Genomic DNA, 144,179 nt, shown 5'->3' with positions numbered 1-144,179 from the left:
GGTGTATGCTGTGTGCACTCTGTTGCTGTGTTTTGACTGCTATTTCCCTCGGGTCAGTGCTCTGCAGAGTTTCCCCTTGCCCGGAGTGGGGAGTGTTTGGACCTTGGCCATAGTGTGGTCAGTTTTAACAAGATATGCTTTGGCTTCCTGATTAAAAGAGATTTGATGCTATTTCCAGATGAGCTGAAGATTTGCAGAACTCTGTGTTTAGTAGACGTGGTGTGCACAGGGGTTTGTGATGGTCTTCTGAGGGAGAAACCCACTGTGCTGGTTCTCAGGTACACTTGCCGGAGAAAAGCATCACCCGCAGAGCACAAGATGGCAGGGCTTGGCGTAAGTGTTTTAGTTCGCCACTGTTGGCACTCTGCTGCTTCCTGAAGTTAGTTTATGCTGAGGAGTGGGTGAGGAAAATGGCACCAGGCAGCTCCCTAGTCCCCAGAGAGGGGAGTTTGTGTTCACCACTGTCCAGGAAGTCCTCCCAAAGAGGGAACATTCTTTACCAAGTGACCCAGGTGTCCCTCAGATCCCTGCTTCCACTCTTTCTGTGTCTGACTGCCTGCCTACCTGGCAGTGCAATGTACCTGTGTTTTATCCCAGACAGGTTACCTGAATTTACAAGTTCAGACTTTAGGGATCTTGCATGGCAGGACTGGTGCTGGTCCTCTAGGGGACGGCCTTGCCATGCTGGAACTGTGTCCAGTTTAGCTGCCCTCAGCAGATGTCTCTGCACCTACACTGAGGGGCAGGGGAGGGAAATGGCACCTGCTGGCTCTTTTGTCCCCAGAGATGCAATGCCACCTCTGCCAGATGCCCTCCAATGAGGGGAACTGTTTCTCCCAATGTGTCCAAGGAGATCCTCAGATTGTACTGTCTGCTACTGGGGCTATCTGTCCTCCTTCTTTACAGGTGCACTGCTGGGTCTACCAAACTCCACACCAGCCATGGAGCGGACATCTGAAACTCCATCTTTTTTTTGACATTTTTTAAAGATGCTTTTTTCAGTTTATTTGTTTATTTTTGAGAGAAAGAGACAGAGAGAGAGGGAAGAGAGAGCAAGGGAGGGGAAGAGAGAGAGAGGGATACAAGAATCCCAAGTAGGCTCTGCACTGTTGGCACAAAGCTCAATGTGGGGCTTGAATTCACTGAACTGTGAGATCATGACCTGAGCTGAAAACAAGAGCCTGACACTTCACCAACTGAGCCACCCAGGTGCCCCTAAAACTCATCTTTGAGCCCCGCTCAAAGTTTTCACAACTCATGAAAATCAGCCCTTCTTGTTTTCCTGGTCATTGGCTTTAGGGAAGCGTTTTACTTGTGTGATCCCCTGTGTCCCCTCTCTCTCTCTCTCTCTCTCTCTCTCTCTCTCTCTCTCTCTCACTCCTGCTCTCTCTGTCCCGTCAACCAAGGTTCCTTTCCCTCCACCACACCAGCAATCCATTTTTCCGCCAAATCACATCTCCGCACCTCCTACCTTCCACACATGGCCTCTTCTCTCCCTCTAGTTGTGTAGTTTGTTGTCACTCTTTCGATCAATTTCTTGGGTATTCAAAATGATTTGATATTTATCTAGCAGTGTTTGAGGGGTGAGGCAATCCTAGGATTCTGCTACTCTTCCACAATCCCACAATGACATAAAGTAAATCATGTCATTTACTTTAATCTGCAGTGCATGCTTTTTGGGGGGATATAATTAGCCATCCTTTCAGAAAAGAAAACATTCACCTCTTTACTGTGGATGATTAATTCTAACTGATTTTACAGACTTAGAAAGAATAATATAGTTAATAATGCCAGAAGGAAATTTGTAGATGATTTGCTCCAACCTCCATATTTTACCCAGAAAATTTTAATAAGTTGTCCAAGACCACTAGCATAGCTGACTAATGTTCAACTGAGAAATAAAGCAATGAACTCTACATTCTTAGATTCCCAGGGTAGATGTCTTCCTGCTACTCAGTCTAATAGTCTTTAAATTTACACAGTTTAAAACATCTCTGGCTTCATCTATACCCAGAGTGATTACAATGTTTTACGTTTTTATTATTACTCTGGTTATCATAATTACTTCCTGTAGTGAAAAGACAAATTCAAATCAGCAAATTTTTACTTTCAACAGAGAAGTGAAAAGAGCTTTGCTGTCATATTTGGAATAATTTTACTTGCTTAGGAGTCATGCTTCTCTGTGCGAAGGCACTAAATTTATCCTGAAGTTATATCTTTTCTAATGAGCGAATGTATGCTAATTATCTGTGACATATAAATTAGTGATTAGTGATTATTAGCAATAACCCCGAAATATGTTATATATAGTGATGCTGTTGAAGTCATATTGATGACTGCTGGTAAAACAGAATTCATTTGTAACATTTAACTGACTATAAAGCACATACTATATATAAAGTACCTATTCACCTATTTTTTTTTTACATAGAGACAAAAGGGATTATATGATTCTTTAACTTTTTTGTATTTACTCTTGAGTTTTATATATATATATATATATATATATATATATATAGACAGATATCATATTCATGTCAAGGAAAAAGACATACCTGCTAATATGGAAATTGACATAGTTTTTTTTCTAATTTTTTTTGTTTCTCATCAATGTTGGTCTACACTTAAAACTACTTGAGCTCATAAATTCTTCTAAATATATGCTAAAGAAAAATGCTATGTTTTGTTCCTTAGGTAAAATATAATCTTTCCATATATCATATATTAAATACTTTTGCCTTGTTATTCAGTCCTATGTGAATTCTTAGCCTATTCTTGTAGCTAGTTATTTAATAATATTTATTAAACAAGCAAAAAGATAGGAGATACAGATACCTGTAGGAAACATGTCTCTAACTTAAGGAATCATGTCTCTAACTTAAGGAATTCTATCTGGAATCACTTTCCAGATAGAAGACAGACAAATAAACAGGTAATAGCAATGTGAATCTGATAATGTGAAAAAGTATGAGTAAACTACTATAGGCTTACAAAAGAGAGTAGTTATTTCTGCTCAAAGTAATGGAGTGAACTTTACCAAAAAAAATATTTGAACTTCATCTGAGTTGGTGAGGAAAATTTGTTGACGTTATACTGGAAAGGCACATGAGAGCCTGAAAATTAAAAAAAAAAAATACACAAAAAAAAAAAAAGAAGAAGAATAGAAGAGAAGAGAAAGGAAAAGAAAGAAAGGAAAAGAAAGAAAAGAAAAGAAAAGAAAAGAAAAGAAAAGAAAAGAAAAAAATAAAAGAAAGAAAAGAAAAGAAAAGAAAAAAAGGTGAGGAATGTAAAGACTGAAAGTATATGAGATGCCAATGTTTACAGATGAGTCTGGACAGGAAATTTTCACAAGATTTTGAAATAATACCTTGTTTGTAATGCTAATGAATATGAGCTTTTCATTTCGACCAGTACACCCAGAGATGGGATCAAAAATTTTAAAACATAGCATGATAATCTATTTGATTAGAGGAAAGTAGCTACTAACACAATGGAGGAAGGACTGACTTGAGAACAAGATGAAAGCAGACAAAAACAGAGAGTAGGCAGAATAGGCTGTCTTTATTTATTTATTTTTTCCTGAAACAATGCAAGAAAATGAGGATCTGTATCAGGAAACAGAATTGACCATGAAGAGGAAATAATATCTAAATTTTTAAAAATGTAGATACTTTGTTCAGAAACTTGTTTTTTATTGATGCCTTGTTGTCGTTCTATACAGTAACAGACTGAAATAAAACAGCCAGTTTTTTTTTAAGAAAAATGTGCTGAAATGGAGTTTGGGATTTAAAAAAATAAGATGAATATGAGGGGCACCTGGGAAGCTCAGTCGATTGAGCTGCTGACTTCGGCTCAGGTCATGGTCTCACAGTTTGTGAGTTCAAGCCCCATGTCGGGCTCTGCAGAGCGTGGAGACTGCCTTGGATTTTGTCTCCCTTTCTCTCTGATCCTCCCTGCTCTCGCTCTGTCTCTTTCTCAATCAAAAATAAATACACATTAAAAAAATTTAAAGTTAATACGATATGCAATCAAAACTCAACTAAGATTTCTAGTAGCCAAAAAACATACTTTAAAAATTAGTTACGGGTTTTTGTAGTACACAGAACAATGGCACCCGAAGATGTCCATGCCCTAACCACAGAACCGGTGAGTATGCAGATTGGATTAAAGGGACTGAATTTGAGATGTGAAGATTATCCTGGATTATCTGGATAGGTTAGTCTGCTCATATGAGTCTTTAAAAGTGAAGAATCTTCCCCAGTTGGGCAAAGGGTCACAGCCAAGCAATGTAGACTGCCGAAACTGTGAACCACAAGGGGAAAGATTCTCATCTAGAGTATTCAGATAGAAATAAGTCCCTGTCAACAACTTTATTTTAGCTCAGTAAGACCCAAGTTGGACTTCTAACTTATAAAACCATAAAATGATAAATTTGTATTGCTTTAAGTCTTTAAGTTTGTGGTAACTTACTATAGCGGTAGTAGGAAACTAATGTTATTATTTAAATACATTATTAATTATTATTGATTCTTTGGTTTATGTGACTTGAATTACAAGAACATCCTCTCTAAGTTTTGGATTAAAAACAGCCAGCAACAATGAATGGGATGTAAGAATAAAACATATAAATAAACCCAAAAAGAAAATGACATAACTTAGTAGTAGTAATGACAGCTATTATTTACTGAGCACTTACTATATTTCAGACAAGTTCCTGTTCACATTATATGTTATTGCTAAGCTACTGATTCCCATTTTAACAAATATAGCCCTGCGAGGGGTATACATATATGTGTGTGTGTATATATATATATATATATATACGTATATGTGTATATATATATATATATATACACATATACGTATATGTATATATATATATATACATATACATATATATATATATATATATATATATATATATATATATATATAGCCTGGTTTGAAAAATAATATCTTGACTAAGAATAACGTAAATTAGTATACTTCACATAATCTGTCATAAAGTTTATATAAATCAGGATTTGCATAGTATATCTGCTTTCTAGTTCAGTCTCATTCCAAACCTAGCCATGATCTTAATAAACATCTCTCTATAAAAATAGCAAAACCATCCGCAGAAATGAGAAAAAAATAAGACTAACAATGTGACCTTCTTTAATTTGGTCTTAGAAAGTTAATTTGTGTGTGTATGTGTGTGTGTGTGAAAGAGAGAGACATAGAGACAGAGACAGAGAGAAGGCAGCGTATATTGACTTGCACCACTTACTTATGAATCCTGCATGCTTTCTGGTAGATTTCTGATTCAACATTTTGGACATGTTTGATTTTTTTTTTATTAGGGTTAGCATTAGTGAGCAAGAGAAATATGAAAATTATATGAATCCTAAATAACAATTAGGGGAAAGATAAATGCAAAGATAAATGAGACTGCATCTCATCCCTTAGCATCCCATGTCACAGGCAATAAAACTGAGGGTTGCAAAAGTGGTTAAATCTGAAGAATAATCGTATTAGTCTGGTTCAAATCAAGTCACAGAACTTAAGTCATCAGTGACTTAAAAGGAAATGTTTTAATGTGAAGAATTACTAAGTTTTGATAGGAGGGTAATTAGAAATAAAGATAACTCTCTAAGAGAATTGCCCAGGGATGAGGGAGTGTACCCTAAAGGTACAACTTGGAAGGAAGGGGCCTTTCAAAAGACCAGTGTTCACACCTCATCAACTAGGGTGTTTTGTAGCCCACCAATGGTGAGGAACAAGAAATAATCCTTTGGAGTGCAGGTGAGCTCCTGCCATGGGTGGGGTATGAAGAGAGACTCTGTGTGTCTTTGCAGGTGATGGTTTGAAGTTTGCTGTGTCTACATTGGAAGGACTTTAGGAGACAGAATCCCAGGGACGTAGCCATGTAGAGAGTCAAGTGGACAGGAGATTCACTATGGAGAGGAGATCGAGAGAGCCATGTGTTCTTGTGGAGAGAACCATAGAAAGGTGGTGATCAGTGTGAGTCAGGTTGGTTCTTTTTGTTTGTTTGTTTTTGTTTTTTTTCTTTTTGTTTTTGTTTTTGAGACTGATGAGAGACCATGGCTGGAGCTGAGCACCACCATATGTCCTCAGATCCATGCTGCTGATTGATCGTGCAGCAGGTGGAACCTGCAGGAGAAGCCTACTTCTTTTTGTGTTGTTTTTCCAGTGCCTTCAACCATCAAAGTTTAACACTGTGCTCAGTTTCAAAGAGAAATTCTTAAAGAAATTCCAGTCTTTATTACAGAGCTGGTATTAAAGTGTGAAGTTGAAGCTGAGATACAATAACTTGATAATGGATAAAGAGAAGTGAAAAAATTAACCAAAGTATATCTGATACAAAGAATACTCTAAATGATAAATCAAGACTTTCAGCTCCAATTCCAAATGAAACACTCAGATGTTTTAAAATATATAACAAACCTGAATAATGAGAATTCATAGGCCTATTTTACTTTTGATAATAAAATGATACTCAGAGACATCAAAGGCTTTCATGTACCCATAGACATCAAGAGGATGAAAGAATTTGGACCCTTGTCTCCCTGGCTTTAAAAAACTTGGTCTTAAGCAAATGACACCATACCGCTTTAGGCCATCATATTCAGGATTTAGAATGCAATGGTGTCTTTAGATTGATGAATTGCCTTTCTTTGATTATAGAGGGGTTAAGAATCCTTTACTTTAAGATCTCAGGATCACTTTATTAAAAATAAGGAAGGGAGAAGTATATCATAAGCAACATTGTTGTCTCAATTATTCCTCTAAATTTGAACATGTAAGTATAGCAAACATATAATTATATATATGTAATAATTATATTATATTATTATATAATAATTATTATATATAATAATTATATTATATAATTATATAATATATAATATTATAAAATTATATATATACACATATATTATATGTTTGTACATATATGTTACATATGTGTTTTACATCTATATCTACATCTATACCTACATATATATTATATACATCTATAGAACACACACATACATATTAAGTTTTATTTACATAACTTTAATGCCCCTTATGCGATTGGAATATGTTAACTTCTAGGATTAGAAATAAAGAAACAAAACTTTGTTTTGAGGTGGCCTAAGAAATAAAAACCCACAGAGTTAGGAAATACTTCTTGACAAATACACACTGGTCAATGTTCAGTTTTTATGTATGATCAACAGGCTCTATATTTGAAGTTTTAGAGATTAATCAAGGTATTCAAGTTGCAAAAAAAAGAAATTAGCAGAACAGTCCAATGTATTTTATTTATTTATTTATTTATTTATTTATTTATTTATTTATTTTGAGAGAGAGAGTTCACAAGCAGGGGAGGGGCAGAGAGAGAGAGAGAGAGAAAGGGAGACTCCCAAGAAAGATTCTCACTGTCAGCATGCAGTCAGATGCGGGGCTCAAACTCACAAACTTCGAGATCATGACCTGAACTGAAATCAAGAGCCAGAAGCTCAACCAACTGAGCCACCCAGGCATCCTGATAGTCCAATATATTTTAGACAGAAGTGGAGATATTCCGTGTATATTTGAATAATACAATATTTAAACTTTTGAGTTTAAGAAAGATGCTAATAGTGACATTTTGACACACAAGACTATGTTGGGTGCAGTTGTGTTATGTGTAAGAGACATAGGAAATTCACTTTACTTTTCTGAAACTGAGGTTTTTCCCTTTAATGCTGATCTTGTATTTGCTCTCACATACTTAGTGAGGAATAAATGAGATTAAGTGTGTGACTATATCTCAAACTGTGGATATATGTAATATTTGTTATTTTAATTCTTAAACTTGGAGAAGTCAATGATTCAAAAACTTAAAATGATGTTTCCAAATGAGTCCTTCGAATTTAGGCCTTACTCATTCTTGAAAAAAAATGTATATCAAGTACCTAATATGCACTTAGTTTTATTTAATGGATATGAAAAACACAGGGAAAGCAAAACAAAACAAAAGTCCTTGCCTTCATGAAGTTCGTACCCTGGAAATTTTCAGTAAGCACAATGTATTTTTTTTTTTTTATTTATTATTTGAAGCACCAATTATCTGCCTAACACTTTGATCATTCCTGATGTACTTTATTTTTTTTTTATTTTTTAATGTTTATTTTTGAGAGAGAGAGAGAGAGACCAGAGTGTGGGGGGCGGGGGGAGGAATGACAGGGAGGGAGACAAAGAATGCGAAGCAAGCTCCAGGCTCTTTCAGCACAGAGCCTGATGTGGGACTTGAACCCAAGAACTGTGGATCATGACCTGAGCTTAAGTTGTCCACTTAATTGACTGAGCCATCCAGTCGCCCCCTTATGTACTTCAGAGGGGAAATTGCGTAAGATCACATGCTAAAAATTTTAGTCTATAATCTAATTGTGAGATAAAGTGTATATATCTTAGTTAATTACAAGTTAGATGATTTCTGAACATGGGTAAAACATTCTATCTTCACTAGTTTCTGAGTAACCCTGAAAATGGTGTTTAGCATTCCAGAAACTCAGTTTTTAAAGTGTAAATTGTCACTTAAGATGCTTGACTTATGGAATTTTTGTGGAGATAAAATAAGGTAATATATGCAATATTTAGAATACTGCCTCACAAATATTATATGCTAAATGCATATCATCTTTTTAAATGTTTTTCTACCTTTTCATAAAATGTCAGAGGTGAGATTTTTTTATATAAATAAATGTGTGATGATTCTTGAATCTTCAACTACAGATCTGACTCATTCACAAGATATTTTTTTAGTATTCAATGATTTTCATGATTTCTAATGGATAAAGATTGTTGCAAAGATTATTCTTCTTTCCAGAATTTATTTATTTCAATCATTTAAAAAAATCATAAATTTTCAAATGCCATGCAGAATAAATTATGTAGCTTTTCATTATCCATCTGATGACACTTAATCATCCTACAAGAATTCTAAAAATATATATTTGTACTTATTACTGTGCTCAAATACCTGAAAAAATGCAACATAAAAATATGTCTCAAATTTTTAAAATTTAGAAAATGAACTACAATATGAAGATTAAACTGAAAATACGTAGCTTTTTGATGTTTTTGTTGGGTTTGTACTCTCTGGTTTGCAATGGGAGAAGTTTTTTGGTCTTCCCAAAATAATATAATTGGTAAATTTGAGCCTTTAATATAATAGAAGATGATGTGTATCAAAACCAATGCATCCTTAACATGGGTAATACAGGGAAATCTATAATAAAACACAAGAGTATGGCAAAAAGATATTAGGCAAACCAAACATGAATTAAAATAATATTCTTTGGAAATTATGGTATGTAGATTGAAGGGAGTGCTATAAAAGCAACATTAGATCAGCTCGTTGCAGTCAGAATTTCCAAACTAATTGGGAAAATACAGTGGCTGTAGCTCCCTGTTTCCAGACATAATGTGCTCAGGTTAAGTGTGTAGAAATCAAATAACAGTCTTAGAGATTATTAAGAACAACTACTGAAAAAGAATGATTGAAACTTTAATTACATCTCACCTGTAGACAGTAGATGAATTTAGGTCCAGTTCTGGTCACAACACCTTTTTCATTGCCAACTGGGTAGAGCTGCCCATATCCTTAGGGCATGGTTTCAGTGCCAGTATTTTGGGGCTTTCTAACTTGCACATTCGTAACACTTAAAGCAAGATAGGGGTAGGTACCAGAGGCAGCAAAGGCACAATTCATATTAGTGATTAACCACATGCTCCATGACACTTGCTTCCGCTACAGGTGTGTGCTTTTCCCTTTCCTAAGGCTTCGTGGTTTGAGAAAACATCTATACCAAGCACGTGACCGAAGCACCCGATGAGAGACTAAGATACTGTGGTCGTGAAACCCTACCACAAAGAAGTGTGTGTGAATATGGCACAATTAAGAAGGGTTAGTCTCGATTATTGCACGGTTCATTACATGACTTCAACTTAGGAAGACTGAAAATAACTTTGAGATGTAATATTTAATATTATGTATCTGATCTTTTATATATGTTGTTTAATATGCTACATAATCTTTCCAATTAAAAATAAAAATCAGAAACTTTAGTAATTTCTATCTTTGTGTGGATTACTTGTAAGGTTTCAGAAAACTTTAATAGCTTCTGGGGAATACTTTAAAGATAACATGGACATTAATGTGTAATTGTATACAGTATATATATAAATAATATATATATATTGAAATATTTTAAAGTAGATGAGTATATAGCTACAAATGACTAATAAGAGTATATATATTTGAGTGTTTATAAATAATACTATTTAATAATACTATTTAATACTATATACTATTATATAATAGTATAATAGTATAATATTATATAATAATACTATTTAATAATACTTATACTAGAAAGCTTTAAAAGTTTACTTTATTTATATTACAGAATCATATATGACATCAACAATAGTTCAAATAGTAGTTGTTCATTTATTCTCTCTAGAAATATCTTTATAGAAACAAAATAATAGACAGGAAAACTCAGCAGAGCTTGAAAATCTCAAGTAGCAGTGATCATTGTGGGGAAATTAAACTATTGAAATCTCTCCTTGAGCGGTGTAAAATATGTATGAGGAGAGATTGGTATGCTTAGTTTAAAAAATTGAATTCATATCCATTTCTGATTGATGTATGATAATTCATAATAATTAATAATATAGTTAGACGTATTCCTCTTTAAAAATTTAGTTAAAATTTGAAAGTCTACAAATGCTACTGAGTGCATTAGCTTTTACTGCCAGACAATATATCATGAGAAAAAAATTCAACCGAATGACTTTTCAGTGCAGACAACAAAAAGCTTTTATAAACACATTAATGACGGAAATAGTATTTTTCACTCAGTATGTACTGAGGCATAATAAAGTTAGGTCTTCAGCCCAAAATATATTGTTCTTCAGGGAAAAACAATCATTTAAACAGCCATTGATTTGTTACCTAGTGCCTTGACACTTTATGATGAGCCCCTTCAAAGCATGCTGATCTTACTTATCTGATAATAAATAACGCATATAGAAAAAGAAAAACTATTGTCTCGCAGGAAAACATTTGCCTTATCAAGTGCTGAAGGTTTTTTGTGTGTTCAACATATGCTCACAGATCAAAACATCATTGCATTACAAATGTTAAAATATTCATAAATTTGTTTTAATCATGTTTACTTAGAAATAAGCAGTGTTCATGTACATTATTCCCCCTAGCTTCAAATTATAGCATTTGCTATTCTTTCAGCACACAATATTTTGAAAATTTCATAGCAATTTTGACACTTTAGAATAATTAACATCTCTATATTCAAGATAGCTATTGTAGTTTTTTTCTTAATCCTTGCAATAGAATAATAAAATATGAAATAACACACACAAAATTAAAACAAGGTTTTTATTTTATAGAAATAGAAACTAACTTTCACCTCACTTAATTAACAAAATATCTTTAATATTTATTCATAAACCCAGTGAGAACAAACATATAACATTTTTAAATAATATAATAACTTGTGAATATGAAATATAAGTGGTAAAAAAAATTTAAAAAATATGGGGTAAGTTAAATGCCTAAATAAGATAAGAAAAAAAAAACTCTAAAGTTGAAAATTTAATTCCTCAGAAATCATGAGATGTTGACATTATGTTTTTGGTTTTTTTTCTTAAAATGGGTAATAGTTTGCAAAAGAACAGTAAGAACTCTTAAAGGCTCAGGGGCTTGAGTGACTTAGTTCGTTGAGTGTCTGATTCTTGATTTGGCTCAAATCATAATCTCATGTTTCCTGAGATCGAGCCCTGTTTTGGGCTCTGTGCTTACAGTGTGGAGGCTGGTTGGGATTCTCCGTGTCCCTCTACCTCTGCCCCTCTAGGTACAAACAAGGTCTGAGAAACAGAATATTTAACTTATATATTGGAAAAATCCCTAGATTTTTGACTAAAACCAACTCAATCAATTAAAAATATAGGTAAAATGTTTTTCTAGATATACTCTGAATCTACGCCTTCATGACTGCTAGGATAATTTTATGGCATTTGGGTCATCTGTCAACTCTTTAACTTCCTTGGGCTTGTTATTTTTCCAGTGTCTGGGTATCTTTAAAATAATTCTGAATAAATTCATTGCATTCCACACACTACGGAAATCAGCATTTGAAGCATCCTATTCAGGATACAATCCAAGAATATTTATATAGTTCTTGATAAACCTAATCAGGTGTCTTAGTCCCGGATAGATAGGCAACATTTTAAATATCAGAATCTGTATTTGTATCTCAGGATTTGCTAAATGGCATAGGAGATGTTAAAGACTATTTTCCATGCATGAAACTGTATTTCTATAGGATTTATTAGAAAAATGATCCAGGTTCCAGTTTACAGACAGGATATAAGAATTTAGCAACAAAGTAGTAGTCTTCTGAATGGTGTTCTAAGTCCTGAGTTTCATTTGGCTTGGTGCCCCAGAACTGCACCCTTATGAAAATTGCTTGTCACAGTACTTATGAGCAGAGAGCAGGGACTTCCCTAAGCTTACATCAAAAAATGAAACAGTTGTTTTGTGCTTAGTTGCTCATTAATATTTGTCACTTTAATAGGGTTTAGTCAAGGTTTTATTTTCAATGCAGCATGTCAATTCCTAGTCAGGTAGGCAAAAGGAAAAATATAGCCTTTACCTAGTTCTTATTCTGGGGGCTCTTGACTTACTCAAAAGAGTCTGACAATTACAACCTTTTTTAAAGTAGTTTATTGTAGAGCCCAAAGTAGCACCAATAGAGGAATTTTGTCTACAATGAAAAAAAAAACAATGAAAAAATTATGTGTGCTAATAAGAATACCTTTGTTTCCATATTTGTTATACAGTATCAGATTATCGAATGGAGTGGCTGGGCTAGATAAGGGGGTATGAATTAATGCGCAATAGAAGTTCTGAATTCTTAGGAGGTAAGGTAAAACAGGAGAGTTTAGAGGTTGGAGCTATGAACCCACCACTCTTGATCAACAAAAGCAGCTTCTGATACAGTGTAGTCACATCAAAACAGGAGTTTAACTTATTAAAATTAAATTTTACATAAGTCAATGAACACATACTCAGAGGAGAATGGGAGATGCTGGTAGGTGTTTCTCTAAAATTTCTGCGTATTGTTTATTCGGTGGGTATCTTACAGCCTTGATGGTGATTCTAGGATTTGAAGAAATACATTTTTGATATGGCTTCTCTATTCAAACCAAGCACTAGTGCAAAACCCAAGACATGTCAACTACACAGCGATGTAGGAAAGTGAAAGTTTAAGAGGTCCATGAACTAAAAATCTTTCCGTTTTGCAGTGTGCTTGTTGAGTTGTTAGAGCCGAGGTTGCTCTTGGTGATGTTTTCCAGAGCCATAGTTAGCTCTCATGTAAGGGCGTGAATGACCTAAACATTTTGCCAGAGTTCCTCAGTGGCCCAGCAGCAGTTGTGGAGAAGTCCAGCCCAGGCATGACTGGCCTCAGTGATGAGTCCTCTGAGGTATATATCAAGTCGTTGAGCTTTATATCACAGAACGTCTTCAGATCTGGGAGAAGAGTCAACCCACAGGCAACCTGAAGTTCCCGTGAAGATTCAGGTAGTCAGATTTTAGTTCTCAGTGTCAGTAAGAAGAGAAGGAGAAAAGATACATATATATGTGTTCGAAGGATGATAGTCAGATACTGAACGAAACTGGAAGAATGGACTTTTGGTCAAAGATTGACACTGGCTGCAAGATCACAGATTTTGAGCCAATTTATGGATAGGTAACAAAATGGTTTTCATATCTAGCATTTCCTTGCACATGACAAAGAGGGGCAAAATAGCTCCAAGACAGTGAATAGGGCCATTCACTGTCTGGTAATCCACTAGAGTGTGCTATAGTTTTTCACTGAAACAAAATTTCTCCGTCTAGTCACCCCCTTTTAGATCAAAGATAATGCCAAAGAAAGGTTATTCTTGATAACAAAACAAGGCTGATCTCATTAGGATTCAACCTGATTATTTAGATAAGTACAGCAAGAATGGTAATTTAATACATAGGCCTCTATAAATTTGTTTTGCTAGATGTTTCAATAAGGATCTCAGATTCAAGTTTTAAAAGTCTCTTGAAGCTAGGAAGCCAAGCCAAAAACTCATCCTAAGATTTAAGCTGTGGTACCAATCAATCTGGGTAAATTACTTTCTTCACAATGACCTCAAAATATTTTAAGGTTCCTGAATTTGCTAAGAAGTTACTTTCCTTTTCATCTGTAAGCTTGTGAACACTACAAGCTAGGACTGAGCCAGTTTTCCCAAGAGGGCTTTATAAGCATTGGCTCCATGAAGGCAACCATAGTTTTTTAGAAGTGTCTAGTCATATCTGAGTCAACTATCCTTCTTAAGTATGACATTGAACTCAAAGCCTTGGTTATATAACCAATGTTTCCAATATGTTCTGTTAACCAGGAGGCCAGATTCTTCTTGAACCCATGTAGATAAGAATATAAGAGATTACAAATTCTGGAGGGGATCGAGCAGGGAGAAAAAACATAAATGTTTCATTTCCATTTACAAAAGCACAGTATATTAAATTGCTATGAGTTATAGGTAGCTTCAGAGAAAAGAGAAAGAGGTTCCTTATTTCAAAAAAATTGGCCATTAAAGTGTCAGCAGTATTCCAAATGAAACCCATTATCATCCTTCATCAGGTCTTTCAGTCCTGTGCAATTAATTCTTGTTTCAACCATCTTGGGTTAGCAGTCTAATGAATCCATCAGGTTCTCAATTAGAATTCTCGGAACCCTGACTTCATTCAGTGGTAGGGTCTTACAATTATTTAAGCAGTGACATCAGAAACTGTGCTCACAAATACCTGGCACAGTCTTTACCATGGATCTCTGACAAAGTCCTTTTTTACTGAATTCTGGATTGTGGCTGATTGTAACCACAATCTTGTACATATTAGAGTAAAACAAAATAAAACTATCTGTATATTACTAATGATTTAAAATGACTGATAAAAGTTCAGTACAAAAATAAGCCAATTGACAAGGAAATTTGTTTCTGTGGCATGGTACATTTTGAAAAATAAATGTACTTATGACTGATAATGCTATACTGTTATTTAATATTAGGCAAATCATCATTAGGACTCTGATAATTAAAAATATTATGGATAGCAAGGATTGTGTTAGAGCTCTAGGAACTTTATTCAATTTCTGAAATACTTATATTAATAATGTTTTACCTAAATCTATAGGTAAATATTTAACCAATGGAAGGTGAAGTATTTCTTCTGATATGGCAACACTTCCTATGCATCTCATGACATATCAAATAAAGTTATTTTAATACCTCTCTTTTTCACAAACTGAAAGAACAAACCTTTTGTGATTTTCCAAGGATCCTCTAGAAATCTCAAAGACACGAGTGTGTGAAAATCTCTTTTTTCTATTAGGTGCAGAATCTTTGCCTTCAAGGCAGATAACTAAAAATGTAAAGAAGTGTCTTTTACAAACTCTTCCTAAGTGGAGACCAGTAGTCAAAAACATTTTTGTCATTGTAATGAAGAGAAAACCAAACTCTACTTTTGTTATGAGTACAATATTTTATGCTAAGTCTCATTTAGAAATATTACAAGTAAACCCATCAAACCTTAGCCAATGCTGACCATGGCAAGTAAAATCCTCTTTCTGAAAAATTTCCACAAATTTCCATATCAATTTAAGTATTTTTCTAAAGTTTCTCTTTCTCATTCTGGAATAAAATAGGTATTTTACTTCATGAAAAATTACCCTTTTTTTCTTAACAAAAATATATTGCATACTGTGTATACTTAATTTAGCACAAGTCTCAGGTTTTAAATTACTAAAAAAAATTCTTGAAAACTTTATGCAAGCTAACATACTATAAAATGTACTTACTATTAAAATAAATTTTCTTGGGCATCTGGGTGGCTCAGTCAGTTAAGCCCCCAACTATGGATTTAAGCTCAGGTCATGATCTCACACTTTGTGGAATTGAGCCCCTCATTGGGCTCCACATTGACAACACAGAGCCTGCTTGGGATTTTCTCTCTCCCTCTCTCTCTCTCTGCCCCTCCCCTGCTCTCTCTCTCTCTCTCTCAGATAAATAAATAAATAAATAAATAAATAAATAAATAAATAAATAAATTCCTTTTTTTCCCCTGTCTTTAAAAAAAAACACAAACATTTATTTTTGAGAGACAGAGTGAGAGTGAGGGAAGGGCAGAGAGGGAGACACAGAATCTGAAGCAGGCATACATACACATACAGACAGACAAAAATAACAACTTATAGCTTCAACTCTAAAATTTTAACTATGTTTTAGGAATAAACACAAAAATAAAAAGTTTACCGGTTTATATAAAAGATCTGACCCCTATCTTTCCCCCACTTCCGCATTTTTATGAGGAATGTTTCTGGAAATGGGACACGTTGATTTTGCTCCCCACCAATAATTGTGGAGGAAACCTCTAAGAGTTAATTCATCATGATGTATAATCTTATGGAGAATGTAGACTAAATTTCAAGTCAAGGACTGAGGAGAAACTAGGGGGCCATCCTGGGGTCTCCAAAGTCCTTTTGAGTGGGTAAAACATTTAGCCTATTTGTTCTAACGGTTGCTGTTGGGATCCTTAAGCCTGTTGAGAGCCACTAATAGAGGAAGGGGAGTTAAACTGAAATGACTATAGGGAATTGAGGGGCTAGAGTGGGAAAAGAACCATCCAGCAAAGGTGGATAAAGGGATGGAGTAGGCAGAGGCATTGAAAAGGGTCAGATATTAAGATTCAAGGGAACTGCAGAAAAGATGGACAATAGTACCATTATCAGAGGTATTAGAATGAATTAGTGGTATAATAGCAAAGCACACAGTCACCAGGAGAAGAGGGAAAATGAGAGTGAGAGTTACCTATGGGATTAACAGCTAGTTAAACCAAAGAGAAAAAAAAAACAAACAAACAAACAAAAAAAAACTTTTGCTAGGAAATCTCTGGGGTCAAAGGAAAAGAGGGAATAACCTGTATGATCTCCAGATGTGGGGAACCTAGGATATACAGCAGCGTCCACAGAGAAGGAGCAAAAAAAGAATAGTCTCTTTGTCTGAAAAAAATAAAAGTAATTTCTTGCCATATTTCAAACAAAAAGATGTCTGGAAAACTGGTTTGAGAATTGAACTCACTGAAGGATCCTTGAATTGCCTAGGAGCAAGGGAGTTCAAAGGACCCACAAGGCACCATAACCTATGTAGGGATGGTGGGAATCCATAGGTGTGGTTCAATCTTGATCCAAGTCATAGCACCAGGAACTATTAAAAAAAACAAAAAACAAAAAACTCTGTATATAAAGAAAGACTTGGGGCGCCTGGGTGGCGCAGTCGGTTAAGCGTCCGACTTCAGCCAGGTCACGATCTCGCGGTCCGTGAGTTCGAGCCCCGCGTCGGGCTCTGGGCTGATGGCTCAGAGCCTGGAGCCTGTTTCCGATTCTGTGTCTCCCTCTTTCTCTGCCCCTCCCCCGTTCATGCTCTGTCTCTCTCTGTCCCAAAAATAAATAAACGTTGAAAAAAAATTAAAAAAAAAACAACAACAAAGACTTTATTGTATTCAAAAGGCCTATTGCAAAATAGGTGACAGGAACTTTTACACTATGGGAGAGAGTCTGTTGCAATAGGGAGAATATTCTGATGAAGAGATCTGCTGGCATTGCAAAGATTAGACAGAAAGATCTTCTGTTTTATAAAAAAGGTCACTGAAGATTATGAAACCAAATTTAGGGAAATGGTATGAGCAAGGATGGCATGATTGAATGGTAAGGTCATTGAAAGCTAATCTGGAAACCTGCCTGTTTTTGAGAGGGTCCATTATGGAAGGGTTGTTACAGTGGGTCAGGCAGAGGATGGGTCAAATTCAGGAGTAGGAGATGGTAGAGGATATTGACTAAAGTCAGGTGATAAGCATTTAGTTCTGATTAATTAGTGGGAGAAAAGCAGTTCAGCTATTCATTTACGAGATGATAGTTACGAATTTGTAGGTCTATGTCTGGTTTTGTCATAGATAAGCAAAGGGGACATTTGTGACTTTTAGCTGAGTCATATGGAAAAGAGTGTTTTTATTTGTTTGTTTTGTTTTGTTTTGTTTTGTTTTGTTTTAATAGCAAGCCATGTTCAAGAACAAAATGAGGGAGAGTTTCCTTGACTGGCAGGTTTTCCATGATTACAAATCTCAGTAAATTCAACATTACCACCTATAATCCTGTTGTCACAGATGCCATTGCTTCTGAATCATCTGCATTAGTTTTCTTCTCTCTGTCAAGATGAAAACCTTAAATGTCCATTGGAACAAGAAGGATAAATGGACACTAAGCTATTAAAGAATACCTTGCTTTTACTAAATGTCAGGCACATCTTAAGGAAATTCTCTGTCTCGAAATCTTACTGTCTCAAATCTGATTTGCCAAAATTAAATTCAAGCAAGATTATTTTCTCATTTCTATGCCCTGACATGTGCCATATGGATCGTGGATTTAAAGTCATACTGGGGAAGCTGAGGATTGGGAGTGTGTATTTTAAAGATGGAATTAATAGTGTGGACACAGAATAGCGAACATAAACAAGTGATTGGTACACTCAAATTTGCTTTTGAGGTACCACAAACCCTGAAGATGAAGTCAGATCACATTCCAGAATATCAGTTAAAAATCAAGAGAAAAAGTAAGATGAGATGGTAAGGACGAGCAAGGTCCAATTTTGTCACAGAGCATGGACAGAAATAAAGTGAATACAATTGAATACAGTAGGGCATCATTAAGTGCATAATTTCAAGAGAACTTATAAGCCCTGTAAGGCCAAGAATAAAGTCTAGATGTTTAAACTGGGGAATGAACGATATGCAAAAATAGGGTTTAAGGATATAGGCAACCAGGGGGATTGAATTTGGATACAAAGAAGTAGACGGGAATCAAGTAAGTGACATGAGGACTGTGGAGTTGAAGATTTGGAACTGATGGCACACTTACACAATGAAGTCAGAGCATGACCATAGCCAAGCCAATTTCTGGGTTTCTCTTTTGCTTTCAATAGTTATTATTCTGGGGGTCCCTGGGTGGTTCAGTTGGTTAAGTGCCTCGCTTTTGATCTTGGCTCAGGTCACGATCTCACAGTTTCGTGAGTTGGAGCCATGGAGCCTGCTTGGGATTCTCTCTCTCTAAAATAAATAAATAAATAAATACATACATACATACATACATACATAAAATAATAATATTATTCTTCTGTCAAGAAGGAACCATACTTTTTAGTTAACACTGATTATAGAGAAAGACAGCACAATGTAGGGGAACACTTACAGAGTTTTCAAACTTCTATTTTTGCATAGTATTTAAAGCTTTGACTTCTACTTTTTAGACAATTCTTTATATCCTCAAGTAATTGAAAGTTACATGATGATTTAACAAACAATATCAAGCAAGAGTTTTTCATTGTAGTATGTTAACCAAAAAGGTAATTATTTGATTTGATTCTTCTCTTTTTTTTTAAGTTTATTTATTTATTTTGAGAGCGAGAGAGAGAGACAAACAGAGAGAGAGAGAGCATGGGAGGGGGAGGGGCAGAGAGAGAAGGGGAGGGGCAGAGAGTGAGGGAGAGGAAGAATCTCATGCAGGCTCTGTGCTATCAGCACAGAACCCCATGCAGGGCTCAGTCTCATGGACTGTGAGATCATGACCTGAGCCAAGATCAAAAGTGAGGCACTTAGCCAACTGAACCACCCAGGCACCCCTGTTTGATTCTTCTTAATAGGAAAAATGTTACCATATTACATTCCCATGAGAAAAAGATCTGTCACCTGGACAATTTGGAAGTTCCATACTCCGTTGTAATACCCCAAAGTTTACACTTTAAGGACAGTCCATGATCACATTCCCAAATATGTCATGTCCTACCATTCTCCTTCTCTTTTCCTTCTCTTTTTTCTGTCCCCAGCCCTCCACCCTCACTCTCAAACCCTAGTGAGAAAATGTAGAAGATAAATTTAAAGTAAATTTAGTAATAATTTTCTGTCTGTCACGTGTTGTTAACTACACTGAATAAAGATACTATATGAAGAAGGACCTGGTCTGCAGTCTGGTATATAGCATCGTTTATCTTTTGCTTGACTTTCTCAAAATACCAAATTTTTCACAACCAAAAAGTCCACCTACAAGAAAACTATTTATATTGTCCTTTCATTATTTTTATTTTATTTAGTTTAGTTTAGAATAATACTACTGCACCAGCATTTGTAATGCTTTACAAGCATGTGACTTGATACATTTCTTTTTAAAGAGGATCTGATGACCAGAACAAGGAGGAAAGCAGCAAACAACCTAATGCATTCTGATCTATTCCTGGCCTGGGGAAAAATACCCTGGTTCCTATTCCCACATTTTCTGGCAGCTTAAATAAGTAGTCACAGTACTGCTTGTCTACCACCTACTGGAGAATAGGAGGAATCAAAGGAAGGGACTGGATAATATGATTCCAAATCACACCCAGGAGACTATGGAGCTGCTGTTCTCTTATACACAAAGCTGTGCTCTACTGGGGACATGGGGCCTTAAGAAGAAGGTTATTTAAGGCCCAAAGCATAAATGAAACTGTTGGAAATGGAAAAATCCAATAAGCCAAAAGGCTGAGTTAACCTGCCTGGTGGAGTGTGAAGTGTGGCTGCTCTTGGCAGAAGCAGTGAATTCTGGGCTTTCTGTCAGTATTATCAATTTGACTTCCCTTTGACTATCTCTATCAAAACCTTGCCCCAGATAAATTGTAAATCAATTGACCAAGGTAATTTACTTATCCTGAGTCGGATGTTTGTGTATGGTAATTTTGCCTCCAGAAAAGGAAGCAGCCTGCTTGTGGTTTGCTAACCATTTGGCAGCCGGGAGAAAACTATCAGGTCACCGGCCAATAATGCAGTCGCAACAGTAAATGTGGGGCGGCAATTAGAGAAAGCAGGAAAAAAGGATGAAGAGCATTACCCTCCCAGTGGGAAAGAAATGTGGCGGAATTGCCAGGACTTTCTCTGAGGATTAATAGAATTTGTTCTGATGACAAGTTGGTCACGATAATTATTCCCACCTCTTTGTAGCTTTTCAATTGCCATGACCCTCCTGTGGCAGCTTATGGAGAAAAGTTGGCATAAAAATTAAGGGTACTGATTATTATAACTAGATAAATATAGGGATAACAATTCTATTCAATTAAAGGCCTTGGCAAGGTGGCCTAAAATACATCACAAAGAGAATAAACGTTCAAAACCACCTTATACAAATATCTGAATTTGCATTCAGAAAAATGAAACATGATCATTATAGCCAAATCAGAACTCTCCAGAGGTGAAGTAAGAGCCAGTGTCCATGAAAGTAATTACAAGAAGTGATGACAATTCTAAATGGCAAGCAAAATGATTTGAAATTTTGTGTTCTAATATGCAGTTTCGTATTAAGTCTGATATCATTTTAGTTAGAAAAGGCAGTTTCATTAGAAGGCAAGAACTTGGACCATTCTTTTCACTGTCCCATCCCTAACATCTTACATTCTTCCTAGATTCAAAGAGGCTCATAAAACCTCTTTGAATAAATAGATGAATTATGTGATCGTCGAGTAAATGCATGGGTGGATGAATATAAGCAATAAATAATAGAGCTGTTAAAAATTCCCTTAAAAATCTTAGAACACGAAGAGGGATACCATGAAATTAACCCTTTAGAAATTACATTACTAGGTGTCATTTTCGTCATGGTTCAGTTTTAATTTTTGAAACAAAAAAACATTAAAACATAGGTACAGCCCAAAACATATGACTATATAGTTCTTTTATCTTAGTTGCAGAAAATACTACGTGAAAGTGATGAATGATGTTTTTCACATCTGTACATCTGGCAGTTCCCCTTCCCCCTTCCCTTTTCGTTCTCTTCATTTTGTTTTGCCACCTTCTAGTTTAGCATACTTACATGTCCTTTTTTTTTTCTTTCATTTCATCCTTTTTTGTTTTCTCTCCTCTTTCCCATTCATATTCCACCTCTCTCCATTTCGTTCTGAACTGCATCAAAAGATCTCCCTGGGCAAGAAGATATACCATTTTACTCACTCTTCCTCCAAATGACCATGACCTTTAAATATTCATCATGTTGCCTCCCTGGCCTGGCAACTCCTCCTGCCATTCTCCTTTTCTCTTCCTAGTCATTCCTACCCACACTAAAGGACACAGTAAAACTATTTTCTCTAAACAACACTGCCAGCCTCAAAAGAGCATTGCCTATTCCCTTCCTTTGAGGCTTTGCCATATAGTGAAAAGCCTGTATCCCAGCACCTACCATGTATCATTAATATTTATTCCTGTGTCTCCTTTCAGTTTGTGATTTCCTAAAAGTAAGGGTTATAACATGTTCATCTTCTATAATATGGTTAGTCTAGTTCCTGGCACATAGTAGGTGCTCAATAGTTGAAAAGATGCATGAAAACGTTAGAGTATTCAGAGGGTTGAGATTTGGTCGACATAGACACTTTATATTAACAGTGACTAACTCGAAATCTAAAAGTCACTCTGTTTTTAGAACATTAAACAAAATTAAAATTTGAATGGATTATTTAAGTGCTAAAGAAATACAAGGATAATTTGCTAAAATGCAAATGAGACAAATCCAAAGCTGACATCTCTTCATACATTTTTCTAACTTGTACAACTTATTCATGAATGTATATAATATATGTATATTTAACTAAAATCTGCACATGAAAGACTTTATAGAAACTGAAATAATGCTTTCACATTATTAACTGTGAATATTTGTGTGTAATGTGTCCGATTAACTCGAATCCTGACTAGAATTTATTTCACTACATAGCATTATCCTCTTCCTATTCATTTCAGCCTCTCTTGTATTTTCTGGACCCATTGCATTCAGTGCCAGTGCATCTGATTGGACTGTAAAACATGAAATGTGTAGCTTGAAAACACAGCTGGAGCCAATGCCACTCTTTAGCCAGCTGGCATGAGCCATTGCTGTAGAAAGCAGCTGACTTCTGTTTTGATAGAGTGAGCATTCCAACGTGTGCTGCTTGTAATTCACTCACCATCCAACAAACAAATTAGTCTAGAAAAGAAATATATCAACCACTGAGGGGAATGGGATTGATTGATAAATAGGCTATCACTCCCCTTTGCTCATGGTACATAGCGTATTTCTAATGCTTTTAGCAAAGAAGTTTACACTGCTTACAGTATTTTCATCCCTCAGGCAAGATATCAGTAGGAAAGAAAACACTTGAAATTTTTTAGGAGTCAAGGAAGAAGAGGGTTGAGAAAAACGTAGACAATATACTTCATGTATGCGTCATGAATCTATCTGTATCTAGTTAGCTAGCTAGCTATCTGTCCATCTATGTATCTATCATCTATGTATCTATCATCTCTAATTTCTGTCAATTTATAATTTCTAATTATAGCTATATCTGTTCATTTATCCACACCGCTCTCCTCCGTCTCTCCAAGTATCACTCTGTTTATATTATATCTCCATCTATCCAACTATCCGTCTCCCCATCCATTTATACACCCATCATCTATCTATCTATCTATCTCTCATCATTCAATCTTTGCGTAAATTTCTCCAGGAACAAAAAAACTCACCATTCTACCTCATAGCCTATTCTCTAATTGTCTACATTTATTTACGTTAGAAAGTTCATTGTATTTTTATGATCTCAATTCATTAGTCATGGCTTTGCTCTCCAGAGCAGTACAAAATGAATCCACTACCCTCTTCCATCTGAAAAAAAATCTCTAGATTTATGAAGAGAGCTAATATTTTTCTCCACCTGTTTTGTTCACTACCCTAAATAAATCTCCTCTTTTCACAGGATGCAGTTTTCCACTGTTGTACTATAATACTCCTTTGCTGAGCATGCTCAAAATTCATCACTGTCCCTTTTATTTAAATTCCTGTGCCAGATTTAGAAACAAAGAAATCTTAGAACTGTGGCTTATGTTGGATTCATTTCCTAAATATTGAGATTAATTTATGATTAATGGGGTATGAAAATGTCCCTTTTCATATTATATTATTTGTTTATTGCTGCTTAATACATCATTATAATCTTAGCAACTTAAAATAGCACACATTCATTATCTCATTTTTTCCGTGAGTTAGGAATCTCAGCTCAGCTTAGCAGGACCCTCTGCTCTAGATATCATAAGGCTGCAATGTGTGTCCTCATCAAACAGTGTTCTCATCTGGAGCCTCAACTGGAAAGAATCCATTTCCAAGCTTACTTGGGTTGTTGGCAGAATTCACTTCCACGTGTCTACAGAACTTCCTTGGCCTCTTGCTGGCTGATAGGTAGAGACCTCTCTCAGGGCCTGGAGGCTTCCATTAGCAACTTGCTGTGTGAGCTTCCTAAAATGGATGCATATGTCTTCAAAGCCAGCAAGGGAGAAATCTCTAGAGCAAGTCTACTGGCAAAATGAAATCTTCTAGATAACAGAGTCGTGGGAGTCCCATGACCTGTGCCATATTCTGTTGGTTAGAAACAAGTCACAGATCCCACCTACATTTGAAGAAAGAAGATTAAAATAAACATTTGATCACTAGGAGGCAGAGATCATAGGGGGCCCCTCTGAGTCTTATACTAGACGTGTAATGAATCGAAGTAGCATCAAGTGATATAGCATCTGAGTACATGGCAGTGATTTATTTTTAATGTCTCATAGAACTTAGAAAACAAAAGTGTCATAAAGCTTCTTCATTTTCCTGAGAGTAGAGTCTGAGTGCTGGCAGATGTGGTGCACTTACCTTTGTTCTTCAAACCTGTCTGTATTCAGCCCTTTTCCATTCAATGTTACAGGGCCTGTTCACTGTGAACAGTGCTTACTTTGCTAACTACTTGAATCTAAGTTCAACCGCGTTACCTGTTATGTAAATTTGATAGGGCTGTCAGAACGACTGCCACAAATTTGGTGGACTAACACAACAGACATTCATTCTGTCAAATTCTGGATGGCAGAAGTCCAAAATCAAGGTTGTCAGCAGGGTTACAACTGCTCCCAGAGCCTCTCGGAAGAACATTTCCTTGCCTCTTCCGGTTGGTAATGGCTTCAAGCATTCCAGTCTCTGCCTCTATCTTCACAGGGCTTACTCCTCTTCGTCTGTGTCTGTCCCTCTTCTCTCTGAGTACACTTGTCTCTAGATTTAGGGCCCACCAGCCACAACAAGCCAGAGTGATCTCATCTTGAGTTCTTTGAACAGTTACATCTGCAAAACCTTTTTACCAAATACCTTCACGCTCACCCGTTCTGAAATGTGGACATCTGTTTTTAGGGACCACTATTCAAAGTACCACATCTGCTTTGGCCAATGACAGGCTTAGCGGATGTGAGGCGACCTAGCGCTTGGGAAATAGGGCTTCCTCTCTTGCACATCACCGTGAAAAGTGTGTACTGCAGCTAGGTATCTGGCCATAGGAGCAGGCAACCATGTTGGTGTTCCAGATATGGTATCCCAGTCAAATCCAGACAATAACTGGACCGCAGCTTATTTGCAGGTACAAGATAGAGTCCAACTAACTAAGTAGAAAAACCCAAGAAGGCCCTATCAAGACCGTCTAAACTCCATAAATGTGCAAGAAATAAATACGTACGACTGCATGCCACTGAAGTTGTGTGGTTGCTTGTTGAGCAACGGCTGATTAACCATGTGTGGATGTATGCATGGAGGTAGGTATGCAGTTTCGAATCCCTTTTATTCTTCAGGACTCATTCTGTGCCGTACGTTCCTATCCTCTCTCCTTACTTCAGAAATAAAAGTTTCCACTTCTGACTCTTGTATTTTCTCTGAGCAAACCTTGCTCCCAGAAAAGTGTCTGCCACAATGAATCCATGCTACTATGAAAATTTAAGCCCTTTAAACTTGTCTCAGGGTCATTTAATTTGTCATCAATAAGATAAAAGCTATGAGACCGAAACCGTTACTATGCCTGTTTCAACCCACAAGGACACTGAGACACAGATGGTTGAAGTAAGTTGCCCAGTCACTCAGTTTGTAAGTGGCGCAGCTTTGTATAATCCAGACACCCCGAGTTCCAAAGTCTCTCTTCCAAACCTATGCGTTCTCGTACCCAGGATGATTGTGTAAGACGCTGCTCTTTTACTTGTGCCAAGCATTAGTGACAGGAGGCAGATGGAGAAAGGCTATTTTGGGAAGGGATTCCTGAAGTACAGAATTTAAAAGTAGTTTCATAAGACCTTTAGGAAAGCTGGGGGTCTACGTTTCTACTATGGTTCTTACCTCTATCCAGTCCAACCCTATTAACACTAATGCAAGAATGTGCCTTTTATTATTAGCCACGTGCCCCGTGATAGCCCACTGAATGTTCGTGGAAGTCAAAATCCTTTCTAAAAATCTATAATCTGTTTCATGTTCCCTTAGCGCTCAGTCATATATATTAGCTTAGATTTTCCCCTCACAGTGTGGTTGGCATGGTGTAAATATTGCCTGATCTAGCCTTATAGAGTGTGTATGTAGTTGTCACTAGCATTTATTGATTTTTCCATTCGCTTAGGTTCACAGTGCACGTTAACACAAATTTAACACTAATGCACCATCCACATTCTTTGCAATGCATGTAGAATAGAATTGAAATAAAGAGATTAAAATTTGAATGTTCAAATATACATTGTATATGCCAGGGGTGAACAAAGCAATTTTAATGTGTTAGGACAAAATTATTGTGTAATGTAAAGATAAAAGGAGAGACCTTGGACGTGGATCTAATTGTTTTTCACTCCTGGCTCCATTATTCACTTGGTGTTGGACCTTGAGCTTGCAACTTACTTCTTTTAACTACAATCTTCTCTTCTGTATAATATGTGTAATAACTCCTATTAATGGTGATGAATATAAATTATTTTCATCACCTGAAAAAAAGGTTTCTGTTATCACGAAATGTCCTTCGTATCTTTTACCTCTTTCTCCTCCTAAAACTCTGACATATTTACTGTTGACCTCTTGGTGGCTGTGACACAATGTTTTTTCTACTGCCATCCTTATTATAAAATGGAAATAAAGTTAATAGATACTAATATTAGTGGTATCCCCATGATCCCAACTTTGGAGAAAAAGGCACTATCATTCACTTTGCAAACTGACTCTAAACTCTTACTCTGAGGATTTTTTCTGAACGAAGTTAGTCTTTTAGTCTCACATCTATTGTAACACTGCTAAGATTACATTTTATTTTTGTGTATGTGTGATTACCCTATAAAATGTAAAGGATTTTTTAAAAATATATTTCAAAAATTCCAGGGGTAGGAAATACTTACATAATGAGGATTTTGTCAGGAAACAAAATTATATTCATTTTTTTTTTTATTTAGCAGTTCTCAAAGTGTTTTCCCTAAGGACCTCCTTCACATATTTTAAAAATAAATACTTCAAGCATTAAAAAAAAAAAACACAAAACAACAACAACAACAAAAACACCTACCCCACACACTTTACAAGGTTGAGGAATATGAGCAGTTTTTGCTTATGTGGATTAAATTTATCACTATTTATTGTATTAAAATTAAAATTGATTAATTCTTGGGGCGCCTGGGTGGCTCAGTTGGTTAGGTGTCCGACTTCGGCTCAGGTCATGATCTTGCGGTTTGTGAATTCGGGTCCTATGTCGGTCTCTGTGCTTACAGCTCGGAGCCTGCAGCCTGCTTCGGATTATGTGTCTTCCTCTCTCTCTGACCCTCCCCACTTGTGCTCCATCTCTCTGTCTCTCAAAAATAAATAAATGAAAAAAAATTAAAAAGATACATAAAATTGATTAATTCTTAAAATATCTATTGATTAATTTGAAATAAAAATAAGCTCATTTCATGTTACATATTTTGATTTAAAAAAAAACTTATTCTCAAAAATAAAAATCGAATTGAAAGGAATCCTGCCAGTTTACATTTGTGCAAATAGACTAATGTCTTACTTAACTGAAGACAACTAGATTCTCCTATATGTTTCTGCATTCGTTTCATTGCAGTATTTTGTTTTGGGTGACATACTTCTTTAAAAATCCAGACTTGTATGCCTTAAACTTATGAGTCAAAAAACCCAGACTTGCATAAAACAAGGCATTTCCATCATTTGATATTCACCTTATCGTCTGGCAGCATTTTGGCTTGACTGGTCCTTTACTTCAATGGGTAACAAATCTTTGTTTCCATACGATCCTCTTAATTGAGTCACTTTGCACCCCTTGTATAGCAGCAATCTAATTTTCTCTTGGTAACCAAGACTGTTGTGGACTGAATATTTGGAGCCCATGTACATGGATGAAGGAACTAGAGCTCTCTCTTAGCCATGTGAGCACACCACAAAAAGGGGGTTCTCTGTAAGCAAGGAAGACAACAATCCACAAAAGTTCAGTCTTACTGGAACTCTGAGCTCAGAATTCACAGCCTCCAGAACTGTGAGAAATAAATATTTGTTATTTAAGCCACTCCATCTCTGGTATTTTGTTATACAGCAGCCCAAGCTGACTAAGACAAAAATCAATCACTCTAGACAGAAAAGTAACTCCCATGTTTACATTTTTGATCCATGAGAAGCCCAGTGTATCCAGTGGAAAGTTTCAGCAATCAGTTTAATAAAATTAAAGATATGTTAGCTGGTGGAAGCTTTTCTCCTTTGGAAAGTGGAAGCTTCCAAACTCACTAAGTCATGGTTGAAGCAGCCAAAACAAACAAACAAACAAAAACAAAAACAAAAATATAAACATAAATAGGTAAGTATTTATAATTGGGGCCATTCCTACCTTCATTTCCTAATACCCATTGCCCTCAACTCTGACTATGGAACAAGTGTCATGTGTTGGCTGCTAGTTTAAGATAATACCATATTCTATTGGTTAACACTCCAACCTCTCAAAATGTCTCCCATCTGGTTTCATAACCGAACTTTCAAGAGGCCATTTCACTGTTCTATCAGGTTGGCTGCTACTGGGTATAGGGTACATAGTAAGACCAGTTGCCTGGGTATGGACCCATTTCCTAATAATATCATGGTGAAATGAGTTACCTTATCAGAGGCAGTGTTGTATAGGGTTAACGTGGTAATGAATGAAACAATTAATAAGTAAATAAATGATGACGCTAGCAGATTGTTTGAGTCTTGGAAAGAAAAAACATACTTAGATTAGTTATGCTCAAGAGGATAAACACCTGCCTCTTCAGTGAATAAAGGGTTATCTTGTAATCATTTCTTACCAAGCTGGTTAACAGTTCTATCTGGGAGTCGTGCAAAATCAAGAACTCAGTATCGTTTTCTGCTATTTACAAGTTTGGTACTCAGCAAGGGTGGCTAGTCAGGTCAATTTGAGTTAGGTTGAAACACATTGTGATGGGGGCGCCTGGGTGGCTCAGTCGGTTAAGCATCCAACTTCGGCTCAGGTCATGATCTCCCGGTCCGTGAGTTCGAGCCCCGCGTCTGGCCCTGTGCTGACAGCTCAGAGCCTGGAGCCTCTTTCAGATTCTGTGTCTCCTTCTCTCTGACTCTCCCCCATTCACGCTCTCTCTCTCTGTCTCAAAAATAAATAAACATTAAAAAAAATTAAAAAAAAAAAAGAAACACGTTGTGATGAAATCTTATTCTCTAACCCTATTGTTATGGCTTCTTTGTACGTGGGTTCACTGAGCAAACACCAGAGTAGACGAGTAAAAATGATTAGCGTACAGAGAATTGTTCCTCTTGTCTAACTGATTATTTAGATTGGAAGACCTCTTCTGTTGCCTATTCCAAGAAGTTCACCTACATACTTATTTTTCAGACCTCATTGTTGCCAATCTGTTAAGTTTATTCTATTTATTCTCCTTGTTCTAAATAAATCACTGAATGGCTACACAACTCTGTCAACCATTACCCAGGAGGTAGTACTAATCCATTCCTCAAGCATCTAACTTACAAAGTGAAAAACAAGATGTCCTGTGTTTACGTTTTATCTTCTGAGAAAATGTGCTTCACTACTGTCATTCAGTATACCATGTAGAAGCATCTGTAATGCCATGCTTTATCCTTTTTCTGTTTAAAGAAAGCTATTGGAATTCCTGGGTGGTTCGGTCAGTTGAGCGTCCAACTCTTGATTTCGATTCAGGTCATGATCCCAGGATTGTGGGATCATTCCCTATATCAGGCTCTTCACTGAGAGTAGAGACTGCTTAAGATTCTCCTACCCTACCCACTCCCCTACTCTCTCTCTCTCTCTCTCTCTCTCTCTCTCTTTCTCTCTAATTAGAAAGAAAGGAAGGAAGGAAGGAAGGAAGGAAGGAAGGAAGGAAGGAAGGAAGGAAGAGAAAGAAAACTGTTAAGAATTGATTTAAAAGGAGACCGCAAAATATCTATATTTCTATATCTATCTAAAATTACTATAGTAGTCTGAGGTGCCTACTTATGAATCTTCATCACGATTTTTTTAGCTGCTTGAGCCTGGTGTCAAATACCCTGTTTCATTTTACTAATAAAATCCTGTGGCATAAGCACAATTTAATGATTTGATGTATCATATACCACCTAGTGTGTGATGGGCAGTGCAAATATTAATGTACTTGGTGTCCTAGATTAAGCATTGAATTTCTACCACAGGAGTTATAGGTCCTGATATGCTTCTAGATAAAGATAGTTATTGGCAGAAAAGGACGTGGCTTTGCTCCAACAGTCTACAAGTAGGTACTGTGATTTTCCCAGTGGGGCTTCAGGGAACATCCTTATCTGCCATAGATTCTTCAAGTAGCATTCTGTCTGCTAGAAGTGCAAGGGCAAAACAGCTTGAATCATAGACTGGACCTGATGCAGAGCCTTTCCTTCCTCATCTTTATTCGAAACTAGCATCCTCATGGCTTACCTGATAAGTAGGTCAGAGAGTGAATCTAAACATGTTGTATGTTGCATAGAAAATCCAAAGATACCCATCAAGCCTCTTTATTTGTGATGCCTGGAGCAAAGGGGAACAATCTGTTTTCCTTTGGAAAGAACAACCTGTGAGACCACTGGGCTCCTAGAAAAGTTAATACTAACGCTTTCATCTAAAGTTGTATGGATTAATTTCCCATTCTTCAGAATTCGTGTGTGTCTCATTAAGATATCTAGGGTACTTGCTTTTCCTGTACAAGGTAACAAAGGTCCCTGCAGATTACATTATGACAAAGAGCAGATTTGACATAGCTTTGAATAAAGTATAAAACCATCCCTGCTTGCTGAAGAAGAACTGTTTTCAATGTTTCTTACAAAATGGACTGGAAAACAGAAGCAAACAAGCAAAGAACATTTCCCAGATAAGTTGCTTCATGTGAGGTATCAGGAAATGTGCTAATTTTTTCCATAAAGATATAACACCTTGACCTTCAGTGATGGGTAGTACTATCTTACCAAGTTTATGATAATACACAGTTACTTTCTAAGATCTATTGACCATTCCTCAGCCAAAAGGAAAAGATTACCAACCAACCCTGACCTTTCACATTTTTAAAATGTGAAATAGCAATACAACTGCATTTACCTATTAAGAGTGGTATTGATTTTATTTTCACTTACTGTTTTGTTGGTGATAGGGTATAAAGTGAAGTATTTTCTGCTGACTTCTATTTGGTCTTTTCCATGTTAACAAGGGTTATAGGGATCTTGCTAGTGATTCAGTGTGTGTCTTTTAACTACACACTCAGGAAGCCAGGCTTTAACCACAGGAGGGGCAACTGGACCATCTACCATATGACCTCTGTCAGTTCCACTCTAAATGATGGGTCACAGTCTCTATTCAAATCGAGTATTTAATAATCTTAGGGATCTTTGTATTTCCAGTTTTCCAGTAGCTAATCAGTTTATAAATGGCCCCAAATTCTTCTGGATAGAGTTTGGAGGAAATGTTAATGTATATATCTGTGGATATCTGTCCTAAAAGGGAATCCTCTCCCTTCCTCAATATTTATGTTCCATGTCTATGAACTGGTTTATATCTTAATATTGCATGAGAAGATTTGAATCCTTTCTATGAAGCCTGAAGTTGGGTTTCTGCCCGCCAGACATAGCTTCCTACTTGTAAATATAAAATAGCACATTAATAAGTTGTCCATTTCTTTCATTGCTAGGGATCTTATGATCAATTAGGTTCCATTGTGGAGCCTAGTTGGTTGAAATAATCTGATTAAAACTAGGTCAATGAGGCTTATTGGGTAATTACAACCACCTGATTTCTGTTCATGACGCCCTGCCAAATGACCTCTACCATTCAGAGATGCAATTATTACTATTTCAATCAGAGCAAGCCCATGATATCGTTGACCATTTTCATCTCATTCTTACAGAGAATATTCACAGATCTTTTCATGAATTCTGGCTTTCCAGACAAAAACAGATTTCTTAATTCGGGGGACACTCAGATTTGTTCCGATGTGCCCATCTCACTAAGCCTTCAGATTCTTTCCTGTATAGCATTCCAAGAAGTCTATAATCTTAGCTTTTTTTGGCTGAATGATATTGTTTACCCCAGACTTCAACATGCTAAGGAGTCAAACTCTTAAGTACACTCACAAGTGCTTCAGCCAAAATATTAAGAGTTAACACTGGATTAAAACCATTGTTTTGATAAATTGGTCCTGTTAGATTTAATACACTTAGAGGTGGTAAAATCTTGATGTTTTATTTGGTACATAGACTATCTCCTTATGTAGACACCGAATTTCTTAGTCCAGCGTTTTGGGTCCAGAGGCACCGATAGATATTGGGGGAGTATCTTTAAAACATGGGGCGCCTGGGTGGCGCAGTCGGTTAAGCGTCTGACTTCAGCCAGGTCACGATCTCGCGGTCCGGGAGTTCGAGCCCCGCGTCAGGCTCTGGGCTGATGGCTCAGAGCCTGGAGCCTGTTTCCAATTCTGTGTCTCCCTCTCTCTCTGCCCCTCCCCCGTTCATGCTCTGTCTCTCTCTGTCCCAAAAATAAATAAACGTTGAAAAAAAAAAATTTAAAACAATAAGCACCCCTTGCAAGCAACTGCCCCGGGTCAAATCATTAATAGATTTTATAATGGATTTTTATAAAAGGAAATGAATTTTTTATAAAAGAGAATGGAAGAAGAACTTTTTCTTTTAGAAACAGATTTCAAAAATATTTTGGGGAAAGATTCCCAATTTTATTTGTATCTACAAAAATGCCCCCAAATCAAGTCTTCAAATCCCATTATTCCCAACCAGCATTCTAGCCCAAGCCTAAGAGACTTGGATATCTCTTACTGGCCTTGAAACTCTTAACCTAACACAGTTCAATTTAGAGCCAAATCTTTGGCATGCTTTTCTTGCAGTTGTGACATATGAGATTGTTTTAAGACTATCACGGAAGCTTTCTGCTTTCCCACCTTTATCTGCAATTGAGAATTAAAGGTCCTTAAATTACTGGATTATTACTATTATTATTATTATTATGGTAATTTCTCCAGCACAGAGACAGACCTTCTACACTATAGTTTTGCAATCAGTAAAATTTTCATGTGATCATACTTGATTGAATCAGCATTTGATCACAAGAGTATTTGCTCTCCATTTGTATTCCACTCCAGTGTACCCACCTGGAGTCAGTTTCAAAGGCTTGCAGCCTGTGTAGTTCCATAGAGCTTTGTACTTACTAGGGCTCAACACCTGTTTTAATGCTCTGTTATTTTTTTTAAATTTTTAAACCTTTGTTATTGAGAGACAGAATGTGAACAGGGGAGGGGCAGAGAGAGAGAGGCAGACACAGAATCCGAAGTAGGCTCCAGGCTCTGAGCTGTCAGCACAGAGCCCGATGCGGGGCTTGAACCCACGAACCGTGAGATCATGACCTGAGCTGAAGTCGGATGCTTAACTGACTGAGCCACCCAGGCGCCCCAGTGCTCTGTTATTATTATCTTGAAATTGTTAATGAATTTTAAACAAGGGGGTTGGTATTTTCATTAAGGGCTGCAAATTATGTAGCCAGGTAGCCACAAACAATGGTAATTATTATCACTGTTTCACTTTCCCCAGCAAGGATATCATCCATGGGTTCAACTAATATATGATCAATCTGTATCCAGAATTCCATCTGCTCTTGTCCATTCACATGGTTCTATAGAAAGGATTTCAGTGAAGAGATCTTAAATGTGGGAGCAGACTTTAGGAAAGTGACAAGGGGGGCTGAGTTTTCTTAAAACTGGCGATAGTGGAAGGAATGTTCTGTCAATGAAGGATAATCATAGAAGCACACAGCCACTGTTAGAACCACATCTGAAACAAGCCTGGATTGGAGGAGGAAAAACCTGACCTCTCTCTCTCATTAATGAAACCCAACTAGAAGCCTGCCCTTAAAGGAATCCAGGTGATGCCATTAATAGTTGTCAAACAATCAAGGGCAGAGCTTTGAGAATGGATTGTGGGGGGGAAGGGCAACAGAAAAAACACACAAAAAACTTTAAATTAATCCTCTCTGAAATCCCTGTCTTCTCTAAATATTTGGAACCTTATAGCATAGAAGAGCTACTTAGCATGGAAGCACTATAAGTATAATGAAGAGAAATAAAACATGAGTAATTACTATTTTTTAACGTTTATTTATTATTGAGAGAGAGACACAGAGCGTGAACAGGGGAAGGGCTGAGAGATGGAGAGACACAGAATCCAAAGCAGGCTCCAGGCTCTGAGCTGTCAGCGCAGAGCCCGACGCGGGGCTCGAACTCAGGAACCGCGAGATCATGACCTGAGCAGAAGTCAGATGCTCAACTGACTGAGCCACCGAGGCACCCCAAATATGAGTAATTACCATTAAAATAGTAGTTCTAATCCAGGATTTGGTATTTAATATGTTGGTCCAAGCACTGGAGAGTTTATTTGAGGGTTTGATTCTTTAGCATATTGAAGCCTGGAATAAACATTAACCTACAATGAGTGACACTAAGATTCCGTTAGTAAAAGGAACACTATAAAATCTATGTATGACACAGTTTAATTTATTGGACGTCTATGTGTTTTTTTGGTGTGCATCAAAGGATCATTGGCTTATATATGTAATTTTACCTCATGTCAAAAATATGATTATCCTTTTGTTGCATTAGTGATTAAAGTATTTGCTTAATTCTTTGTGTGTGTGTGTGTGTGTGTGTGTGTGTGTGTGTATTTAATATTGTCAGGCTGGCTGACATACAGTGTATATAGTGTCTCTTGGTTTGGGGGGTAATTATAGTATCTCTAAGAGATTATCCAGGAGCATATCAGTAACTTAATTGGTGAACAAGTTTAGAATTTAGGTTCCCTGAAGACCTTCACTGTTAATTTTCTGCTAAAAGTTTTAGCATTAAAACAAAGTAGTATAACAAATTTGTTTGGTTTGTAATAAAAAGGAACTGCAACTGTCCATTCAAACTGTGACACAAATATTATAGGGACAAGTGATTGAGATATTCTTTCTGTCTTTGGGTTTCCAGAATTACTCTGCTGTTATTTCTGGGAAATGTGTTCATAAAAAGAAGTAAAAAGAAGGGTGACTAAGTTTTTGTTTATTTTTATTATTTTATTTTCCAATGTGGTTAGTACCATGAAAGGATTATATTCACAGAACTGACTTTTCAGTGGTGTAATCAAATGTAGACAATTTCAGTCTAAAAAAAAAAAAAAAAAAGAAAAGAAAAAAAGGAGGCTGTTCAAGTCTTAGGCAGAGAGAGAAGGGAGGGAAACAAAGTGTCCAGTTTTCTGAAGGGTCAAACATGTATCTAAAATCATAATACTGCTAAAATTTATACCTTAACAAAATAACCCAACCCCAAATGCAACCCCAACCCCAACCTCAAACACAGACTACAATTTTCTCCACTGTAAAGAGGCGCTTATTGTTAATAAATTGAGTGATAGAATTTATACTGGGAAATATTACAACGAAATATAGGCAGTTCCCTACTATTTAGATTCCTTAAAACTGGAAGCATATACAATGAAAAAAAAAACAGAATTGGAAATTAATTAGTGTGAAATAAAACCAACCTCATTTTGAAATCACTTTAAATTTTTTTTTCAACGTTTATTTATTTTTGGGACAGAGAGAGACAGAGCATGAACGGGGGAGGGGCAGAGAGAGAGGGAGACACAGAATCGGAAACAGGCTCCAGGCTCTGAGCCATCAGCCCAGAGCCCGACGCGGGGCTCGAACTCACGGACCACAAGATCGTGACCTGTCTGAAGTCGGACGCTTAACCGACTGCGCCACCGAGGCGCCCCTTGAAATCACTTTAAAAATGAATTCTATGAGAGGAATCCAGGCAACACGTGCCTTTATAGATCTTTATTATGGTCTGATTTAAAAAGACTCCCCTAGGATTTACTGAGTTCTTTTCTCCCTAGTGCTCAAGTAGGTAGCAAATAAGGAACTTATGAACGATCATTAAATCTGTCAGGCAATGAATGAGAGCATCGCACAGCCTAAGAAATACTTCCAGTAGAAGCATGGTACCTAATGCCGGCCTGTCTATTCCGTCCACTCACAGAAGAAATACGGCAGCAAGCATTGAAGACAAAAATAAAAAGTACCACCCTCAATTCTTTTGGGAATGAAAAGAAAGTTATAAATGAGTGACTATTGTAGAAACATGGAGGGCAGAAGTAAACAAGAACTGACACACCAGAAATAAAAGAGATCACGGTTCCAAGAATAAGATTTGCTGAGGCTTTTGGGTGGCTCAGTCGGTTAAGTGTTGAACTTTGGCTCAGGTCATGATCTCCTGGTTTGGTTAGTACCAGCCCTGGGGAGTTCCAGCCCTGAACGGGGCTCTGTGCTGACAGCTGGGAGCCTGGCACCTGCTTTAGATTCTATGTCTCCCTCTTTCTCACTGCCCCTCCCCACGCACCCCCCCCCCCCAAGAATTAAAAAACAAAACAAAACAGAGACTAAGTTTTGTCTTGTGCCATAGTGCTCTGTATTTGACATTGTTGGAACAGTAATAGCGGTCCTTGTTGTTGTAAGCTAGTCTGTCCGTTATTTCTTCAATAATTCATTTAATAACTAACAGCATAGGATCTGCTCTTTGCTAAGCATAATCATAGGTATAGGATAGAACAATGAAAAATTAATCAGGGTCTCTGCCAGCAGAGAACTTAGATTAGGTAAAAGGAAGGCTATAGTTTTATTTAGTATATATAATAAATTAAATGATATAATAAATGATTATAAATTATATTAGCTATAGTAAGGAAGAGTTTAAATTCAGTAATAACCTGGAGAAGATGATTTAGTATTTTTCCTGCCATAAAAATCAAGGCAGTGGCCCTGGTTTCTTTCTTTTTTAAAATTGATTCAGTCCCCTCTTGAGCTGATGTATACCACTTTGCTTTTATTGTTGATTTTGGCAGTTTGTTACTTATTTCAACTACTCTTTTTGTGTAGTGAAATTCTTTTGAATCCCGTATAGACGAGGCTTGTACTTAATTTCAATGCATAGACTGTGTTTTTAAATGAGTTTCTCCTTCAAGCAGCATATCTTTTTTCCTCTTCTTCAGATTTTTTGTATTTTTGCAAGATTTCACATATTGACCTCCTTTTTTTCTAAGACTTTGCAGCCTTTCAAAGAGTGAAGCTTAAGCACGCAATTAAGAGCAATGAAGCACAAAATTGCTCATGCAAGGAATATCATCATTTCCTTGTGCATTTGAAAATAAGAGATTTGTGCTGTCCAATCATGAGCTAACCAGTAAGGATGAGGGCACGTAATCAAGTGCAACCTATCATTACATTTTAACAAATTCAGCAGAGAGTTTGCTATTCTCAATTATAAACTAATAACAGCCACTCGCTGATATGCCTTTCTCCTTCCTATACATGCTTGTATTCGTCCTGTAGGAAGTTTTTGACTCTTTTCCCATCCGTATTCTTTGTGTCGCAAGACTTTTTCAAGGGAGATTAAGAACGTTAGAGAGCAGATTTTCAGTTTTTCCAAGATCCAGTTAAAGACCAAGGGCTATGGAAGAAAGAAGTAGGCAAGTAGCCAGAAAAGCCTTTTCAATTCCTAGTCTTCTGCAATCTGTTTAAGGTCTGCCAGATTCAATACTGAATTGGGAGTAGAGCCCAGTCTAGACTTTGGTCCACTAGACCACGATATTTTCCACATTAAATAGCAGCATTCTCAATTGTTCTTCATTTAAGTTGACAATTGAATATATTCTTACTCTCTATACCCAACACCTTTTGTGTATGCGTATGCATATATATATATATATATATATATATATATATATACACACACACACACGCATACACACACAAAAAGTGTTGCATATATATGTATATATATATTTGTTATTAGAAGCTTAATGTCACAATTATGGAACATTAGGGCCTACCTTTTGGCTCCTGTACTTTTAAAAGCTGCTCTCTGGCTCACACCCAGCTCTATTCCTGACTCCTCCATGGTTTCTTTCCATGTTTTTTACATTTTTCTTTTTCAGTCTTATAGCAACTGTGGAATTATTTCCACTTTTTTTTCCTCAGCCATGCAGAGATAATTATTGCACTATCTTCCGATTATTAGAGAAGAAATGCTTCAAAGTATCAGGAACACTAGATTTACCATCATAAAACATCTTTTTTTCTTTTTTGCCTACGTTACTAAATTTCTGTCACTTTAGATACATACTTTATCATCCTCCCCCATTTCTTTAAATATGATTATGAGAATGATTATAACTTCCCCATCTACCCAAAAGAATTGATAGAGTTAAATCCATTTGAATAAATATCAAATGGCAGACATATAAAGGCTTGTGTACATTGTAAATCACTAAATGGTTACCACTTTATGGAGGTGATGCATATTAATAGTCAGTTTGAATTGATTAGTATAATACTGATAATATTCCTTTTCCCTCCCTTCACATTGTTTCCACACCATCATTGATCCTTCTCCCACCCTTCCAGCCCAACGAATTCTACAAATATTATTTAAAATTCCATTTCTGCCACAAAGCTTTCCTAGGAACTCCAATCAACCTTGACCTTTTCAAATGCCAACTGCCAATAAAATTTATTACATATATATTAGTTCATTTTCTAAAACTATTTAGCATTTAAAATATATTTTGCTGAATACTTCAGAATACAGTTATGAAAATATATGCGTTTTTACTGAAAAAGAGTGACGTCAAAGGACAGCACTATCTAAGGCCTTGTGATAGATGCTTCTTTCCCAGATAGTAAAGAAGGACCTTGGAGAGTCCTAGGCAATGTCACTTATTCCAGTTAAATTACGAACAGTTTCTATGTCACTCATAGAAGGGTCCTGATTTGGATGGCAAAATATATGCTTATTTTATCAATGTATCAATTGTGCACACTGGTGACAATATCAATGGACAACATCCGCCATTAGTCACTTCAGGTTTGCTGGGAACTGGAGTTAGACCCCACAGGTATAATACAAAGACTAGTTGGTCAAGGAGTAACAACATCTGGGTTGGTAAAAGTAGCCCAATGCATATACTGTCAGGCTGTAAGAGCAGGTACAAGGAAGGACGAAGATGTATTATTTTTTCTGCCTTCAAATATTCTTACAAAAAGAAATATGAAATAGTCCCTTGCTAGGGTAAAAGAAAGGGTGGGTAAATCGTTGGAGTAATTTTCGCAAGTATACTTGGTACGACTATATCTAAATCTCTTTCATTGCACACAATCTTTTGGCATCTTCTAGTCTCACCTCATGGCTAGGAGAGTTTCAGGAAATAAAGTTATACAATCCATTGCAGGTGCATTTTAGGCAGTACCCAAAAGTTTAGTTATATCTATATCTAATCTATACCTATGTCTATGTCTATGTCTATGTCTATGTCTATGTCTATACCTATACCTATACCATCTATATCTATATCTATATCTATCGCCTACATCTAATCTATATCTATTAGTTATTTGTTATATCTATCTAATCTATGTTATTAGATGCTTCATGTCACAGTTATGGAATATTAGGGCTACTAATATTGCCACTTTGCAGTAGCTGTAAAGTCTCTTGTAATTATGTTTATGACCTTTGTGAGTTAGCAATTTTTATTGTCTATCTTGAGAAATTCAATATCTTTGGATGTTTACTCTTATTTTTTTTTTATTTTAATTTTTGTAAACGTTTATTTATTTGTGAGAGAGAGACAGACAGACAAACAGAGTGTGAGCAGGGGAGGGGCAGAGAGAGAGAGGGAGACACAGAATCCGAAGCAGGCTCCAGGCTCTGAGCTGTCAGCACAGAGCCCGATGCAGGGCTAGAACTCACGGACGATGAGATCATGACCTGACCCGAAGTCAGACGCTTAACCGACTGAGCCACCCAGATGCCCCTACTCTTATTATTATTATTTTAATAATGACTTTTAAGTGAGTGATTATACATATGGAGTGGTTATTTAGTATTTCTCTTGCTTCTTCTGGGTTCCAAAACTTCAATACTGTAGAGTCTCTGATTTTGAAAAAAGAATCCCTAGGTTATAACATTGCACTCTACCCCTAATATGCGTGCTTTATTCACGTCCGATTACTGAATCTCTGCCACAGATAGTGGTCAGGGAACAAGAAACTTAAACAGGATCTGCAAATGGTTTCATGGTGTAAGCAGATGGTATTTACTTTGAGAAGCCTTACTTGATCTCTGTGGGCTTTGCTTAGGTGTCTTTATCAGTTAAGATGTTTTCCTCAGTAAGAAAGAGAAAATACTGTTACAATTAGTTTGAAAAGAAAAGTTGATAAAAGAAATCCCGTGTAAGGCAGAGCCAGCTCATCGTGAGCCAGGATGTCTGTGGCTCACCTCCCTCTGCATTTTGACTTTCAAATTCAGGCTGATGCCCTAATGTTTGCAAATGCTGCTGTGGTTCCTTATCACACTCTAGCATAACCTGCTTGGCAGAAAGGAAAGAGACCTTCTCCCTTCCCCCCATATTTTTTTTAATCAGGAGAAAGTTTTATCCAGGTTCCCCAAAACAAATTTTATATTTATCTCAGTAGCCACAGTTATGTCACCTGGTTATACCTGAGCCAGTCACTTGCAAAAGGGTAAAGGGTGTTTATTATGGGCTTTGCTTCATCGACATTCCTTCCAGGAACTGGGGAGGGGACCACTTTCTCCCAGCACATGGTCCCTCAATTCCTGAACAGAAGCCAGACTCTAATAGCAAGGAATAAGGAGTCTGTGGCTACTGGGCAGGATATCTATAAAACCTTCCAAACCTTTCGGTGTCTTTCTGTTGCATTCACCATAGTGTATACTTATCGCCTGCTTACTTGTCTATTTCCCTTATGTGACTGCACTTTTCACAAAGTAGGGATATATCTGCTGAATTTCATACATAGTAAGTGATCTTGTTAAAAGCAAATTAATATTGGATGTTACCTCGTAGTATAAATGACCACTATGTCATTCAGATACATAAAGCTTGAACGTCTGCTGCTTTGTGGGCTGCAGGAAATCTGCAAGTTCTTTCATAAATAGGACTCATAAATCACAGAAGGATAAGGCAAAACCTAATCTTTCTCTCACTTTTGTTTTTCTTAACTTATTAAATTTCATCATAGCATTTCTGCATTGCATGTGTCACCGCCAGTAATATATGTAGAAAGCTTAAAAAAAAGGGAAATATATGCAGGTGTAGATAATGAGGAAGAGTGTTCTATTTTGTCATTCTATTGTTTCTAAACTGGGAATAGACTGTGTCTCATTTGTTTTACATGGTTAGTAGAAGAAATGGTATCTACTTAGAGCTTACAAAAGAAAGGCTGGTGTAGGAACAAAGTACTAATTAATTTTCATTCACGTGATGTTATAAAAAATCTCTGAAAGACACCTTAAGTATTTTTTTTTTCTGTTTTGAAACAAATGAAGTCATCTTGGATGCTAATTTCCAAATTAACTTTTAAAAATAAATTTTAGCCTTTATAAAAGGAATGCACTAAAATTAGGTGAAAATCAGTGGAATATATATAGGTCCACACACATCTAGAAAATTAAAGATGCAATATTCTAGAGAAAATTATGTTTTAGTGTCCTTTGAAAAAGAAAATGGAACTTTTATTTATACAACTATATAAAAATAGTATATAATGAAAAAAATAAAATGCATTTAATCATTCAAATAAATTGATTTAGATATTCTATTTAGACATATAGATATGGATACTGCCTTTAGGGAGGCATATCCTTCACTCTAGAAAAGGGTGTCTCAACAGTGGCACTACTGACTGACATTTTGGGCTCTATAATAATTTTTTGTAGAGAGTTCTCTTATCCACTATACAATGTTTCAAAAAAAATTAATGTTTATTTTATTTTTGACAGAGAGAGACAGAGCATGAGCAGGGGAGGGGCAGAGAGAGAGAGAGACCCAGAACCCGAAGCAGGCTCCTGGCTCTGAGCTGTCAGCACAGAGCCTGACGCGGGGCTCGAACTCACGGACCACGAGATCATGACCTGAGTGGAAATCGGAGGCTCAACCGACTGAGCCACCCAGGTGCCCCCATTATACAATGTTTAGCTACATCCCTGGCCTCTACTCATTAGATATTGGTGGTATCCTTCCAGTTGTGACAACCAAAAAGGTATTCAAACATTGCCAAATATCCAAAGAGGGAAAATTTACCCCCACTTGAGAAAAGCTACTTTAGAACAGCGCAATGATAAAACTTTACATATTAAAAATATAACAGAGTAAAAAGAAAGGTTTGATAAGGTTGGTGATTTTGAATTAGGTGGTTGGTACCATGTTCTATGGGAGTTGAAGAAAGAGTTGATTTGTTTTGAAAGATACCATCTTGGTCCCTGTTCTGTAAGATCATTCATCAGGTATTTTTTCCTCCCACTACAGAAGTGGGAAAATAAACAAACAACTGGAATATTATAATAGAAAAAGAATGCACCAAGCAGCTGAGGAACTCAGGTGAGAAGTTAAATAAATTTTCAGAAAAGTTTCAGGAAATTTTTTCCATAAAATACGATGTTTGAAATGGATTTCAAAAGAGAGAAAGATTCCAGAAGATGAGATAAACTTTAAAACATATGGTGCATACTTGTGAACTCCAAGTAAATCACAACACTAGAGCAAGGAAACATCAAGAAGGAGTTGTTACAGTGGAGGCCAGAGTGGAAAGCAGAGTTGAACTATGAGAGGTTCATGTACCAAAATAATTAGTTTGACATAGTTTCAGAGTGTCACAAAGCAATAGATATCTCACCCACCATTTCCTCTCCTCCTTTTTATCTACCTGAATTTATATATTACCGATAATGAACATTGTTCGCCTTACCCCAAACCCTGGAGAATGGTTGGAGTGCGGGAAGGTAGAATGTATACAAGGGTCACGTTGATTTTATTTCATTTCTTTGAGATTTATTAAGACATGCTTTATGTCGTAAGATAAGATCAACATGGGAGGTGTGATAAAATCTCTCTAGTAACAGATTTGTCAATTTCTTCTCTGTTTGTTTGTTTGTTTATTTATTTATTTATTTATTTTTACATATTTTGAAGCTACACTATTAGGTACATACATGTTTAAAATGGTAACTTCCTGGTAAATTGAACTTTTTAATCACTAGGTAGTGATATCATTAATTTCTGATAATGTTTTTTCTTTTTAATTATGATATCAGGGGTGCCTGGGTGGCTCAGTCGGTTAAGCGTCCAACTTCGGCTCAGGTCATGATCTTGCGGTCTGTGAGTTCGAGCCCCGCATCCGGCTCTGTGCTGACAGCCCAGAGACTGGAGCCTGTTTCAGATTCTGTGTCTCCCTCTCTCTCTGCCCCTCCCCCCCATTCATGCCCTGTCTCTTTCTCTGTCAAAAATAAGTAAACATAAAAAAAATTAATTGTGACATCAGATAATAATATGAACCATTATTATGTTTTAAGCAGTTCCTCCACAAATCTTATTTATTTATTTATTTATTTATTTATTTATTTATTTATTTTTAACATCTTTTGACTTTCCACTTCCTTTTTCAGATATATTTCATGGAACTAGGATGTCTTTAAACCGGAATTGTGAACATTTTCTTTTAACCAGAGCATTTACATTTACATCCATTTACATTTATTTCTACTACCTTATTACTTGCTTTCTATTTGTCCACTTTTAATTCCTTTCTTGGCATCTTTTAGGCTGAGCTGACACTTTAACATTCTGTTTTGTCATCTCATTCCCCCCGCCCCATACTTGTTTAGAAGTTATATATACAGTGGCTTGGGAGGCAAGTGGCAGTGGAATAGCTAAATGTAGCCTTTTTCAAAATTTTCCAGTACTTGCATTAGGCATGACCTGGTTAGCATAGGTCAGTTTGCTATGCAGAGCATTCCTCCTCTGCCAGGATTGGAAGTGTCCCTAAAATATTTCAGCCAGTCCACTGTTGCACTGTGGCAACCCACTTCGTTATTCAGCAAAGACTCTTGTGTTAACAGGAGCTCTTCTTGTACCTACCTCAGTAACAACGACTTTCTGATAAGAAGGATAACCCACCATATTTGTGTGAATTCCTGATGAATGCAAATGACTGTACCTAGAATTTATTTTAACGTTTATTATTTTTGGGACAGAGAGAGACAGAGCATGAATGGGGGTGGGGCAGAGAGAGAGGGAGACACAGAATCGGAAACAGGCTCCAGGCTCCGAGCCATCAGCCCAGAGCCCGACGCGGGGCTCGAACTCACGGAGCGCGAGATCGTGACCTGGTTGAAGTCGGACGCCTAACCGACCGCGCCACCCAGGCGCCCCTAGAATTTATTTTAAATGTAAATCATTAGTAAGTAGGTAATGTCATGCTGCCTATGCTGCAATATTTTAAATTGACTTACAGATATCTTAGTAATACTCTTTGCCATTTATTTATTTATTTATTTATTTATTTATTTATTTATTTAGAGAGGGAGAGGGAGAGAGACAGAGACAGAGACAGAGAAAGCATCCCAAGCAACTCCATACTGTCAGCTTGGAGTCCAATATGGTGTTTGATCACATGAACTCTGAGACCATGACCTGAGCAGAAATCAAGAGTCAGACACTTAACCACTTCATCAACTGAATCACCCAGGCACACCTACTCTTTGCCTTTTAACTAAAATGCCCATAAACAGTATAGTCTTACATGAATACATGAAAATGTAGCTAGACCTAAGTGAGTTCCTGGATCCTTTGCTTTCACAGACCTGCTACTAAAGGGTTTGATGACATCAGTAGACACTGTCTAGTAACAGTGTTCTCAAAGAGGGTGGTCCCACTCTCTCGGGAGGCATTTGGAAATACAGAATGGGACTTCTTCAGTTCAGATGAATGCCATAATGATCGAAAAAGTGCAGTTGCAGGGCTAAACTCCACAATGTCTAAGGAACAACGTCTAAAGAATTCAAAGAAGAATCATCCCACCCCAAACACCAGTTGCATTCCTCTTGGAGAAAACTGCCGGGCTAAGCAATATCAAATATCTTATACTTCTATTATATTAAGGGATTGAGTACATTGTAATTAGTGTTTCTGTCTCCATTCATCTGGATAATTCGAGGGCAGAATGTCATTCTAATTTTCATTTGTTGAGAATTCTTACAGTATTGGCAAACAGGGGGCTTTTATTTTATTTTATTTTTTTCAACGTTTTATTTATTTTTGGGACAGAGAGAGACAGAGCATGAACGGGGAAGGGGCAGAGAGAGAGGGAGACACAGAATCGGAAACAGGCTCCAGGCTCTGAGCCATCAGCCCAGAGCCCGACGCGGGGCTCGAACTCACGGACCGCGAGATTGTGACCTGGCTGAAGTCGGATGCTTAACCGACTGCTCCACCCAGGTGCCCCCATATTTCACCTTCATTTTAAAGGATAATTTTGCTTGGTGTAAAGTTAGTTTGCCAGAAATTACTTTTGACTCTTAAAGATTTTATTCCACTGTTTTCTGACTTCCATTGTTTATATAGAGAAGTTACTTTGAAATCTATTTGTGGTAGTTAATTTATATTTTGTTGGCTGAATTTCAAACCATCTTATATTCTTTTGAGTTCCTAAGTTTTACCATATGGAATATTATGTGAAAAAATATGTTTTTCCTTTTGTCTCACTTGGAATTTACTGGACCTGAGCATTGGTGCATTCAACAGCCTTGGAGAATTTTCAACCATTACCTCTTTTTTTTTCTTTTTTAGGGAGGGAGAGAAAGCACAAGTGCGGGAGAGGAGCAAAGGGAGAGAGAGAGAGAGACAGAGAGAGAATGAGAATCCTAAGCAGGGTCCATGGAGCCTAACGTGAGACTCAATTCCATGACCCTGGGATCATGACCTGAGCCAAAATCAAGAGTCAGATGCTCAAGTGACTGAGCCACCCAGGTGCCCCACAGCCATTACCTCTTAATAGAATGCCTTTTTATTTTCTCTTTCTGGAGCTCTGGTGCATGTTATAACTCTTCACTCTGACTTCCACATTCTGGGTAGGCCTGACCTAACTAGATGAACCCTCTTAAAAGCAGACCTCAAGTACTAGGATGGAGGAAATTAGAGGGAGTAGAAGCAGCAAAGATCTTTCCCTGTTGGCCTTGAAGGAGCAAACTGCCATGTTGTGGAGAGGGCCACATAACAGGGAGCAGCACGAGGTCTGTAGGAGCTGGGGGGTCTCAGTCCTATAATCACAAGAAACTGAGCTCTGCAAGTGACCCAGGGAACTTGCAACAAGACCCTGGGCCTTAGATAAGATCACAACCTGAGCCATATCGTGATTACCTGAGGACCCAGTTAAGCCATGCCCAGACTGCTGACGCGCAGAAACTGTGCAATAATTCATTCGTGTTTTTGTGCTATGTTTGTGGTAATGCTATGCAACAACAGAAGAGACATGAACATATTAATTTATGAAGAAACCAATAAGACACTACAACTGATTCAAAGGAGAATTCAAATCACACATGTGTTAGGCAATCAGGAATGGTAAAATGAATTTGCGAATTAGATGCAAAACTGGTCAACGTCCACAGGGCAAGGATCAACTACATTCACTGGATAAAACTCATTTGTGTGGCACCATTGACATTGCTGTCAGTTGTTTTTTTTGTTTGTTTGTTTTGTGTGTGTGTGTGTGTGTGTGTGTGTGTGTTTCCCTGAAAGCTTAGAGTTGTAGAATTCAAAGACAATAACAGAAACATAGAACCAGATAACCCAGAAGAATGCACTAGGCTGGATACTCAGTCTTTTTTATTTATTTAAGGTTTTTGTTCATTTGCTTTTTGTCCTAGTATTTCCAAACCAAGCAAAATGAGTATATGGTATTTAATCTACTTCAAATATTGTTAACAGCATACAGAAAGATCATGTATTTAGAAGCGTTATTACTCACATGGATCTTATTAAAAACATCCCAAACAAATGAGTAGTCGCTGCTTGAAGCTCTACTAGGAATACCTAAAAACAAAAACAAAAATGAACAAACAAAAAACAGTCTGAACAAACATTCATACAGAGGTACCAGCCATACCTCTGTCCAAGCAAGCCCTGTGTTTTGCTCAGCCGCAATGTTCTATCATACAGGAAAAGTATCCCCCAAAATATATTCAGTTGATTATCTGTTGCCAAGAACTTCTGTTTTAAAAGCTCGACAAATACCTTTCAGTGAAAAGGAAATAGAATAGTATGTTGTGCGTGGAAACAGAAATTCTGCATGTACAAATTCAGCATAGAGACTATTTGCCAATAAACGTCAAAAGCTAATAACTGACCCAGTAATTTGTGTAAAAATAGATGATCCTTTTCAGAAATTCCTCAGAATATCATTTAGAAGGCATGTCACAGTGTTTCAATTGAAAATAATTTTAAGTTTTCACAATTGGTTGCTTTCTCAAGAAATCTATTTGTTTTCTTGAGGATCCTTTGTTCAAAGAGTTGATTTCTCTGCTACAGCATAGCTGTTCAGTATTTTGTTTTGTTTTGTTCTTAACGATGAAATTCACTCATAAAAAGGTCCATTGCTTTCGGGAAGTGTGTGGGAAGATTTTTATTTTTGCATGCTCTGCAGCTGGCAAGAAATCACTGGAATGGGATATATTCCATCACATGCTTTCTCTTATGTTTTCCTTCAATTTGAGCCCAAAGGAAGTTTAGAACTAGCAGTAGGCTATTTTCTGTTTAGTTCAAGAATTACTCAGGGCTCTTTCCAGAATTTGGATGTAGGAAGTTTTTTTAAAGATATAGGTAAAATCTGTGCATCTAGACTTTGATAAATCCAGGAGGCTAATTGAGAGTTATTTGTATCCTATATCAGGAACAGAGGAAGAAACTTAATGTGAAACTCCTTACTCTTTGGCTCTGGTATTCCAGACTCAAATAATACTCACTTTAGAAGGTCGAGGATTCTCCTGGACTTCTGAAGATTTCTGAGGTTCAGTGATGGCGCTATATGGGATAAAGTGAGGGCCCTTGATGACATGTAGAATATGCCTCCTTTTTAATCTGAGAAATTCTATTTATAGAAGGTTTGTATACTGTCTTTCTACAAAGATTTCATTTGGAACGTAGGTTCTGCTCCAAAAATCTTGAAAATGATTGAATTAGACTGTATTCGTTTTGTATTGTTAGGCAACAGATTACCAGAAACTAGCAGCTTAAACCAACATGTCTGTTATCTCACAGTTATATAGGTCAAAAGCTTACATGGGCTCAACCAGGTTCTCTCCCTAAGGGCATCACAAGGTTGAGATCAAGGTTTCAATCAGGTTAGGTTCTTAACTAGATATACTGGAAGAATTTGTTTCCATGCTCATTTAGGCCACTGGTCAAATTCAGCAGCTTTGTCTTAAAAAAAGAACGGAGGCTTTGCTTGTTTGTTTGTTTGTTTGCTTGTTTATTGCTGCCTCTTAGCCTCTACTGACTGCTAACATTCCTTGTCGCATGGTGCCTTTCAAATCCCATGAGGAGCATTGGGCCCTGTGCTGACAGTGTGGAACCTGCTTGGGATTCTCTCTCTCTCTCTCTCTCTCTCTCTCTCTCTCTCTCTCTCCCCCTCAATAAATAAATAAATAAATAAATAAATAAATAAATAAATAAGAAAAGAAATAGTACTTACTATGATGAATAAAATCCAGTTGTTGTGAGAGTACATTAAAGGAGATGGGAAAGTAAAACATAGTAGGGTAAACAGTCCATGAGAGTTTGATGTATAAATTATCCACTTAAAAAAATCTAGCTGGCTAATTAAAATGGAACCAGAAAAAGGAGACTATATATGAAGTGGGAAAAAGTGCTTAGACTATCTTCCCAAATGAGTTTGAAAAATACCAGGAAGAAGGTCAAAGTATGCTACCAATTGGGAATTAATCCAATATGCTTATGTCTTATACCAACAAATCATACATCTCTGTCAATATCTATGTTTCCTAATTAGCTGTTTTGACACACAGAATTTTTAATGAAACTTAAGAAATATTAACTGATAATTCATCAGTGTAAATATTCTGAGTGCCTTAATGTTTATCTTCCGTAGTGGAGAAGCTAGTCTTGGCAAATAAGGGGGGGAAATGGAAAGGACTTATCTTGTTAAGTGTGAAGAAATCCAAAACTTAAAAATGAAAAAAATAATATTAGTGTGCGTCAATGTAGGTTCATCAATGGTAACATATGTACCACTCTGTGCATGTTAAAATAAAAATCTCTTTAATGAATTTTGAAGATGAATATTTTGAAAAGGCTTTATCTCTTATTTCCTGGTATTCCATAGTAGACTTTTGTTTGTATTGGTTCAAAAAAAATAATTGGTAGAATACAAAATCTGAACAGTACAAAAATGAATTATGATTAGAACAGTACAAAAATGGATATTGTTTGTATTGGTACAAACAATACAAATAAAGTAATACTGTAACCTTATATACATTCTCTCTTTTATATTACTCTTTACAAGAAGTGTACTTATTTAGATTTATTCAGCATCATTTACATGCCAAACACTGTGCCCTACTTTAAGCTAATGCATTTCATGCAATCCTTACATAATTTTATGTTATTGTCACACACTGGAGTCAGTAGGTATTAGTATAGTCATTGCACAAATGAAAAAAAAAATAGAAGTTCAGGGATATAATTTGTCCAAAGTCGTATATACAGTTAGCGGTAGTTCCAGTATTCACCACAGGCATGCATTTAGAAACCATCTAACAAAACTATTTTATGTGCGGTGTTAATTCACTGACATCTGGTAAATAGTTCACTCAAGGCTACTGAGAAATGGTAAAGCAACCATTAGAACACTAATCTGACAGACTCCAGAATTTTTTTTTCCACTAGTTATCTTAATACTTTTAAAAATAAATAAAATAAATTAAATTAAATTTTAAAATAAATAAAATTGAAAAATTTCCAGTAGCCAGATGTCTTAACTGAGCTAAATAGTTGCTTTAAGGGCAGATATAGAGGGTCTATAGGTACATCCACATATATGTTCCTCACATCAGTAGACTCATGCTACAAACTACACTATAGCCATATAATTTTGACGTGCTCATATAAGTTCATCTTCTGAACCTCTCCCAATCCCTTCACAAGCCCGTGCATATACAAGAAACAAGTTTATACTCAGTGTATACAAAGATACTTTTTTTTTTTAATTTTTTTTTCAACGTTTATTTATTTTTGGGACAGAGAGAGACAGAGCATGAACAGGGGAGGGGCAGAGAGAGAGGGAGACACAGAATTGGAAACAGGCTCCAGGCTCTGAACCATCAGCCCAGAGCCCGACGCGGGGCTCGAACTCCCGGACCGGGAGATCGTGACCTGGCTGAAGTCGGACGCTTAACCGACTGCGCCACCCAGGCGCCCCTATACAAAGATACTTTAATTCTATTATGCAGATGTATATACAGTCCTGTATGTCACCATAGAAATACCAAAATAATATAAGAATGCAGAAATAAAAAACAGAGAAATACAAATATGCCCACTTATAAAGATGCCTTTATACAGTAAAAGCATTGGTAGCAATAATAAATATAAATTGATGCACAAAACAAAGCCCATCAATGCTCTACAATAAAAATACCTATATAGAGTTGTTTTTAAGTTCATAATCTCTTTTTTATATTTTAAATAAACCTAAGTCTTTTGGACTCTACTGATTTCAAATATCAGAGGTGTAAAGATAAAAAGATTTACTGTTACTCGTATGTATTTGTTTACACTTTGTATAAAACCAAATGGCCAAAATGATCTGATAGATAACATCAAGATGATAGAAAACCTTTAGAAATCAGAAGTTGCAAGTTGGACCTTTGATATTTTCTGAATTGACCCAATTCTTTCCTCTTATGCCTATGAGTTTATGTATAATTTCTGAGTTATCAGGCAGTGACAGCCAAGGTTGAAAAATGACATGATACTCACTTATTAGAGATTCATTTGGATACTGTCATGTTGAACTTTTGCCTCTTTGTGAATCCATAAAACTCAACTTTAGATTAGTCTTGCAAAAAATAGCCTAGTTCAGATTATATAAAGAATACCTTCTTCCATCATCAGGCTATGAACTTTGTCATTCATTTATTCAATCATTTCTTCATTTGGAATTCAAAAAAATGTTTATAGAACATGCCCATATGAAAGTAATGATTAGGATCGTATATGCAGACATATGTGAAATACTGACCCTGGTCTTGCACTCATTCCAGAAGGAAAACTCAGATAACAAAAAATCGACCATGGACAATGAAAAATAAATATAAGCGCAGGATTATCAGGGATGAGAGAGATATTTAATATACTTAGATTGTGGGAAGTACATAGGTTTTCTTAGATGAAGAGCACTGCAACAGGACTTGAAATGTGTCATTTGATCCTAGACTCCAAGCCTGAATGGGAATTTTGAGTCTCGGGAGATAAAATAATTTGCACTTGGAAATAATGTGAATGGTTATTGCCAGAGGAAAGATAGGAGAGACTGAAAAATGATCACAATTTTTCTTTCGTTAAGAAATGCAGTCTCACAGGGGAGCCTGGGTGGCTCGGTCAGTTAAGCGTCCGACTTCGGCTCAGGTCATGATCTCACGGTCCATGGGTTCAAGCCCCACGTTGGGCTTTGTGCTGACAGCTCGGAGCCTGGAGCCTGTTTCAGATTCTGTGTCTCCCTCTCTCTGTGACCCTCCCCCGTTCACGCTCTCTCTCTGTCTCAAAAATAAATAAACGTTAAAAAAAATTAAAAAAAAATTTAAAAAAAAGAAATGGAGTCTCACAAATCATATGACTTCACTCATATGAAGACTTTAAGAGACAAAACAGATGAACATAAGGGAAGGGAAAAAATTATATAAAAACAGGGAGGGGGATGAAACAGAAGAGACTCATAAATATGGAGAACAAACTGAGGGTTACTCGAAGGATTGTGGGAGGGGGGGTGGGCTAAATGGGTGAGGGGCATTAAGGAATCTACTCCTGAAATCATTGTTTAACTATATGCTAACTAATTTGGATGTAAATTTAAAAAAAATAAAAAATTAAATTAAAAAAAAAAGAAAGAAAGGGAGTCTCCTCCACCCCATGAATCTGTACTGGTCATGTGACTGGCCTCAGCCATAAGGAAACTGGCAAGTAGGAGCCTGGGTCAACTTGGAAAGCATTTGTACCTGATGCTTTTGGAACATTTTGTCACGTAAATGAGACCATATTAGATTGTTGTATGAGAGAGGGCATGTGGCCCAGTGGCCCCTGTTACTCAGCCATCATTCAGTCAACCTCCGGAAACAGATCTATTTAGCTGACCAAAAGCTGACCACAGATGAATAAATGAGGCCAGCTTAGGCCAGGAGAGAATTAAGTAGCTGAAACCAATTCATTAATGTTTTTTACAGTTTATTTATTTATTTTGGGGTGGGGGGCAGAGAGAGAGGGACAGAGGTGGAGAGAGAGAGAATCTCAAGCAGGGTCCATACAATCAGTGCAGAGCCTGACGTGGTGCTTAATCACAGGAACTATGAAATCATGACCTGAGCTGATATCGAGTGAGACACTTAACCAGCTGTGCCACTCAGGCGCCACTAGCTGAAACCAATCCAAATTAACTCTCGGGATCAAGAGCGCAATACACGATTGTGAATTTCAAGGAACTAGACTTTTAGGTGGTTTGCATCAGCCTCTAACGGGCAATGATAAAGTACAGGATATTATAGCCAAGTTGCAGACTACATGTTTAACGACAATCTCTTATAGAGAGGAATCCTGAAAGGTTGGATTTTAAGTAAATCATTCTTCTTTGCAGAGTGAAGTAATGATCGTGTCTCAGTATATCCTTTCATTTGCAGTGCTCCATTGTATAATGAACTGGACTTTGTCTTCCTCTTATGTTGTGACTGGAAATTTGTTTTTAAATAGTACTCTGCTTGTTTTTACCTCTTTATAAGGGAAATTCATAGTGCTCCTAACTTTTGAGAGCATTCACCTTGCTGAGACTGAGAGTACATATCTTCACAACCAGTGAACAATGGACAATGTCTTTAGACCAAAATTTTATGTAGATACTTTAAATAGCAGAATTGTCTCATATATATATATATATATATATACACACACACACGTATATATATTATATATATACATATATATGTATATGTATATATATAAAAGAATATCTATATGTATATCATACACATCTATATCTATGTATTTTTGCCATCCTGGGTAGGGTCAGTCTGTTTATCAATAGCACAAGCCCCAGCATTAATCTGAGCTTTAAGCCTCAGCACACCATGGTAATTTCTACACGTCTTGATTACTGTATTTCACACTAACCGACGCTAGCCTATTCTGTGGAATGGCTTCTTTTTTATTTTTTTTTTCCTTCATTGTGCAATTCAAGGTGTTGACTTCGATCAACAAAATCAAATCTTTGTGTGGTTCTATGTCTCAGTTGCCTTGGAGATGGTCTCTTTGCATATGCTGTTAGACAATTAAGTGGGGTGGCTAGCATCTGCTACCAGTCCCCAGGTTTGATTCATCTTGATTTAATTTTAGTTTGGGGTTGATGTACTCACAGTAAGCACAGCTTAATAAATTTAATAAATGCTTTAAAGCACACAGTCAAAAAGTGATCAGATGGGCTATGTCAACTCTTTATAATACATAGGTAGTTTGCAGACAGTCAAAAGTGAAAGAACATGTCAAGAAAATATTTACTGGCAGGAAAGAGTGACTCAAAATCTCATTTAAAAATCTCACTTTTTATTTGACTAAGTTCTCTTTACAATGTAGGCATCTAGGCATGTATCTTTGCTATTCTAGGTAAAGGTGTGTGTGTATATATCTTCTACATGTATATATATATATACACATATATCTGGAATAAATTTCTAATTTCATGGAGTTTCTGGAGTACTAACTTAGTAAAGTAGTAAAGTTCTTAAGAAACTGTGTGACTTGATCATTCTCACTCTTTTCTAGACATTAGAATGCCCAGGATGCTTTTTGAAAGCCTGATCCTTGGACCACACCCTCGGAGATTCTACGGTCTAAGATGGGGACAGTTAGAGGCATTTTAAAAAGTCCTCATTTGATTCTAATATTCAGTCAGGCTGAAAACCACTAGGCTATAAAAATAAATGGCCTCTATTATCTCCTTTTGAACATAGTATAATAGAAACGGTCCTCTCTCTCTGTCAAGTGAGAGAAAAGGAGAATGGGAGTTGGGGAGAAAAGACTTTCATACCTCTCCTGATTATGAATAGTCCCCATTGAAGTTACAGACGCAATCCCTTGACAACTGCTGAAACTCCTAGAACTGGCAAAGTCAGCAAGAGGATATTCCATGAGATGATTTTTCTTTGCTATAGTAAAGAAGTTTAGTCTACATTAAATAAGTACTGCATACTTACTATGATTCGTGCTTTTTCCTTTATGTACATTATGTCTCTTGATCTTCAAAGCAATGTAAATGATATCATTGCTTTTATTGAGGTGAAAAGCAAGGCTAAAATAAGTTAGGTAATGAGTGATCTTTTTGTTTATAATTTATTGTATATGGATATATACATATAAGTGTGTGTGCTCACACATCCGCGTGTGCCTGCTAATTTTAATCTGTAAAGTAGGGCTGTTTAGTTTTTCTAAGAGAGAATACTTATCCAAGGGGTGGTCAGATATCAATTGAAAGCTTCTAATTTGAATACCATACTTTAGAGATGGCTCAAAAATTCTACAAATGCTTCAGCTCTCTTGACCTCAAGACAGCCCTAGAGCGTCCGTTAACTTACGTGAATGACATTGGACATACTTCACGTTTTTTTAAAAAAATTAGTAGTACAAGATTATTATCCAGGCCATATTAAAATTTTTCCACTTATCCTAAAAATGTTTTTTACAACATTTTTTTTCTCCCAATCCATGTTATACTTTGGGATCATGCACTACAATTTATTGTTATCTCTCTCTCTCTCTCTCTCTCTCTATATATATATATATATATATATGCGGGGTTTTTTTGAGTATAGATGCTACACAATGTCAAATTAGTTTCAGGTGTACAACATAATGATTCCACAAGTTTTACATTATGTTGTGCTCACCCCAAGTATACCTACCATCTGTCACTATACAATGACATTACAATGCCATTGGCTATATTCCTTATGCTGTGCCTTTTATTCCTATGACTTAATTATTCCATAACTGGAAACTATCATCTCTCACTCCCCGTCACTCATTTTGCCCATCTCCCCACTTCCCTTTCCTCTGGCAACTATCAGTTTGTTCACTGTATTCATTGGTCTGTGTCTGTTTTTTGTTTGATTATTCATTTGCTTGGATTCCACATATGAGTGAAATCGTATGGTATTTGTCTTTTTCAGTCTGACTTATTTCACTTAGCGTAATACCTTTTAGATCCATCCATGTTGTTGCAAATGACAGGAACTCATCCTTTTTATGGCGGTGTAATATTCCTGTCTGTGTGTGTGTGTGTGTATGTGTGTGTGTTCCACATCTTCCTTATCTGTTCTTCTACTGATGAGCACTTAGGTTACTTCACTATCTTGGCTATTGTAAATAATGCTGCAAGAATTATAAGGGTGCATATAATTTTTTCTTTTTTCAAATTTTTTAATGTTTATTTATTTTTGAGAGAGAGAGAGACAGAGACAGAGAGAGACAGCATGGTCGGGGCAGGGCAGAGAGAGTGAGGGAGACACAGAATCTGAAGCAGGCTTCAGACTCTGAGCTGTCAGCACAGACCCCGATGCAGGGCTCAAACTCACAAATCACGAGATCATGACCTGAGCCAAAGTCAGATGCTCAACCGACTGAGCCACCCAGGCACCCTAAGGGAGCGTATATATTTTCTAGTTAGGGTTTTGGTGGTTTTTTTTCTTGGGGGGGGGGGGTTATAAATACCCAGTAGTGGAATTATTGGATCAAATGATATTTCTAGTTTTTTAATGTTTATTTATTTATTTATGTATTTATTTATTTATTGAGAGAGCGCGCTAGAGAGGGAACACATGAGCATGAGAGGGGCAGAGAGGGAAACAGAATTCCAAGCAGTCTCCATGCTGTCAGTGCAAAGTCTGATGCAGGGCTTGAAATCGTGAACTATGAGATCATGACCTGGGCCGAAATCAAGAGTCAGATGCTTCACCGACTGAGACACCCAGGAACCCCAATATTTCTATTTTTAATTTTTTGAGGAACCTCCGTACTGTTTTCCATACTAGCTGTACCAACTGACATTCCCACCAACAATGTTTAAGTTCCTTTCATTCTTGAATGAGCAGTATAAGAGAATCTAGATAGCCCAGGAGTCAATATACTTCAGAGTGTGACATACTTGATTCTGACAAGAATTTATGTCCACAGACATCATTTTTCCCCTTTGGTACAGCTTTAGATATAATTGGCTACAACAAATTGTATATATTGAAAGCATACAATGTAAAGTGTACAATGATGATAATGAACTTGTACATCACTGGCATAAATGTACCTCATTAGCATCACTGATGCCACTTTGTAATCACTTCTTCCAGCCCCTCTCAGTATTTTCCCACTTCTTTCACACATCCTCGTCCCCAGATAATCACTCATCTTCTTCTGTCACTGTAGATCATTTTGAATATTCTAGAATTTCATAAAAATAGAATCATATAGCATTTCTTTGTATGTCTTCTTTCACTGTATAGTTATTTTGAAGTTAATCTGTGTTCATTGCATATACCAATAGTTCATTCTGTTTATTGTTAAATAATATTCTACAGTATGAATATAACAAAATTTAGTTATTCCTTTATCTGTTGATAGATGCTGTGTCTTTGTTTATCCCCCCCCCATTTTAAGACTATTGCAAATATGCTAAGAGCATTATGCGAAACACTTTTTATGGACATATGCTTTTATTTCTCTTGGATAAAACCTACTAGACATTCTAGATATTAAGGCAGGAGTGTGTTTAACTTTTTAAGAAATTGCCAAAGGTTTACAAATGTACCATTTTATATTGCTGCTAACAGCATATGAGGTTTTCAGTTATTCCAAATGCTTTCTAACACTTGACATGTTCAATTTTTAAAATTTTAGTCAAGGTATTAAATGTGTAGTAGAAATTCAGTGTGGCTTTAATTTGCATTCCTTAATAACTAATAATATAGCATACATTTTCTTGTCATTGTTTGCTGACTATATAGATTTTTTAAGTTATAATTTTTTCTTTTTTTTTAAATATTCAGATACAGTTGACAAAACATTGTATTCGTTTTAGGTATACGGCATTGTGATTATATATATTATTGTATTATGTTTATATATTATATATGTAATCATGATGGATAATATTTATATAAAAATATTTATATAATTTATAATATTTATATATAATACATATTTATATTTTATATGAATGTATATTATATATGTAATATATTATATATTATATAAATCCATATATAAATATTTTATAAATAAAAATTATATATGAATATAAATACAAAATAAATATAAAATATTTATATATGCATTTATATATATAAGTATAACTGATTTTCTGTTTTCCTGCAATATTAATTACTGAAAAGAGTGTGTAAGTCTTCAATTATAATTGGAGATTTATTTGTCTACTTTCAGTTTTATCAATTTTTACTTTATGTTCAGTAACGTTTATTGTAAGTTCAGTTAACATTTATCACAACACACAGTTACAGGGTTTTTGTTGTTGTTGTTGTTGTTGTTGTTGTTGTTGTTGTTTGTGATGAGAACTTTAAAAGATTTACTCTTATGGACTTTCAAATCTGTAATGCAGTATTGCTAACTAGAATCATCATGTTGTATATTACATCCGCAGGACCTACTTACTTTAGAACCGGATATTTGTACTTTTGACTACCTTCACCTATTTTGTCACCCTCAGTTTTGGTGAGGTTACCATTCAAATCTTTGGCTATTTTAAATTGGGTCGTTGGTCTTACTATCACTTCTGAGTTTGCTACAATAGTCTAGACTAAAGAAAAAAAAAATCTGCCAGATGTGTATTTTGCAATTACTTTTTTCCCAATCTGTAGCTGAGATTTTCTTTTACTTAATAGTGTTTTCCTTTTAAAAGAAAAAGTTTTAACTTTTAGGAAATCCAATGAATCATTATTATTATTAATTTTTTATGGTTTTAGAGTTTATGCTTTTGGTATCTACTTAGGAAGGCAGTCTTTGCCAAACTTAAGGTCACGAAGATTTTACACTAAAAAATCTTTTTAGAATTTAGAAATACACTTTAGCTTTTATATTTAGATCTATTAATCATTTAAATTAATATTTTATACTGTGTGAAGGAAGGGCTAAAATTCATTTTGTCTGTGTGACTATTCAAAGATTCTGGCACCACTTTTTGAAAAGATTATGTATTTCCTATTGAATTACTCAATACCTCTGTCAAAAATCAATTTATCATATGAGTGTGGGTCTATTTCTGGGCTCTCTTTTCTATTCCATTGATATTTTTTATTATCTTTACACCAACAGCACGCTTCTTTCATTGCTGTAGTTATATAAGTCTGGAAGGTAAAGGGTACAAGTCTTCCGACTATCTTTTCCCTTTTTGATCTTTTTTGATGGTTCCAGCTCCTTTGTATTTCCATAAAAATTTCAGAACCAATTTAGCTGTTATTTTCCACAAAGACTGCTGGGATTTTGATTGAGACTGCATTGCATCTGTAAATCAGTTTACAGAGAATCGACATACTGTGATCTGATAACATACTTTCTATTAGTTGAATACTTTTAGATGTTATGGAGACCTCTTGTATGGGCCAAAATATAGTCTACCTCGGAAAATGTTTTATGTTCATGTGAAGAGAATGTATATTCTGCTGCTATTGAGTGGAGAGTCCTATAAATATCATAATTGGGTCTTTGCTGATAGCACTGTTTTGGGATGCCATATCCTAACTGATTTTCTGTTTATGTGTGATACTAATTACTGAGAAGAGTGTGTAAGTCTTCAATAATAATTAGAGATTTGTTTATGTCTACTTTCAGTTTTACAATTTTTACTTAATGCATTTTGAAGCTCTGTTGTTAGCCACCTAAGCATCTAGGATCGCTAAGTCCTCTTGATGAGGTTTCTTGACTTTCTATCCCTTTATCACTATGAAGCAACTTTCTTTATTCCTAGTATTATTCTTTGCTTTGAAATCTACCTTGACTTTTATATAAGTAATTGAGCTTTCTTTTGATTTGTGTTAGTCTGATGCACTTTTACTTTTAACTTATTTCTGCTTTTATATTTAAAGTGGTTTTCTTTTTGGCAATACATAGTTGGGAGCTGGCATTCTATTCATATCATAATCTTGGCCTTATTGTGGTGTTTAAATAATGTATTGATAGGCTTGGATTTAGATATGCCATTTTGCTATTTTTCTTATTGGTATCATCTGTTCTTTCAGTTTCCTCCTTCTGTCTCACCTTCTACTCTGAGCATCGTTGCTATCTGAACTTGATCATGTTATAGGATGAATTGTGCCACTAAAATATCTTTGCAATTTTTTGGAAATAATTTTATGCAAGGTGCTATTAGAACAAAAAAAAAGCAGAGTTCAGGGAAGTTATAAAATGCATAATATACTTTTTATGACTCTGTGTGCCATCTTATGAATAAATATGTGATATTATTAAGTCTGAATCGTGCTCTTATAATAAACTGTATGAGATATTAAATTAGAAATCTTTAATGTTAGCATTAATATTACTATTAACATACTGACCTACTTCCCTAGGTCACATAGGTACTAAATGATACTGCAAATACTCCATCAAAAATAAAGTTCAATAAATACAACTCCATTTTTTTTTTATCTCTTCCCCCATTTGTCAGCCATTCCATTTCTGGGACCATGGTCTTTAATGCTTGATGTAATTTAGAAAGTATTAGGCTAAGTGTTCCTAGGTGGCTCAGTTGGTTAAGCATCGAACTTTGGCTCAGGTCATATCTTGCAGTTCACAAGTCTGAGCCCTGCATCAGGCTATGTGCAGATAGCTCAGAACATGGAGCCTGCTTCAGACTCTGTGTCTCCCTCTCTCTCTGCCCCTTCCCCACTGCTACTCTGTCTGTCTCTCTCAAAAATAAATACAATATTTAAAAAACTTTTTTAAAAAAGAAAGTATTAGGCTAAGTTCCCTGTACCATAATATGAAAAACCTGAAATCTGGTCATTTTAAGTGGGTTGTTTTAATTGTCATCATAAATACTGCAGTTGAGGTTAGGCCTTCTGGTCGGTCAGTCAAGAGCTGAATGTTTAGAAGTTTAACTGCTTACCAGCTATTAAGTAGGCCTGCCACACTTACATAGATGCTGGCGGAAGTCTGGAGACTCCTGGGTCAGAGAAAAAAAAAAAGGATTACTTAGAGCACTAGCAGTAGCCAGAGTATCAGCAGTTTTGCAGAGTTCCAATTTCCACAGTGACATGAAGAGGGCCAGATGACACGTATTCTTTCAATGTACTGTGTTATAGGAGAGAAGCCTCAATCTTAGGGGAGCCAAATATTTTATAATGGGCAGTAAGCCTGATTTTCCCACAAGGAGACATCTCTATTATACTGGACATTAAACAAACCTGTTATTTTCTCAAAAGGAGATACTCTATCTTCTAGGGTTGTTTGCTATATACACATCCTTAGAAAGATTCTCTTGTATAAATGGAGTCATCGTTTCTGCTCAAAAAGGTGCAAAAATACAACAGACCTCTAGAGAATGGGCTCCAAATTCTCCATAGGTCTTCTGACTATAATTCTAAGGTCTTTGCCTTCTACTACTGTCTAGCTTTTTTCTAGCTGTATTATGCTTCCCATTTATAACTTTTTATTATGTATTTTCTTTTCATAATGTCATAATTGAAACAAGATAGGCATTCACCGTGCCTACTTTATGAATGAGATCAATGAGGCAAGTTGATAAAAGTAACTTTCCCAAGTCGGAGAAATATCCGGCAGTGAAAATATATCCAGGTTTTTCTGGCTACTAATTTGCTCTTCATATTCTTGGCTGCCTCTTTACAGAGACCTGGCAACTATCTGATTTGAGGGTTCTTGGTTGTAGTGATCTGAAATGGAACAGCTAAAGACAGGAAGAAAGAAAAAGACTTCTTAAGAGACTCACTACTGAGTAAAAATTAGACATCTGTAGGTTAGGAAACAGGATGCAAGTATATCTATTTATGGAAGGATAATCCAAACAAGAAGACTTTTTAACGAAAGAACTGGATAGAGCCCAAAAGGAAGAGGCAGTCACACAAACAGAGCCAGATTCTAGAAATAGTGATTACTGCTGCAAACACAGGTTGCTTTTGATTTGTGGGCAATGTTGAAAACACTGAATAGTGAATGAAAGAGTTTTATTTCAGACACACACACACACACACACACACACACACACGCACACACACAACCACACACACCAATCGTTGCCACTGTACTATCACTGCACAAGAAATAAAATCATAAGTCTATTAAAAACAATAAATTTGAACTATGAGAAAAGTGAGATTGGAATTCATAAATAAACATTCTGACTGATACATTTTGCACAGACTAGTTTGTTTGTATACAAGGAGTGAAAGACCTGTCCCCTCACTGTCTCTGTCACATACGCAAATATACTTTCTTTGAAAGTCTATCAGTCCTGAGGAAAGTTATGGTTTCTGGTGAAGGGAGAAGATTAGAGTGTCCCAGTGCACTAGCCAGTAGCGGGTCACTTTGTGGGATGTAGCTACCTAATTGAGGAGAAATGCAGGCTAGCAGATTTATTTCACCCAGACATAGAGGTGTTGCCCAGAATGGGATGCTTAAGGAAAACATGGATTTGGCCATAGTCCTAGGAAGAAAAAGCAATTGCTAATCTACCAACTCCATTGCCCAGATGCATTTTTTTAGTAGTAAGAAAGGGAACTTCACAATATTAAAGGAATCTGGAGAATGTAGGTCAAGTCAGAATACTGCTGTAACAACACTTGTAAGGAAAGCAGCAGCAGTGGATTTTAAAAATTCCAAGGGGTCTTGATATATCCACTAATAAAGGACACCCAATGCTAGCAGCAGGTTCAGAGAGACTTATTGTTTGTGGTGATTAAACCCAGCAGGCTTACTTGTTTTGTAAACAGTATCTTGCCATCCTGTGTGTAATTTGCATAGACAGAGCAATATCACACACACATAAAATATGTATACATATATGTATAGGTCACACATTAAAAACACATATATGCATGTACCTGTATGTATAAATGTCAATGCCTTAAACACGACAAAACATCATTTAAAATATTTAGATTGCCTTGTATACAATTAGACCAATCTTTTTGGTATTTCATTTTCTTTTTCTTTTCTTCTTTGACCAATATCATGGGTGTTATATTTCCTCCTATCTACGAACATGTATTTTATTATAAATGCAGAATCTGATATCTGTTTTCACTAGTTAAACACTTTAGAAGACAATAAGAAAAAAGTAAATCCTTCCCATTTGTGCTGATTAACATTCTGCATGCTATTGTTTTGTTTTGTTTTGTTTTGTTCCCAGCTTTCCTGAGATATAACTGACATATAATATTGTAGAAGTTTAAAGTGTACAACATACTGATTTATGTGTCAGTTGCAAAATGACTATCATAATCAGTTTGGTTAACAGATTTGTCAACCCACATAGGCACTTTTTTGTGTGTATGGTATGCACTTTTAAGATAGACCCTCTTAACAACTTTCAAATATGGTAATTATCATCACCATGCTGTACATAAGTTCTGGGGACATCTTCTTTCTTTTCCTCTCTTCTATAGATTCTAAGCTCCGGTTGGTCCTATCAACATAATGTCATGGAGAATACAAACTAAAACCTCACCACTGAAGTCAGGTTAGGGAGGTCTCTGGTAGTTTCAGACTTCTGGAGAAACCCGTGGTAAATCGGGTTACTTAAATAAGCATGTAATAACAATCCAGAATTCCTCTGTGGTCCCTCCTGGAAACTGGCTCTCAACCAATATCCTAGAGGGCACAGTCCATATATTCATGTTTCTAAGCATTACAGTGTGAAAATCTAATTCAAAGGGAAATACTTTGCTCACTTTCTGAATGAAAACATTACTGACAGCCCCACCGTGTTGAAGAACGTATCAGAGACATTGACTCAAAACCTGAATCCTTCGAGCTACATACTGTTTTTTTTTTTTTTTGACATTTGTTTTTAAATCTACATTTGTAAATGTCAAATTTGAATTTTTAAGTCAATTTACCCAGACGGGAGAGTTAAAAGAAAACCTGAGTAGTTTATTAACAATCTGTACTCCTCTATGGGTAGAAACAAACAAGCAAAAACACATCACCGTTTTGCCAAAGAAATCTCTCTGCATACGCGCCCCACTCTCCTTTTGAGAAAAATATCAGATTGCTGTAATTCTGGGACACAGAATTCTGCCTAAAAGTGAACAGAAAGAGATAAGACTGGAAAGACTGGTCTTAAGAAGAAAAAGACCTAGCAAGATCTAGACTTCTCAACAAAAGCTGTGAGATACCTGAGGGAGAAGAGAAGGAGGCACTTGGGTAAGAATCACATAGTTGGAGTAGAGTCCTGGCTTTGGAGAACCCACTGTGGCTGGCTGGGGGGAGGATGTCCTTAGAAAAAAGGACTCTGTTTTTTGGAAGGAGCTTGGATTAGACCTTTTAAAATATTTGATGAGAGGAGCGCCTGGGTGGTGCAGTTGGTTAAGCGTCCGACTTCAGCCAGGTCACGATCTCGCGGTCCGTGAGTTCGAGCCCCGCGTCAGGCTCTGGGCTGATGGCTCAGAGCCTGGAGCCTGCTTCCGATTCTTTGTCTCCCTCTCTCTCTGCCCCTCCCCTGTTCATGCTCTGTCTCTCTCTGTCCCAAAAATAAATAAACGTTGAAAAAAAATTTTTTTTAAAAAAAAATAAAATATTTGATGAGAAATAAGTGAAAGATTGGAATTTTTTTCTACGTCTTCTCCTTCCTCTTGTTTCGTACTCTCAGTTCCTTAAGTTCTGCTTCCTAAATTAAGATTCTGTAAAGAGAAAATGTAGGCCTGGATTTGTCACTAGTGCAGCAAAAAAACAGTAGCAATAAAAAGAACATAGAACAGGGGCGCCTGCGTGGCTCAATTGGTTGGGTGTCCGACTTCAGCTCGGGTCATGATCTCTTAGTTTGTGAGTTTGAGCCCCGCATCGAGCTCTATGCTGACAGCTCAGAGCCTAGAGCCTGCTTTGGTTTCTGTGTCTCCTGCTCTCTATCTACCATCCTCAGCTCATGCTCTGTCTCTCTCTGTCTCAAAAATAAATAAACATGAATTTTTTTTTTAATTTAAAAAAAAAGAACATAGAACAACAAATAAAATCATTAATAATGTATGGTGAGAGATCAATACTTAAGTGAGTGACTCTCAAAACGTTAGAGATGAAACTACACAGCAAGTTTAAAGAGGGCTATACAATCACAAGCAACATGGAAGGAGCACAGCAAAAATACAAAAATACAAATAGACGCCTTGCTGCCATGAAGACCTGGCAGTGATAATAAGTCTCAGCTGCCATGTTATGGGAGCCACATAGCCTCCTGGGAAGAGCTTGACTGATGCTCGAGGGAGAAAGCTCTTGAAGACCATCAAAATGTGGGGCAAATTAGGACATTTGTGGCCTTTAGAGAGAGTGGTTAACACTTAGCGTCTCAACTGAGATCTTCAGGAACATTGGTCTGAAGAACAAACAAAATCAGCTTGGGGACACTGACAAAGGGATCATCAAGGGAGAGATGAGCTAAGAAGGTCTAGTTTCCGGCAGTTTGAAGGAGCTGCTTTAGGAATAGGGGCCAAACTGTGGCTTCGCCTTTTGATTTTAGGGCAGGGAACATGTTTTGTTGTTTACACAGCTATATAACAAATGACCACAATCTCAGCAAATTGAAGCAATCTTTATTATTTCACCATTTTTATCGGGCAGAAGCCTGGACAGACTCTCTGCTCTGGGTCTCACAAAGCTGCAGTCAGGTTTTCAGTTGGTCCGTATTTCTTTTTAGAGGTCCAGGTACTTTTTTAAGCTCACTTAGCTGTTGGAAAATTTTAGCTTCTTTAATTATAGGCCTAGAGCCTGGGTTGACTTGCTAACTATTGGCCCGGGGCCACCTTCAGCATCTGGAAGCTGCTTGCAGTTCTTTGTGCTATAACCCCTTTGATGGCCCCTCTCAAACTTTGGAAATGTCTGACTTCAGAAAGGACCCAGTCTTTTTTCAAAAGGGCTTACCTGATTAAGTCTGGCCCATCCAGATCATCTCTCTTTTAAATGACTTAAAGTCAACAGACTAGTAAATAACTAAATCACAGGAATGATATTTCATCATAGGCACAGATTCTGCACATACCCAAAGGAAAGGAAGTATACAAGGGGCCACTAATCTTGGGGGCTATCTTAAAAATCTGCTTACTACAGTGGAAATAATGACTGAAAATGGAACTTTGGAAAGGGTTAGAGACACTTTATATAGTTTCCTCTAACTGGATAGAAGAGATGGGAAGTATAGTGCAACATGTTACAATATCATTTGAAAGGGCTCAAATAAAACGAGAAGATAATTGATATTTTTGATGCATGTGAAGTTATAGCCTGGTAACATTAATCAGCCTTATCTTAAAAATATACCTTAATTATGTGCTAGTAAGAATGATTCTGATTTCTGCCCTGATGTAGGACATAGTACTAACAAAAGTGAGTGAAGTATCCCAAACATAGCCATTTTCTCATTTAGATTTCATGGTTATTTGTTTATGCATGTTACCTTCCTATTAACAACTTTTTTGAAGGTAGACTTCATGACATTTATTTTTTGTATACCTCTAGAGCTGAGCAGAATAGTAGAACTCTATAACTATCTAATGAATGAATAATTATAATTCTTTGTTAGTACTTTTATAGACCAATTATATGTATCTGACTTATTGACATGTCAATTGTCATAAGATTGGTTTTTGCAACATTATATTCTGCAATACTATAAAAATGTTAGCATGTAAACCGTAGGATGTGGTTCAGGAAATTTTTTTTAAGTTTATTTATTTGTTTTGGGAGAGAGGGAGAATGAGCAGGGGAGGTGCAGAGAGAGGGAGAGTGGATCCCAAGCAGGATCCCTGCTGTCATCACAGAGCCTGACACATGGCTTGAACTCAGGACCCATGAGATGACAACCTGAGCCAAAGCCAAGCATCAGATACTTAACTGAGCCACCCAGGCGCCCCATAGAGAGAGAGAATCTTGAACAGGCTCCATGCTCAGTGTTGAGCCTACCATGGTGCTCGATCCTATTACCCTGGGATTATGACCTGAGCACAATCTAACGTTGGATGCTTAACCAACTGAGCCACCCAGATGCCCCTAGTTCTGGATATTGTACCTACATGTTGTAAAGTTTCTCGTTTTGCAGAGAATTTCCTGAGATCATAGGCAGCATGGATATGGATACAAGATCTCCAACATGAGTAAACTCTGGAAAGTTCTGTTTTGTTTTGTTTTGTTTTAATTATCAGCTTCATTTTGTTACAATATGGCTAGCGGGCTGCTTTTCTCCACTTTTATTATTTAACATTTTGCATCGAACAGTTTTCTTGTTGTATATTTTTCTAACAGTATTGACACCGCCAAATTCTTTGTTTGGGAAGATTTTAGCCACAACGTATTCTCAATATTTTAAAATTTCATCATGGGTTTCTAGTTATCTCTTATCTTTTTGTAATCATCACAACAGTCTTGGTTAAGGTAGCAGAAGTCTATAGAAAATAGCTGGCTAGTATTCATGAGATATGTACTATAGCTGAGGGAAGAGATCAAGTATGAATAATGTTTTTAAAATCACGTTTCTGTGAATTTAGATAATGATAACCTAATCTCTCTGCTCTTAAAGTAACTTACGGTATATGAAAAAGCCCAAATTTCACCTCAGTGAGATTACATATGATCTTCATTCTCTCTATTAAGATTATAGTACATCTATCTGCTTATTAAAAGCATATATTCGTCTTCTACACCCCCTTACTCTAGAGTAATGAGGGTATGGAAGGACTTAGATTCTGTGGGCCTAAATTTACATAATAAAATTTCCTCGGCCTCCAGAGACTTTGAAACAAGTTCAAAACAGCCTACTCCAGGCAGCAAATGTTTCAAAGCCCTAATTCAATGCTGAACTTGCTCGGACAGGCTGTTTGCAATTTATATAGCCCTTTAATTTCTCAATTTGAGGTTAGAAAGAACAACGTAGTTGATAAAACTCATTTTCCTCATGTGTGTATTTCACCAAAACAGAGCCTTTGTCCTTATTTCTGCAAAAATTTACTAACTCCACATAGAAAACTTTGTAACATCCATTTAAAAAAAAAAATTTTTTTAGTGTTTATTTTTGAGACAGAGAGAGACAGAGCATGACCAGGGGTGGGGAGGGGGGGAAGAGAGTGAGGGAGATACAGAATCCAAAGCAAGCTCCAGGCTCTGAGCTGAAGCACAGAGCCCAACACGGGGCTTGAACTTGTCAACTGAGAGATCGTGATCTGATCCAAAGTCAGACATTCAAGGGACTGAGCCACCCAGGCTCCCCACATTCATTTTTTTTCTTTTAATGACAAAATTCATATGTAATCCCAGGAAATAATCAACACTTTTTTTTTTTAATTTTTTTTTTAACGTTTATTGATTTTTGAGACAGAGAGAGACAGAGAGAGACAGAGCATGAACTGGGGAGGGTCAGAGAGAGGGAGACACAGAATCTGAAACAGGCTACAGGCTCCGAGCTGTCAGCACGGGGCCCGACGCGGGGCTCGAACTCACGGACCGCGAGATCATGACCTGAGCGAAGTCGGACGCTTAACCACTGAGCCACCCAGGCGCCCCGGAAATAATCAACACTTTGTAGTTTCTTCCTTCTCTCTGATTTTCTTGGATTTAAACTTGTCTGAATATTGCTTTTACATTACCCATAGAGAACACAATTACTTCAACTTGGTTGAATCTACCAAGGAGCGAAGCAGTCAGGGTTTGTTCTGCACTCAGGTTTCTGTACAGAATGAAGAATAGTGATTGAGTGAATAAATCTGAGTTGCAGTCTTGATTGTTTGACATGGTAGGAGAAATATGCCTTATTTTGCTGATACCACTACATTGCCCATAGAAGCAATACCAAAATACTAGCATGACCAAAAAGTTTTCGCCTGATGTGGACTAATCCATTCTCCTGCCTCATACTCCACCTCTTTTTTCCAGGTTTCTATATGCAAGCCATATCTGTTTGCTTTTATTTCTCGAGACTGCCATGTTCTTTTCCATTTTAGAAACTTTTGATCTCTATGCTAAGAATGTTCTCTGTTCCCAAAGCCAGCTGCCTAGCTCCACTCATGTTTCAGATCTAAAATTAAATAAGTGGTTTCCATAGGCCACCATAGCCTAGGTCATTACCTTTGAAAATATATACTCAAAACTGTTTATGTAGTTATTTGTCTAAAGCCTGTGTATGCAATTTCTTTGAATGAACTTTAATTTTTTTTTTTTACATTTATTTATTTTTGATAGAGAGAGACAGAGCACAAATGGGGGATGGGGCAGAGAGAGAAGGAGATACAGAATCTGAAGCAGGCTCCAGGCTCCGAGCTGTCAACCCAGAGCCTGCCGCGGGGCTCGAACTCACAAACCAGGAGATCGTGACCTGAGCTGCAGTCAGACGCTTAACCGACTGAGCCACCCAGGTGTCCCTCTTTGAATGAACTTTTGATATTTTATGTTCAACACCTTTTAGAATGCTTTGTACTACAGAGAAAATCAGAGAATGCTGAATTGGATAATAATAAATGGTAATAGGTCACTGTATGCTTTATATACATGAAATATAAAAATGACTGTATATACACACATACATGAATGTGTGAATATATACATCGAAAACCTACTAGGTGAACATTGAGAGGTAGTGTTCTATGGGTCCATTATTTTTGTGCTTATCTTAAAGGAATGCACTGTCCTTCGTTCTGAATTAACTTTCAAGGATATTTGAGGAGTGTAGCTTTGAAAGATATAGTGCTTTCCTCCAGAGCATGAGATGGGTACGCTTACTGTCCAGGATAATAAAAATAGCATCTCCTTCCAGGGCAAAAGAAGCAAATGCTTATAAAAGATTCAAATTACCTAAAAGCACGGTCCTCTTTCATAATACAAGACACTGGACAAGTGTCATCAAGCCATCTTTGCATAGTTCTGTGGGAATTAGGGCTCAGAGAACCAGCACAAAAGTGTTAATAATCCAGCTATTGCTATGAGTAATGAAGCAGACTTTGACTTTAACACAGGACACTCGTGTTTTCTACCAGGATCCACGAAAAAAATGACCAAACAAAACCAGGTAGCTTGCATGTAGGGCAAAATCTCTATGTATTTTTTTTTTTTTTTTTTTTGGTGCTGGTGGGGGGTGAGGTGTTGACAGCAAGCATCATTACTGTTATGCCTATTTAACCGAAAGTGATTGAAGCACAGTGAGGTAAAGTTCTATTATTTCAACTTCATGTGCCCAATCAAAGTGGCTAGAACTTTTGGATCTTTGTTTTGGTTAACCCCATTACAGAGACATGTTGTATATACTACACTAAACCAACGATTTGTTTGGATATTAATTTATAACAATATTCTAATACCTATAGTGTTAGTTAACACAATTATTACCTGATTGGATTAAAGCATATAAAATACATTATTTCTAAATATCTTTTTTTTTTGGCTTTCATTGGAGATTTAGGTTCAAATACTTACCTGAGGAATTCATATTTTTTTTATTTTGAGTACATGTCTTATATTAACATATTCATAATTAAAACAGTGGGTTTAATCATTAAATAATTTACTCATCTCTGAGATAGTTTACATATGAAACCCCATTATGATTTGGATATTAAGTAAATTATATTTTTCTCATGTAATAGGGTATATTGCCATCAAAATTATTTTTATAAGCTAGTAGCTTACATTATTGGAGGGAAAATTATCTGAACATAAAAATATAGATGTATGTGGTTATCTTAAACTGCATAAAAATGAACAGATAAAGGACTGCAGTGAAATTATCACTGGCAAAGTTCATGTTTTCTTCTCAGTAGAACTTTATCAAAGTTCTCTTGTTAAATTTTTTTAGTATTTTTTTCTAAAATAATTGTGCCACTTTTAAATGGGGAAAACAAAATAAAGTAGAAATATGAGATGTGGTATAGATATAGCTAGCTAGTTAACTTATTCCTGCAGATAAACAAATTGAATCATGTTCCAAAGTACATTTTGAAGATGAAATTAGAATTAGCTACCTAAAAAAAAACCCAAACAGATTAATTTCCAAATTTCTCCCTTCTCATTTCCACATGTATATATAAACAAGCATTAGAAATAATTCACATGTCATCACAATATTTCCCTTATAATAAAAAAAGTTCAGAGAATTATTTTGGTGCTTTCTTTTTTAGTAGGTTATAATGTACCATCTTTTTCAGAGTCCCCAATAAAATGCTTTCTTATGCTTCTTTCAAGTTGGCATTCACATGACACAGGTGAGAGAGGTTACTGGCCAAAACGATTACACATTTTTATCAATTTAAAAATAGAGTTAATAAATGCCTAGTGATGGAATTCTGGGTATTTTATGGGAACAATATTGAATAAAATTATCTTCCCTGAATCCATATGTGTGTATAAATTTTGTAGGTACAAGACCACATTGTCAGAGATATGGATCTAGTTATTTAGTTCCTTAGTGGTTATTAAGAAGTTTGTTGTTTAGGCTTATTGTTGTCATAGATGAATCCAAAAACTAAAGGTAGGAAAAAACAGAAAACAAAACCCCACAAACATATTGTCATAACGATGTGCCATGGAGGCAGTAATTTCATCCAAATATACTTCATATCATTTTTAGAAGTCTGCTGGATCTGTTCTGATTATGAGTCTGGAGTAGGCATTTTATGTCCCACAAAGAATGCAATTTTAGCATTTTGTGTCTTAAATGAATTAGTCAAAGGGCTACAAGAATCAGGCAGAGGGGCTACAAATATAACTACCTAGATACATAATATATAAAAATATCTTTGCCCAACAGGAAACCTCAATATTATATTTCCACAGAAGGCACGTAGACCAGCAGGTGACTTTTAGTGTTGACAATATACTATGAAAGTTATAGTTCAGGTGGTCAGAATATAAAATCTTAGTATCTTGGTGCAAAACGGAGACAAGGAGATGAAAAGACAGCTCTCTATTTATACACTCTAACTGGGATTTCATGACTGCATTCTTGAAGTTCCCATTATGTAGAGTAGAGGAATTTGGTTTTGGTGCCCTTAAATACAATGCAAATTTTGGCACACAATAGGCATTAAATTAGTACATTTGAATTAATTCTTAAATGAATAAATGAACAATGTAGGTGTATGTGACTCAATTGTATTTTGAAATACCCAATTAAATTCAGGAGAAGTTATAAGTTTATTACTTGATTGTTGTATCAGTGTAACATCAATAAGCACTAAAGGATTAACACACTAGGGCAAGCAAAATTTGATGAGTAAAACTGAATTTGAGGAATCCAAAGGGTAACTCATGGTAACTGGATGCCAAAATAGAGAGAAATATTACAAATTTAACAATAGATGATTGATCACATTAAAACAAAATTCTGTAGGGCCAGTCATTTGAGTCCAGTCATAAAAAATTGAGCATGTATACAAAGCAGCATTAGTGTATTTTAATTTCTTGATGTTGCTTAGTTCCCTCCTTAGTTATATTTCTACTTTTTAAAAATTAGCCTAAAATAAAAAAAAAAATACAGCTTTTGGGGCATCTGGGTGGCTCAGTTAAGCATTCGAATTTGACTCAGGTCATGATCTCACAGTCTGTGAGTTTGAGCCCTGCATCAGGCTCTGTGCTAACAGCTCAGAGCCTGGAGCCTGCTTCAGATTCTGTGCCTCCCTCTCTCTCTCTCTCTGCCCCCTTCGTGCTCTGTCTCTCTCTCTCAAAAATAAAGAAACATTTAAGAAACAACAAATGTTGGGGCGCCTGGGTGGCACAGTCGGTTAAGCGTCCGACTTCAGCCAGGTCACGATCTCGCGGTCCTTCGAGCCCCGCGTCGGGCTCTGGGCTGATGGCTCAGAGCTTGGAGCCTGTTTCCGATTCTGTGTCTCCCTCTCTCTCTGCTCCTCCCCCGTTCATGCTCTGTCTCTCTCTGTCCCAAAAATAAATAAACGTTGAAAAAAAAAATTTTAAAAAAAAGAAACAACAAATGTAAAAAAAAAAAAAAAAAACAACTTTGCCCTATGTGGGTGGGGGGAGGATGGGGAGAAGGCTGAATAGATGCTGGAGTCACAGTAATGTCAGACAGGTGAGACAAATCCAAATGAGTCTCCAGAGTTTAGAAAATGGCACAGGGTGGGACGCCTGGCTGGGTCAGTCTGTTGAGCATCCAATTCTTGATTTCAGCTCAGATCATGATCCCAGGGTCGTGGGATGTAGCCCTGTATCAGGCACCACACTGAGCGTGGAGCCTGCTTAAGATTCTCTCTTTCTCTCTCCCTTCTCTCTTTCATCCCCTGCAACTTTCTCCCACTCTCTCTCTCTAAAAATGTAAAATAAAATAAAATAAAATAAAATAAAATAAAATAAAATAACACAAAGAAAATAGCACAGGAAGGCTATATCCCATACAGAAATTCTAGAAAGAAAAACTATTTATTTATTTATTTATTTATTTATTTATTTATTTATTTATTTTTAAATATGAAATTTATTGTCAAATTGGTTTCCATACAACACCCAGTGCTCATCCCGACAGGTGCCCTCCTCAATGCCCATTACCCACTTTCCCCTCCCTCCCACCCCCATCAACCCTCAGTTTGTTCTCAGTTTTTAAGAGTCTCTTATAGTTTGGCTCCCTCTTATCTTTTTTTTCCCCTTCCCCTCCCCCATGGTCTTCTGTTAAGTTTCTCAGGATCCACATAAGAGTGAAAACATATGGTATCTGTCTCTGTATGACTTATTTCACTTAGCATAACACTCTCCAGTTCCATCCACGTTGCTACAAAAGGCCATATTTCATTCTTTCTCATTGCCACGTAGCACTCCATTGTGTATATAAACCACAATTTCTTTATCCATTCGTCAGTTGATGGACATTTAGGCTCTTTCCATAATTTGGCTATTGTTGAGAGTGCTGCTGTAAACATTGGGGTACAAGTGCCCCTATGCATCAGCACTCCTATATCCCTTGGGTAAATTCCTAGCAGTGCTATTGCTGTGTCATAGGGTAGGTCCATTTTTACTTTTTTGAGAAAAAACTTTTAAAATTATATATATACCCATATATATATATTCATGGGTGTAGGTTGAAATATAAATAGAAAAAAGTGCATAACTTTCCAAGTGTTTCTAGTGTTTTTAATAACATCAGTATTGGCAAAATTACAAATAGTCACTGCATGCCATTTTTGAACGGTAAATTATTTGGGTAAAAATCCAAATAATTTAGCTTGACCATTCACGTACATACATGCAGACACAAAGGTTGATAGAATCATAGCTACATAAGTAGATGATTTTAACTATGTAATCCTATCACCTAATGGCTAACAGTATCTTCTCCTGGGATATTTCCCCCATTAGAACAAGTTATCTGAGAAGCTTATTTAAGTTGCTAAAACTTCACAATTACATCCTAACACATTTTTCAGGATTAATTAGTCATTGTATTACACAGTAAGTATACTTTAGTAGCTTGCCACAGAAGCACATTATCCCAATTAAGAAATGTTTAAAATAGAAGTGTGTTTTTTAATGTATATTTTAATCTGTTTTGGTCACTACACTGAAATTCTAAAACTCTTCTGATGGTACCCTTGTAGGGATTCTGCCACAGGAGGGCAATCAGTGTGAGAAGAGAGATGTCATGTCATAGAAGATAGTCTCTAGGAAGTCACCCACTGGGGGAAAATAAAAATAGAGGATGAGTAAAATGTCAGATGAACCTCCACATTAGAACTGTGTTTGGCTTACTACATGTAGTGCTTGGATTTCTTCATTTTGATATTTACAGTGTTTGAATTTCTGTAAATTGTCTATGTGGTAATTTCAGGTAGCATTTAAATAATGCGATTCCACATCCCAAAGTTTCTGCATACCGTTTCCCTTAATATCTAAATTAAATAAAGTCCCAGTCTGTGACATCAGGATCCTTCCCGCAGAATAATTCTGAGAACCCCTAGGGAGTGCTTATATGTCTTAATGGTTACTTGTCACATCTTCCTCTGAATTTTTGTCTCAAATGGTTCTTCATTATTTCTAGTCATTTCCTTTATATCCAGCCATGCTTTTGTGGTTATTTTGTCCATCCTTTACCTGTGAAAATGGACACAACCTTTTCCTTTATTCCCTAAGACATTGGTAACTCAAAACTACTTGAGGAAATATATACATATACTATGTAGGGAATTTACAACATCGAAAGAAAGTTACAAAATTGGAGGCCAGACATCACTGCTTCTTAAAGTTAAGTGTCCATTCCTGTCCCTAGAACTTTCACTCTGATACCTGCTCCCTCCCATCCCTCTCCTTACCTACTGCCAGCAGCTTCTTCTGAGATCTGAGAGTCAGGGCTTTGCCACATCCTAAAATGTTCAGCATATCTCCTCTTTTCTGCTCAACCTACAAAAACAATCATTTATTACAAAATCTCACTCAGAAACATCCATTCCTTCTTCATGAAGCAACCTTTATTTAAGCAAAAGCCTCATAATAATATCTCAACTTGAGGTATTTTACTAATATTGAGTAAGTTATTCAAGAACCATTAATAGATAGGGACACCTGGGTGGCTCAGCTGGTTAAGCGTCCAATTCCGGCTCAGGTCATGATCTCAAGGTCCATGTATTTGAGCCCTGCCTTGGTCTCTATGCTAACAGCTCAGGGCCTGGATCCTGCTTTGGATTCTGTGTCTCCCTCTCTCTCTGCCCCTCCTCTGTTCACGCTTTGTCTCTCTCTCTCTCGAAAATAAACATTAAAAATAATTTTAAGAACCCTGAGTGGATGTTCTTTTTAAAGGTGTGAACTAACAGACTCTTCTAGATATTTTACAGATACAAAAAACATTCATCATCCATTGCTTTGCTTTCCTTATTACAAGAAATCAGTAGTGACTTTGAATAGGAATTCTCTTACTAAAATAAAATTTAGGATTTTGCTTTTAAATGCAGCAATAAGTGACCTAACTCCTCTAATAATCACAATTCACAAACAACGTCTGGTTGAAGTCACTATGGGTGGCTGCAGTTCCCCTAAACTAATGTTTGTTGATAGTCTGCAATTTTCTAAGAATTGAAATAATAATAAGTAATATTCAACCCCTGCCCCTGAGAAATTTAATTTGCAGTGAGATTTAATGAACTATATACAGGTGATGGAAACCTCAGCTATCACACCCATACAGGGCTACTCCAAATGTAAGGATGAGGCCATATTTTAGGATGCTGCATGGCCCTTCAGAAACTTTTCCCTTTCCTTGCTTTTAAGAAGCCCTGGGGAGGGGGGAGCACCTGGATGGCTCAGTTGGTTAAGCATCTGACTTCAGCCAGGTCATGATCTCACAGTTTGTGGGTTCGAGTCCCACATCGGGATCTTTGCATCGGGATCTTTGCATCGGGATCTGTGCTGACAGCTCAGAGCCTGGAGCCTGCTTCGGATTTTGTATCTCCCTCTCCCTCTGCCCCTGCCCCACTCACACTCTGTCTCTTTCTCTCAAAAATAAATAAACATTAAAAAATTAAGATTATTTACTTTTGAGAGAGACAACGCAAGTGGGGGAGGGGCAGAGAGAGATGGAGGGAGAGAATCCCAGGCAGTCTCTGCACTGTCAGCATAGAGCCCAACGTGGGGCTTGAACCCACAAACCGAGAGATCATGACCTAACAGGAGTCAGAGGGTCAACTGACTGAGCCACCCAGGAGTCCCTCTAAATTCTTTTAAGATCCAAAGAAACTGAAATTTTAAGTCAAAGAAAATATTTTAATATATAATATTGTCTTTATACCAGTATCATAGTAAAATATAATTTTAAATATTTGTTAATGGAGGAATCAGATCATAAAGGTAAAAGTGCCTAGATAGTATAGCAAAAATGGTTAAGAGGCATCACTGAAGTTTTTAACACATCAGACTTATTTCCCATCTTTTAATTTCTCTTTCCTATGCATAAATAAATATATTCTTTTAAAACAATTTTTTAAGTTTACTTATTTATTTTGAGAAGGACAGAGAGTGGGCAGGGGAGGGGCAGAGAGAGAAGGAAAAAGAGAATCCCAAGCAGGCTCTGCACTGTCAGCACAGATGTGCTGATCTCACCAACTGTGAGACCATGACCTGAGCCAAAACCAAGAGTTGGGTGCTTAACTGACTGAGCCACCCAGGCGTCCCTAAAGACATCTTTCGAGCATTTTACATATCATTATATGTAGTTAAGCAATATCCTAAAATTGTAGATGTTAAAATTTAGGTAAGGTCTCTATTTATTAGGATGTTAAGAGGTATGTCAATTAGTCCTCCTAGAATGATTTTCCAATTTGAAAGAACCTACATGTTAAGTTAATTGGACCACTCCAAAGAACTACACAGCATTGGTTTTATGTGTTTTAAGAGAATTCAGAGCACACTGTGTCCAGAATCACATGAGTGAGACTTCAGAAATCAGTGGCCAGTGTCCCCATTACCTGGGTCTTCTATTCTTTTAATTTTGTTCACTTAAATATTCACGACATCTTCACCTTTCTGAGGGAAAGGATTATAAATCACTACTTCCATTCTACAGCATTTGGTGCCTTCTGAGCACATACTAGGCACCTATCAGGCGCATTTTTGACTTGATGAGATATGCATTTAGAATTGCTCAAATTGAAGGGGCGCCTTGGTGGTTCATTCGGTTGAACTTCTGACTTCGGCTCAGGTCACGATCTCACGGTTCATGATTCGAGCCCCGTGTTGGACTCTGTTCTGACACCTTGGAGCCTGGAGCCTGCTTCAGATTCTGTGTCTCCCTCTCTCTCTGTGCCTCACCTGCTCACTCTCTGTCTCTCTTTCTAAAAATAAAAAAAATAATAATAAAACAATAAAAAAACAAAAAAAATTAAAAAAATGAAAAGAAAAGCATTGGGAATCTTTCTACAAACTTTAACTTTTTGTCTATTATTTGCACTTTTTTCAACATTTCTTTCCTCATCATTTATTCTATGCATATATGTATATATGTGTGTATATATATATATGTATTTAAGATAATGATCTCAATATTTAGACTACTAAATATTGGAAGAGACTATCAAAATATAAGTGGTCAAGTTGTCCCTGAAACCTGATAACTTTTAATCTGCAAGGGTATGGCCCGATGTTTAAATATTTCCTAGAATGATTATAAAGCACACCAAACTTTATGAATCAGCTATTTAAGGACACACTCTAACATTTTTTTAAAAAGGATTTTGTCACCCGACTCACAGGTTCCTTTTTACCACTTCCATTTCATCATCCTCAGCCACTCTGACAACCCTTATTGACAACAGGCTGTATCTTGATTTCTCAACCATCTCAGCGGTGCGATTTTCCTCATTTTATAGCATTCCTCAATTGGTCTATTTTGTACCTTTGCATCATTCAGAACAGCTCTGCTATAGAAATCCCTGCTTAGTAACACCTGTCTTTTTCCTTCAAGTCGATGTGCTGTCCCTCAGATCCATCGCAGCAGGCACCTGGTGCCTCCGTGTTCGTCACGTGACCTTCTATTCTCCGGGAAAGTTACAAAATTAGCCAATATATAAAATTAGAAGTTCTTAGGAAAATATTAGCTGCCTCATCACTACTTTACAGCAGTGTTTTTAATCTCTCTCTCACCTGAAAAACTTTTCCCACTACAGGAAAACCAAGCTTTTCCTTGGACTTTAAATGTTGCTGTTGTTGTTGTTGTTGTTGTTTTCTTATATAATCTATCTTTATGTATCCCACCGTAGTGGTTCCCTACTCAACAAAGACTAATTTTTTCACGCGTCTTCTCAACTCAAAAAAACATAGTCTCTTCAATCCATACTTTTACTACCACTCAAGTTATTAGTCTAAAGCTTCCGCCTTATACCAATCCTTCACTTCATGGCCACATTTTTCAAAGGTGAAACCTTTATTTATTGACTCTACAGGTTCACCGTGGACGTATTCTGAACCTCTTGCGGTAAGGTTTCTTTCTTCTTCCACTTCACTAAAGCTGTTTTCTCAATTTCCATTGATCAATGGACGTCAAAGGCTTTCTTCATCCTTAACTTGCCAGATTTCTCTTCATTTCACTCTAGTAATTACAATTCGTATCACCTTTCCCTTCAAACTTTCTCTTTAAAACGTCAGTTCAACTGACAATAAATATTGCCATTTTACTATTCCTTTATTTCTCTTTTGCAAATTCTTTTTTTCTTATTCCTACCCTCTTAACATGTATGATCTTGAGCCTCTCCTTGGTTTTCTCTCTCTTCCTCTCTCTCTCATTTGTTAATTGGATATCACTATTCCATGATCCTCAGCTGCCAGCTTTACATGTATAAATCTTACCTCTTTTTATTTCAGTCTAAATACCACGTTCTTGCTGTTGCCATTCTTAATCACCCACTTTGGCAATGCTTTCTCTTTCTACACTCAGAGAGCATATGATTTCTGTCTCTCATCTGCGCTTATAGCACATACATTTATATTTTAATTAATTTACTTATTACTAAACTAAGAACTTTCCCGTCACAGTTCACAAGTCCCCAGTGAATGAATGAATGAAAGTGGTATTGAAAGTGAACTTCAGTAGAAACAAAACTGCATGTACTTCAAAAAAGAGGCAAATGAACTAAGTTATGGAAAATAAGTTGAGTATTTTTCAAATGATTGTCATCAAAGGTCTTTGAGTCCCGAACAGTATAGCATGAGGCTATTCCTCTCATATTGACATTGAACTTTGGAATATGAGTCTAGCTAGTCTTACCAGATTAATATATTTTGCATGATATTTGCCTATACGACAATCCTAAGATCCCAACATGCCCCTCTTTTGTGTTAGAACAATTGCTCGTTGTATAGGAATAGCCCGTGCTTAAAAACCCAAAAGCCCAATTTTAATGGGATATCACTAAGGCTGCTATTATTTGGAAGGCCTGGGAAAACTGAAAAACAAAAACAAAAACATTTGTAGCTTTCCCACATACTGCATTTCTGGAGATAGAAGAATAGAATGTCTTACTTTGTTTTCATAAGTGAAAAGATCCTTCTGATAAGCAGTCTCTTCCTTGCTTCTGCCCACAGCACATTTACATGCCAGGGCCTTGGCATGCCTGGCTTCATAGGACTTCAAAGTCTTGCTCAATATCTTATTTTAACCCAAGCATTACCTTCTACTAAGACTGCTATAAACAGGTAAATGCTCTTAAGAGCTGATGCACATTTCTGTTACTGCTGTTACATATTCTCCAAAAATCTAACGTATTTCCAATTGATTTAAATACTCTGAGATAACTATTACTTACTCATTTGTTTCTTGTCATACTTATAAACCATATTTTTTTTCTTAAAAGGAAGCTAAAATATTTTCACTATCATCTCGGGGGGTTAGGAAATCAAACAGACACAATTTTGCTATCTATGATCACCTTGTAGTAAGCTGTGTTGCTATGGCACGGATGATTTGGAGCAAGGGCTAAAAGCAAGTTACCAACTCATTTCTCCTAAGGCCATCAAAATACTCATCAAGAGGAAATGCGGAGACTTGATTAGACTAGTGTTATTGTATTCCCATAGCACCACTTCTTTGAGCCTCGTTTTCTTCATCTGCAAAAAATGAAGCTAAAAATACCTACCCATGAGGATTTTTTTTGAAGATTAAATGATGTAGAATATGCAAAAGCACCCAGTCTATAACAGGGACTTAAAAATGTTTTCCTCTTCTCCCGTTCTTAATAGTTGTCCATGTATACGTGACTAAAGCCCAATTTAGAAAAAAAAAATTACTTTTAAAAGATGCATACTAACATTTTTTGGAAGAATTTTGTGCCAATTTGCTTACAAACATAGGCAAATAAAAAATAGTTGAAAAATTGAGATGAAATTCTTAAACATCCAGATCAGCAGAAAATTACCATGTGATTGTTACTTCTGAAGTATAAAGGGGGTGTTTTGTTCAGGGTAAATTAGACTCAAGACTGAGATGTGTCTTTGCCAGGTTCACTGTGGGAATTATAATTTATAATGTTTTACAAGCCAACAGCATACAGGATAAAGTCTCTTAATAAGCCAATAAATAGGGGCACCTGGGTAGCTCAGTCAATTAAGCATCAGACTCTTGATTTCTGCTCAGGTCATGATCTCACAGTCATGTGCTCTCTCTCTCTCTCTCTCTCGCTCTCTCTCTCTCCTCAAAATAAATAAATAGATATTAAAAAAAAGAAAAGCTGAGTATCAGCTGCTGGTGCTTAGGTCCCTAGCTGCTAGGGTGTGTCACTAGTGAACAATGGCACGGGTGATGGCAGGCAAGGTGGCTCGCTCTACACGTTCTTGTTCCGGAGGCCATGATACAGATTGCACCCCTCTCTACAACGTGTAGCCTCACCGAGGCAGGAACAGATATCCCTTCTCTTCCTGAGACTGCTGCACAGTTTCACACCACTGTCCACCAAAAGTAAACTGGCCACAGCAAGCGCAAGTGTCTCAAGCGCTTCCGAGAGCTATTTAAATCAGCAAAATGTAGCCTCACTCTGACTGAATACTGTCAGCAAGTCCTCAGAAATTCTTAATGTTTAACCTTTAAATGCCCACTACAGCATAGTAACTACATGTTCCTACTGATAAGCACCCGGTGCCATAACAATTCTGTTGATATCATCCTGACACGGCCTCTAAAATTCACCCTTAGACCAAAACAACTTGCCTAATGTCATAAACCATTAGATTTGAAATCATTACAAAGCAATATACAACAGGAAGCACACACACACACACACACACACACACACACACACACACCTGCACCATGGAATTCTTTCCCTTGGACGGAATCAGAATATTTTTTACTTGGATATCTAATAGTTCAAACAAAAGTGGTCCACTCCCATTACTAATCACAAGCCCAGTAACTCGTATATCCATGATTTCTTCTCAGGAGACCCGCATTAATCTAGACAGCAAAACTTTTGCTTTCAATATGAATTTCAACACAAGAGAGAAGATTTAGGAGGAACTCTTTGCTTTTCCTATTAATTCACATTACAAAGAACTTGCTGAAATGAGAAATCAGGAATTTAATTTAATACAGCTAAGCCACCTAGAAATCACAAGAAAAGTTGTGTGCCTGTCTCTGTTCAAACGTGTAAAATAAAAATTTGAGGACATTCTGGTTTACGATATAAACTCTTTTACAACTTATCTAAAGAAATTGATTTTCATTTTTACCCAAGCTAAATAGTAAATCATTTTTGAGCCAGACTACATCCTATTTCCAGGCAGCAAATAAAAACATTCATATTTTTTCCTTGTTTTTGCTATGTTGAAGTGATATTTGAAAATTTCTTTGGGATACTTTGTATTCATCTTTTTCTTCTTTAGTTTCTTCTTGCTTTATTGTGTGTGTGTGTGTGTGTGTTTGGTTCTTAAATTTACAGCTAATTAAATATGTATAATTCAGAGGCAGTTAGGTTTTCTTGAAGCCATAAGACCTGACAAATGATAGATTATAACTTGGTTGGCCCAGGGTAGTTTTTAAGCATAATTATATAAGCAGGGCCTATATTCATGAATAAGTCCAGCTGTCTATGACAGGGAAATGTTAGAAATGAATTCTTAATTCTTGTCAATGTTAGATAGTCATTATTTTCTTTGTTTAAAAATAATTAGCATCTTTGCAAAATATATCCTTTACTTTTTGCTTCGTAAACTAAGTTTTTCCTAGGGGTAAGTAGTTAATATTAGTGAAGATGGGTTTTTTCAGTTAATCAGATCTGTGTTTAAATCCCAGCCCTGTTTCATATTATCAGTTGTGTACAATTAGCTTACTTGGTTTACTTTTCTTTCAAATGGGAATAATACATCTCAAACAATTGTTATAAAGGCAACATGAAAGACAACATATGAAAATTGCTTAGCACAGTGACTGACGTATGGTAAGAACTTAGTAATTCATGACTGTCAATGTCATCCTAATTGTCCAGTTAATGGGGGAAAAAATAGAGAGTAGATTTTTAATGCCCATCTATATATAATGGCTTAACACATTGTAGTTGTCATTTAAAGTACAATAAAATGACAACAAGGTTAGCTGATGTCTTTATCCTAGAATCTGCTCCTGATACTCATTTTCACCTTCTAGATGGGGGAAAAGATTCTCTATCAATGAGGCAGAATGTGAAACCACGAATAGATTCCTAGCCAACTGGCAATGGAATGAAGCGTTGATGGACCACAGGATGATGGAAATACATGACTATTCATGTATTCACTCATAATTTATTACCCAGATGTGTATTTATTAAACAAATATGGATGTCAGATACTGCTGGGTTTAGGAATTAGAGCAATGACCAAGAGAAAAAAGGCCCTGTTCAAGTGGCTAAAACATTATATTGTAGATTGTATTATTGTTTGTACTTTTTCATTCTTTTCTTCCTTTTAAGAGGATTATACATTCCCAGTTGTTGTCATGAGACTTGTCCCTCACCCTCATGAGAGGAACAAAAAAATATATAATACACGTATACTCTAATCTCATTGATTTTGGTCTTGCTCATGACTTGTTCTGGACAATGGAATGTGAGGAGACATGGTATGCAGCATGTCCAAGCCGAAGTTTTAAATGTCACAAGTCTCTCCTGTTACAGGAATACATATATTTGCACAAGAAGAATGATTTTAATTTAAGGCCTGGAATGTAATAACTTGTGAAACAAACCTATACCCTAAACGTAGACTGGCACAGAGACTAAATGTGGAACGTAACTGTAGCCTCCAGCAGCATACATGTAATACGATGTGGAAAAATAACGTTTATTACAAGCAATTATTATTTGAGATTGTTTGTTACCACAGCAAAGTGGACAAGTACAGATAATAAATACACAAATAACCCTTCTGAAAGTGCTAACCTCTACACAGATAATTAAGATAGTACAATCGCATAAAGATGTCTAATTGATACTTCAGATTTGGTGGTCAGGAAATGCCTCTATGAAAGATGACATTTATGCTGAGATGTGCCTGATAAGTCATCAGTTAAAGACAGAAAGAAGAAAGGAGACTTTTTTCTTTCTTTTTAATGGGAAATCCATTGCAAATGTCCTTGAGCCAAGAGTGTAATCCAAATGAGTTTGATGAATTCAAGGACACTAAGTCCAGTGTGGCCTTCTGAGCATAGTGGGTAAGGAAGAATGACAAGACATGAGCACATGGAAATAGGCAGACACCAGTTCATGTAGGGTTTTACAAATCAGGTTCAACAGTTTGCATTTTATGAGAAGTCACTGGAAAGGTTAGCGCAGAAGAGGCATGTGACCTGATTTCCATTTTTAATAGATCACTCCGACAGCTATTTTGACAACTGGTTTTAAGAGAGCTAGAGTAGAAACTGGGATGGACATATTTGAAACTTAAATTAATCCAGAGAAGATGTGGTGAGTCGGTTGGAATTGGTGAATAATTTAAATTTCTCCCCTGCATATTCAAATAGGTATGTCCTCTAGATTTCTGCGTGCATTAATTTTTTTTTTTTCTCTGAGCTAAGGTGATCCCAGAGAACCTTTTTACGAGTGGTATGGCTTGCTTTATTTAAAATTGTCTGACTAGTTTGGGTCAAATTTTGTCTATGTTAAACAAGATTAGATATTCCATTTACGGGCAAAGTCATTTTATTTTATATTATGATACTGAAGCAGCATTTCCATAGGTTCTGCTGCCACCAGAATGTTTTATTATCTGGGCCGTATTAGACCATGCTCTTATCTCACCATGAAGCATGATGATCTACTTTCACCATTCCCTTTAGGATAAAATAGAAAATAATGTTTTTTGGCTGTCTTATTTTCTCTTTCATATTGAAAAATAAACATTGACAGATTTTAAAATCAGGTTGAAAACAATTGAACTGGCAAGCTTGGTTTTTCTCCTGCATATTCTTGCTTTCGATAGCTTGTTTTTCAAGTGAAATGAAATGCTTCCGGTGTTTCTCATGTACCAAAAGACTTAATGGCAAACCTGGAAGAAGAAAGCATGAGGCACATGACATCCAGGCACCTGAACCAATTGCACATTTCTGTGTTGCGGTGAATTGAATTGTGTCCCTTCAAAATTCATATGTTAAAGAAATACCCCCTGAATTTGTCTATATTTGGAATCATAAAATATCTATGAGGAAGGGTTTAAATGAGGTCATAAAGTGGGACCCTAATCCAATAGGGCTGGTGCCCTTGTAAAAAGAAGAGACGCCAGAGCTCACTCTCTTTGCCATGTGGAGATGTAGCAAGAAAGCTGCTGTCTATACACTAGGAAGAGCACTCTCATCAGAAACCAAATTTACCAGCACCTTGATCTTGATTTTCCAGCCTGCAGAACTGTGAGAAGTAAATGCTTGAGTTTAAGCCACTCAGTCTATGGTATTTTGTTACGGCAGCCTAAGATGGTTGATACATACGCATTCTCAATAATTAATAGTTTTAACCAACTTTCCATTTTTAATTTTTTTAATGTTTATTTATTTTTGAGAAAGAAAGAGCAAGCCCAGCGGGGGGAGGGGAAGGGAGAGGAGAATAGAGGATCCAAAGTTGGCTCTGTGCTGACAGCAGCAAGCCAGATGTAAGACTCCAACCCGTAAACTGCAAGATCATGACATGAGCTGAAGTCGAACGCTCAACCAACTGAGCCACTCAGGTACCCCCCAATTTCCCATTTTCATGAGAAACAAAATAATCATCCTAGCTATTTCTTTGTAGGCTCAGAAAAAAATTGACAACCAAAAGCTCTGATGACAACTTAATTTACCTACTTTCTTATTGTTTAATAAAATTTATTTACACCTGTACGCTGTTCAGGATAATTTTAGAGATGAGATTGAGTTTTAGTATTAAAAAACATTTTGAGGGGCACCTGGGTGGCTCAGTTGGTTAAATGTCCGACGTCAGCTCAGGTCACGATCTCACAGTTTGTGGGTTCGTGCCCTGCATCCGGCTCTGTGCTGACAGTTTGGAGCCTGGAGCCTGCTTCGGATTCTGTGTCTCCCACTCTCTGCCCCTCCCCTGCTTACAGTCTCTCTCTCTCTCTTTCTCTCTCTCTCTCTCTCTCTCTCAAAAATTAAAAAAAAAAAACATTAAAATTTTTTTTGAAATTTTCTGTTACATAATAATTTAGAATTTCATATATCTCCCTTATTTCTAGATTTCAAAATTGCTGGCTCCATAATATATTTTCTTTACCTTTGCATCCTTACAGTTCTTTATGTTTTTACCCTCTTCTTGTCATATTTATGCCCCCATGTTACATTGGTTTTTGATGGAGAAAATCCTCTGCTTCCTTCTTTGTGCTCTTCATGTGGCAGATTCTTCAATCAGCTATCCCACAAATTTTGTAATGTTAACTCGGCTTTTAATGAATGCTAATTGATTTTTCCATAAGGCTTTTAAATTAAATGCAGGCAGCTTAAGTTATGGAACTCTTAAGGTTGTACTTCTTAAAAAAAAATATATATATGGGTCACTTAAGCATTATTCCTGAGCATAATGTTTTTCTCAATGTCTCTATTATAGTCTTTTACTCAGTAGTATTTTTCCTGGATTATTTTCATGTTTCTAAACAGCTTTCCTACTCTTTTTTTTTTCAAGCTTACTGTTATTTATTTTGAGACAGAGAGACAGAGCACAAGTGGGGGACGGGCAAAGAGAGAGAGAGACAGAATCCCGAGCAGGGTCTGCAATGTCAGCAGAGAGCCTTACAAGGGGCTCAAACTCATGAACCGTGAGATCATGACCCGAGCTGAAGTCAAGAGTAGGTCACTTAACCGACTGAGCCACCCAGGCACCCCTGTTTTCTTACTCTTTAAACTCGAGGGGCGCCTGGGTGGCACAGTCGGTTAAGCGTCCGACTTCAGCCAGGTCACGATCTCGCGGTCCGTGAGTTCGAGCCCCGCGTCGGGCTCTGGGCTGATGGCTCAGAGCCTGGAGCCTGTTTCCGATTCTGTGTCTCCCTCTCTCTCTGCCCCTCCCCCGTTCATGCTCTGTCTCTCTCTCTGTCCCAAAAATAAATAAACGTTGAAAAAAAAAATTTAAACTCGAAATGTCCTAATAGTAACAAACATCAGGCGTTTTTCGTATATTTCCTTTCTTTGTTGTCATAAATCCAACAAACTGTACAGTCCTTTCAACAAAAACAAGAATGCTTCCAACTTTTATTTATTTTCATCATTAATATAAATACATTTTCTCTTGATACCATTTTTTACTCCCAAACCAAAACCATAACACGAAATTAACATAATAGCTTCAAAAACTATTAGAGATTGAACATTTGAGGTAACCTATTCAGCATATTCAGGCTATGGCTTCGTTTGTACACAGAACATATTGATTGACTTACTAATACAGTATTTGTCTCTAAATACTACGAAAAAACCATCCACTCTATTTCCAGGGAATTGCTTACACCAGAATCAAATGAACTGAGTAGAATGTCTCAAAATATCTGATGTTTGAAAGGCTATTTCTGGGGCACCTGGATGTCTCAGTTGGTTAAGCATCTGACTCTTGGTTTTGATTTAGCTCACGCTGTCATGGTTCCATTTGTGATATCGAGCCAAGTGTTGGGCTCTGTGCTGACAGCATGGAGCCTACTTGGGACTCTGTCTCTCTCTCTGTCTCTCACTTTGCCCCTCTCCAGCTCGTGGGCACCTGTGCCCAGGCTCTCTCCCTCAAGATAAATAAATAAACTTAAAAAAAAATGAAAAGCTATTTCTTTCATGACTCCTTGCTGCTTCACGTCCATCTGCTGAAAGCATCATGGCCTCATAAGATTGCATGAATTAAATAAGTTAATACATAGAATGAGCACAGTGTCTGAAATATAGTAACTGTATATGGATAGCGACAATCATTGTCTCTACCACATAGGTCTTAACAATGGTTGTCTCTACCATAATGTTGAGTAGAGTGCCATGTTGAGTACCACAAGGTTGAAGTAGAGTGACATGGCAGGATATCAATAAATTCTGTTGAATTGACTCCTTTCTTTTTAGTACAGAAGACAGTTTCATCTTTGGTTTTAGTTTATCAGTTAGAAATATGAGAAATACATGAGGAATTGCTTTCCAGTTTTACTTCTTTCTACCTCGTTTAAAGACCACCTGGCAAATTCATTGAGTTTACCATTTGAAAAATTCACATGAAAGCAATTCTATTAGATACCTTCTCATCCAAGATATCACTTAATTTAATAGATGGAATTCAAAACCTGAAATTGAACCAAAAATATTCCTGAGCACACTATTCAGCAGATACTCTCAAAGGACCAGAAATGTGGGCAGAGGAAGTTGTTAGGCAAAAGATTTGAACCTGAAAATCCTAATAAGTCATATCAAGGAGTCTTGCCTTAAACCTCTTACATTTCCATATCACTTTGGCTGCCCTGCTTCATTTAGGTATGAATAGATTCATAAAAACAGTAAATATTGGAGATTTAAGAGACTTAAAATTGTGCAATTCAATTTCACTTTCTAGACAAATAAACTGATATTAAGAGATTTGACATTTTTGGGGCGCCTGGGTGGCGCAGTCGGTTGAGCGTCCGACTTCAGCCAGGTCACGATCTCGCGGTCCGTGAGTTCGAGCCCCGCGTCGGGCTCTGGGCTGATGGCTCAGAGCCTGGAGCCTGTTTCCGATTCTGTGTCTCCCTCTCTCTCTGCCCCTCCCCCGTTCATGCTCTGTCTCTCTCTGTCCCAAAAATAAATAAACGTTTAAAAAAAAAATTAAAAAAAAAAGAGATTTGACTTTTTTGTTTTTTTTCTTTTTTTCCTTAGCTAATGTTCAGGCAGAGCAAGGACTAGAATACAGAACTCTTGATTCCTGGGTTAGTGCTCTTTGCTTAAGAGCATATTGGCCCATTGACAGTATCACATCAGGAGTTTTGGGGGGGGGAAACTTGATATCATGATATAGAACTGAATTTAACTGATATAAGACTTAAAGTAAAACATGTAATAAGATACCTAGACGTGTTATAAGTTTCAAAGTTATTTCTATGGTGCAGAAGATTCTCATTCTCTTCCCTCCTGAATTTCTTATTTCCTACCCAGTAAGAGTCTGGTGCATAAATGTTGGCCAGAAATATTTGTTGAATAAATAAATGAGAATCAGTTGGCTTTGGTGCATCATATTTATGGAGGGGTTCAGAGAAAACACAGAAAGCAAAACACACTAATAAAGATCTTTGTCATTTGTGTGATTTCCTTTCTCAGTAGTGATCTCACCACAATCCGTAAGAAGAATACAATCCTGGGCGGAGGTGTGTGGGGGGGGTGGGATACATGTTTCATGGATGTGTTATACGTGTGTGTGCATTTTTCGAGCAGGCCAACAAGCATGCATGTTTCCGTCTGCATTTGCTGTGCCCTACGTCTCCTCTTTTCCCCACATGTCCCCTGACTTATTGGGAAAAATGAAGCAGCTGCACCAGAGAAGTCTTTGGTCCCTTCTAGCTGTTGCATTCCCTGTGATTCTCATATGCTATACTTCTAATTAAACTCCTTGATGCTAATTAAAAATGAGAGTAGAACAAATGCCACTAGCTGAATCCAGACTCTCTCCCGTCAAACTTAGCGAGCTTTTCAGGGCTGGGCTTTTGGATGTTTCTTCTAATTAGGATTCCACTGGCACTCACACCGTGTCATTTGTATTTTATCATCAGTTTCACAAAAATAATTCCAGATGATAGATCAGAAAATACCTGTCTTCTCTAAAGTCCTCAAAATCAGAAGACTTTTTTTTTTTTTTTTTTTGGCAGGGCTGTGGTGTCCTAACCGGTGTTTTGGCATATGGTGTGATGCAGTGTATAATTTGGCATGCTCTGTCTGTCAGCCTGTGGTAACCCTTCGGCATTTTATTTCTGCAGGAACCAAGGACGATGGCAAGGGCAGCATGTGGTGACCAACAGGAAAATAATCATGTTAACTCCTGACTCTGCAAAAACTCAACACGTGGCATTGTTATTAGCATTTTCTAAGGAACCAACATCTATTAAACGGACGTGTGTTTCACTATGTTAGATTGCTTCTGGTTGGTTGGTTCTTTCTTCCATTAAATTTACCAAAGAATGTACTGTGGCGGTGTGAAATTGGAGGTCGGTCAACCGATCAGCATCACCTCTCTGCTTCATGCACTAATAATTTCAACTCATATATTTGCTAGTTTTGCTATTCTCCCCTGCAATTAGAAGGCCATTTTTTTCTTAATATTTTATATCAACTGTCTATGACATTTTTTTCTTTCATTTGAAAGGAAATATAATATGAAAAAAGCCAGTTTGCCAAGCTTATATTTTGTGACAAGGATGATGCATGTAGTGGGAAAAGGAATGTAGAAATGTGAATATCCTGAATAAAGAAACATTAAGCTATCATTTCCTATCTTGAAAAAAAATTTTTTTTTAAGATGACTCAACCTTTGCTTTAGGAGAACACAATGTAACATTATTAGTCCCTCCAGTCTTTTTAAGAAGGGAACATATACTCCCCTTTCTCTTAGAGGAAGAAGAGCTGTACAATCGAAGATCAACGAGTAATTTTAAGGCCTTTAAATAAAAGGCAAAAATGTAATACCTAATGAATTTGTGTGTTACCTCTATTTACTGGTGAGATGATTATTTTTCTCTTCCTCCATAGTAATGTATATAGCAACATCTTAGAAACGCTGCGACCTGGAAGTGTTTTTCTGCATGCAGGTCTTCCAGTGAGAAAATTGAAGACCAGATAAATCACTTAAAATGATTTCTATTCTTTGAGCGATCTTTGTCCAATCTATGGAGGGACAGATGAAGTTGGTTAAAACTGGAGTAAGGAGACCAACTAATTTTTTTAAGTTTATTTATTTATTTACTGAGAGAGAGAGAGAGAGAGAGAGAGAGAGAGAGAGGACCAGCGGGGGAGAGGCAGAGAGAGAGGGAGACACAGAATCTGAAACAGGATCCAGGTTCCAAGCTGTGAGCACAGAGCCGGAGGCAGGTCTCGAACCCACGGACCACAAGATCCTGCCCTGAGCCGAAGTCGGATGCTCAACCAACCGAGCCACCCAGGTGCCCCAAAGACCAACTATTTTGAATCCCACTGGCAAAGGAAGGATTTCTTAATCGGAAGCTTTAGCAAGTGGTAACAATGCCCCACATAGTCCCCAACGTGTGCTTCTGGAAGATCTCAATCTTCAGAACTCATTAAATATTTATATACTCACTATAATTTATGTAGGAATATAATACATTTTCCCAGCAGAAGTCTCCCAATAACTTGAAAATATTTACAAGCAGTTTATCTACAAATAAAGGTCAAGTACTGTGAAAGATAATGTCTGCAGAAATCGAAGTCAAATGATCAAACTGCATAAAGTACAAGAAGAATTTGAAGAAGTAAAATTAATTTTGAATTCCTGTTCTTATCCCACTTTCACGTTACGGCTCCGTGCCTCATTCATCAATATACAGATGTTTGAGGTGTAGGCAGACACCCTCTAAAGGGAATAATATCATTTTCACTCCTGCCTTGTAGAAACTAGTTTGAGCACAGTCACACGAATAGTAGCTTTGACAAGAGATCTGGGGTGTGAAAACTTGTAATGGCTCCCAAAATCTAAGAGGGGAGGGCCAGGTCACTTCTAACCTTTATGGATTCCAGTATGGACTTTTATGTCTATGCCGCAATGGACACTTGCTATAGAAGACAGTCTATGTAACAGATATTCTTAAGTCTGATTTAGTGTTTATTCACCATATCTAGTTGCTCCATTAGCAGGAGATTTAGCCTGAGAGCCACACAGTCACCAAAAATTCTATTTCATTTGTTCACCCTCTTAGAGCAAGTGATCCCTTATTTTGCTTTTTCCTTGTATCTAATCAGTAGGGGACTTTGGGAAGTATGTGTCACAGCAACAGAAGCTCAGGCTTATCTCGTCACCATTTATGGAAAATTGAGTTGGCTTTTCCATTCAGTCTCTCAAGTTACCTAAGCATAACCAAGCCTATGTTGCCACTCAAGGCATGACATTTTTAGAGACTACTGAAAAGCCGAGGGTCCTTGAGAGATTATTTGGGATGACTGCTGAGCCTGGCAGTCCTGAGGAATGGCAGACTCCAGAGATGGCAGTGAAAGGCAGTGTAGATGTTCCAGTATCCTGACAAGACTCTTGCTCTACCTGGCTCTTCTGTGGCTCTTTTCACCCAGGACAGCTTCATCTTCCTGTGATCTTCCTGACGTTCCTTCGGTGAATTCCATTTTTTGCTTAAGATAGAGAATATTTCTTTGATTTCCAACCAGGAATCCTGATGACTAGAGGTGATGTCAAACAACCTTGAAAAGTCAATAGAGGAGAACCTATGAAAACTTATTTATGAAATTCCCAAAAGTAGGCTGGTTGCAGCCCAAAATAGGATGATGAGAAGAAGTATTCTATAGTTCAGCAGAGAGTAAGCAAAGTGTCAAAAAAGAAGATTCATACATGCTTAGGAAAGGGCTGTTTGTGATGGCTATGAATCCCGAAAAAGAGAAAACTTTATTCAGTGCCTCCTATGTGCAATGAGAGTTCTCCATGGATAGAACGATGCCTATAATTTGAGTCATCAGATTTGAGTCATGTCTCTGTGTAACTTTAGGAACAAATTCTAAGTGATACAGTGGAGACGGTTCTAAAACAGACTCTCACTTTTGCAGGGATTAGTAAGGATACAAAAATCTGAACTGTAAGGCTGCTGCACGCGTAAGACTTGTTTTTGTTTTGCTGCTTAAGCAGTGTTCATTTTATTATACAAGAAGGAAGAAGGCAGGATGTCCAATCTCAAGAAGCTTGAGTAACCGAAGCCAACCACATAGACAGCTAAGATACTAGCGAGAAAATGTGAAATGATAGAGCCCAAAATATCTTAAAGTATAATGAGAACTCATAGGCTGAGGAGACTCACAGTCAGAAGATCTGGACTAGGTTTTCGAGAATGCCAGAGCATAAACCTTTTGAACTTGGAAGTGAAGATTGTATGTGCTCTGCCTATGGTTTTTACATTTCTTTTAGTCAGTATGCACGATCATATTGCTTGAGGACAGTCAAGTAAGTCAGACACATTGGATTTCCACAGTTTTACTGGTTTATTTGCCCTCTCTTCCCCTTGGAATTTTTTAAATGAAATGAAATCTTGGATGATTGAAGTGATAACAGAATTCAAGTCTCACTGTAAATTATATGGTTCATTTAACATGAAATAATTCCAAATAATGAATGAGTAAATACTCTTGTTTCATAGTAAGCAAACGCAAGTTTTGCCTTGTCCATTGGAAAATAAATGTCTAAACATTAAGTGAAAAACCAAATAAGGCATCAGTAGAAGGAAATTAGTTGTGTTGTTTCTATAATAAGGGTCTTAAAGTCAATCGCTTATTAAAATTCTCAGAAAGCTTGATTTTTTTTTTAACTTATCAAAATTCTTTTAAGATTTATTTGGTCTATTTATGAGTGCTTTGAGGACTTAGCTCTGCAGCGACATCTTATGGAGCTGGTTAGCTTGCACAACCATTTAATAACGTCTGGCAGAAGTGATCATTGTTCGAACAGATTAGATCCAAATAGAATCCCTGCTTGTGCTTTGAATATGGAAGTAATTAAACTGATGCCGCCAGCACTTGTTTTTCTTCTCTGTTGTTGCTTATCGAAAATTTCTTTATCATGGCAACTGTATGATTTTTAAAACACTCTCTGGTATGTGTTGAGATCTGCAATTCTCACCACATATTTCCAAGCTATGATAGAAAGGGAGAAAGAAGCTGTTGAATAGCGAAATGAGACAGCAGTAAAAGATCACAGTACAGCTGGTGTTTGTTGGCAAGAGTTTCCACTTAAAAATTTGCAGCAGTGCAAATGCCTTTACTATTATTGGCGCTTTGCACTGATTGTGACCACCAATAGGAAAAAAAAGAAAAAAAAAAAAAGAAAAAAAAGAAAAAAAAAGGAAGTTGAAGTATTTGAAACTTAGAGAAACAAACTGTGAAATTCCCTTTAGCATATAAATTTAGTCATTTCTTCTTCCAAGTGTGTTCTTTTGACAGGACAACACACTGTATTAAACCCTCGAAGAGGAAAAGTGGTTCCTATTTCATATTTTTGTGATTGGATTTACATCTCAAAAGAGACCTAGATTTCAAATCCAGTTTATAGCATCTCTTCAGAATGTGCTAGAGGTGAAATAATTCATGATTTCGATATCATCCCTGAATCATTTGTTAAATTTTCAGTATGTTTCACATTTACATTCAGATGTGCTAATTGAAAGAAACTTCACTTGGCAGTAGAAGCTTTGTAGGTAGTAAGAATTCACTCGGTGTTTAATATATGTGAAACAAATAAAGTTCATCGTAGGAGTACAAACTCGTAAGTAATTTCCAAGTGGATTCAGAAAGTGACGCCATGATGAAGAGAAAAAATTATGAATTATCTGATACTGACAATTCTATTAAATCTTGTTTGGTCACTGAATGTAGTACTGGCTGTATTAAATACAGCACTGTACCTGACTAAGAAAAGGAAATTTCGTTATGTATCTAAGAGCACATTGCAACTCTTGTATACCATTACAATCACTGGTGAGGAAAGAGCATGGTCAACTTTTGTCTGGTAGCTGGGACTCTATTCACTTATGAATATTGCCAGTGTGCCTGGTTAATTATGACTGTATCTTAAGAACCCCGAGCATTTTCATGGGCATCATAAACACTCTTTGAAAATAATGTATTTTTCAAAGACCATGTATCCAGTGACAAGATAAATCGGAGGTTCTACATTCCAGAGATCCTCTGGAGAATAAGAATTGCATGTTTTTATTTTCCAGGTCCATAAATTAGAGAAAAAGCTGAGTCTGTAACTTAAAATTGCATCCTGCATCATGAGACACAGATAATACATTCTTTTCGAGATTGGTTTGTGCCTCAAACATATCTATGTCCAATAAGGTTTATTGACTTTAATTTCAGTTAAATTGGTAGAATTGCCAGAAACAGAAAAATTTAAAAAGTTGAATTGGTTGGAGATGGGGTGGGGGAAATATGATGACTTTGAATTATTATGTGATCTTGAGGTAGCAATCACTCACCCAAATGGACAATGTAGAAACCAGTTAGCAATGTGAAACTGAATTTAGGATATATATGGGACAACAGTTACATAGAATTGAGAATACTCTAAAGAGGAGTATGAGTTTCAGTGTACCGTAGGATATATCATAGAAAGAGATGACTATAACACCAGTAGTCCAAATGGTAGACTATGACAGACATGGAATATTTGTGTCAAGATGCCGTATATATCTCCTTTGTATAAGCACCACATTACCATTTCATTAGTTTGAAGAAATTGAATTAGGAGAACTGATTCAACCCTGATATGAAGGAGTAACTACTGGTAGGAAGTAATAAATACTTCGGGGCAAAGTGACATCTTTGTATACAGAAAATGAAGCAACTCAACACCAACATGAGCATATGATACCAAATGGGCCCATGTGACCAAGATGATATCAATATAAGCATGTAGACCTCGAAGGTCTGAAAACATTTAAATTGGAAACTTTAAGATACAAAATTTCTTCTCTTAAAGTCTGCAATCATGGATAACTAGCAGAATTGGACTACCCACCATTATAAAAGTCATAAAGAAAAATAAATTTGCTTCAAAGGCAGATAGGAAAGATGCAAAGGAAATATATCATCACTAGAACAAAGAAGTTTTTACCACTGGCTTTTTTTTTTTTTTTTTTTTTTTTTTTGGGATGTAGGTAGGAGACAACATTTGGCTTTATCCATTTTTTGAGAGATAATATAACACTGAATCAAGTGGAGGAAAATGACAGCTTTTTCTATGCCAAAATATTAAAAAAAAAAAAAACAAATAGGAAGGCAACTGGAAGGAACACATAAACTGATGGATTCCAACATTCTGTTTCTAATTGGCTAATTTCATATTAGCAGTTTTACATCTTTTCTTCTGATGTGAATCATCATGGGGGAAGAAAACAAGGCAAATGATTTCCTGGCTGAGAAAAACATCTTTGCTTCATTACATAATTTTAATTTGCTCTGGTTTCTATTCTGAACACTGAGAACTCAATAGAGAAAATGTTGCTTTTTAACACATAACTATGTGCATTTACATAACTATGTACATTTAAAATGTTACAGAGCTGACTTCCATCCCATCCCACTTGTCAGATCCTGCTCCCCCAAGCCTTTCAAAGTTGAAATCTGTGATGTCTGTCAAACGCAGAGTCAGTCCTATCAGTTATTGAGATAGTCTTTTCCAGAGAACATAATGTATCTGCGAGCACAGTCTTAACTTCAACTGGGCCTGGAGAGAGTCTCGCAGCCAAAGTCATAGAATTCATCTAATTAGGGAGGAGTAAGCCACAAGTACTTGTGAAGTGGCTGGTACTAATATTAACACAAGCTCTAATAAGAGCTAACCACTTAATAAGTGTTTACAATATATGGAAATTCACAGAATATTTTCCTTACAGGATTGGGAGAACAAAAATTGAAGTACTAATCCAGTTATGGAGAAAATCCCCTGTAACAGCTCAAAATTTAAATTGGTCTCAGAAGGCCTAGACATGGAGAGTGAGGGAAAGCTAGAAACAGATCAGTCCTCACAGGGACTAACCCTCCAATTCAAATACTTAATCCTTTACTTGATTAACGTGATTATTGCCCTTAGGCTACCAGTCTGGCAAAAGCAAATTTAATTAAACTTCTAAGGGAGATAACATCATACAGAACCTCAAATTGTCTCAACAATTTTATATTCACAGTGACCATAACCCAGTAGAAAAACTAACCAAGCATAAGAGGAGACAAAAGGCATAACCACAAAGAAAAACCATGGGTAACAAAAAAGTATCCCTTCAAATGACTTCAAAATATTAAAAGGCAAGAATGAAAACTTTGACACAGAAATAAGATCAATAAAAAGAACAGAGAGCATGGGGCGCCTGGGTGGTGCAGTCGGTTAAGCGTCCGACTTCAGCCAGGTCACGATCTTGCGGTCCGTGAGTTCGAGCCCCGCGTCAGGCTCTGGGCTGATGGCTCAGAGCCTGGAGCCTGTTTCCGATTCTCTGTCTCCCTCTCTCTCTGACCCTCCCCCATTCATGCTCTGTCTCTCCCTGTCCCAAAAATAAATAAACGTTGAAAAAAAAATTAAAAAAAAAAAAAAACAGGGAGCAAATGAAAATTCTACAGTAAAAAGTAATATATAAAACTTTTATTTTTTTAAGTGTATTTATTTATTTGAGAGAGACAGAGAGAGAATCAGAGGAGCAGAGAGATAGGGAGAAAGGATACCCCGGGCAGGCTCTGGGTGTGTCAGCTCAATGCTCTATCCCATGAACCCCGAGATCATGGCCTGAGCCAAAACCAACAGTCCAATGCTTAACTGACTGAGCCATTCAGGCACCTCTAAAGATGTCTATTTTTTAAGGGGCACTGGCAGAACCTGTGTGGTGTTCTCTCTCCCTCTCTTTCTGTCTCCCCCACTCATGGTCTCTCTCTCTCTCTCAACATAAATAAACATCTTAAAAAATATATAAAGAAAGCTAGTTTTTACAAACCAATTTATGGGTGCAGTGCAATCCTAATAAAATTTCCAGCCATTTATTTTAAATGGAAATCAACCCTGATGCAACTTTTTCTAAAAATGCAAAATATAAGAATATCAGGGCAAACTAAAGGAGTAAAGTATGATGACTTAATCTAGATCACAATACTTCGTAAGTATTCCCTCTTAAGCAGATTTCTCAACCATGTAATGATTGACAGTTTGAGCAGAGTAGTTTTTGTTTGGGGAGGCTATCTTGTGACTGGAGGATGTTTTTCCACATCCTTATCTTCTACCCACTACAATCTGGTAGTAACCACCCTCTCGAGTTGTCACATACATAAGTGTTACCAGACATTGCCAAGTGTCCCCTGGGAGGTGGCTTCACCCTTGGTTAAGAACCACTACCCTAGAAAATTCATGTATTTATGCAGCAGAAACCATGTACAAGAATGTTATAAATATTTTCAGTGTTTATATTTACCAAGAAACGTAAACTAAAAAAACCCATAAACATTCGTAGGGATAAAAATTCTAGTACATTATAACTAGATTCCATCAAACACTGACACTAAGCTAATTACAATTTTACACAAGTATGAAAGTAAGTTGTAAAAGCAATATTTAGCAGACAAAAAAGAGTACCTGCTCCATGATTCAAACACAGACAAGTTTAATTTATAAAAGTCTCAGAAGTCAGTACGGTGGTTATCTTTGTAGAAGGAGGAAAGAGAGGTAAGAGATTATAAAGAGACACTACTAGGTTCTTCAAGCTGCTAGTAGTTCTCTATTTTTGACAGAGATTTTTATTACCTAGATTTGTTTTGTGTTAATACATCAAGCTCTGCAATTATTATATGAAGTTCTCTGTATGTATATATTAATTCAATAAAACTTTTAAAAGTTCTAAGTTCATCAACAATAAATAAAATAAAGAAAAATAAACATAGACCAAGTGGGACAAATGGAAAATTCAAAGAAAAATTGTAGGGAGATGTAAATATAATATAGTAGTAATTCCATTAAATGTAACTGTACTAAATTCATCAGTTAGAACCAAGTTTGTTACACTTTATTAAGTAGTAAAACGTGTTTATACAAGACACACCCTTAAAATAGCTAAGGAAAAAATATAAGTGAAAGGAAAAGAATGGAAAAATAAGTCAAAAAGTAATTAAAAAAATCTAGGATATGTTAAATCTTAAGGCAGAAAGCATTATTAGAGTGATATATACTACAAAATTATAGCATTCTGTTCGTGAGAAAGATATAACTATCCTGATAAAATTAGATTACATTTAAAGCAAATATTGAGAAAACTACAAGGAGAAATAAAAGAATCCACAACAATTCTCTGAGTGTTTGACGAAAGGTAAAGCAGTAAAGTAAAAACAATATAAACAACACAAGTGACAATGCTAAAGTACTGATTATATGTTAAGGGAGCATTACACCCAAGGACTGCAGAGTATATATTCATTCCAAGCATGCATAGTACCTTTATGAAAATAATCCTCACTATATTATTCAACAAAAAGTTGGGAATGATAATGGATGACCAGATAGGGTAACTGTTTTAAAAATTGCTTTTCAGAAGCTATAGATGAAATGAATATTTGTATGTAAATTTCTAGTTCATAGGACTTGGTAGATAGTCAATAATTGTTGAATTATTTTTCTTTCTTTTAATGCTGCACTTATAAATGCCTACATTCATGTTTTCTTCTGTGCTGGCAATGAGATATGAATCTTGATGTGGAATCAGTAAAATTTTTAATCTACTCAACGTGAACTTCTAGTGATTATTTTATAAGCTTTATGGATTGAAGTAGGCATTCTCTTCTGGACCTCAAAATCAGATTTTATATATCTTTTCTTTTAATTGGCACTTCCTTTTTGTTCTGTGGTCATAATTTTTTTCATGATTTAAATTAGGTTTGGTGAATCTATATATATATATATATTTTTAAAAGTTTTTAATGTTTATTTATTTTTGAGAGAGACAGAGACACATAGTGTGAGCAGGGGAGGGTCAGACACACACACACACACACACACACACACACACACACACACACACAGAATCTGAAACAGCCTCCAGGCTCTGAGCTGTTAGCATAAAAGCAATGTGGCTGGAACTCACCAACTGTGAGATCATGACCGGAGCCAAAGCTGGACGCTCAACCTACTGAGCCACCCAGACGCCCCGGTGAATCTATATATCTTCTTTCTATTTGTCATCACAACTTATTTCTATTTCCTTCATCATGCTGTAGTGAAAATAATACTGGTCACAGATTCAGAATACACAAGTTTACATCCTGGTTCTACCAACAGCTAACTCCGTTTGCTCATCGCTAAAACATACTGCTATTAAAAGGATCAGAAGAAATCACTTTTGTTAAATTGTGCCTTGCCAACTATAAAGCCGTATAGCAGCAAGGTTACTAACTTTTAGTATCAGGGCATGTCTCTTCCTATAGGAGTATGGCTGCTAAAAGCAAACTCCACTTTTGTCATAATTGACTGCGACTGGATTGGTTAATGGGGAAATAAAAGAATTACACTGTATCCAATCACTCAGTAGATTAACCCTCCTATGTTTGTACCATTATTACTGTTTTCAGATATTGATATTAAAATTTTGAGAGGCTTAATGGATTGCCAAATCTCTGAAGATACCCTTTTATTACCATTTCATTATGTCTATGACATGAATGTAAGAATTCAGTATTTTATGTTGTAACAAAAATTGCAGGGGCGCCTGGGTGGCGCAGTCGGTTAAGCGTCCGACTTCAACCAGGTCACGATCTCGCGGTCTGTGGGTTCGAGCCCCGCGTCGGGCTCTGGGCTGATGGCTCAGAGCCTGGAGCCTATTTCCGATTCTGTGTCTCCCTCTCTCTCTGCCCCTTCCCTGTTCATGCTCTGTCTCTCTCTGTCCCAAAAATAAATAAACGTTGAAAAAAAAAATTAAAAAAAAAAAATGAAAAAAAAAATTGCAGTAGTAACTGGACTGACGTATCTTTTGAATTTAAATCTACTAATGTCTATTCATAAGTGATGTAGATATAGATATTTATTATATGTAAAATGAAAAAGGAAAAACTAAGCTACGTAGTTGTTGGACACTTGGATTGTTTCCATAATTTGGCTATTATACGATGATGTTACTATAAACATCAAGGTACAAGAATAAATATTTTTCAGTTGGTATTTTTGTATTCTCTGGGGAAATATCTAAGAGTACAATTGCTGTATCATACGGTAGTTCTATTTTAAGGTTTTTTTTAGTGTTTACTTATTTTTGAGAGAGAGAAATTGCAAGCAGGGGAGGGGCAGAGAGAGAGAGAGAGAATATTCCAAGCAAGCTCCTCACTGTTAGTGCAAAGCCCAAGGTGAGGCCTGAACCCACACACTGGGAGATCATGACCTGAGCCGAAATCAAGAGCCGGACGCTTAACTGACTGACCCACCAGGTACCCCTCTATTTTTCACTTTTTGAAGAATCTTCATGCTGTTTTTTCAGAGTGGCTGCACCAGTTTGCATACCCACCAACAGTGCAAGAGGGTTCTCCCTTCTCCATATCCTTACCAACACCTGTTATTTCTTGCATTGTTGATTTGGGCCATTTTGACATATGTGAGGTGATATCTCATTGTAGTTTTTATTTATAAAAATAGAATATTACTCAGCCATGAATGAAAAGAGATCTTGCCATTTGCAACAACATGGGTGGAGCTACGTGGAAAGAGTAATATGCTAAGTGGAATAAGTCAGTCAGGAAAAAAAATACAACATAATTTTACTTATATGTGGAATTTAAGAAACAAAACAGATGAACATAGGGGAAGGGGAAAAAGAGAGAGAGAGAGAGAGAGAGGCAAACTAAGAAATAGAATCTTTTTAAATTTCTTTTTAATGTTTATTTATTTTGAGAGAGAGAGTGAGAGCAGGGGAGGGGCAGAGAGAGAGGCAGACAGAGAATCCGAAGCAGCCTCCAGGCTCCAAGCTGTCAGCACAGAGCCCGATGTGGGGTTTCAACTCATGAACAGTGAGATCACGACCTGGGCCAAAGTCTTAAGTCTTAAGCTGAAGCTTAATCGACGGAGCCACCCAGGCACCCCCAGAAATAGACTCTTAACTATAGAACAAACTGATGGTTATAAGAGGGGAGAAGGTGGGGGTGGGGGAAGGGTGAAATAGGTGATGGGGATCAAGGAGGGCACTTGTGATGAGCACTGGGTATTGTATAGAAGTGTTGAATCACTATATTGTACACCTGAAAATATATTACACTATATGTTAGCTAACTGGAATTTAAATAAAAACTTTAAAAAAAGATATTTATTTGCATCATTGAAGACTGTGCTGTTGGCCAGTGATAGCTATATTCTTTCAGTGCTTACTCCTTGGTCAAACAGACAAATTATGATGACTCTCCTTGTATGTAGAATGCATCTGTAATTTAAAAGAACACAGGCCAGTAGGATGAAGTAGAATTCTCAGTTATAAAATTCCACAATGAATTTCTCTACAAAAACTATCCAATTCTTTTTAATAATGCACAGTAAATATTTTTTACATAACCCAGTCTTTCAAAAATGTGTGTTCAAACCTTAAAGAGCATTAAAGAAATAAGCTAAAAAGTCCTACCTTGAAGTCAGATAAATTATATCTTAAACAGATGACCTATTAGCTAGGTTACCAATTTGTTTCAAATGCTCAGATGACTCATTTTGACCAGTGCTGGAGTACTTGGCTAAAAGTTAGCAAAACTTACTATATATTCTTATCCCTATTCCCAGATTGCTCCTCTCTGCTTTTTTCCTATCAATTTATAGAGGGAGAGAGAGAGAAAAGTGACTCCATTTTTTTTCAATCCAATGCATTATATATTCTGGGAAACAGGCACAGAAGCTTCTGTGACCCCAGGGATAGCTTAAATAACGACAATAACTATTGAAGGCGGAAAGTTGGGAAATTTCATCGCTACACTACCTTCCCAATGTGGTATGAATCATGCAAAATTCCACTCAAAGTTAGAAAATTTCACAAAGATTTTAGAAGCCAAATTGACTCTCTCAGTTATATCCCCTTTCCATTGTGACTGCACTGAGTAAACTGAAGATGAAGGGAACATCATTTGGAAGGACATGAAAAATCACCTTTTTATGTTTTTTTTCTGTCCTTAATTTTGGTGCCTCTCCCTCTTTTTTTTTTTTTTTTTTTACATTGGAATTTTATATATTTTAGCATCTGGATTTACAGACATCGTGGCACATGGACTCCTCTCTCATGCCTAGCTTCTCCGGGGAATATTGAGGATCAACTCAAGTGACAAGTCAAACAGGGAAATGAGAAAAGGCAATGCTAAAGGAGGAGCAAATCTTGTATATTCCCCAATGAGAAGGAGCTGAATTGTTTCGTTTTGGAATATCTATCGTTGAATTCTAGATGCTCATCTGATAAACCAAGAATACACTCTATGTTATTCCAAGGCCATACAAATTATCCTTATGGAAACGATAACTTGCAAACACAGTGCCATTTTAGCCCCTTACACGTGGTAATGATAGAAAAAGCCCCAGGATAAAATGGGAGAAACATGTCCCATTATCAACATAACCTTACACAGACTATATGACCTGGGAAAGTCACTTAATCTTCATGGGCTATAACTATATCATAAAACGAAGTCAGGGAAGGATTGGACAAATTCTGGGATCTAACGCTCAAAACAATTACCAATTTTTACTCCTCACAAGTTGACACGCCATTTTATAGTTGTTCTTTCCCACCCCTTACTAAAGAATTGTCTAACCTTTATCAGGGCATTTTCTGTTTTTTTTTTCATTTCTCCCTCATACCTTGCAGTGTGAATTAGTCCACTTGACTGCAACTATATTTTTCATAGCATTCCGGGAAACTTTCCCTAGTATCCTCAAATGGTCTTTAATCTGGGCTTCAAAGGTGATTTTTAAATTCAATAATTGCTTTTATTACACCCTATTCTTTTCTTTACATGTTCACTATCATATTGTAAGTAGCTTTGACTACAGCTTTGATTACTTTCTCACTCCCACACTTCCCACAAAAGGTGCTGGCACATGAAAGTGGATTAATAATTATTTGTTCAAGTGGCATCGCTTTTGGACTCTTTGGGTCTTACTCTTTGGACAATTGAGCTTGAGTGGTACATGCAGAGCCCTAATAATAACAAAAATGCTCTTTTGTTTATATAATAAATAGGTTCTTTACACAACAAATCTGTTTCATTCCAATTTGCTAACATTCTGATTGTTTGGAACAAATGTAAAATGGCCATTATATTAGAGATCACCAACTCTGTGATATTCTGGGACTATATAGTTCAGCTTTTACTGAAGAGTATTTTAGTTAATATACAAAGGATCAAAGAAATACCTGGCTGCATGCATATCGGCAAATAAAAAGGAAACGATTGGCTCAACATAAAAAGGGTAGCATAGATTTGTAAAGTACATGCATGGTCAGAAAGGCGTATCAATTAGCAGAAATGAGTGTATTTCCTTAATTATAAAAAATGATAGCTGTTTGGCTAACATAAACTCTCCCAACTTTCACTCATAGTTTCCATGTGTACATTTGAGAAGAGGAAAGAATGAGAGTTAGGAGAGTTAGGATTAAGAATATTTAAATTCTATTTACCTTGGGACGCCTGGGTGGCGCAGTCGGTTAAGTGTCCGACTTCAGCCAGGTCATGATCTCGCGGTCCGTGAGTTCGAGCCCCACGTCAGGCTCTGGGCTGATGGCTCGGAGCCTGGAGCCTGTTTCCGATTCTGTGTCTCCCTCTCTCTCTGCCCCTCCCCCGTTCATGCTCTGTCTCTCTCTGTCCCAAAAATAAATAAAAAAGTTGAAAAAAAATTAAAAAAAAAATTCTATTTACCTTAAGTAAATGTGATGAGATTTAATTGGAAAACATGCTATATGCACATGTGAACATCTGTGGTCACATGAGTAGTCAAAAAAGAACCAGGAAAGACTGACTCGCTCTTGTTTTTAGCATTTACCTTGGATATTATTGTCTACACTAGAAGTTAGCTAGGTTTTCTGTTTGGGTCCTCTGAGAAGCGGATGCCAAGAAGAAAGTACTTGGCAAACTACTTCTTGGGGGAAAACGCCAGTGAAGGCAAAAGGGGAAAAGGAGCAGATTTAGACAGGGAGTTTTCCAAGTCAGGTCTGCTCCCTGTGAAAGGATCATGGGAAATAAGGGAGATTGTGGAGGAGAAGCCTTGGTCTGCAGGGCAGCTCTGAGGAAGTCTCATCCAGGCTGATGGGACTGCAGAGCCAAGATAACTCATGAGATGGGTCCCACTTTTGGCAGGATTGCTCACACCGTAGTACACCCATGGCTCTCAGTCATCTGCAGACTGGGCTTGATTTTGACATGTGGGCTATGGCAGATCTAACGGTGCACGAGCTGGAGACCTTTTGAAGGGAGTAGAAGATTCTCACAAAGGGCATCCTCAGTGATGTACCTCCATGAGTGCCAGACCAGAACATCATAAATCGGATATGTTGCAGACTTGTTTCGATCTGTTCAGAATCATCTATTTGCGTACACTTCAGTTTTTCTCTCTACATGAATTCGAAAGAGAAAATAAATCTCCCAAGATGCAATGCAAACAGGTACTAGATGGAAATGGCTGTTGGTACATTGCGGTCTGACCATGACTTCAACAGAGAATTTGCTATATGGGCAGGAATAAAGCAGAAAATTCCTGCATGATCTTCCTGTCATGGGATCTAATATGGAAAGGCCAGTGTCTGTCAGTGATCCTTAGCAAAGTCAGAGACTATTTTCATTCCTAGAAGGAGGCAGTCATAACTCAGAGTCAAGAAGAGGCCAGTAGAAGAAAGACCTCAGCTACGCACAGCATTTAGAATAAAATCCAAACTTTTCACCTTAAACTGTACTTGCTTTCACTTTCACCTCTTTTTCTGAGCTCGTGTTTCATTTTCCACCTAGCTAAGCTGTTGACAATCACTCTGTTTTGTTTTGTTTTAAAATTTTCATAAGAAATGGAAGCTCTTTTCCAGACTGGAGACTTTGCCGTAAGTGTCTCCTCTTGTGAAAATACTTTCTAAGACTTTCATAGTTATGTATGTGCATGCTCTTTTTATATAGGACTTTGAAATCCATTAGGGCAGTAATAATATCGTTTTTTACATTTATTATATAGTCATTGTGTAGTAACACATATTTGTTGAGGGATCATGTAGTAGGCTGATGAATGCTGTGTATATCTCAACGTTTTTGATATGCATCACAAAATTCACAACCCTACCCTCCAGAAAGGTCATAAAATTTGATATTGCTAGCATCAGCTTATGAGAACACATATTTTCCTCTTCTTCTTAACAATGGATTTTATGGCTTTAAAAAATCGTTGTTCAAATAAGTGAAAATAATATTCATTGTTTTAATTTATATTTTGTTCAATTCTAGGTAGGTTGTATATTATCTCACATGTGCTAACATTTGTATTTCTTCTATGGTAAATTACCTGCTCATCTTTTTTCTCCCCCTGCCTTTGTTTTTGTATATATCCAAAAATATACACCAGATAATTTAGATAAAATACATGGTATGTCTATAAAATAAAATTATATGAAACTATAAGAAAGAATGAGTAGATCATTCAGTGACATGGAAAACTATCCTTGACATGTTGAAATAGGACTTAGCTATTATTCAAGAAGAAAAAGATAAACCCATCAACCCACCCTCCCCTAAAAACAGGTTCTTCTGAAATCCTTAAAATATCTAAATGCCTGTGACATATGACTAAATTTCATTAGTATCTAGTAGACGATGCTAAGCCTTCCTTAAATAATTAAAATGAGATGATTTTCTGTGTCCCTGTGGAAAACAAAATTTAAAAAAGCAAAATAGTTCTATATAAAATGATACAAATAAGCAATCACTAGGTTTCTTAAAGCAATAACATGGAAAGTGCTTCGATTTTTCTGGGCCTTGGTTTCTTTTTTTTTTGTAGGTTCCTTCTGTGATTCTTCTGGTCTCCTGCTTTAATTCCTTGTGAAACTTGTTCCTGGAATTTTCATTCTCTCACCCTTTCAAAGTAAGTAACTCTCACGCTTAGTCACCAAATTTGTTGAGTCTTTGATAAACTGGCATAAAACACACAGTTTAAACACACACTCTCTCTTTGTCAGAATAAATAAATAAACATTTAAAAAAAGAATCTAACTTCTTTAGATATATAAAAGTCTGTAGATAAACAAAGGTGATATTTGGAGATTTGTCAGCTTGGCTTCTGCTTATCTCTCATTTGGTTAAGAATTTAGAAGGAATGTTTTGTATAGAAGTCGTTTATGTGACTTGTCATGCATTTCTGCCCAGAGTTGCACATACAAAACCATAGGGAGCTTAGTTGGCTTGTACTGCATATCTAGCCTTGGGATCAGAACTGGCCTCTCTGTTCCTGATGCCAACAGGAATTAACTTGCCTCACCTCCTTGAGCCAGACCTGGCTGGCCCTCTACAATGGATGGGGAAGGAAAGAGGAATATGCAGAGGCCCAGGTTCCCAAGATTGTGTGATTCCCTAAGAGAAACAGAAAAACCACCTGGCTTGGGACTGCACTTCGGCAAACTTCATGACTAACACAAGGGTAGTATATATATTTTCCTGGTGAGAATAACTAGTTCAAAGTGTCACCTGAGGGGAGGACAGTCTGCCTAGGAGCCTCAATGGGGACTCCAGCCGGGCTATTCACTGCTGGGTTTCCCCAGCCAGAAGGTTGGATGTAACTGCCCGATTTGATGTATTAAGGCTTCTTGGCTCTTCTATATCTCTCTCCCTCTGTATGTTTACTAAAATTGTTTAATTCCTTATATTCCCTTTCCCTTATAATGAATAAAGTTTTCCTCCACAAACTGAAAGTGTGGCTATAGTGAATTGTTATTATTCAAAACAAGGAAGGGCATGCTGTTAATTGAATCAAGTTTTGTCCTAACATCTGTTACATTAGTTGTGAATTGTTACAAATAATTGAAGGGATAATATATAGATGGAAGGATTGAAGCTTCTTTCTGTTGTTGCCAGGACAGGTAACTTAGGAATTATTGGTCCCATAGTGAGTACAGTCTTTAAGCATCTTTGATCTGTGTATTCTGCAGGTTTCTGTGTCATACAATACGATTATTGTTTTTAAGTTCCGAGGCTCCGGCATGTGGCACTACAACTAAAATTGCATGGAGTCTGATCTTGCCAACTTGCTACTAATTACAAAACCATTACTTATGGGCTGCTGTCTGTTTGACCATGGACCTGAAGCAAATGCATGGGCCACAAAAAATAGACATGTTTCAATAAAACGTAGGGGCTTAGCAAAAGTGGGACTCTGGATGTCGGCTGTTGCAATTTGACCCCAGCAAGGAAGATGCTGGCCAGGCTGGTAGAGTCCACCTTGGAGACAGACACACATTTCTGAAGGGATTCAGGAAAGGTACCATCCTGATGATGATGGGGCAGGGTGCTGCAGTTTGAATTTGCGCTTTGTAGGCTTATCTTCCCCGGTTTGTGCAATGATTCTGCTACATCGAAAACCTTGTTTCTTCACGTACAGCCTTTTAGACATGAGAAATGAACAAATATGTGCCCCCGTTTCTGTGTTCTTTGCCTGGCTCTCAACCTGGACTTTGAACTACTAAATGCTATGCATGTCTACCAAGCTTCTAGCTTCAAATCATCCGTGATAGGTCCAAGCAAGCAGTGCTACATCAGCTATGCAAATTCTGTTTCTTTTTCGTCAGGACATTTTGAAGTACCTTAAGGGTCAAGAGAAAGAATTCTAGGGAGATTAGTCCTCCAACTCAAGAGGCATCGTCAAAGTATATGGTCACACAACATACACACATGAAATTTAATTACTTTTGGCTTCACTATGGCTTGGTATTTTTGTGGTACACGTTAGTTCCATGGTGCAAGAGCAGTATATTTAATGAATCAGCAATTTTAAAAGTGTTGCGTTCTTATTATAAAGGTTGTATGCCCTGTCCTGAGTAAACACACAGAAACAACTCAATAAATTGTATTTAAGGTGCAAAGACTAAAAAGGCAATTTCAAAGGCTTGTAGCGACTTGAGGTTGTTTGTATCTAGGAAACAGGTTTGAAAAAGTTATCTATGCCCATGTTTGGGAAAAAAGAGGTCCAGTAGTGTGACGTTGAAGGATGTCAGTCTCAAAATGGCATAAGGTCACAAAGGAAGTGAACAGTAGCTGTAGGAAGTATAGAACAACCTTCCTGAACAGAATGACGAAATTTGAATTTTTGAAATAAGTTACTGTTTTGTTGGGAATGTCAGAAATATCTTAATGCAAAAACCTAGTAAAAGACCAAACAGTCTGCACTAAATTGAGTATTTTACACGTGCTGTGTGTTCCTTAAACGCTCAGTCATGCAGCAATGAAGAAGACAAAGGCCCTATCCTTTAGGATTCTATATTCTCATGTATAAATTCCATAAGTAGAATGGGATTCTGACAAGTTATAAATGAAATGTTTATTGGAACTATAATTGACCAAAGAAAAGGAAAAAAAAAAAAAACAATAGAAATGAATGGTAAAGGACAGATTAGAATTTGGGATCAATGGCAGTCTCCTTGTAAACATTTATTAGAGCATACTAACGGGCCATCGCTGGTTGGAAACTGATCATCAGGCTGATATTTCTTAAGATGAACTTTCCCTTAAGCTTGTAATATTCTCAAAACACATTTGCATAAAAAATAAATATAAATAATGGCAGACTACCACTAAGAAATATTGTAATCTTCTTTGAAAATGCTGGCTTTCAGAAAAATATGGAATTGGAATTATTATCTCTATAGCCCAGGTTATAGGAGACTTAAATTTTGTGGAGTTTAATTTCTAATTGAAGGAATACCTGTGGTATGACAAGCCCTGTGTACGTCTCTAAGAACACAACATTGATGAGACACTTTGGCTGTTCTCAAAGAGCTCAAAGCATTATGGGAGGGTAAAAAGTACACCCAAAGTTTCTAACAGTATGTTATATGTTATGATAGAGGTCTAGAGAGGATGCTGTCATGGAGAGTCTTGATTACATGCATAGTATTTTCTAATTTATTACAAATAAAACCAGAAATAGTAGTATGGATATTTGATAACAGGTAAGGTATAGACACTGACAAATCAGACAATTCCTGAGGACACCCTGGGGCAAGCCTGATGCATGTCAACACCGGCTGTAAGTCATGGGCTACCATAATAACTTTTTGTCCGAAAGAGTAAGGTTTTAAGATCAATAGTGGGGAACACGGTAACTATTCTATATAGTGTAACTAAAGGAAATGCTGAGCACAAAGAAGATGAGAGGCAAATATCCATCAGCTGTGAATATTAGGTATAAATTGACGATACTGACTCCAGCAAGTAGCAGTGTCTTCAAAATTGTGCGGACGTGAGGATCCCATTGCGTTTAAACTCCCGTAATTCAATATGCTAGTGAAAAAGCATAACTCATTGCCAAAATATACTGGCTCACCACTTTCATGACATAATATTATTACTTAAAAGAATCCTCAAACTTGAATTATATATTCCCAGTGCATAACTTTTTCAATAAATGTGATTTTGTTATGTCTATAGTCTAAAGTATATATTACTGAGGATTTTCAAGGGAATAAATATGAAATAATTTCAACTGTAAGCCAATCACCTGAAACACAAGCATTTTATTTTTATTTTATTTTAGGTTTATTTATTTTTGAGAGAGAGCAAGCAAGGGGAGGGCGTGCAGAGAGAGAGGGAGACACAGAATCCGAAGCAGGTTCTAGGTTCTGAGCTGTCAGCACAGAGCCCAACGTGGGGCTTCAACCCATGAACCATGAAATCATGACCAGAACCAAAGTCAGATGCTCAACTGACCGAGCCACCCAGGTGCCCTGAAACACAAGCATTTTAAATCTCTACTCATTAATACTTCATCAAGTTTCTCTTGCATCATGTCTTTTTTGAAAACTTTGCTGGTTTGTTTGCTTGTTGACTTTGCTTCATAATGTAGGCAGTGGGTTTTAATGAATGGATGTTGGATTCATAATCTGACTCACCATGACCAATTTAGTAACTTTAAGTAGTTGCTTGACCAATATATGCTTTAAGTTTCTCCATCTACAAAATAGGGATACTGGCAGCAAACATTAGAAATGTTTTGCTATTAAAAACGATAAGTAAGACTCAGTGTGTGAAGGTGCATAGTTAAGTGTCAAATAGTAGCTAAAAGTTATCCCTAAGACTGTTTAAAAGAGCTTTTTGCAAGGATTTAAAAAATGGCGCTTACCAAAATTATTTGCATTTGTTAACATTTAGTATTTCTTAGGTTTCATTTCTGCAACATAAACAATTGTTATAAGGAAGAAAAAAATCCCTCAGGGCTTACATCTTGAAGGTTTGTTGTGAACGCACCCACACAAAATAATTCTCCTCACTTAGAAAAGCTTGTGAAGATTAATGAGTTGTTTCTGTGGGTTCAAGTTTTCCACATGCACAGAGTCCACTACGGTGATGTAATTAATTTCACAACACCAGGGTTTTGTCATCCAACATTCCCGTGCCATGCAGCTATGATAAGTATTCTTTAATTAAACCTCAAAATTTGCCAGTGATGTTACTTAGTGCAGCTGGAGTACAAATACACCTCTGTGGACCCAAAGGTTTTAATATGCAGCTGGGAAGCTTGATAATAGAACGTTTACATGAAAGCCTTCTGAGTTGGTGTCCAAAGGTTTTAAAACTTTTCATAAATCCTTATATCGAAGGAAACAAAAATAAGAAGGGGTTTAATGAACTTGCATTTCTGGTTATAACAGGGGACAAGGTAGGCTCCCAGGTAAGGTGGGATGAACAACCTACTTTTGTGATTCTCTTGCCCCCCTACCCCCACCCCCCAATTGGTTTTAAAATCAGCAAGTTCCTAGAGCATCATGTTGCTGTGAATACAGCTAAGAATCATCTTTCTTTTAAGACTTGTTTGCAAAGGAACAGTCCAAATAAGGTTGGTTTAATAGGATGTTGCTTGTTCTAGCTCTATTAATTTAGGAAGTATAGGGGCGCCTGGGTGGTGCAATCGGTTAAGCGTCCGACTTCAGCCAGGTCACGATCTCGCGGTCCATGAGTTCGAGCCCCGCGTTGGGCTCTGGGCCGATGGCTCAGAGCCTGGAGCCTGTTTCCGATTCTGTGTCTCCCTCTCTCTCTGCCCCTCCCCCGTTCATGCTCTGTCTCTCTCTGTCCCAAAAATAAATAAAAAACGTTGAAAAAAAAATTAAAAAATTTAGGAAGTATATAGTCTGTGTCTGGCTTGGACTGTTGCACTGGGTGTTTCAGTCATGATTCAGTAACAAAATGAATATGCATATTCATTTGAAAGTTCAACAATGAGTGTGATTTGTCTTGTTCTTTGATTCAGAATTTAGTTCAAAACTCAACAAGTTGATAAAAATTAGGGTAAAGTAATGCAGTCTAGTTCAATGGACAAGGGCACAGGTTCCCATCTCCATCAATTATTAGTTATGTAATCTTAGATAAACTACTAAAAATCCCTTCTTTTTAGTTTATCTTTGAAATGAAAATAATAATCATATTTATTTCATAGAGTTGTTATGAAGATTAAAATACATAATAAAAAGTGCTTAGTCAAGTGGGTACAGAGCAGACATGCTATTAATGGTAATGATAAGCATTTAAATGATAAGTAATGCTGAAAGTGGTAAGTGATGGGGTTTTGGAGTCATGGGGGTCCAGAGCTGAAGGCCAAGAAAGACTTGTTGAGACATTTTTGGTGCAAAAAAAAAAAAAAAAAAAAAAAAAAAAAAGGTGATTTTATTAAAGCACTGGGACAGGATCCTTGGGCAGAAAGGGTTATCCTGGGGTTGTAAAGAGTGACTGGTTATATACTATGGAGTTGGGAGAGACAAAGTCAAGAAGTTTCTTAAAGGGCTTTCCATATGCTAAAGACTCACAGATTACTGGAAGCCTACTTATTGTCAACCTAAGGTTGTTTTTCCTCTAGCAAAGCATTGTCATTAAGATATTAGGGAGTTCTTGGAGATTAGGCTATTGATAAGATTGCCCTTTTCTTGTAAAATTCCCAAAATGTTTGTAAACTGATGGAGACTCTATCAGTTTACCCATTTGTTTTCTGTCCTTTCCTTTGTTCTTGGGCAGCCAAGATATCACACATATCCCACTTGTGCGGTGGTAGGGGGGCAGATGGGTTGGGGGATTGTTAGCTTGCACTGCCCTCAGCTTGTCTTATGTTCCCTTGTCAGTAAGTAGGGATAGCACTAAGCTGAACTGCAAACAACTTTGTATGAATCCAATATATTGAGAAAATGGTAAAATCTGCTAAAAAGTTGTATTGCCATCCTGGATACACTAGAGAAAGACAAAATGAAGGGCAGCTTTTTTTGTCCTCATACACCTTAGTTCCTTTGCCTCAGGACACTGTTGTTCCTAGATAGTGAATTCTAGGCTCTTTGAAGGGAATTATGCTGGGAAGGAGATGCGCTAGATCTGCAGATGCTTGTTTGTAAAGAGGGATGGGTACAAGGTGCTTACTGGCAGAAATTTTGGAGGATAAATTTCAGTTGTTCCTGAAGGCCAGGAAGAAAGATTAGATTTCTGCAGGCCCCTGAAATAGTGGAAATCCATGATGCCACCTCTGGAGGCTGAGAACTTGGTGTAGTGTCTCCCATTGAAGACAAAAATACTTACATCCAAACTGGACATGTGTCCAATAGAACTGCTGTCTGCAATGAAATTTACACATAAAGCATCACAGCGATGACTAGTGGGAGACAAAGACCTGTTTTGCCTTTTAAAAATATCTGGATTTTATAATAGCATAACCTTACAGAGACCCTAAAATAACTGAGAGTGAGCCTTGGAAAATCAAAGCAAGCAAAAGAAATGAAGCCAACCCAGGTCCCAAAAGAAATGGGGCTCAGATTCTATTTCCTTCTTTTCCTGCAACAATCAGGATCCTAGAAGGGAAGAAAAAAGACAGGCAACGACAACAGAAATGGTGACTGCCTTCTGCTCTCTGAGTTCCTTGTTCCTGAGGTCATGATTAGTTGGGTGACCTCAAGGATGAGAAAAACGTATATGAAATTTTGGGACAGAGGATGATCTAGCAAGAATGTGTATTTATTTAGTTGACATTAAGCCAAAGATCTTTGTTCTTCAAATTGTTTAATGCCAACTAAACACTTCTCCGGAGTTAAAAATTGTTTCCTCCTAGGCTAAACATTCTGGGTTTTAAGAAAGTATTTCTGAATAAGGAAACTTTCCAAGTGAAACTCTCTTATAAAAAGGAAGTGAAATTACTTTTTATGTATACTGCCCTTAGATATCCTTCGGAGACTGTCATTCCCACAGCTCTGTCAGCTTTCATGTGAAAATTAATTGTCTTGGAGAAAATCTGGCTCAAAATAAAGACCTGGATAATTAGGCACAGGCCTACTCCATGGTTAGGAGAGAACATAGCGATATAGACATTGGAATGGAGGTCATTTTTTTCCCCATGCCCCATTGTCCATCAATAAAAGAGCATGACACAGTAATCTGTTGACATATTAAATCATACGGTGGTCTGCATGGCTGTAGAAGCCTGGAAAACAAAAGAGACAAATTTTATAACATTTACTCAGCTTCTGTTCTCCTGTAGCTCAACATACCAATGCTAGGCTGTAATTTTTTAAAACTTCAGTTTATTGAGGAAAATAATAAGATCTGAGAATATCTGTAGAAACTCAAAGTACCCAAAGATACAAAATAGAAAAGCTAGACTCAATCAGTGTGCACATTTAAGTCTCCGTTGTTAGATTTTTCTGCAACTCAAACTTAACTAAAGCATGAATTTGAGTTGTGGAAAAGGCAGGTAAAATGAAGAAAAGAGAGACAAAAGAATGAGGGTGGGAAGTAAGGCTAAGAGACGCAGAAGATAGAATAAAACAGTATAACATGCGTAGAACTGGGGTCCTAGACCAAAGCTTGAAAGTGGTAGACATTTAAAAATTATATGTTGAATGAATGAATGAAGTGGAAAAGATATGCAGTAGATTGCCATTCAACAAATATTTGTTAAATATTATTTTATTAATGAGTGATTCAAAGACATATATAGTTCTTTGCTTATTAAAAACATATTTTAAAACAAAACAAAACAAAATATTATCATACTCAATGTTTCAGAATAATCATGGGTACTATAGGAAGTTAACTGAGGGTCAGAGATAGGTTCGTAAAAGGCTCTGCGTGTAGTTTTGCTGTAAAACAGTTTATCTGGTCATTATAGTCTTTCATGTAGTCTCTATTTTTATGCCAATATCTTGCCTATTAACAGCATCTTTCTGGAATCTAAAAAGAAGATATTGACAAATCCATGCGCTAGGTATAAGAAATATTATCTCAATAAGAAAGCGAATCTCAACTTTATTCAGGAGAGCTTTTAAAGTAAATCACATTGTTATTTAAATGAATTCAATAAAAACTATTGAATTCATTATAGAAATGTTTATTCCTCCCCATAAAGACAACTCCTAAAGAGTTAGCATTATTTGAAACTGAATGCCTGAACAATATTCATTTCTGATAGTTTAAATCCATAATTTATTTTCCCATGAAGCATACGATTTTCCCCCCACTTCTGGATCAATAGGGCAATATGTCAGCTCCAAATGGTACTTAATTTGCAGTTAGGGCAAGTACCATGTTGCAATAAAACCCCCATTACACAATCCCTGCCTTTTTTCATTCCCATTTCTTTTCCAAAGGATTACAAGAAGAAAACTATGCTCAGCTGATTTCCTCAAATCCATCCCTCGGACAGAAAGACAGGTTGGTCTGAATGATTTTTTCTCTTTCTGCCTCACTCTCTTGTGACCTGACTCTAGCTGCCTGAAAATAGATCAGAGAGTGTATTAAATTAACTTGTGGTATTTTATTTCTGGCTGCTTCAGGAAATAAATTATCAAACCTGAAGTTACCTTACTTTTTTTCCTCTTCTTTTCTTAATATCCTTAAGGAAAATCTTCCTGCAATAGTATTTCAGATGGAAGAGCTTTAAACTCTACCATTGACTTTAAACTTTATTTTGAGATGAGCATCTATCTCCACTTGAATGTATTTGGCCCATTTGTCCAGTTAACATATCGAATTAAACACCATGTATTGAAGACTTAACATATACCAGGCACTTATTGCAACTTTTTAAGATATACTTGCTTATAAGCAAGTCTTTTAATTTCCATTGCAATGCCCTGTAAAAGATTTCAGGTATTCTTAAAATATTTTACCAGTGGAAGAGATGGAGAATCAGGATATCATAGCTTCTAGGTTGTGGGACAAAGAATTGAAAAATGAAATATGGCATTAAAAAAGAGCTTAGCTTTCAGAGATATTCACTCATTTTTACTGAGGAGAAAAATAATGAAATAAATATCTTTAATAAATAAAAATAAAATTATCAAAAACCTTAAAGTGTAACCAGTTTCTCCTTGATCAATCTTAGATATAAAATCCTTCGTGTTGTTAATTTCTGCCTCCATCGGGTTCTGTTTTTGGTACATATTTTTCTTGTTTATTACATTTTCTTATTCTTCCAACCAACATTTAAGAAGGCTTCTTCTGTGCCTGATACTGTTCTAGACTTTGAGGATGCAATGGTAGAAAAAAGAAAGTGAATATTTATCCTCCTCTGGAGTATACTTTGTTAGAGGCGACAGACAATAACAAAATACATTCATTGTGTAGAAGAGACAGATTAATCAGGAACTAATGAGCACAAACATCAAGACCCTTCATATGGACCCACTCCAAGTCATGAGAAAGGCACTAGCAATATTTCATATGGTCATATCACTTTGTAAAGTTTGCAAATTAAGCCATTTTCATGAAAACGGATTATGACTGTTACCTCTTCCTGCTGCAACTTTCCTGTAACATGATTCCTTGTCTTGGCTAGAGTTAGGCTGCAGGCATACTTTGCTTCCAAGTAAGGGAAAGTGGACCCAAGGATCCATTGGGGTTGTGGCACTTTACAAATACAAACTTCTACTCATTAAACAACTTATTGTAGAGAGTCAAATATAAGTAAATACAAGTATTTAAAGATACAATGCAAATACACATACAAGAAAAATAAAATGCAGGAATATTAAACACTATATATATATCTATATATCTATATATCTATATATATAAACATAGAAATATATAGATTGGTAGGTAAGTAGGTAGATAGGGATATAAATACATAGAACAGATAAGAAGGCAATTCAATAGAAAGTTCACTAAGAGACTTGATCAAGCATTTTTATAAGAGAATCTAACCAAATGAACAATAAATTATGAAACCATGATCAGTTTCTCTAGTAATCAGTAAAATGTTAATTAAAATGAAAATTAAGTACCCTCACATACATAACAGAATTGCTAATTATTTTTTAAATTTCAAGTGTTGGAAAGGACATGATGACACATTAAGGTATTTCATATGCATTTCTTGAGAGTGAAAATTGTTATAATTACTTTAGAAAACATTAAAACTCAATATATGCATGATCTATGACTCATGGATTCAGTCACATGAATACGTCCAGCAGAAATCTATGCATTTTTGCACAAAAAGACAAGTATAAGAAAGTTTATAGCAATTATACTTAGAACAAAAAATTGGAAGTAACCCAAATAACTAGCATTATTAAAATAGGTCAATAATTAAAATAGAATTAAAAAATTCAAAAGAATATATAGCACATGCACCAACATGAATACATTTAGTTAACAATATTTAGCAAAATAAGTATACAAAAAAGAAGGCTTCATTTATATGAAGATTAAATACAGGCAAAAGACCAAACACTTCTTGTTAAAAATCAGAATAGTCCTTGTTATTGGAAAGAAATGATGAAGTTGTGATGCTTTCAATACCGAATATTTTGAATACATTTTGTGCCAATCTGATGAGTCATTTTTTGATATCATTTTTTGGCTTTTCCAAAAATATTATCAGCTGAGAACACTTTTTCATATGGTTACTGACCATTTGACATTCTAATGACAATTGAATAGTAATATCATTTGCCCAGTTTTTATTTATTTTTATTTTTTTAAGTTTATTTTTGAGAGAGAGAGAGAGAGAAAACCATTGAGGGAGGGGAAGAGAAAGAGGGGGACACAGGGATCTGAAGCAAGATATGTGTTAACAACAGAGATCCCATTGTAGGGCTTGAACTCCCTAACCATGAGATAAAGACCTGAGCCGAAGTCAGATGTTTAACCGACAGAACCAACCAGGAAACCCCATTTGCCCAGTTTTAAAAATGGTGTTTGTATGCTTCTGTTGCTGTTGTTATTATCAGAATTTTTGTAGAATCATTTTTTTTTTAATTTTTAAATGTTTATTTACTTTTGAGAGAAAGAGAGAAATAGACAGAGTGGAAGCCAGGGAGCTGCAGAGAAAGAGGGAGACACAGAATCTGAAGCAGGTTCTAGGCTCCTAGCTGTCAGCACAGAGCCCGACCCAGGGCTAAATCTCATAAATTATGAAATCATGACCTGAGCCAGGTCGGACACTTAACCAACTGAGCCACCCAGGTGCCCCTGCAATTCTTGTGTAATTATTAACCTTCCCTTCTGCAACTATTTACAAACTCTTTTTTTCCCAATTACTTTTGTTATATTTATTTAAATATTTCTGAATTCTTATTTATATTTATTTTATTTTATTACCTAAAAGCTTTAAAATATGGTTTAATTCATCAAATCATAAATGGTTCCAATATTTCTATGAGTAGAACACTCTCCCAATTACAGGATAAGTTTCTAAATTTTGTTTAGTTTGAATTTTTTTAACATTTAAATCCCTAATCCATCTGAATCTTTTATATATATATATATATATATATATATATATATATATATATATACACACACACATATATATATATCATTAACATGCAATTGACTACACACATATATGTGCTTTGGTTAGAAACATGTTAAGCATCACGTATGGTGTACTAGAATGAGATTTATTATCTCTGATCCTTTTGACCTTGATTTTAATCTCATTTTATTCACTACTTTGTTGTTACACTTTAAGTCACTTTATATCTCTGGTCTGCTACTTCAGTTGTGAAATGAGTTAATTTGACAGGATTGCATCTAAGAAATGTAAGAACTTACTAGATAGGAGTTAAACTCTTTTGAAGGTTTTGACTCAGTTTTTGTAGTTTGCTCATGCCTTGTGTGGCCCTGGCCCTGAGCACTGCCAAGAACTTTGAAATCTATAATCTTCTGCTATTAGAATTTATTCTCACATCTACAACTAGAAGGAAATTAATGTGCACCTTATATGAGGCATATATATTATTAATTTCTTAGATCTTATATTCTTTTGTCTAAGTGGCATATCTGACTTCATATCCACAACCACTGGTGATTTGACTAAGGATGCCACTAAATCTAAATGCATTCTGTCTGAGGGATGCCTAGCTACTTAAAACTTGTAGCTTGGATGTCAAAGATTAATTTGAGAAATCAATTTCATTCCTCTGGTAATTAAACAAGTCAAAAATATTTTTCATGGATTAAATCTCTTGGGAGTCATATGCAAGCTGTCACAGAAAAGAAAAGAAAATGATGTTGAGGAAGAAGGTGATGGAAAAGGTAAAAGGAGAGGAGGTGAAGAGACCAGAGTGCCTATGAGATAAGAGGAGATCTTTCTTTCTCATAGCTTTCAGGTATATATATATATATATTTTTTTAATTTTTTAATGTTTATTTATTGATTTTGAGAGACACAGAGTGTGAGTGGGGGAGGGCAGAGAGAGAGGGAGAGAGAGGATCCCAAGCAGGTTCTACACTGTCAGTGCAGAGCCCAACATGGGGCTCTATCTCATGACCAGGAGATCACGACCTGAGCTGAAATCAAGAGTTGGACACTTAATCAACTGAGTCAACCAGGTAATGTAGCTTTCAGATTTAAATGAAGCATGTCTGCTTAATTGACTTTCTTCAGACACTATGAAAATATTTTGTGCCTTTACTTTCTATATAAGTTCTATATATATTTAGTATACATACTATAAAGTTCCTTATATGAGTGCTACAGATGTAATTGTGTCCTTCCCAAATTCTATGTTGAAGCCCTATTTCTCAGTGCGATGGTATTTGGAGATGAGGTCTCTCAGAGGTAATTAACTTTAGATGAGATCATGAAGGTGGAGCCCTCATGATGGGAAGAAACACAGGGGTCCCTGGGTGGCTCAGTTGATTAGGCATCTGACTTTGGCTTAGGTCATGATCTCATGATCTCATAGGTTTGAGCCCCTCGGACTCTGTGCTGAGAGCTCAGAACCTGCTTCAGATTCTGTGTCTCCCTCTCTCTCTCTGCTCCTCCTCTGCTCATGCTCTGTCTCTCTCTCAAGAAGAAGCATTAAGAAGAAGAAGAAGAAGAAGAAGAAGAAGAAGAAGAAGAAGAAGAAGGTCTCTCTGTCTCTTCCTCCTTCCCTCTTTTATGTGAGCACAAAGTACTCAGAAAGATGGCTTTCTGTAAGTCACTGAAGAGAGTCATCACCTGGAATTGAATCTGTCAATACCTTGATCTTGGACTTCCCAGCTTCCAGAATTGAGAGAAACAAATTTCTGTCATTTAAGCTACTCACTCTATGGGAGTTTTATTTGTTTGCTTGTGTGTGTGTGTGTGTGTGTGTGTGTGTGTGTGTGTGTGTGTGTTTATGGAAGCCTAAGCTGACTAAAACAGATTCCACCCCATTTTTGGAACCAAATTTATATTAGTCTAGGTTCTCCAGAAAAATAGAACCAATAGGTTATATAGAGCAAACTATAGATATAAGGTATCATATAGATAGATATAGATATATAGATATAGATATAGATATAGATATAGATATAGATATACGGACATCTTATTAACTTCTATACCTGTCTATATCTGTCTGTCTAAACAGAGAGAGAGAGAGAGAGAGAGAGAGAGAGAGAGAGAGATCTACTATTAGGAATTGGTTCATGCAATTATGGAGGCTAGGAAGTCCCAAGATCAGCAGTTGAAAAACTGGAGACCCAAATGAATTAATGATATATTTCCAGTCTGAGTCCAAATATCTGAGAAACAGAAGAACCAATGGTGTTAAGTTTTAGTCTGAATTTGAGTTTGAAGGCAGGAAAAGACTGATGTCAGAACACAAATACAATCAGGCAGAGGTTGAATTCTCCCTTATTTAGCCTTTTTGTTTTATTATGTCCTTCTGGGGATGGGATGAGGTCTACCCAGGTAGGGGAGTACAGTGTATTGATTCACATGTTAATCTCATCCAGAAACACCCTCACAGACACACCCTGAGTTTAAACAAAATATCTTGGCCTCCCACCCTATAGCCCAGTCAAGCTGACACTTAAAATTAACCATCATAATGAGCTAACTGGGTAGACGTTCACTCACCTTTCAAAACAAAACAACCCTGAATAAATGTTTCCCCCAATTCTAACTCTATAAAACATTTTGCTTACAGAAATTATTCCAATTCTTTGGTTCTCAGTTATTCAACCAAAGACATATTTGAAAAGCCATCTAGGAAGTGGGTTCTCACCAGACCCAAAATCTGTGGAAGCCATTGTCTTGAACTTCCCAGCCTGCTGAACTATGCAAAATAAATGTTTCTTGTTTAGAAGGTACCCAGTTTATGGTATTCTATTTTAGCAATCCAAACAGACTAAAACAAGGACCAAATGAGTTTTCCTGTTTACATGCTAAACAATACAGGACCGAGAAAAAAACAACTGAGCTAAATCCCCAGATAATACTGCTTGTAGAAGTTAAAATAGTGAAATAACTAAAATAGCCTTCTTCTCAGTACTAATAGCTAGGTCATGATGGTTCAGTTCAAGACCCTTGACTCACTGAAATGACTAATCCAAAACTATTATGTCATAAACTGTCTTCTTGCTCAACTAATTCCCCAATTTGTAAGACTACCCTGGCTCAAAAATGCAACAAACATCCTAATTTCTCTGTTATGAAACATGACTAAAAATGTCAAGATAGTTCCCCCTTCCTTCACTAAGTCTTATAAACTCAGCTTTGCCTTTTCGACAAGTTTGATGGGGTTTGGGGGTGATGGGGATTCAGAGCCAACAGCCAAGAAAGAATTCTTGAAGACATCTTTGGTGCAAAAAGATGATTTTATTCAAGCATGGGGACAGGAACCATGGGTAGAAACTGCACAGCTGCACTGTGGGGTTGTGACGGATAACTGATTATATAACCTCAGGTTGGGAGAGGGCTAGGGACAGTATAAGTCTCTAAGGAATTTTGGAAGCAAGATTTCCAGGACTTGAGGAGCTAGCTGTTGTAGGAAAATTTCATTTATTACCGTTTAGTAAAACTTCAGTCACGAGACCCTTCAGATGTATATCAAGGGGCCATAAGCTTGGAGTATGATGGCCAGCATATATCTTGGGTGAACTGGAAGTTTCCAAAGGAATTTTTGTATGTTAAAGTAGACTTATAGGTTCCTGGGGGTCAGGATAATGTTAAGCCAAGACTCCCTAGAAAAGTGTCATCATCAAAGCAGGTGAGCTCCTAGAGGGAGGTCACTCTGGCTGTTTCAAGGACTTTTGTCAATGGGCTGTGGGCAGTAAGGGGATTTAAGTTTTCATTTGCCTTAGTTTTTCACACCACCATGCCAAGCACTTAAACCCCCTTACATCTTTTTTTTTTTTCAACATTTATTTATTTTTGGGACAGAGAGAGACAGAGCATGAACGGGGGAGGGGCAGAGAGAGAGGGAGACACAGAATCGGAAACAAGCTCCAGGCTCCGAGCCATCAGCCCAGAGCCTGACGCGGGGCTCGAACTCACGGACCGCGAGATCGTGACCTGGCTGAATTCGGACGCTTAACTGACTGCGCCACCCAGGCGCCCCAAACCCCCTTACATCTTGACAAGGGTGATATTAGGGCTCCAGGAAATGGAGTCTATAGCTTTCTGGAGATTAGGCTATAGATAAGATTGCCTTTTCCTTGCAGTTTACTAAACTATCTGTTATCTGAAGGAGACTCCTGTCCTCCATGACTGTGATCTCTATCAGTCAACCATTTCTTTCTTTCCTTTCCCCTGTCTTTGGGCAGCCAGGAGTGTCTGAGGAGTATCACACATATCCCACCTGGGGTGAGGGTGGGGTGGGGTGGGTGCTATTAGCCTGCTATTGCCCTCAGCTTGCCTTATGCTCCCTCATCAGGATTTTTTATTATTTTTTGAGATGGTTCGTGTTTGCCAGTAGTCTCCAATAAGTATAGAATAGTATCGGGGGAAAAGACTTGAATTAAAATAGGAAGAAGAATCAGAATTCTGTTCATTTTAAAAGCATTTTCATATAAGCAAAAGAAAAACTGTATTTCAAAAGATGAGCTAGACAATGGAATAAGGTCTGAATATTATTATACAGTCTACAATGCAGGAGGAACTATTTTGTTTGGTGAGGGAAGAGTACTACAGGTGTAGCTCATTTTATGTCCTTATACATTTTTCTCAATTTCTTCAAAATTAAACCTCAAAAGTATTCTGGTGATGGGTTACACACTAATGTTTATAATAAAGATGTTTTTTTAATTTCCATCATTTTTTTTCTTTTGATATTTTGGTGAAACATTGAGAGACCCTATCCAAATATTTCTGAATGTCACTTAAAATTATAAATACAGTCAGGGTCCAATATTTTTTGGCCAGAGAGAGGTTCTCTTTGCAAGACTAAAAATGCAAAACTCCTGTTTAACCATCTACTTTCTTCCTACCTGCCAATAGTACAATTTTATATGAACATTGCCACGTATTTGGCATATATTTATGTTAAGACAACTTTTTTTTTCCTTCCTTCATTTACTTTTGTTAACGTTTATTTATTTTTGAGCGAGAGAGACAGAGTGTGAGTGGCAGAGGGGCAGAGAAAGAGGGAGACAAAATATCCAAAGCAGGTTCCAGGCTCTGAGCTCTCAGCACAGAGCCTGACATGGGTCGTGAACTCACAAGCTGTGAGATCATGACTTGAGCCGAAGTCAGAGGCTTAACCAACTGAGCCACCCAGGGGCCCCAACTTTTTTTCTTCTTCTAGGAGATTTGTATTTCTAATCTCACGATCGAACTTAGGACCATAGGAAAAATCATGGTAATACATACATACTTTTTTAATGCAGAAAAATATACTGGCTTATCTAAAGCATGAAATTCTAGAAAATCATTCAAGTGATCTTTTCGACCCATATCACACCATTAGTGACTTAGTACAAATGAGAAAAAGGTGGTTCCCCTTAATAAATTAAGAAGACAAAATTGAACAGATACACTAAAATTAGAGAAAAGAAAAAAAGCAGATGTGTGTTTACAAGAAAGACTTGGGTTAGAAGAAGAAGAACAACATAAACAATAAAAAAACAAAACAAAATCAAAAACAAACAAACAAACAAACAAACCCAGAAATTTGCAGGGATGGATATAACTCAAAAATATTGGTTTAGATTTTTTAAAGATACTGTTCTAGCTTATTAATATGCATTGAGATATGCTGCATGTACATATTTACTGTGGGGTCGGTAGGTTTTTTTTTTGCCTTTTTTTTTTTGGTTCTTTTTGTCATGGTGGTTTCATAATTTATCTCTTCTTTCATTTAGCTTGTTTTAGGCAAATTTTAAAAGATTGTCTCTTCAAACACCTCCTTTTCCTAATTACAATTAAGAGAACTGGAGGATTTCAAACTTGAACTTTTTTTTTTTTTTTTTTCCTACTAAGATTCAAGAAATTGGGTCTGTATCAAATAGTCATTTCAAATGTGTGGATCAAAATGCAAACACTCAATGCAGGGATCACTGCCCGCAAAAAGAGATTCCTATTAGGTGTTCTTAGGAGCAAAGGAGCTGACAAGAAACCGTCTCATTCACAAATGATAAAAACATATCTTATGGCATCTAAGATTTACTGAATAATTTCCATTCCCATTTGAATTTTAAAATCTCCAAAAAAAAACTCTAGTTCCAAAATGTTTAGCCGCTAAACATCCTGAGTAGTATAAATATTATATTAATTTAAAATACTGCAAATTATTTATTACACTTCTATTTTACAGGTAAGAAAAGTAAAGATATAAATAGCAAGGATTTTGTTCATGTTCATGTGCCAAGTAGGTAACAAAATTCAAACCTACGTCTGTTTGATTTCATAGCTATAAACTTTTCACTGGGACAGGGTGCAATAAAACTTAACACTATTAGAACATTTTTTGGTTTCGACTTTTGAAACATCTATATTAAGAACCTGATTTTAGTTGCTGGCAAGATTTTGATATTAAGATGCAAATAAAGTCAAGATGATTTTTGGTGTTTTATTTCCTTTCCCCAAAAACCTGGATGATATTTTTCTATTTTAGGAGAGATTGCAAATAGAATGTGTTTCCATACTCTCTCTTGTAGTTCCTTCTAATTATCACTTGAAATTATACCTTTGAAGGCATAGAATCTATTAGTGTTCCTCTCCCTGAATGTTCTTACCAATAGCCCATTCTATATTCACCACCGCACAGCCATATGGAGCTGTTCAGCCTTTTATTGAGACTCTTGATTGAGAAGCCTCATGGGACTGTGACCCGCCAAGGAAAGAGAAAAGGATTAGTAATAATAATCCTAAGATTGGGCTAGAAAGGCTGATTCAGCGGATATAGGAGCCATAATTTCACATCCTACAATGCCAGAAGCAGGGAACTAATTACATGGCCGACATCATGAACTCCAGGTACATTTTTCATTTCACCTCAAGTTGAAGTCATCTTCTAGAGAATTTGCTATATAAAACAATGTGTTTTCTGCCAAGAAGCACTAAAATATATATGACAAAAATGTCACACCAAACTCTCCCTGTGATAAACATTCCTAAGGCTCTGAAATTACTGCTCCCTCTCACGTTAATAAGGGGACTGATGCTTAATCAGTGCGTTACAATATCCTTGTTCATTGTCATGCTTTACAGTATGCCATGTGTTGTCTTTTGTGCTTCTCAGTGAGACTTATTTTCTGAACCTTGGAATGTGGAAAAATGTCAAGTTCGTGTTGTATCATGTCAGTTATTTTTCATCTTTTAGTATTTAAAAATTGCTTTCTCCAAAATGTGATAAAATTATAGCATTAACGGCAATTAAACTAATACTTGCTCATCCTTTAAGTATTGGTTCCCACAAAATGTGAATTCTACATTTGCATTAAATTTCTTTTCCATTTTATTTTTTATTTATTTTTTTTAATTTTTTTTTCAACGTTTATTTATTTTTGGGACAGAGCATGAACGGGGGAGGGGCAGAGAGAGAGGGAGACACAGAATCGGAAACAGGCTCCAGGCTCTGAGCCATCAGCCCAGAGCCTGACGCGGGCCTCGAACTCCCGGACCGCGAGATCTTGACCTGGCTGAAGTTGGACGCTTAACCGACTGCGCCACCCAGGCGCCCCTCTTTTCCATTTTAAAGAGATATTTTAAAAACCCTCACTCAATTTAAATTGTTCCCTAGATATACACTATATACGAAGATCTGAAATAACCATTATGAGGCGGTGATGTTTTTAAAGGATTGTCATATTTTTTTAAGTTTATTTACTTATTTTGAAAGGGAGAGAGAGAGAGGGAAAGAGAGAGAGAGAGAGAGCACGAGCAGGAGAGAGCCAGAGAGAGAGGAAGAGAGAAAGAGAGAGAATGAGCAGGAGAAAGGCGGAGAGAGAGAGGGAGAGAGAGAGAATCCTAAGCAGGCTCTGCACCATCAATGCAAGGAGACTGATGCAGGGCTCAAAATCACAAAAAGTGAGATTATGACCTGAGCTGAAATCAAGAGTCAGATGCTCAACCGAGTGAACCATCCAAGCACCCCCTTTTTTTAATTTATTTATTTTGAGAGAAAGAGAGAGAGTAAAGGACTGTCATAACTTCTTAAGATGTTAATAATGTATTGGAAGAAAGTATGTAAAACAATGAAAATAAGTAAAATGAATGAATCATGAGTGTGATTAGTTTTTAGTATGCACACAGAACTCTATGTGGAAGTAAATACATTGATTGTGGTTTCCTTTAACATTGATTACTGTTCATTCCCCTCCTCCCCTCTTCTTATGAACATCTCTCCTAATATAGATAAATTCTTAATTCCATATCAGTGATCTATCACCATACTCTTAATGATGGCTTTAGTCTCATGAACTTGTATATTTTCACAAAGCCTTAGTACTCACCCTCTTCCTCTCAGGCAATTACTTCAAATAATAACCATTTTTCTTAAGTTTCCTCACTAAGGGCTATTTTAAAAAATCTATTTCCAACTACCTACTGGATTATCATTAATTAAATGGTTTTTATCACATTTATAGCCTAAGCCAATTGCGAGGATTATAATGATGTAAAAGTCAGGTATGATTCCTTCCTTTATAGGTATTACATTCTAGGTGATATCAGGATAAACTTATACTTGTCAAAATAAATGTCTAGGACTTATTAGCTTATTGTGGAAGGGACCAGCCAGTGGTTCACTAAAGATGCCTTGTCTTTGCCTTGCACAAATAACGAATCTGCTCTTCTCAGCATCCTCCTTTATTTTTAAATATGGTCCTGGAGCTGAATGGTCCCACCACTGAGTTCTAGCCAATGGAATGTGAGTGGAAGTAATGTGTACTACATCTAGTATGGCCAGTTACTTCCTCTCACCTGCTCTTTCACAGAAAATCACTATACCTATGAAAGTACAGAGACTTGATAGGAGAGTAACCAAAGATCCTGAATCACTGCTCAGAAGAAAGTAACCTACTGACCAGAAACACTCTTTGGCTCTTTAGGTGAGTAGAAAATACACTTCTATTGACTTAAGCCACAGAGATTACAGGGCTTATGTTTTACTGCTCTGATGTCACTTTAATACAGAAATAAGCAATGTGAGGCTATAAAAATTACTTCTAACATAGGTGATCTTGGCTTTGTAATAGAGTAGAAGACAGCAAGGAAATATATTGGAGACTCAAGAGATGGAAAACCGTTATATGCAGTGATAACAATATTTATTAAAACTGTTAACTGCCATGACTTGGAAGATGCTACACAGAACATATAGCTCTAAGAGATGTAGTTAGATAGCGGCCATTGGCTTTTACTTTTACTTTTCGACAGGTATTACAAGAAATCTATGTACGCAGACCAGAATTAGAAAATTTGCAAACAGAAAAAAAAAAAAGAAATAGAATTCAGTAATTTTAGGATATAAACATTTAGAAGAGGAAAGGTCCCTCTGCCACATGGTAATTTAGGACTTTGAGCTGAAGGCCATGATTGCATTAGACTTTGGATTGACACCAATGTGTTTTTAATATAGATGAATAAAATCAGTATTTAGTAACCAGAAGAAAAAATTGTTTTCTGGGATCTGGGGGAGCTATTATATGGAAGATACTTGGAATTTCAATCACTACTTAGAAGACAGAAACACCCATTTTGAAATTGAATGATGATAATCCTTCATTATTATTTTAAGGTTTAGGTACAATAACCAACATTAATACATTTATCCCTTCTGCTTATGCAATTGCCCTAAACTCCCCAAATATGTATGTGTAAATGTGTATTATTTGTGTGTACTTATCTGTATCTATTTATCATCTATTTAGCTATCTAATTAATTGCACAGCTAACATACGTATTATATTAGAAATATACATTTCGCATACAGTAAATCTTAACCAGATTCTATAACTCCTTACTTACGTTTTATTAAGGGCAAGAGTCCTGTTCTCTGTATTTGGGTGGGTTATGAGACTAAATTATATTTATTTTACTTTATATTATTTTATTATTTATTTATTTATTTATCTAAGGGAGAGAGAGCATGCATACTTGTGGAGCCTGATGTGAGGCTCAATCTCGCGCCCGTGAGATCATGACCTGAGCTTAAATCAAGAGTCAGACACTTAACCGACTAGGCCACCGAGGCATTTTCTGCTCCCTACCTCTCTATAGTAGGAAAGAGGTAGAGGGAAGGCAGATACTCTTCATCACTAACTGCCTACAGTGGGGTTTTGTACCCCTTCGGCTCATCAAAACTCTGCTGCCTCATCTCAGTTACTTTGGGCTCAATATGGAATAGTTGTCCAGTAGCTGAAGAGCTTTCTAACAAACAACCGTCTAAGGCACTGGAGCTCCCGTGAATTGTCTACACCTTCTTTCTGATTTGCAACCAACATTTTGTGTTTTGTTTTTTTGTGTTTTTTGTGTTTTTTTCCCCACCCTAGGGAGAAAGGGTGTGAATGTGAGAGAGGGACAGAGGATGGGGAAGGGGAAAGTCACAGACAGAGAGGGCGGGGGAGAGAATCTTAAGCAGGCTCCACACTCAGCACAGAGCACTACACAGGGTTCAATCCCATGTCCCTGGGATCGTGACCTGAGCCAAAATCAAGAGTCAGACTCTCAACCAACTGAGCCACCCAGTCACCTGTCTGCATTCTTTTAATGTGTGGTCTTTGTCTTACCCTGTAGCAGGTCCTAGTAAGATTATAAAAATATGAAGAATTAATAATAACAGAATAGTAGTCATCAGCTAACCTATACTGAAAACTTGGTAAGTTCCAGAACTTTGGTGTTTCCATGTGAAATAATATTTAATCATGGTACCATTCCCATGAAATGATTACTATTTTACCTCACTTTCCAGATGAGAGAACCAAGAGGCTGAAAGAGTTCTCACAAAACTGATCAAAGAAAATAAAGAAAACTTTTAAAACTCAATACCAGGAATACAATAGACAGCATCATCTAAGATGTTTTAGACGTTGAAAAGAAAATAAAATATATTTTTAAACGCTTATGACAACAATTTTGAAATCTTTAAATGAAATAGACAAATTACATTTACCAAGTCTGACATATATATAGTGGCATTCAAATTCAACATATGTAGATCTTATACAGTAGTTTAACCTTAAGTTAAAAGCATTCTAGGGATGTGGGTGGCACTGTCGGTTAGGCATCTGACCCTATTTCTGCTCAGGTCATGAAATCAAGTTTGGTGAGTTCGAGCCCCACATCAGGCTCTCCACTGATGGTGCTGAGCCTGCTTGGGATTCTGTCTTTCCTTCTCTCTTCCCTTCCCCTGCTTGTGTGCTTTCTCTAAATAAATAAATAAATAAATAAATAAACAAACTTAAAAAAATACTTTAAATAAATAAACAAGTAAATAAATAAAGAAATACAAATATTCTATGAAAAAAACTCTAATTCAAAATTCTACCAAACATAAAAAGAGAAAAACAATTCTAATATTACATAAACAATTCCAGAAAAAATAAAAAGAATGTATATGCTGTATCTCTTTTTGGGAAGCTGCCATAATCTTTCTGGGGAAAATACAAAAAAAGAAAAAAAAGTAATTAACTGTCAATATCCTTAAAGAAGATAGGTGCAAAAATCTTAAACATTCACAAATCAAGTTTAGAATTATGTTAAAATAATAACGGCAGTGTAGAATTAGGAGGGTAGTTAATAAAACAGAATGCATACAGGCAAACAGAGATGATCAAAAAAGCAAAAAGATAATATATAAGTTTGGTTTAAAATTTGAACACCCAAACAATTTACACATTAACAAAATAAGGAATATATGTAGTATAATCAATTCAATATCCTAATGATTATATGATCGTGTTCTATAAACACTTTTGAATGAAAGAATGATTGAATAAATGAACAAAAAGTTGATACGAGACAACAGACATTTAGTTCTCATGGTTGTGAAAGCTAGGAAGTTCAAGATCAAGGTCCTGGCAGATTTATTGTCTGGTAAGAGCCAACTTCCTGGCTCATAGACCACCATCTTATGTCCTCACGGTTCAGAAAGGGCAAGGAGCACTCTGGAGTCTCTTTCACAGGAGCACCAATTCCATCATTAAGGTATTGACCCTCATCATATAATTACTTCTGAAAGACCCCATTTCCTGATACTATCACCTTAGGGATTAGGTTTTCAACATAGGAATTGAGAGGAAAACAAATATTCAGGCCACATCAGTTGGTAATCAGGAAAGCAAGTAGACCAGACTGAAAAGACCTTGGTTTATAAATCCACTTAAAGAGATGCTAAAACTCATGATTATATTGTTCAAAAAGGTAGAATTATGGTTTTAGGAATCCTTCCATTTGCAATGACCCAAGGGTTTTCAGTGCATTTTGCCCTGTGTGCTCAGTGACAAATGTGGGATTTAATGATTAAGGTACAATAGAATTTACTTTTATCTTCTCAACCATATGTCCTGGCATGCATAGTGCATGCGAATACGACTCAACATCCTCATCCACTATCTTCCTTGGCAAATATAGTTTTACTGCTTACTAAACTTGCTTTATGCTGCTTGTAGAGTTAAGAGCAAACACATTAGATTGCCCTGTCCGAGAAATGAAAATGACAGATAAAAAGATTTAAATATGAACTACAGCACCAATAAAGGCGAACAGAATGCTTGCAAGAGGTGCCTAAGTAATAACATTTCATTTTGATAATGTTCAATGGTTTAGAGCTGAGAACAAGGGCCTCTGTTCATTCCAGGAAATGGAGTTAGTAAGGAGAGTCCAATTAAATGCTACTTCTCAGAAATAGGGGTCAATAATTCTTAGTCTCCAAAGGCTAGTTTTGTAGCCTAACATGGACTGGGGTTTTCTGGCAGCCTTAAGAAAGAGAATTTTCCTTGCTTTGAATTCTATTACACTGTCTTCTTATTCATACTGTACATATTTCTGAAATCTTTCTTACATAAAAGTAAATCTATTTTTAAAGGGCAAATAGCAATATTTAGGAAGATTATTTACTTGAAGAAGACATTGAGATGTTTTTAAAAGATAAAATCTCTGTCTGTAAATGCTCATGCTTTGAAAGCATGTGACATTTATACAACAATAAAATATAAATTAATTTGTTTTGTCCCTGGAGATTTGGGGATGTGGTGTGTATTAAAAGAAGATAAAGGAAAATACTAGTCAAAGTGGCATAAGGATCACAATGGGAAACAGACTTAGGTTCTAGTGCTGGTTTGTTATTAATCAATTATCCTTAACTAGTCCTTTATTATGCAGTTGAAATTATGTGATTTGATCTATTTATCCAGTCAATGCAAATGTATATGTAGTCCAGTCCTGTTATCCTTGCTCAAACTCTCCCACGGTTTCCCATCACTTCTAGAATAAAAGCCAAATTTTGTAAATGACACTTCCTGCTCCGTTCCTTGCTAACTATGCCCCAGCCTTAGTGCCTCATTGCTAATCTTAGAATACACCCGGTCATATCCACTTCTTGGGTATGGATTGTGCACATCCGCCATACTCCGTACATTTGCTGTACTCTCCCCTGTTACAGCAAATGCTAGGTGCCCAGGAAGAGACAAGCGACACTCACTCGGGGAATCAGAAAAGACTGTTAATTCTGTACCAGTCCCGACCCAGCGGATTCATCTCCAGAGGCTGAGTCCTGAACCCTAGCTCTGACCTTCTTTTACGGGTGGGATTGTAGGGGCTTGAGGAAGAAAAAAGGGGAGGCATTTATCAATTGTGCTACACGGGCAGTTGACAGATGCAGGAGGCCAACAAGATTACCGGAGACAGAAGCATGCAAGAGGGATATCTGCTCTTGGATATCTGGCTGGACCTCTTGTTTTCATCTTCTCTTGCCACATTTCCTTCTCACCCCAGCCCACCCCAAGTTTGTTTTGGCTTGTTCAAGGTCTTTACTTTTCAGGTCTTTACTTACACTTCACTTTCTCAGGGAAAATAAGACCTTATTTGAAATTGAACCCCTCCTCCAACATTCTTCATGCTCATTCCTGCTATGTTTTTCCCCTTAGCATGTCTCATAATCTAATGTGTCATATCTTTATTTTTATTTTATTTTTATTTTTGCTTGTTTTCCATCTCCCCTACCAGAACTTAAGGTCCATTATGTGAAACTGCTTTTTCTGGTTTACTGACTGTTGTGTCCCCAAAACCCGAGGCAGTTCCTGTCACAGAGTCGACATTCACTAAATATTTGTTGAATAAATGAAATTAACGAGTACCTACAATGTGCCAGATAATGTGTTATACATTGGCAATAAATCAGTGAACCACACAGACAAATATATGTCATTTCAACTTACATTTTAGTTAGGAATATAGGTCAGGGAAACTAATATTCTTGCAGTACTATATAAAAGGGGAGATATCAGTGAAAGAAACCTAAGAAAAACAAGTCTCTGCTCCAAAACAAAACAAAAACTAGGAGCAGTTTAATAACAGGTAGGTCTGATTAAACTTGCCAAACATCAGCAAGTCATTATGGGAAAAGTATGTGTGTATGAATGTATGTGTATGTGTATGTATATATATATATATATAATTTCCTAATAATAAAATGGCATGATAAGGATGACCTAAAACAGCCCCTTGAGAAGGTAGCATTGTAAAATGTTCAATGGAAGTGCCCGGTAGAAATCTAATTTCATAGTTTGTGTAAATAAGTAAAACTGAACCTAAGTACACCTGTATATAATTTTTCCGGCACTTATGGCCACTGAAAATGAATATAAATCAAAAGATTCATATTACCTCAACTTCTCCCATTGGCTTTTGCACGTGCCTAAATTTGAGGATAGGAGATCATCATTTGGGTTAGAGAGGTGGATCAGAATTCTAACTGTTATGGAAGGCTGCTGACTGCACTGCCCTCCCTTTACCTTATACTAATAAGGAAAAATGCCACACACTTGGACTTAATCTTGGCTGTCCAAGGTGGATAGAAAAGTGAACAGATGAAAGAATAAACATGGTAATTACACAGACTTACATGTTCTTTGAAGGAAATAAAAAAGGGCAATTGGAGAATAAAGGGAAGAGAACACTTTAGATATTTACTCAGATCCCTTGAAAGTCTCATGCTCTTTATATGAAAAGAGAAAAGAGGCCCATTTGGCTTTAACACAAGATGATGAGGATGAGTCACAGGAGAGAGGACGGGTAAGGAGAGTCAGCGTTTATAGTCACGCATAGACTTCCCAGAAGTCATATAAGGTTTTGTGCCACAGAATGTTTTCTTCTTTTTTATTAAAATCACTCAGACTACTGAGAATACACTAGCAATAGCTCAATAAAGAAATACCGCTCAGGGGGAGAAATCTGTGTAAGAACCAATGGAGTTTTGGACCAGGATGATAGGATGGAAGGCGGTAAGGAGGGGCTGGATTATGGATATATTTTGAAGATAATGCCGACATAATTGAGTGATAAATTGGCTATTCAGTGTGGAGGGAAAAAAAAGAGTCAAAAGCTCTTGACTCTAGCTTTTGGCCCGAACAGCCAAAAGGATAAAATAGTTATTAACTAAAATAAAGAAGAGAAGAAAAAGAGGTTTCTTAACAGAAGATCAGGTATTTGGTTTTGGACACATGAAGTTTAAAATGACTATAAGATATATCCAAGTAGGTAGGCTAATTAAGATATAACAGTTATGAGGTTTATAAGAAAGGCTAGGGAGTAGAGACTGTTTAGATGCTTTTGCGTCTCATTACAGGGGACTGGATGAGATTACCAACAGAGTGGTGACAAATGGTATTCTTAACAAGAATGATACAGAGCCACACAGGAATACATTTTCAGTAGTCTTTGTGTGTGAACCCTAGTTGTTGGAAGATGCAGTTTGAGACAGCCCAAATATCATGGGGGAGAGGGGGGCTGGGCAAAGTCATCGATACAGTTTTAGCTCTATATACTACCATGCGAGCTTAGGAAAAGTTAAACTCAGAACCTCAGTTTCTCTAATGACAACAATCAGGCTAATCATCTTCCATCTGATTGTGAGGAGTATATGTTCATGGCTGTGTAAGTGAGAACATGGTAAAATCCAGATCTGGATAAGCAATACTAAAGTTAATGGAGGTCATAGATTTTGTAGGTTGGTGTTGGATTGGCTGAAAGGAAGAAGGTTATATCTCTCAGAAGGTTGCCAGGAGTTAAAAGGTTTTATGTAATATGGATAGTATTACTTAAAAGATTAATGTTATTTGTAAATAAATGCCACCTTTCGGGAGAGCTATTTTCTTTTTTCTTTTTTTAATTTTTTTTTAACGTTTATTTATTTTTTTGGGACAGAGAGAGACAGAGAATGAACGGGGGAGGGCAGAGAGAGAGGGAGACACAGAATCAGAAACAGGCTCCAGGCTCTGAGCCATCAGCCCAGAGCCCGACGCGGGACTCGAACTCACGAACCGCGAGATCGTGACCTGGCTGAAGTCGGACGCTTAACCGACTGCACCACCCAGGCGCCCCTGGGGAGAGCTATTTTCTACTATGAATCAGGAGGCTGAAAAGTGCATAGATTTTAGCTTCAGAAGTGGACTGTAAAATATTAGAAAATAAAAATAAACAAAATTTTAAGGGTACAGTTGTTTGAGAACAACTGAAATGTCCAATAGTAAGAAATTGTAGTAAATATATGATACTTTATCCATGGAATACACTAGCATGAAACCATCAATATATTTTTAAAACAACATTTAATAAAGTAGGAGACGCTGGTATTAAAACTCACAATGAAAAATATAAGACAGATTATTATTTATTTTATACTAACCATTTTGTTTAAATGGAAAAGACAAAAACTGGAGGCAACCAACCATGTGTTCATAACTATTTGTATTTCAGGACTGACATTTTGAATAATTTATTCTACCTTTCTAACATTTCTAAATTCTTTGCAGTAGGTATTGTTTTTATCATAGGAAACCAGTAATTCGTTGAAAAAAATATTCTTGGGACTTTTAATATTTGCATAACCCGAATGGCACGTCAGTCTCTTATGTTTTTATCGCCTTGGTTTTGCTTTACGCTCCAGAAAGCAATCTAGTTATAGGTGAACTAAACTATTAATTGCATAGGAAGATCTCTTCTCTACAATATTCTGACAAAATATTATAAACACAAGAAATACTAACTTCCATAAAATATTTGTTTCTTTGAAGTCATTTAAACTTAATGTTTTTCCTTGAAAAGCTTTATGAATAATTGAGCCCAGTCTAACTTGCCTGGAAAGCTCTCCCTGAACTCTTAACACCATTAAGATTGTAACACTGCCACAGTAGGCCCATTAAAGCCATTTAAATCTGATAAGGAACGAGTCCTAGATTGTACAGAAGTCAAAAGAACTGACTAAGAATGATGATCTCAAGTATAAACATCCTGATTTCAGGAAAAATCTAATGTGCTCCTTAGCTATCCTAAAAGAAAATGCCTCTAACAAATATACTGTGGGGTTTTAGGATATCTTGATTATCATTTTATTTTTTTTTCTTTTCATTTTTATTAATTTACAGAGAAGCATGTAACAATTTTATCATATAGTGATAAGAGGAAAGGAATTCTAATCGCATTCCTGCTTTCGTTAGCTATGAGATTTGAACAGTTTGTGACCTCCTAGTTTCAGAGTCCTCATTCATTGAATGGATAAATAACGGTACTTAGCTGTATCTCACACATTTTTAATATGTATAGTACTTCTTAACATTGCACCTGTAGTAAACATCATATTATTTTTTTAAGTTTATTTATTTATTTTGAGAGAGACAGAGACAGCACGAGTGGGGGAGGGGCAGAGAGACAGAGAGAGAGAGAGAGAAAGAGGGAGATAGAGAATCCCAAACAGGCTCTGTGCTGCCCTCGCAGAGCCCGATGTGGGGTTTGAACTCACAAAACCAAGAAATCATGGCCTCAGCTGGAAACAAGAGTTGGATGCTTAACCTACTGAGCCACCCAGGTGCCCCAAACATCATATTGTTATTATTATTATTGCCATTATTATTTCCTATTTCCCACAGTTTTTATGTATTGGAAAATCAAATAAATGAACTATCTGAGACTCCTGAAAATAGACCAGGAAATAATAGTGAGATCATTTTCAAACTCTGAGAAACTAGACAAACAGACCAATAGTTTTCTCTTTATGAAAAAAGAAGAGTTCACTTCATGTTAAAATACATGTTTAACATGTACCCATACACAAAGTTTCAGTTAAGGTGAAATCAAGTAATATAGGGATAAGATCTTTATAGACTATAAAGTTTTATGTAAATATGAGAGATGATTACTAATAATACCAGGCTCTTGTAGAAGCATTGCAATTCGTATTCAAGTTAGCAAACATCCTTTGCAGCCTAATAAAAAACTTTAACAGTTAGTGTCTTTTCAAAAAAGCATATATTTTATTTCCTAGGAGTAATTTATAAACCTGAAAAAATTACTTGAATTTATGTTTAAATCTATCGTTTTAAGAGATAGTCCTTTTCTAAAAAATCCAATAAGTTCCCAATGTATTGTTGACTTGAAATGGCGTAACTTCAAATACAGAAACAATATTTTAATTTTATTGAATTTGTATTGCCTGCTACCATTTTTTTTTTCTAAATGTACCTTTTCAGGAACAAATATCTGCACATACTTAGAAACAGTTTTGACTTTGAATTCACGGAGGGAGAATATATTGGAGGAAAAAAAATGTAAGTCTACTCTTGCCAACTCAAAGCAATAGGAACATTGGTGCAGTGAATATAAATTAACTCTCCAGGGAAGGTTTCCTGACAGTAGTGGTTACATGACTCATACTATCTCTTGATCCATGAAATGCATTGCACACCATCAATTTGCTACTTGAGTTGTCCTAAGGGGAAAAGGTTGTCATTCACTCACTGAAATAAATTAAGGACACGATAAATTATTCTATTGGCTACGTTAGTGAAATTTCATTATGTATGCAAATAAGAGCATAGTTTTTATACCGCATTTACAAAAAAATACTATTTAATATTAACATAATTCCATTAAGGTACATAAAAATACAGAAGAACACTATGTCTTTGTCATATTTTGCCCTTAAAATTATGATGGCTAACTGAGATTTAAGAATCTAAATAACTGGGACTGGTTAGATCTTGTAAGAGAGGCAAATCTGTTTTATTCTACTCTGCCTTCTACCATATCATGACTTGTTCATAATTCTGGGCTCTCAGACCAAGACTAATAAAAATACAAAGTGACTTTAGAATAACACTCAACCATTTGCAAAGTACTTTTTCATCTATTTGGAGTAGACTCGTGTTCGTGGCTAGCCTTCACCTTGAATTGACTCAGAATGCAAGTTGCCAGGGCAGAGAACAAAGGAGTTCGCCCAGTGTGCCTGAGACTATGTTGAAAGTTACCGTGGAAAAATGAATTGAGTATATAAAACATTTTGAATTACCCAAACCTCAGAATCTATTCATCAAAGGACTCTAGCAGGCTATATGTAGTGAAAACTGAACATGATTTCCTTCAGTAAATTAAGTTTAGATTTGGACATATTTACAGCTGAACTCTTTTCAAAAAAATTACTAGCAAACAAAACATTTATCATTTTGAACTCCTATGGAAAAGTGGTGTATACCTGACTCCTTGAAATTATTGGGAAGACTAAAAAAAAATGAGATAATGTGTGAAATCATCTAGCCATTGGAACAGGTTTCCCTTAGAACCCTGCTCATATTCCTATCATTGTCCTCCGAGAATTTTATTGTAAATGCAATTTTATGTTCTGTCTGCCCCCTCATAGATTATGAGGAATTTAGGTTTTTTTTAATTTTTATTAACTTATTTATTTTGAGAGAGAGAAAGCATGCATGAGCAGGAGAGGGGCAAAAAGAAGAGAGAGAGAATCCCAAGCAGTCCCCTTGCTGTCAGTGTGAACCATGTCCATAAACTGTGATATCATGACCTGAGCTGAAATCAGGAGTTCGCTTAACCAACTCAGCCATCCAGGCGTCCCAAGGTATTTAATTGTAATTAGGAATACAGGTAGTACATTCTTCTTTTCTGTGTTTCTAGTGCAATAGTCTTTAAATGATATAATCACTCATTCTTTTGTTAATTCCTTCATTCCTTCATTCAATTAACACTTGAACATCTTCTATATGTATGACAGAGCAAATCTCACAATGTTAGCATTACCAAGATTTAGATTCAAGTCCCAGCTCTATAAAATTGTAATTTGGTGACCTTTGGAGTATCACATGGTTCACCTAGACTTAATGTTGAATATATAAAACAAATCACATTGTTGTGACAAATAGTACATAAAACTCAACAATCACAAGCAAAGTACAGCTAAAATTATGGGTTAAATGGTGTGGGTTACTTTGTAGCAATAAAAATCCAGTGAGAATTAATAAATTAAGACAACGGATGTCATTCAGCTTTAGTTAAATTACATTGCTGTAACAAACAGTCCTAGAATCTCAGAGGGTTATAGCCCTAACAGTTTAATTCACTCATATCATATGTCACTGTGGGGAAGCTACGGTTTTGCTCCCACATATCCTTTGTTCCAGGACCTAGGCTAAAGCAGCAAATCTTATCTGAAATGTTGCCAGCAACAATGCATAAGGGGGAAAAACCAGAGATAAAAATCAGAAGTAGCTCTTAAATCTGATATGTGTCATTTCCATTCCTATTTCAATGACCAAAGCAAGTTAAAATGAGTCTGATTTCAATAAGGCACTTTAACGGGGGCAAAGAATACAATCTATACCAATAAGTAAGTGACACATGGAAACAGAATCTAATTCTAGGGAGCCAATGTAGTTAAGGTAGCCTCTGTGTGAGGTAATATTTATGCTGAGTCGCTGGAACCAAAGAATAGATGGGGGATGAGGAGAGCATCTGGAAATGAAAGGAAAGCTAGAGCCCTCCAGATGACAGAGACATCTGTTGAATGATACTAATTCACTAAAGCGACAATAATCATCAACTGGAGCTGTCCAAGTTACCTAACCTTGGCAATTTGCTGAATAACTAACATTCAGCAAAGGGTTTACAGGAGCCTTCAGATTTAGGAAAATCACATCTGGTTTTAGCCTCACACACAGTGGCCATTCTACTTTAAATATATTTCTAGAATTTATCTATATTACTGAAGCTGTATCCCATTCCTCTGCACAGACAATGTGTGTATAGGTTCAAAATGTTTTCAAATTTCATCTTTCCTTAGCTCTTTTCTTATATCATGAATCTCTAAATATTTTTCTAATAGTTGATTTATCTCCAATTGATTTGTCTTAGCAGAAAGACATTCTTTCTGGCATAGGTATTTAAATGTATCCAGAGAGGGTTGGTCTTTAGACCCATACCCAAGTAAAGTGCTAGGATGTCTCTGGCCCTACAAGAACACCTTGTAAACCAGTGTCATAGACATGAAAATCTACTGAATTAAGACATTTGAGCAAGGGAAGAGCTCAAGGAAAACAGACACTTAAGAAGATGGAATTAACAATAATACTTTCAGGTGGTTACGGCAATCAAAATTATGATGAAACATTTTTAAGAGACTGTTTGCTAAGGCCAATTGCTATACAGATAAATTGTTATCTGCCTTTTTTTTTCTTTTACAATCGAAATATTAGTAAACGAGTGGAGACCTTAGAATATCAGGGCCATATTATTGTATTATTAAACCTATTAGTGTTCTTCATAAATTATATCATCATGTAAATTACTTTTAAATATATAAATCATAAATATATATTAAATTAACTAATGAACCATTCATTGGTCTTGAGAACTTAAAGAAGAAGTTATGTAACTCACAATAAAAGATTTATAAAATGTGATGAATGAGAATATTAAACCACCTGCTCTCTAGGATTTAAGTAGTATTTATGTTTTAAAACATAATTCATGAGTTGTATTTTGCATAAACTATAAAAATGAGAAGGCATTTTATAAAGGCAAATAATTATATAATTGGTGGTATTATGCATAGTCAGAAAAAACAAAGCTTCTAATAATTTGAAATTTCAGGTACATGGACTCTTTGTCATTTTATTCAAAAATATTTATCTCAATTCTCCATTCTCCTCCTAGAGCTATTCCATAGATAAAAGCAAGTCAGGTGCTTTTAGGAAATAAATCTGCATCACACTTTGAGCACAAAAATGAAGACAATTATTTTCACTTTTTCATAAAATACTAAAGGAAGAATAATCATTTCCATTGCCAAAAATGTCAGCAATGAAGCCAAGCACATAATAGTATAAATTTGGAAAAAAACTCAATGACATAAATTTGTTACCCAGCCAAAAATTATATAGAATTGTAGTTGAACATACTTATTTTGAAAAGAGTTCCGGAATGATGAATCTTAATAATATCAATCAGCTTGCATTTTCAAAATACAAATCCAACTGCAAGTAAAAATCATAACTTTTTTTAAAGACTGGAACTATTTCAATAGATACAAATTTGTTCATGAAAATTTAAACAGGATATTGTTTCAATGGAAAACTGATTTCCTAAGAATCACTAATAAGTATTCTCATAAAATTATGAACAGCTAACATCATTCCTGGTATAACTTTTCGGAATATGAATATGTTGATTAATTTCATGAGACATGGAACTTGAATTAGCCTTTTTACCATCAGGAACTATGCTTATAGGCCAATCCAGCAGTATAGTCTAGCAAACTAAGTTTTGAATTTCAGACTTCTATGGATATTTCTCTTTCACTTCTGTGAATATTTTATTGTCTACTTTATTATGTTAGAGATTAGAAAATATTTTATAATTTTCATTGGCTTGATTATTATTTTATCATTTTGATATAAAGATGTAGAATAGATGCCCTTTGAAAAATGTTTTCAAATATTCTCTTATAGTTGATTAATATATGTCTTAATTTGTAATACTGATAAAAGGGTCTAATTGAACTGAAATTAACTACTATTTTTATGAAGGTCACAAGATAAGGTTATTTCAATGGAGATAATACTTTTGTCATGGGCTTTACTATTAGTTCTAAATTATCTTAAGGGAAAGAAAGATGTAAAATGTTTAAATCACATCCATCTATGTATTTATCCATGTATCTAGCTGTCCACGCAATCGTGGCAAGCCAATTTTTGTTTGTGCTTCGGTTAAACCAGTGAAGTTGTATATATGCTAATGGTATTTCTATTAAAGATGAAACTAGAGTCTGGGTGTCAGAGTTTAAATCCCTCCTTAGGTCTTTGAGAGCAATTGGTTTTTGGACAATCGTATCAACCACTCAGTTTTCCGTTTGTTTGTTTCACGTGTAAAATGGGAGAGATACTACAGCTTTTATTGCATTATGTATATAAAATACATGAGGTAATTCATGTCAAGCCCTTACAGAGTGCACGCCAGATGCCTACCATTCATTAAGTGACGAAGGTTGTAAATTAGCATGGTAGCTACCCTGAGAATATAAGTGTACCAATCAGGACTTACAACAAAGCCCGCCTAATTCTAGATCCCATTATCTCCCCACTGTACAATCCTGCCCCCTGATTAAGTATCTCATCAGCGAAAGAGTCCTCTAAAAGAGGTTTGCTGAAGGCGGTGATATTACATTTGAAACTAAAACTTAACAAGGCCTCAGAAAGGAACAGTTGTCTGTCTAGTAATGGAGTTTGTTACCAAAAGCCCATCTAGTCTGTTTCCATGGCTGGCGAGCCAGGTGGGTTTGCTGGAGAACAGAGGCACTGATGGGACAATAGGCTGACCCACTTTGTCTCCCTGCAGACGGTCCCAGCTGGCACAGTGTGTACTTATTGTTCAAATAAGACCGTATTTTTTTTTTGACTTTTCATTATATCTCTCCTAGGAAATAAAAATATAAATGTTTTGTGTTATCCAGAGAGGAAAAAAAAAAAAAAAAAGTTGGACCTAATATTTGAAAGAGACAAATCCCATATGAAATTATCCTCACATTAAGATAGAAGCAATGGTTTATAACTATGACTAAAACAAGGCGTCTGCCATTGTTTTTTATTCTAATCTTATTAAATACACATGAAATTTTGAAGCTTATCTTCAACATATAAAACAAAACAAAACAAAATTCTCCTAAATTTATTTGTATAATCGTTCCAAGGAATGTCTTACAAAGACAGTGACAAAGTTGAAGAACAGAGATACGGAAAAAAAATGTTCCTTATCTTGTTGATATTGATAACATGCTAAAAATTCATAGATTCCATAAGTTGAGGAGAATATTGGCTTGAAAAGAGAATAAATAAGGTTAGTACATACCCTGCAGGGCTGTCTTAAAGACCAACAACTGAGTAAAAATTAATAGGATTTAGAATTAAACAAAATAATGTTTTCTGTGAATAATGAGAACCATGAAATGGTCAATTTTTATTGTCTGTTTATAAACTCTTAACATACTATAATGTAAAGAAAAAAATGTAGCCTTGAGGATCTTTGGGAACACAGATTATATCTCAGTAATCCATCTGAGTTAATTTAGGCAAAGTATTTGAACTTTCTTATCTGTCTAGACATTGAGAGGAGGGGAAGGAGAGAGACACATATATATAATTTGTAATTACAAAAGATTTGTAATTTCAGCACACGTTTGACTCTAAAATGGACAGAAAGAGACAAAGAAGAAAGGTGTGCCATGACATATCCAGGAAAAGTCACTCTGTTGCCACGTTTTGTGTTCTAAACCTACATATTAAGTCCTGCATACACCAAGGTCTTTGGAGGAAGTGCAAGTTAACTCTAGTAGTTTTAAAATATTAAATCAGCAAATTTATTGGTTCTACATGTGTTCAATTCATTTATATTGAGGTTGTATAAAAAGGAGGAATATATTACCAACATCAACACAAATGGAAGGGCAATATAGAGAAATGAAGTACACAGATTCACATAAAGGATAAGAGAAATCATAAAGAAGGAAATAGTGGTGATAATATATCATCGAGTGCAAGTCTCATTGGTTAAAGTACACATTTTTTTTTTAAGTTTTATTTATTTGAAGACAGAGAGAGACAAAGGTGGAGGGAGAGAGAGAGGGAACAGAGGAGGGTCAGAGAGAGAGGAGAGAGAGAATCCCAAGCAAGCTCTGCGTTGTCAGTGCAGAGCCTGATGCAGGGCTCGAACTCATGAACTGTGAGATCATGACCTGAGCCAAAATCCGGAGTTGGATGTCTAACTGACTGAGTCACCCAGGTGCCCCAAAGCACACAATTGAAACAATGTGCATTTTTAAAATCTATTAAATATTTCACTCATTAGTTTTTAATAATATACCCTTACTGACCATCCGGCTTTGTAGACCAAATTTGGGTTGGACTTTACTTAACCCTGGACTTTGTCACTGCCCTATACTCACTATGGTTATGTAGCTTTTGGGAACTTAGATTAAACATACCTAAGCTCAATGTCTTTATAGTCATAGTGGTGTTTCCTTGCAAGATTGTATAAGCTTCCGAGGTGCTACATGTGAAGGACTACCACGTACCCATCATACAAGGAGTGTGTTATTAGTGTTTATGATAATGATGATGATAATGATGTTGACGATTATGGTAATGATGGTCTGGAAGACAAGGAGGAGGATGCCGTATCAATCTCCAGCACTGATTCTTTTATATATCTGTGCAAGATGAAGTTCCCAACCTCAGTAAAGTCATAATTCATCATAATGGAT

At 36.5% G+C, this 144,179-nt stretch overlaps 1 long non-coding RNA gene across 1 annotated transcript; it reads right to left on the bottom strand.

Moving 5' to 3' along the window:
• Positions 1–60,774: 60,774 nt before the first annotated feature.
• LOC121033158 (uncharacterized) lies at positions 60,775–111,034 on the bottom strand. Its single transcript, XR_005791738.1, has 3 exons — positions 110,972–111,034; positions 75,206–75,293; positions 60,775–60,912 (listed from the first exon to the last, which is right to left on the bottom strand). It is a non-coding gene; the product is annotated as an uncharacterized LOC121033158 (long non-coding RNA).
• Between the last annotated feature and the right edge of the window lie 33,145 nt (positions 111,035–144,179).

Source organism: Herpailurus yagouaroundi, unplaced genomic scaffold (assembly GCF_014898765.1).
Source record: "Herpailurus yagouaroundi ecotype Mexico unplaced genomic scaffold, PumYag 28, whole genome shotgun sequence".
NCBI lineage: Eukaryota > Metazoa > Chordata > Mammalia > Carnivora > Felidae > Herpailurus > Herpailurus yagouaroundi.
This window is presented reverse-complemented; position numbering and strand designations above follow the sequence as displayed.